At 40.5% G+C, this 121,896-nt stretch overlaps 4 protein-coding genes and 1 long non-coding RNA gene across 20 annotated transcripts; 3 read left to right on the top strand and 2 right to left on the bottom strand.

Moving 5' to 3' along the window:
• Nucleotides 1-15,279: 15,279 nt before the first annotated feature.
• Nucleotides 15,280-17,970, bottom strand: LOC111092831. 2 transcript variants are annotated; one of them, XR_005379824.1, is made up of 3 exons: nt 17,724-17,970; nt 17,378-17,591; nt 15,280-15,842 (listed from the first exon to the last, which is right to left on the bottom strand). It is a non-coding gene; the product is annotated as an uncharacterized LOC111092831 (long non-coding RNA). The 2 variants fall into 2 exon arrangements; XR_005379823.1 differs by having other exon boundaries at nt 17,378-17,970.
• A 1,120-nt stretch (nt 17,971-19,090) lies between these two features.
• On the top strand, nt 19,091-22,552 carry LOC111092757 (translation initiation factor IF-2-like). The gene is made up of 4 exons (XM_038577900.1): nt 19,091-19,102; nt 19,312-19,569; nt 19,859-19,968; nt 22,521-22,552. The coding sequence occupies exons 1-4, from the start codon at nt 19,091-19,093 to the stop codon at nt 22,525-22,527; spliced, it is 387 nt and encodes a 128-aa protein (XP_038433828.1). The 3' UTR covers nt 22,528-22,552.
• Nucleotides 22,521-42,131, top strand: PHC1 (polyhomeotic homolog 1). Of its 7 annotated transcripts, none has more exons than XR_005379822.1 (14): nt 22,521-22,678; nt 24,185-24,295; nt 25,284-25,364; nt 26,143-26,292; nt 26,888-27,043; nt 32,463-32,958; nt 34,993-35,792; nt 36,614-36,761; nt 37,013-37,224; nt 37,805-37,919; nt 38,776-38,902; nt 39,116-39,266; nt 39,489-39,591; nt 39,719-39,858. XR_005379822.1 is itself a non-coding variant. In XM_038576731.1 (14 exons), the coding sequence occupies exons 1-14, from the start codon at nt 22,565-22,567 to the stop codon at nt 41,268-41,270; spliced, it is 3,030 nt and encodes a 1,009-aa protein (XP_038432659.1). In that variant the 5' UTR covers nt 22,521-22,564; the 3' UTR covers nt 41,271-42,131. The 7 variants fall into 7 exon arrangements, 6 of the variants coding, with proteins under 6 accessions (XP_038432659.1, XP_038432660.1, XP_038432662.1 ...); XM_038576731.1 differs by lacking the exon at nt 39,489-39,591 and adding an exon at nt 41,116-42,131 and having other exon boundaries at nt 38,794-38,902; nt 39,719-39,950; XM_038576732.1 differs by lacking the exon at nt 39,489-39,591 and adding an exon at nt 41,116-42,131 and having other exon boundaries at nt 26,912-27,043; nt 39,719-39,950.
• A 48-nt stretch (nt 42,132-42,179) lies between these two features.
• M6PR (mannose-6-phosphate receptor, cation dependent) lies at nt 42,180-51,743 on the bottom strand. 3 transcript variants are annotated; one of them, XM_038576738.1, is made up of 7 exons: nt 51,530-51,743; nt 47,912-48,091; nt 46,683-46,849; nt 45,341-45,450; nt 44,927-45,057; nt 44,270-44,396; nt 42,180-43,791 (listed from the first exon to the last, which is right to left on the bottom strand). In XM_038576738.1, exons 2-7 carry the CDS (start codon nt 48,088-48,090, stop codon nt 43,669-43,671), a joined length of 837 nt encoding a protein of 278 aa, XP_038432666.1. In that variant the 5' UTR covers nt 48,091; nt 51,530-51,743; the 3' UTR covers nt 42,180-43,668. The 3 variants fall into 3 exon arrangements, with proteins under 3 accessions (XP_038432666.1, XP_038432667.1, XP_038432668.1); XM_038576739.1 differs by lacking the exon at nt 51,530-51,743 and adding an exon at nt 51,206-51,372; XM_038576740.1 differs by lacking the exon at nt 51,530-51,743 and adding an exon at nt 50,689-50,746.
• Nucleotides 51,744-58,472: 6,729 nt separating this feature from the next.
• KLRG1 (killer cell lectin like receptor G1) lies at nt 58,473-97,496 on the top strand. Of its 7 annotated transcripts, none has more exons than XR_005379826.1 (9): nt 63,941-65,486; nt 69,423-69,825; nt 72,617-72,665; nt 76,465-76,569; nt 78,986-79,155; nt 79,882-79,927; nt 80,589-80,655; nt 96,356-96,456; nt 96,740-96,775. XR_005379826.1 is itself a non-coding variant. In XM_038576742.1 (7 exons), exons 2-7 carry the CDS (start codon nt 69,733-69,735, stop codon nt 96,849-96,851), a joined length of 630 nt encoding a protein of 209 aa, XP_038432670.1. In that variant the 5' UTR covers nt 58,473-58,531; nt 69,423-69,732; the 3' UTR covers nt 96,852-97,496. The 7 variants fall into 7 exon arrangements, 5 of the variants coding, with proteins under 5 accessions (XP_038432670.1, XP_038432669.1, XP_038432671.1 ...); XR_005379825.1 differs by lacking the exon at nt 80,589-80,655 and adding an exon at nt 81,798-81,874 and having other exon boundaries at nt 63,943-65,486; nt 96,740-96,777; XM_038576742.1 differs by lacking the exons at nt 63,941-65,486; nt 79,882-79,927; nt 80,589-80,655 and adding an exon at nt 58,473-58,531 and having other exon boundaries at nt 96,740-97,496.
• The last annotated feature ends 24,400 nt before the right edge of the window (nt 97,497-121,896 follow it).

Below are 121,896 nucleotides of genomic sequence, written 5' to 3' on the forward strand. Positions count from 1 at the left end.
TTTTACCTTAAAGCCATTTACAAAATATTATTTGGCAGTTAGTAAGTATTCAATAATCATTAGCTATAATTGTGTGGAGAGATCCTGAACCCTTCTTTCCAGGAATTAGGTTCCATGCCCATTTAAATCCTCTGCCACGTAACTGAGTCTGTCCTGTTAATCTAGCACCTTCTTTTACAGCCTCAGGAAAGGGTGGAGGCAGCCTGTATCTAGGCAAGAAAGTGACACCTTCTGGCCGGAGAGGAGAGTACACAATGGTATCTTGCTTTTAAGTGTTCAGATTTTACTTCGTTTTTGTTTTTGTTTTTGTTTTTATCATTTATTTTGGAATAGATAAAACATCCTGATGTAAAATTCAGGGGTACCAAAAAAAACAAAAAAAAACAAAAAAAAAAAAAAAACCCACCTTACCTTCCCCGTCTCTTTCCTCAGTTTGATCCTCAAGAGTACTCCTGTTACTTTTGTCAAATGCTAGCTCCTTGAAAATATTACTCAGGGGCCCCTGAGTGGCTCAGTGGTTGGGCATCTGCCCTCAGCTCAGGGCATAATCCTGGAGTCCCCGAGGATCCAGTACCTGGATCGAGTCCCTTTATCGGGTCTCCAGGACCACTCCTCCGGCTGAAGGCGGCGCCCAAACCGCTGAGCCACCCGGGCTGCCCAGCTAAGCAGTTTCAAATGGTTTTCCTGGATGTTCCTGAATTGAACACTACAACTATTTGTAACTTTTATTTTCTGGGCAAGAATTTCCTGGGATACTAAATTCCTGTTGATAAAGACGGTGAAGGGATCCCTGGGTGGCGCAGCGGCTTGGCGCCTGCCTTTGGCCCGCGGCTGATCCTGGAGACCCGGGATCGAATCCCACATCGGGCTCCCGGTGCATGGAGCCTGCTTCTCCCTCTGCCTGTGTCTCTGCCTTTCTCTCTCTCTCTCTGTGACTATCATGAATAAATAAATAAAATCTTTAAAAAAAAAGATAAAGACGGTGGAATAGTAAAGTCAAATTCATGTAAACAGTACACTGTGTGGGTGTAGATCGTTCTCAGTTTCTTGTGTATGTTTTCAGAAATATTCTGTGCATGTTCAATACACATGTATGCATTTAAGAAATGTCATTTTAAAAAATACTTATTTATTTATTGATGAGAAACAGAGAGAGAGGCAGAGAGACATAGATAGGCAGAGGGAGAAGCAGGCTCCCTGCAGGGATCCCGATGGAGACTCAATCCCGGATCCCAGTATCAAGCCCTGAGCCTAAAGCAAAGATGCTCAACTGCTGAGCCACCCAGGTGTCCCAAGAAATGTCATTTTAAAAAAAAGTTAACGGCAGCCCGGGTGGCTCAGCGATTTAGCGCCGCCTTCAGCCCAGGGCCTGCCTGATCCTGGAGACTCGGGATAGAGTCCCCTGCAGGGAGCCTGCTTCTCCCTCTGCCCCTGTCTCTGCCTCTCTTTCTCTCTGTGTCTCTCATGAATAAATAAATAAAATCTTAAAAAAAAAAAAAAAAAAGCATCTGCCTTCTGCTCAGGTCCTGATCCCAGGAGCCTGGGATGGAGCCCTGCATCTGGCTCTCTGCTCAGCAGGGAGCCCGCTTCTCCCTCTCTGCCATTCCTCCTTGCTTATGCTCTCTTTTTCTCTCTGTCAAATAAATAAAATCTGTAAAAAAAAGAAAGAAGAAAGAAAGAAGAAAGAAAGAAAGAAAGAAAGAAAGAAAGAAAGAAAGAAAGAAAGGAAAGAAAGAAAGAAATTGGGTATAAGATATTCCTTAGGGAACCCTGGGTGGCGCAGCGGTTTAGCACCTGCCTTTGGCCCAGGGCGCGATCTGGAAAACCCGGAATCGAATCCCATGTCGGGCTCCCAGTGCATGGAGCCTGCTTCTCCCTCTGCCTGTGTCTCTGCCTCTCTCTCTCTCTGTGTGTGACTATCATAAATAAATAAAAACAAAAAACAAAACAAAACAAAAAGATATTCCTTAAATAATAGCTATCCAATAGCATTTGCTCTGTAGTGATACATGATGTACTTTTTTCAGAATATGCATGTTTTTATCTCTTTATGTTGAGTGGAATTACTGTTGGAAGAATTCTACTAGCATTTTTCCCCTTCAACAATTTGTCTAACAGATGATGGTTTTGGCAAAACCAGAGGGACACATTTTCTTTTATTCCTGTTTTTTTGTTTTCCATCTTAAAGTGCAGTTATAAGACTATACGACAGTGGAAGCAAGAATTATTCCACAGCACTGAAATATGAAGGCAACTGGAGAGGGCTTTATTTTTATTTTTTTTAAATTCTTTTTAAAAATTTTTATTTATTTATGGTAGTCACACACACACACAAACACACAGAGAGAGAGGCAGACTCCATGCACTGGGAGCCCGACGTGGGATTCGATCTTGGGTCTCCAGGATCACGCCCTGGGCTAAAGGCAGGCGCCAAACCGCTGCGCCACCCAGGGTTCCCCGAGAGGGCTTTATTAAATACATGTTCATTGGGTATCTACTCAGTTCCAGGTGCTGTGCTGGCACAGGATGAATATGATAACTACACTCTCTGCCCTTATAGGGTGTACTTACGGCTTAACGAGGAAGATAAACCCTGAACAAAAATTATGAGTTGAATGAATATAACAAAGAGCAGGAGGTATGGGAACCTAATCTAATCTTAGGACAAAGTAAGGCTTCCCAGCTGATGCTGGTGCTGCGTGCAGAGGGATAAGCAAGAATAATATAGGTATAGGGATCCCTGGGTGGCGCAGCGGTTTGGCGCCTGCCTTTGGCCCAGGGCGCGATCCTGGAGACCCGGGATCGAATCCCACGTCGGGCTCCCGGTGCATGGAGCCTGCTTCTCTCTGCCTCTCTCTCTCTGTGACTATCACAAATAAATAAAAATTAAAAAAAAAAAGAATAATATAGGTATAGAGGTGAGGTGTGGGGAAAGTTCCATACAGAGGAAATAGCTTATGCCTTCTCTGAAAACTGAGGCTATTTTTTTTCAATTTCCCTGTTTTCCTTGTCTAGCCATTTGTTCTACCATCTTGTGATCCCCTTTCCAAATAATTTGAATAGCTGTGAGTATGTAGATTTTCTCAGTTAAAAATCATCATCCTGGAGGTGCCTGGCTGGCTCAGTCAGAAGAGCGCATGACTCTTGATTTTAGGGCCTTGAGTTTGACCCCCACATTGAGTGTAAAGATTACTTAAATGACACTTAAAAAGAAAGTCATCATTTTGAACACATAAGAATCTATTCTGTGACTAACATCCCTCATCAGTGCAAGCCTCCCATGTTAGTGATCCTAGGGAAAGACAACACTGTACTACTTTTTAGTTTTTAGATGCAATGAAAAGCGTTTTCTAAATCCTGCATAAAGTTCAAGAATTGACCACCACTAGCAGAAGAGAGAATTATTATAATTTTTTTTAGTACGAAAAGGGTCTCTAGAAATCACCTAAAATGATCTCTTTATTTTTTTATTTTTTATTTTTTAAGATTTTATTTATTTATTCATTCATGAGAGAGAGAGAGAGAGGCAGAGAACAGGCAGAGGAATAAGCAGGCTCCATGCAGGGAGCCCAATATGGGACTAAATCCCGGGACTCCAGGATCACGCTCTGGACCGAAAGCAGGCGCTAACCCACTGAGCCACCCAGGCTGCCCTAAAATGATCTCTTTAAATGAAAAATGATGAAACTGAGACCCAAAGTACAGAATTCTTTATGACATTCAAGACAAGCAGTACAGGAGACACGAGGGCTACAGAAATTGAACAGGTTATATAATCTCACAGTAAATCTAATGTGCTGATATGTTTCCCCAACAATTAGTCTTCCGTGATGTGTGGAAGGTGGAGATGATTTAAAATAAAAGATAAGGAATCCTGGGCTTCTTTTTAAAATATTTTAAATTAAATATTAATAATTAAATATTGATAATATTATTTTAATAATTAAATATTAAGGATTTTATTTATTTGAGAAAGTGAGAGCAGAGTGAGAATAGAGAGAGAGAGAGAGAGAGCATGAGCAGGGGTGAAGGGGAGAGGGAGAGGGATAAGCAGACTCCCTGCTGAGTGAGGAGCCTTATGCCGAGCCAATCCCAGGACCCCAAAATCATGACCAGAGCTGAAGACAGATACTTAACCAATTGAGCCACCCAACTGCTCCTTCCTTTTTTTTAAACTAGAAAATTGTTGCTCTGGAGAAATTCTAGACAAATGTTCAGAGGGTATCTTACCAAGGGGATGAGGAATTTTCTTAATTAGGCTTCAATTTTGTTTTCCAGGTAGGACTCACCAGTGTATGTTCTCTGCGGTTATGGCTCCACCTTTGGGAGATCTCTTTGCCATTATTGTCCTTGGCCACTTCTGAAGAAGACATTAGATCCCTGAGGAGGGTTTACAGCTTGCTCATTGCCTACAAAAGATTAAGCATCTAGGAGTCTTTTTTTTTATTATTTTTTTTTATTTTTATTTTTATCTAGGAGTCATTTTAAATTTCCCATAGTTACAGTTTTCCTAATTCAGGTTCATGGTTTCAAAGTTAGTCAGCTTGTTATCTCTTTTATTCTTGTCAGCTCTGTGTGTCATTAGCCACATCAGTAATTCTTTCAAGACTTATATCTTTCTTAATCTGTGGCTACTGTAGCTTTGGTTGGGAGAGCTATACTCTAATCCATTTTTTCTAGCTGAAAGAATTTACTGGGCAATACATTAATCCTTTCTGGTTTTACTAACTAAGGGGGTTATCATACTTTGATTTGATCTTTGCCACAAAACTAAGGTCTGATTGGCCTCTATTATTCAAAAGCTTTTTTTTTTTTTAGACTTTATTTATTCACAGGAGACAGAGAGAGAGAGACAGAGAGAGAGAGAGAGAGGCAGAGACACAGGCAGAGGGAGAAGCAGGCTCCGTGCAGGGAGCCCGATGTGGGACTCCATCCCAGGACTGGATCCCAGGACTCCAGGATCACGCCCTGGGCTGAAGGCAGGTGCTAAACCGTTGAGCCACCCAGGTATACCCCTATTATTCAAAAGTTTTATCACAAAGTTGCCTCTTCCAATCCCATTATATGCCCAGAGTTTTGGATTCTCTTTTCCCTTATACTCCAGATTGAAGACTGGCCAGTTCTTTGCCATGGTCATCTCTTGTAGTACCTTTTCAATTTCAGTTGAATGCAGTATCCAAACCATGCTACTACCAATATTCTATTTTCCAACTTCTTCAAGAGCTATAATATGGTCAAACACATTTTTGACTTTCAAGTTATTATAGACAGAATAACAATATATTGTTCCAGACTCTCGGTTCTCCAGTTGGTTTCTTCATCATCTGCTGACTAGTTCTTAAGTTAAAGTTACATATTTTAGGAATTTAATGAGAACAGCACCACATTTCCAGTTCCAATGAGTCAGGATTTGTTATAAGTTGCCAAAGCAAACAAACTTAAAACTTAGTGCTTAAAGACATTTATTTCTCATTTTTCATGTCTATGGAGGGTTGGATCTGTGCTCCATGTTATCTTTATTCCAGGGCCCAAAGTGACTAAACAGCTGCCATATTGAGTATTGCTATATTTTGTGGCAGAGGAAAAGGGAACAAGGTTAATTGGGTGCACCAGTCCTTGAGGCTTCTGCTCAGAAGTTATACATATCACATCCACTCACATTTCACTGGCCAGAGCAGTTCACATAGCCATACCTAACTTCTAGTGGGCAGGGAAGTACAGTCCTACCATATGCCCAGAAAGAGAAAGATCTGGAACATTTGTGACACTAGTGATACTAGTGACATTGTGATACTAGTTTTCTTCTTTTCTTCTATCCACTGTCCAGAGATAATGTATCATATGGTTTTTATTATAAAAAAAATTTTTTTTAAGGTTAAAAAAATTTATTTGAGAGAGAGAAAAAACACAAGCAGGGGGAAAGAGAGAAGCAAACTCCCCGCAGAGCAGGGAGCCCAACCATGTGGGGCTCGATCCCAGGACCCTGAGATCATCACCTGAGCTGAAGGCAGACACTTAACTATCTGAGCCACACAGGCACCACTATCATATGGTTTTGGTATTTTCAGTAAAGAAGAATTTGTACATGTTGGTTGTCTGCTGCAATTTACATTAAAAATTTTCTTCTATCCTACCATATTACAAACTTTTTAAGAACAGGCATGTTTTATAGTTCTTCTGTATCCCTTACATTGCAGAGCGGTGTTGAAAACATAATACAAGCTAAAATGTATACATATTATTTTCTCTTATAAAGTGTCTTATTTCGGGACACCCGGGTGGCTCAGCGGTTTGGCGCCACCTTCGGCCCAGGGCCTGATCTTGGAGACCCGGGATCCAGTCCCACATCAGGCTCCCTGCGTGGAGCCTGCTTCTCCCTCTGCCTGTGTCTCTGCCTCTCTCTCTCTAGCTGTGTCTCTATGAATAAATAATAAATAAAATCTTTAAAAAAAAAATAAAGTGTCTTATTTCTATGGGACTGAGTTAACTCTCAAATGAAGCTTTCGACAAATTTCAATTTTCTTTCCTAGAACTTGTAACTTTTGTCTTACAGCCTTTTCTAATTGATTATTTTATTTTATACTTAACAAATATTATGATGACTCAAAGGAGATGTTACACTCATTTATAATTAAGTAGTAGAAATCAGGGATATTCATTATTTCACTCCACAGCTCACCTTTTGGCACAACAGCCTTAGTGGCTTTACAACCCAAGAAACCATTGACATAATTTGGACTGTATTTGCCAAGGGAAAGCAGGGCCAGTAGATTGGGAACAGGCTACTTATTTGCAGTCGTTTCTGTCTAGATCTGGCTGCTCTCTAAAGCCTTCCAGGAAACCAGATTAAAGACAGAGTTTGAGGGCAGCCCGGGTGGCTCAGTGGTTTGGCGCTGCCTTCAGCCCAGGGCCTGATCCTGAAGACCAGGGATTGAGTCCTTCATCAGGCTTCCTGCAGGGAGCCTGCTTCTCCCTCTGTCTGTGTCTTGCCTCTCTCTGTCTCTATGTCTCTCATGAATAAATAAATAAGATCTTAAAAAAAAAAAATTGTCTTTTGGTCAGTTTGATCCAGAAAGGATTCTTTAAGAGTTTCCCTCTGACCAAATTCCATATGGAGTTTCCTCCGTATTCTGACCAAACCCTACTACAGATATTATTTGTTACTTTATCGTAGGAAGAGCAACTCTTTTGGAGACCAGATTAGGGGGACATTAATATCTTGAGTCTGTAAAATCTTAGAGAGTCCTTATCACAACCTGCTTTACACTCTGGTTGTTAATAATAACCACAATTCCAATATTTTTTTTCAATGCTTACCAAGGATAATCAACGGGCTATCTGAATTGTACTCATTATTCACTTAATTTTCACAACAACCTTGAAAGTAGGTAGAGGCTTCATTTTACAGATAAGGAAAATGAGATTTACACAGGTTATGTTACATGCATAGGACCAAGTAAGTGGCAGAGCTAGCAAGTAGCAGAACCAGAATCTGAACCTAGATTTCAAAGTTCATGCCTTTTAATTTTTCTTATTAAAGTCTTTTATTTAAAAAAAAAAAAATAAATAAAATAAAGTGTTTTATTTGATTCTTTTTTCATACTTAAATTTTGTTAGTTAACATATAGGGCAATATTGGTTTCTGGAGTAAAATTCAGTGATTTATCACTTCCATACAACACCCAGTGCTCATCACAAGTGCCCTCTTTTAATACCCATCCCTCATCTAGCCTATCACCCACCCTCCTTCCTCTATCAGCCCTCAGTTCATCAAGGGTCCCTTATGGTTTATTTCCCTCTCTCCTTTTTTTCTGTTCCCCTTTCCCATATGTTCACCTGTTTTCTTTCTTAAGTTCCAAATATGAGTGAGATCATATAGTCTTTGTCTTTCTCTGACTGACTTATTCCACTTACCATAATACCCTCGAGCTCCATCCATGCGTTTGCAAATGACAAGGTTTCATTCTTTTGATGGCTAATATTCCATTATATATATGTAATATTCCATTATATTCAATTATATTCCATATACTTTATATATATTATATATATAATATTCCATTTATATATATATCCATTTTTAAATCTTTTTTATCTATTCATCAGTCAGTGGACATTTGTGCTCTCTCCATAGTTTGCTATTGTTGATAATACTGTTATAAACATCAGGATGTATGTATCCCTTCGAATCTGTGTTTTTGTATCCTTAAAGTTTATGCTCTTAACTGCAATAACAGACTTAAATAATGTATATTCCTGACTTTGTTACCCAGTTATATTAATTCCTTGAAAGGAATGAATATTTTTGTTCATCTCAGTGCATCCATAATGTTTATAGCACAGTATGTTGAACAAAGTAAATAATTAAATAATGGGAAATATCTATTAATTTTCTGCAGGTCGTTATGTTTGTGCAAAGAATTACAGGGTTTTTTTTTTTTTAAAAAAAGAATTACAGGTTTAGGTATATGAACCCAGGTTTTATGAATGATGCATCTGAAGTGAATTAGAATATATCTATACCACTCCAAAATATGCCACTTTGGCATAAGAATTATTTTGAGCTAAAGGCAATTTAGAAAGAGCAGATGCAAGAAAAACTTTCTACCCTTCCCCTCTCCCTGTCTAAAATCAGGGCATAAATTTCCCTTTGTGAAGGTGTCTTCCTCCCCTCTCCCACACCAAGAAAAGGAGAACAGATGTTTAACCACCAGACACAATAAGAGAGATGCAGCACTGAGATACGTTTGCACAAACAAGCCTCGCTAAGGTCACCTTTATTTTCCATTAGTTCCCTCATATATTTATCTTCTCACAGTTTACCAGTCCTAGAAATCTTAACCCTTTTTTTCTTTGTCTTATCACTTCTCCACAAATTTTTTGCCCTTTGTTAAAATGGTAGACAGAGTCACATTTCTAACTGCTTTTTGGATTTTCAATTCTTTCCTATGATGCCCATTCCTTCTGTATGAAAAAAAATTTTTTTTTCTTCTGTTAATCTGTCTTTTGTCAATCTATCCACAGGCCCCAACTACAGAACTTAATAGAGTAGAAGAAAGTTTTTTTCCTCCCCTACACATTTAAAAGTTAAAAAATCAGACTACCTTTGTGATAGTAAAATAGCCCCATTTAACAAGACTTAACAAGTTGTTAGGCTACAGAAGCCACATCTCACATAGGATCGACAATGTTGCTTTCTCTACTTGAATTACTTTAAATTGTTCTCAATACAAAATGAAGGACACAATGACTAATCAAATGATATCATAGTTTATGGCTTCAAAAATCTAAACTTAAAAAAAATTCTAAACTTCTCTTTACTTATATGTCCAGTTTAAACTTTTGGGGAAAATGGTTGAATCTATCAATAAAGTGTAGAATTATTAAAGCTGAACACACCTAGATACATCCTGGAGGCAATACTTTCAAATTTCCAATTAATATTCTTGATGCTAGAATCCATTCAGGCTTGCTTTTTCATTCAATAATTTCACAATGGGGTGCCTGGCTGGCTCAGTCAGAAAAGCATGTGACTCTTGATCTTAGGGTTGTTTGAGCCCCATGTGGGATGTACAGATTACTCAAATAAATAAAAACTGAAATTTTTGGTTTATGTGCAGAAAATTCATTTATGTTCAAATAATATACTTCTAACCCTAGCCATCATCTTATAAATATATGATATTGACATAAGTTCAGCATAAATTTATTGCTACAAACAAAAAACATCAAAACTGTGTATTGTATTGATAATAGGTCATCTTTCTATGGGAACTACAGCTTATCTTTAGTTAACAAGAGTCCATAGGAGACATGTTCTGTGTTGTGTGTGTGTGTGTGTGTGTGTGTGTGTGTGTGTCTGATAGGTGAGTGGATAGGTGCATGTGTGTATGGAGGATTGGAAAGGCAGAAAGAAAAAATTTAAAGGATAGAAAAAGACAACTATAAAATCACAAGGCAGGCCTCGATAAGAAGTCATCTAAGTAGAAGTTTTTAACCATTTTACTGCAACAGCATGAATGACATTTTCACATGCCATCCCTACCCTGACTCTTCTCTATAAAAGGGGTCCAGGATTATGTCTAATTCTGGCTACCAGCATTAGTTCACCCACTTAAGAACATACTGGGATGCCTGGCTGGCTCAGTTAGTAGAGTGTGTAACCCTTGATCTCAGGATTATGAGTTCAAGTCCCCCCTTAGGTATAAGGATTACTTAAAAAAATAAAATCTTTAAAAAAGGAAAGAAAATACAGACATAACTGTTATGGATTATAGTCTTACAATAGTCATTGAAATATAAAACATACACATATTTTGACTGAATAGCAACACATTAAGGAACTTATTTTATAGTTATGCTTGCATCTATATGTACTATACATGTTTTTTTTTTTAAGATTATTTATTTATTTATTCATGGTAGACATAGAGAGAGAGAGAGGCAGAGACACAGGCAGAGGGAGAAGCAGGCCCTATGCTGGGAGCCCGATGCAGGACTCGATCCCGGGACCCCAGGATTGCACCCTGGGCCAAAGGCAGGTGCTGAACCGCTGAGCCACCCAGGGATCCCCTGTACTATACATGTTTAAGGCTATTGTGATTATAAAATATTACAAATAACTAAAATGTTCATCAATATATCTATATTGTATAATAACAAAAATGTCCATTCAATATATATATACAAGGGAATACTATGCAGTTCTACATATTTTCTTTAGGATAATCACTAGGGTCTATCTTTACACAAAAAAGCTTGGAGGTGGACATGGATGACTCAGTTGGTTGAAAGAGGGACTCTTAATTTTGGCTTAGGTCATGATCTCCAGGCTCTGCACCAGCACGGTGGCTGCTTATCTCTCTTAGGGTCTCTGGCTGGGTCTAAAAGCCAAAATGACAAAGACAGAATAACAGAAGAAAGGCAGATAAATTTATTTAATTTCATTTTGATGTGACAAAGGAGCCTTCGTAAGGAAATGAAGACCCAAAGAAATGGTTAAGCTTGAGTATTTTTATGCCAGGTGTGATGACGAGCAGATAGTTGAGGAGAAATATGGTATGATCAAGAGTATGAAGTAATTGGGGGAAACTCAGCATGTGCTGTTCAGATTCTTTGTGCCATTCTTTTATCTTTGGAGCTAAGGATGTTCCTTGCCTCCACGTATAGGGAAGGCACCTTTCACATTAGGCTTTTATGACTTATTTCAGGGAAGAAGGTTTAGGAGAGGGTCAGATGACATTTCTATTTCTGCTGTTCCCTCTAACTCCTTCAGCTGAAAATAATCAGTATGCCAAGGTGCTACATTTTGGGGTTCAGGACACACATTTTCAGTGTGTCCTGAACTCCATCGTTCCTCTAATGCACTGGCATATGATCCCTCTGCCTAGAGGAAATAGAAACAGGACTGCCTCTCACTCCCTTCAGATCTTAACTACTATCTTGTCTGTGAGGTCTTCCCTGACAATGCTACTTAAATTCTAAGCTACATCCCCCCAATTCTCCCAACTGCTTGCTATTTAATATTTTTCTCCTTTGTACTTGTCATCGTAACATTCTACAGATTATGGATTTTACTTATGTTTATTATTCCCTTTGCGCCCACCCCCCACCCCCCGCACTAGAGTGCAAGTTCCATGAGGGTAAGAATTTTTGTCTGTTTTGTCTACTAATGGATGTTCATGGCGGAAAGAAATGGCTGTCTCATTGTAGGCCCTCAAACTATTTTTGGTGAATACTGAATACACAGATGAATTAGATATAGGGTATGAACTAAAGAGAACAGTCACGGATGATTCTAAAGTTTTTTGCCTAGATAACTGGGATTGCCATTATCTTAGCTGGGCAAGTCTGAGGAGCAGATTTCCTGTGATTATTGGTGGTCTCTCATACATATCTCTAGAATGCAATCAGGAAGGAAACCCAGGCAGAGTGTTTGTTTTTTTTTAATAAAGATTTTATTTATTTATTTGAGAGAGAGCATGAGTAGGAGGTGGGGTGGTGGGGAGGAGAAGCACAGGGAGAGGTAGAAGGACAAGCAGACTCCCCACTCAGTGCAGAGCCTGATGTGGGACTTGATCTCAGGACCCTGAGAACATGATAAGAGTGCTTAACTGACTGAGCCACCCAGGTGCCCCAGGCAGAATGCTTTGACAGGGAGATCCATTCTCCCTGATTCTGACAACTCTAACAATTTCTTACTCAGATTTATAGATGTCAAAAAGATTACCCAAAAGTTAGAAATGAAGGAAGAAGTTACTATGTGTCCTTTCAGCTTAGGACTGGGTTTGTGTCTCTGGTTTCCTATTGACTGGGTTACTTTACAACTGTAAAGAGGCAGAGATTAACTCATAGATGCAAATACTTCCGATCTAGTGAAGGAAAAAATAATCCTTAAGGTTATGATTCATGGTTCAATAGGAACCATTAACCAGTTTTGTATCCAACCCAGCAATCTTCTCTAACATTCCTTTATTAAATTGACTGTAAACACCCAGCTTCTCAAGTGAACTTTGAGCTGATTTTAATGTCTCATTGGTTCTTTCATTACTTAACAAGTTATACAAAACCTTTGACACATGTTCACTTTACATTTGTAGGAGACTTATGATTCTACCTTTTTGAAAATTATACTTTAATATCATTTTCACAGAATTGAAAAGCTGCCACTCAAAATGATTCCTGGGCACTTATTCATTGATTAGTCCAAGCATGTGATAAAATACATTCTCCTGTTGTTAGCATACAAAGGAGTATTGAAGTTGGCAATTGGCTGGACTTCAGGCAGCAGAAAAGGCCTAAAATTAGCTCCTGCGTTTTGAAATATTGGTTACCTTATGTGTTAGTTTTCTATTGCTGCTGTAACAACTCAGTTGTTTAAGGCAGGCTCTAAACCACTGAGTCACCTGGGGATCCTGGTCATTTTTTTTAAAGCAATCTCTACACCCAACCTAGAGCTTTAACTCACAACCCCGAGATCAAGAGGTGCATGTTCTTCTGACAGAGCCAGGTAGCCCTCCAAGGAGGTAAATCTTGTACACAGGGAAGGGAATATACTCTTTTCTTATGATAGTAATAAAGGGGAATATGCCACGCCAAAATATACACATTGGCATAAAGATTATTTTGAGCTGAAGGTGAGTGAGAATTAACAGATGCCAGACAAGTTCTTCCCCTAATAAATTTCCCTTTGAGGAAGATCCCACCTGCACAGTTTGGTTTTGGGCACAGGAGACAAGTGAGCAATCCCTGCAATTTAGCATCCCTGAAAGCCCAAATCCTTTTTCATTTATTAAGAAGGGCGTATAAGCTTCTGAGTTGAAGTGGTTTTTTGACTTATACTTCTTTTCTGTGAACTCGCATACAAATAAATATTAATAAAATTGTGTGCCTTTTCTCCTGTTAATCTACCTTTTGTTAGTTTAATTCATGGGCCCCATTAAGAGACTAAACATTTTTCCTCCTTAACAGTAAGTTCAGGGATCCCTGGGTGGCGCAGCGGTTTGGTGCCTGCCTTTGGCCCAGGGCGCGATCCTGGAGACCCGGGATCGAATCCCACGTCGGGCTTCCGATGCATGGAGCCTGCTTCTCTCTCTGCCTGTGTCTCTGCCCCTCTCTCTCTCTCTCTGTGACTATCATGAATAAATAAATAAAATCTTTAAAAAAACAAACAAACAAAAAAAACCAGTAAGTTCATTAACTGAACTCATTAGTGTATGAACTCATTAACTCAATTAGTTAATAAATCTGTGATGTATGTTGAATAAAATATAGTGACTTAGGGGGCACCTGAGTGGCTCAGTAGTTAAGCATCTGCATTCTGCTCAGATCATGATCCCGGGGTCCTGGGATCCAAGCCTCAAGCCTCGAGCTTGGAGCTTTCGTGCAGGGTTCCCAGTCCAGCGGGGAGTTTGCTTCTCCCTCTCCCTCTGTCCCTCCCTCTCGCTTCAATTTACTGCTCTTGCTGGCTCTCTCCAATGAACATATTTAAAAAATCTTTAGGGCAGCCCGGGTAGCTCAGCGGTTTAGTGCCTGCCTTTGGCCCATGGTGTGCTCCTGGAGTCCCGAGATCGAGTCCCACATCGGGCTCCCTGCATGGAGCCTGCTTCTCCCTCTGCCTGTGTCTCTGCCTCTTTCTCTCTCTCTATGTCTATCATGAATAAATAAATCTTAAAAAAAATAAAAAATCTTTAAAAAATAGTGATTTAGATACATCTGATTATGACGAAAATATATTGAGTTACTAAAGGAAACATAATAATAGATGTGTCTGACATCGTATAAAATAATTTATAAATGTTACACTTATCTCCCATTTTACGAAATGCTATTCCCATTTCACAAAAAGAAAGTCAAGGCTGAGAGAAGGTATATTATCTGCCCTTAATTGCATGCTAACAGTCTAAACTGGTGAATCCTATGTTATTGTCAACTTTGTTACTTGAGGATATGGGGGTGTATTCGTTTCTTTTGATGGAAATGCTGGATGCAATACTGAGCAGAACCAATGAATACGGTGATTTTAAACTTCTACTCTAAAGGAAGTATGGCCAGTTGATTAAGTTTTGGAATATAGGTGAGGTCTGGAGCCGATGACCAAAAGAGAATTCTTGAGACGTCTTTGGTGCAAAATGGTGGTTTTATTAAAGCACAGGGGACAGGACCCATGGGCAGGAAGGGCTGCTGCCCCGGGCCTGTGAGGAGTGGCTGATTATATACCTGGGAGTTGGGAGGGGTTTGAGGATAGCATACTCTCTAGGGAATTTTGGAAGCCGGGTTTGCAGGACCTTGAGGGTGCTAGCTATTGATGGGAAAAGGTCACTTATTACCATCTAATAAAACCTGAGTCATGAAACCCTTCAGATGTGTCAGTGGGCCATGTGCTTGGGTGATGACTGCCAGCACGTATATTGCTGGGGGGGGGGGGGGTGGCAGAGGGTTATAGATAAGGAAATTTCTAAAGGAATTTTTATACATTAGACTTACAGGATCCTGGGGGTCTAAGATTGCCTTTTGCCCTTAGCAAAGTATTAATATCGAGGCAGTTAGGTCCACAGAGAATGTTACTCTGCCTGTTTCAAGGACTTGTCAATATGGTGCCTGGGGTTGTGCTTTGTCCTCATCTAGTCCTCTGTTCTCTCATCAAGTGTAGTAGAGGAAAAAGTTTTCCTTGACCCTCTTAGGGTCCTTGGCTGAGCCTGAGAATTAAGTTGACAAAGACAAATTATCAGGAGAAAAGCATACGAAATGTTTCAAAATGGTTAAAGAAGACAATTTAGGTGACATAAACAAATTTTATTTAACACCTTAAGTAGTGGACAGTTTTCATTCAGAGAACTGCAAACTGGAGCAGAAGGCAGGAAGCGTTTATAGGATAAACAATAAAGAACAAGGAAATATGTAAAGAGCTCAGGTTTGGCTTGGTGTTTGGGGATTGGCTGATTGGATATATTGAGTTTGTGGCCTGGTGAAGCATTTGCAGGGACATGAAATTTATCTAAATTTCAATTTACTGGCCCAGCTTCCTGGGCAGAAGAGACTCCATCTTGGACCTACGAATTTATTTCATCAAAATTTATTTAATATAAATTTGATGTAACTTGGGAGCCTTCATAAGAAAATGAAGACTCAAAGAAATAGACCAGTGTGCTGTTGTGCTAGGTTTGATAAAGGGTGAACAGTTGTAGAGGAACATCCTAAGTTAAGGAGTATGAGGTAATTGTTCTAAATTGGGAGAAATTTAGCAAGGCCTGTTAGGATTCTTCTTGGTTGCCCTTTGTAAACTTCACAGATAAGGATGCTCTTTTCCACCCAGGGCACTTCTCACAGGAGGGTTTTATGACCTGTTTTAGAGAAGAAGGAAGAGAAAAAGAATAGTTTAGAATGACTTTCCTGCTTCTGCCATTTTCTCAAACTCCTTCAGCTTAAAATAGTCACTATTTTAGGTGCTATATTTTGGGGTAGTGTGCCCTGAGAATTCCATCCTAGGTATTTGTGGTGAGGAATAAGAGGTATTTTTTAATCTTTTAATCCCATTTTTCTTTCTTTCTTTTTTTTTTTCAGTTGAGAGAAGGGCAACCATCTAGGAAATTAATTCAGTTAATCTTTATTGGACATGTCCTATTTGGTAGAGATTATGAAATTTCCCTTTTTTACATTCATCTTTTAGCCTACAATTTTCTCCAATTAAAATTGAGGGGCTTAGATAATTTTAAAATTCTTTTTTGCTTTAAAAACTTAAAAGAGTCTATAAATCCTTTTAATCTCCATCTCATTTTTCTCCCAACTAGATCTTAAAATGGCATACAGAATGGTAGGATGGGGGTGTGACGTGTATGGTGGTTCACATTTGCAACTGGTGGTGGTTAGAGTAAAGGTTATGATTTTCTATTTTCCCTACTTCATCCAGTCCACATTTGCATAGAATGATTAAAGAAGACGATTTAGACGTGGTGATCATATTTGTTTACCTACTTTGTTACCTGTAAACAGACACATTCCAATGATACCAACACCTCTAGGGTTAAGGGCAATCTCTTCCTCTACAATTCATTGTGGAATTCTGGGCTTGGAAGGTTTGAAGAAAGCGTATTCAGTGTCGGTTGATATGCAAAATTGTATTGGCCAGCCTACTATCCTATTTACTTTAGTTGCGGCCAGTTGAGTTCCTTTCAAATCCTGATCTTTCCGTATTTAGGTATGTTTGCAGGAGGAGGGCTTCTACTTCTCAACAGCTAGAATGCATTTCCTTTTCACCTGTTTAGGCTAATGACTTTCAGTGTTATGCAGAGTAAAGAAATTATTTAGCTTCCATTCAGGAGAACTATTTCGTTTGAAAAAGAAAAGACTAATTCCAGCAGAATCATTAAATGAAAATGAGAAAGTTTAGCAAAATTCTAAAAAAAAAAAAGTCAGTTAAGGATTTCCTATGGATTACAAATTGTTTTGCTGTTTAGATCTAGCGAGACAAATTCTTCAGTACCTCTTTCTTTCCAAGCTGATTTAGTCCTCAAGAATGATTTTTCTATGGATGGAGTTTTCCCAAACACTTCACTTTATTATTGCTCCATTTCCTTTTTATCCTGAAAATTTCTTTGGAAAATTGCTTAGACCCAGGTCTGTCTTAGAGGGAAATGAAGCTGAAAAGAATTACTGTGAAATACAGGGTACAAGCCTTTAGGTCAGAAAATTAAACTGCTGGTTCGTATCAATAAGACCTGGCCTGTGACTAGATTTATATCATTCAACAAAATTACACATCACCATTCTCTTCTTCCCTAAGATCATCTAAACGTGTAACTTTTAGTAGATGTAGGGGCCGGTGACCAGACAATACAAAGTCTTTAGAGGCGGGATGCATCTATATGTACATAGATACCGTAGCTGTGATTGGGCTTCACTTTTGACGGGGCTGGAATGGCCATGTTCAAGCAGGTATGCAGCTTCCACAGGCTTTTGAAAAGTTCTCTCTGGCACCTGGATTCCTACCCAGGAATATATTCCTGCGATGTATTACAGGCCTTCTCCAGGCACTTCAGAGCAACAATTCTCCCGTGGAACCGCAGGCGTAGCAATGTGAACGTTGTTATCATCTGAAAATTATGGACACCAGTTTTTCATTGGCCCTAGGAGATTGAGCTTAGGCTGTGAGCCTCCGCAAGAAAGCTTTAAACTTCTTTGACATGCCGAAAACCCAAGTTTGAATTAAATGACTAATGCTTTACCTAGTTTTTACCACCAGCTCTCTGCCAGGATCTTTTCAATTCATCCTCTGCCAAAGCCTGTCAACCATCCTGGCAACGTAGCCTTTCACCTCCCCACACCTCCTGCCTCTCTCTGCTTTTGCAGTCCTTTGGCTGCCCTCCGGGTTCCTTCCCCCACAGACCCGTCTGGCTGGTTCCTAGAAGCCTGGCAGGGATTGCTCTCGGACATACATCTGGCTATACCACCAACTAAGGGCCGGGAGTCCGAACACACCTCTCTCTCCGTGCAAATCGAAACGGATCTCATTTACGAACAAAGAGGACACTCGGAGGTTTTTCCTCTGAAAACAAATCACGCGTTGGCTTTTAAAGGAGAGCATCGTGGGGGGGGGGGGGAGTGGACAGAGAAAAATAACGGACGAGAACAGTGCTGACGGGGAAAAAAAGGAGGTAAAAAAAAAAAAAAAGTGGCCGAGGAGGACGGCGGGGAAAGCAGCAGCGTCGGTAAGGGGCTCACGGGGAGTCCCAGCCGCGCGCGGGGCAACGGGGGCGGTCAGCTCTGTGTGCGCCCCGCAGCGCTGCTCCGACACAGGGGGGCGGCACCCACGGGTGCTCGGCGGGTTCCCGCACCAGGACTCCACGCTGGCAAGCCGCTACCGGGACTAAACCGGGCAAGGCCACCGCCGCCGCATCCCGGGCAGCATCCCCAGATACGGCCCCATTGTTCTACGGCCTCGTCGTCCTCCTTCGCACGCCCGGGGGCGCACACGCACACGCGACCCGCGGAGGGCACACGAGCGTGCAACCCGCGGCACGTCTAAGCGGGCTGCAGCTCGGAGGCGCGCGTCGGCGCCCTGCGGGGCAGCCCCGGACAGCCCCGGCGCAGCCTGCTTTCCCGCCTTCTCCGAGGCCAGGCGAGGCGAGGCGAGGCGAGGCGAGGCGAGGTCGGGACAATCGGCCTCCCCCTCCCGCTCCTCGGCCTTCCCTGCCCGCGCTCTCCCGGCCTCGGCCGTGGCCGCTTCCCCAGCCTGTCGTCCCTCTGGGGTCGCGGCTTCGCCTTCTCCCTCTTGGCGCGACCGTCCCTTTGATCCTTTCTTTCTCTACCTTATTCCCAGAAGCTCCTGAAAAATACCTCCTTTTTCTCTCCCCCTTTTCACGTCACTTCCCTCCCTTCGCCTCGACGAGCGCGCCTTCCCCGCTAGAGGCCAGCACTTTCTCAGTTTCGTCCCTCCAACCGGCGAGCAGAACTCGGAGAGAAAGAAGGAGGGAAAAAAAAAAAAAAAAAAAGAGGAGAAAGAGCGAGCGAGCGAGCGAGGAGGGGGGAGCCAAACAAAAAGCCCCACCAACCCCGAGGCCCGAGAGCGCGGAGGCCCGGGAGCGGCGTCGTCATGGCAACGGGCGCCGGCAGGAAGCGAGGGACGCGCGGGAGGGGGCGGGGGAGGCCGCCGAGGGGAGGGGACGGGAGGGGAGGGGAGGGGAGGGGAGGGGCGCGGAGGGCGGGGAGGGGTCCGGCTGCCCCGGAAGCACCTCCCCGCAGCCCCCTCCTCCAGCCCGGCCCGCAGCCCCCGGCCTGCAGCCCCCACCCTCTCGGCCCGGCAGGAAGTGACAGGCCCCGAGCGAGCCCCGGAGGCCTGGCGGAGCCGCGGCCGGGCCCGCACCCGGAGCGGCGGGAGGGGCGGGGAGCGGCGGCCGCGCCGGGCCCCTCCCACCCCGCCCTCGGCGCCCCCGCCCCTCCAGGAAGGGGAGGAGGCGAGGGGAGCCCGCCGCGGAGGCCGAGCGAGCCCCCCGCCCAGCCCGGCGACTGGGGACCCCGGCACCTGAGGTGGACGCCCCCCGGGAGCCCTCGGGTGCGGAGCCGGGCGCGAAGGTAACCGTGCGGCCGCGGGCCGGGGAGGGGCAGGACCTCTGGGGGCTCGGCTGCGCGGGGATGTGCCTGCAGCCGCCGGCGTCCGTGCAACGCCCCAGGTACCTCCCCCAGCGCCTTCCCTGCCTCCCGCGGGCGCTCGGCTCTGCGGTCCTCGGCTCCGTCCGTCCGCCCCAGCCTCCGGCTGCTCATTTCGCCGCGCTGAATGCCGTCCGTCCGTCAGCCCAGTTGCTTCTGACTGCTCGTGTGCTCATTCATTTTTCCTTCTCCGGCTTTGGTCCTGCCACCCAAGCATGCTGTCTGCTTGGTGACCCCCCTGCCTTTTTTCTGGTCCGCTTGGTGCCTCAGTCTCCAATTCCGTGACTCCCGTCTGTGTGTCTCCTGCTTGTCTCCCTGCCCTCGGTAAGCACATTTCCCGGCGCGCCTGGGTCGCTTCGCCCCTGGCACCGCTCTGTGTGCCCCTTCCCTTCCCCCGGTGCCTTTGATTCCTCTTTGGAGCCCCATTCTCCTCAGGGCTGCGTGGACAGCGAGAGCCTTGCTGGCGCTTGCTGTCCCCATTCCCCGCCCGGAGCACCTCCATTCCTCGCGCACGGTCTTCCCCCGACTCCCTTCTATGTCCCACACTGTTTAGGGAGATTTGTTCCCTCCAACTCTTGGCTGTGTGGACCGAGTGCCAGGTGCACTTCACGGTCGTGTCTAGGAGCTCCCTTCCGCAGATCTGTGCTGCTCACCCGGGCCGGCCCAACCCGTGCACACTCCCCTGCTACCTTTGAAGATGACTGTACTTTAGCTATTGTGGGGACCTCCGCGGATCGGCGTCTTGCACTTTCTCTTGTGGCGTAATGTTGAAAATGGAAACGCACTGTGCCTCCCAAACTTTTTATTGTTTTCATTTTCTGTATTTAATTTTGCCGTCCCAACACTGAATGCGAGTGAATAGATTATGTGCCTGGGAACCAGGAATTCTGGCTTTGAGGTCACTTTCTCCTGATTTTATTCCGTAAGCCAGCCCCCTTTACATCTCTATCTTCATCTCACGGTCTGGAAAAAAAAAAAAAAAAAAAAAAAAGTTACTAAGATTTCCATTTTAGGGGACCTGAGGGGTCATATGGTTAATTAGCATTTTCACCTATGAAGGTAGGAATTAATGTCTCCTCTAGCTAGTAAAGGGGCCTCGTGTCTCTTGAGTCCAGTGAACTAAGTCCATTGATCTATACAACTATGCCATGCTGCCTCTAATCCTTACCCGCTTTTTTTCTTCACATGCTGATAATGAGGATTCATGGGTCTGTATCTGTTTAGTGCTTTCATATTGTGGCAAAAGATGTGGGAGAAGATAATAACTAGAGTTGAAGCTGATGTGATTTCTCCTGTGTACTTCTTGGGTTATATCCATGTCTGCACTGACATTTGCTATACCTGAATAAAACTGAAGAGATGGGTTGAGTTGAGTACTTGGGGGGTAACGATGCAGTCAGGTAATACCAGGAAGGGAATAGTAAGAAATCTCCCCAGCTCTGTTTCCAATGCCAAGTGGTTTGATTTTACTTACTTTGTCTTGGATGTAATCATGATAAATCCATTTTAAAAAAACTGTTGACAAGCCTTAGCAGAAATTCTGGTTTGATGTTTACATTCCTAAACCAACTATTGCTTTGCTGACCCAATATTTCTAGTGGCCCCATGCCTCCAAACTAGAGAATATAGTGTCTAGGCCTAACAAAAGAGAGGGGAAAAAAAAATGAACAAAAAGATTTTATTGTCATTTAGTGGTTTTTGGAGCATATTTCTTCTCCCTCATCTCCTCTCTCTGCTTAGTTCTTAGCAACGTCTTCATGACTTTTTGCAGATTTTAGTGTAGACCCCAGAGGGTAAATTCTGACTGCTAAAATGAACTAAAAAGTTGAGTTTTACTTTCTTGAAGATTTTCATTGCTGTGTATTTAATACGTTTAATACCTGGCAGTCATACATTACCTTCAGTTGTGAAGGCTTTTCTGCAAATGGGGAAATGAGGTGCCAGCAGGGAAAGTGACATGCCCAGGGTGTTTTTATTAGTAGCCTGAGCTGGAACCAGGCACCTATTTGGACTGTAGACTGTTTTACCTCCTAGTTTTTGTTTTGTTTTAAAATTTTATGTATTTAAGTAATCTCTACACGCAATGTGGTGCTCGAACTCACGACCTGAAGATCAAGAGTCCAACGCTTTTTCACTGAGCCAACCAGGCGGCCCTCTATCTCTAGTTTTATGACTTTCTATGATGCGTTTAACATATCTGCATCATAAACCGCTCCTCCATAAAATGAGGACGGTGATACTCAAACCAAATGATACCGCCTTTATCATAGATTTTTATTTATTTATTTTTTGGTTTGAGGAAGTAGCCTGTGTTAATATATAAAGACTCGATACTAGGATAACTTCTTTACCCTCAGAAAACCTCATTTCTACAATTATAAGATGGGGATAATTGTATTTACCTTAAAGCACTGTAGGGTAATGGAGATGAAGAGCCTAGTCCAGTAAGAGGAGGCACCTGGTGGCTTCTCGGTAAATGGTGACCACTGTTAAAGTGATGCTGGTAATGAGGTCACAGGTGCAGATGAAACTGAGAAAATAGCAACTTTTAAGTGGGAATATTTTAAACTGTTAAAAAATGCTATGGGGATGTAAGGTAGCCTTAGTATTATGAATCTGAAATTCTGGCCATTTGATATTTAATAGATAGTCATGAGGAAATATGTAAAGGTTTCTTTTGAGACATTGCATAGCTTCAGAAGATGGGATGGGAAACATATGGTTGTAAGTGTGTATTGCAGATTTGATAGTTGAAGAAGCCCAAGGAATCATGGCTGATGGAACGAAGAGGAAGAGTTTTAGATAACTTGAATAATAACGTGAAATAATAGCTTGAGATCAGGTGTGAATTTTAATCCTTTGCTACTTCCATCTAGGTCTTGAGTCAGAGCACCAGCTTTGGGGACCCTGGACCACCATCATGGAGACTGAGAGTGAGCAGAACTCCAACTCCACCAATGGGAGCTCCAGCTCTGGGGGCAGCTCTCGGCCCCAGATAGCTCAGATGTCACTGTATGAACGGCAAGCGGTGCAGGTGAGCCTCAGTCCTGAGGGGCTGTGCTCTGTGGGTATTGACTTTGGGTGGGCATGGGTGTTGGAAGATAATGCCTCTTAGTTCCTTTCCAGCAAACTGGGGGATTTGGATTAGGTGACAACTAATGTTCCTTCCAGCTCTGAGAATCTTAGGAGTTTACAACAGTTTGAGCAAGCAAACAGAGAATGAGAGTCAGTCTTTAAATCAGGGTTTCAGTTCATGTAGCTAGATTCTTTTTTTTTTTCCCAAAGATTTTATTTATTCCTGAGAGACACACACAGAGAGAGGCAGAGACACAGGCAGAGGGAGAAGCAGGCTCCATTCCATGCAGGGAGCCTGATGTGGGACTCCATCCCGGGTCTCCAGGGTCACACCCCAGGCTGAAGGCGGCGCTAGACCTCTGAGCCACCGGGGCTGCCCAATGTAGCTAGAGTCTAACTAAGCATTTCTCTTCATGGATTGTCAGGTTTTTAATCTTTGGCTTTTCTTGTAAATCACCCTGAGTAATGGAAGTCTAAAACTCATTGGAGTTTTATTTTTAGAAAATAGTAATTCCACGCTTTAAAAAATGTTGGGAATGGGGCATTTTACTCAAAATTTCTTGGTTGCTAAAATCATTCTGCACATCGGAAGGATAGTTCTAATTATTAAAGAAGAAGAATACAGTAATATCCCAGAGGTAACCCTAAAACTGCATTACCAGTATCATCTTTATAAATACCTACTGTAAATATTTGAAAATGCCAGTTAATTTGGAAATTTACCTGATGATAGGATCCTTCACAAGCCACTGTTTACTCTTTTTCATCATTTTCAACCATTTGGGGCTCTGTCACCTTAACTGTGTCCCTAGAATATGGTCTCTTGTCTTCTCTTCCATTCATTCATTTTTAAGTAGGCTCTGTGCTCAGCTTATAGCCCAACATGGAGCCCAGTGTGGGCCTTGAACTCAAACCCTGAGATCAAAGACCTGAGCTGAGATCAAGAGTTTGATGCTTAACTGACTGAGCCACTTAGACACCCTATTTTAATTTTTTTTAAAGTAAAGCTCTATGCCCAGTCTTGGGCTTGTACTCACAAGCCCAGACCAAGAGTCGCATGTTCTACTGACTGAGCCAGCATGGTGCCCCTTTTTCTCTTTATATTAATCGACATCTAATTTATTTTCAAGTTGTTTAGTCTTAGTTTCTTTCCTTGCTATATCATGTGTTTCCACATTCCATTTTGGGAATTAAGAGTTCATGTGAGTTAGATTGCTTTACTTTTCTTTATATACAAGAATAGAGCATAACAGAATTAATTGTTTCTCCACTTTTTGAAGACTATGTGAACTTACAAGTTCTAATATAAAAATGGACAAATCACATGTTGTTGATTTAGCCACACTCCCCATCTTCGTTTTTCTCCTTTCCAGTTGTCCCTTTCACCAGATCATAGTCATTTGCATAGAATAGGAATTAGGAGTGATTCATTCTAAGTGGGTTGATCCTCTCTTTTTCCTCTTAGGCTCTACAGGCACTGCAGCGTCAGCCCAATGCAGCTCAGTATTTCCACCAGTTCATGCTCCAGCAGCAGCTCAGCAATGCCCAACTGCATAGCCTGGCTGCGGTCCAGCAGGTGAGAGGTCAGCAGCCAGCTGGCCCAAGAGGGAAGGGGATAGGCACTACAGGTGGGTCAGGGGGTACTGCCTCCTCCACTAAGTCATAGGCTAGAAATGGTCTTCTGCCTCCTGTCCTCCCGTAGGAGGAAGAAGGGATCTTAGTTTTGAGAGTTGCAGTAGGAACTGGAAGGTAGAATGGCTATGTTCTAGAACTGCATTGTCCAATGTGGTGGTCACTAGCCACTATGTATCTACTGAGCACTTAAAACGTGGCCAGTCCAAATGGATATGTACAATCAAATTTTGGATTTCAGAGACTTAGTATAAAGAAATGTAAAATATCTCAGTAGTTTGTTGTTATTGGTTACATGTTAGACTTATTAGCTTAAGTAAAATAAAGTTTATATCTCCAGTTTCTTTTCACTTTTTTATTTTTTATTTTTATTTTTTAAGATTTTATTTATTTATTCATGAGAGACACAGAGAGAGAGAGAAGCAGAGACGCAGGTAGAGGGAGAAGCAGGCTCCATGCAGGGAGCCCGATGTGGGACTCCATCCGGGGTCTCCAGGATCATGCCCTGCGCTGAAGGCGGTGCTAAACCGCTGGAGCCACCCGGGCTACCCTCTTTTCACTTTTTTAAAAAATGTGCATACTAGAAGGTTATTTGTGTGGCTCACGTTGTATTTGTTCTGGACAGCCCTAGGTTAGACTTAGGAGTGACTCATGATAAACCCGATCAAAGGTTCTTCTACCTAAAAGAAAGTGGGAGGAGGAGGAGGAGGACAGGTTACCCAATTGCCCCAGGAGGGTCGTGTGGGAGTTATTAGGTTGGTATATGTGGTAATATAAGGGTTTCTGGGGATAGTGATTATACTTTTCCTTGCTCCAGTGTAGAGTCTCTGGGTTCTTATCTGAAATCTCTATTGCATTTTGTGCTTGTGATAAGATTGAGTCTTTTCCTTCGTTGTCTTTGCTCTGCTCCTGTTTCCTTGCCCCTTTTATAGGCCACGATTGCTGCCAGTCGCCAGGCCAGCTCTCCAAACACCAGCACTGCACAGCAGCAGACTACCACCAGCCAGGCCTCGGTGAGGACTGACTGCATCTTCCCACTGAGAGGCTTCCCTCCCTGGGTCTCTGTCTCAGGGTGGAAACAGCTTTGTGTATTGAGTCATCAATGGCAATTATTGCTCTTATGTTAGAGAGTGTTAGTAGAAGGGAAACAACTGACCTGAATCTATATAGGAGTCTTAGTGAGGAGGTTTAAGAAAGTAGGAAGGAAATCCTGGGGAAGAAGAGGAAGTAACAAAGGAAAGGGACTGGTCTCTGGACCCTTTATTTTTTTTAAATATATATATATATTTTTTTTTATTTATTTATGATAGTCACAGAGAGAGAGAGAGAGAGAGAGGCAGAGACATAGGCAGAGGGAGAAGCAGGCTCCATGCACCGGGAGCCCGACGTGGGATTCGATCCCGGGTCTCCAGGATCGCGCCCTGGGCCAAAGGCAGGCGCCAAACCGCTGCGCCACCCAGGGATCCCCTCTGGACCCTTTAAAGAGGAGTGAAGTCTGTTCTGTTTTGTTCCTTTTCCCTCTCAGCTGTTAATGCTAGTGGTTAGGGACTAGTTTCTTTACTTTGGTATGACCCTGCAGTATCCAGGATGACAGTTATGGACAGGAAAAGTATTATTCGTTTCCCTCTGACTCTGAAAATGAGATACTCTTCTAAAAAAAAAAAAAAAAAAAGAAAGAAAGAAAATGAGATATTCTGTTCTTGACTGTGTCCCCTCTGAATTTGTCAGTGATGTGCATTTATTTTTACCTCTCCTAAATCCTTAGTTCTGGTTGCTTTCTGTACCACACAGATCAATCTGGCCACCACGTCGGCCGCCCAGCTCATCAGCCGATCCCAGAGTGTGAGCTCTCCCAGTGCTACCACTTTGACCCAATCTGTGCTACTGGGAAACACCACCTCCCCACCTCTCAACCAGTCCCAGGCCCAGATGTATCTACGGGTAAGCCACAAACACAACCACCATCGTTCCAGGGGCATAATTGTTATGCCCCTGGTTGCGTGAAAGCTGTTTGGTTTAACCATGGTTGCCCAGATTACGTTAAGATATGCTGATCTACTTCCTAGGCCTTACTTACCTCTAGAAGTGATGCTTAGTATTCACAGGTAGCCTGCAGATTACATTGAGATCTTAAGAGAGAAGATGTTCGCCTGAACATTTGACTGAAGTAGTGTCACATATAGTCTAATCTTTAAATCTGTGGCTCGAGTACACAAATTCTGAGTGTTATCTCTTAGCCTATCTACTTACTGTACATGAGTACTTGTTCTAAAATCCTCATTGTCTCAACTTCTTTGATGTTTGACTCTTTGGTGTCAATCTGTAGTTTTATATACATTTTAGGTTTCCTTCTGGATGATTCATCGCATATGGAGAATAAGGGTCTCCTGGGTTGGTGTGGAAAGGGGTAGGGCTTAGCAGTTTCGTATCTTCTGTTTATTTTGTCTTGTGGTCCTTCCCTTCCATTTCTCCTGTCTTTCTTCTTCTCCTCTTGTTCTCTTTCCTTTGTTCTTCCTCTTCCTCCTCTCCTTGCCAGCCACAGCTGGGAAACCTATTGCAGGTAAACCGGACCCTGGGCCGGAATGTGCCTCTAGCCTCCCAACTCATCCTGATGCCTAACGGGGCAGTGGCTGCAGTCCAGCAGGAGGTGCCATCTGCTCAGTCTCCGGGAGTTCATACAGATGCAGACCAGGTCAGTGGCAACCACTTGACCTGTGGATGGGCACTGGGGAGGATGAAGGGAACCACCACAGACCAGGGCCCACCCTGTTACTCCGTGACTACTTCTCAGGATTCTTATTTTTTTCTCCCCTTTTCTTAATTTCTGCAGAACTTGAATCCCTTGTAACTGTTGAGTTATTTGAGTTAGGAACAGAAGTGGTTGTGACTGAGAACAGCCCTGCAGGTCTGGGAAGCTGTATTCTCCATGCAGGGCAGATTTCCTTACATTCTTTTAGCCCTCCACGGCTCAGCTTTATTCAGGAGGTCTTATTCTCTTTCTTGGCGATGCACTCCAAAAAATAAGGGACGATCGAGGGACTTCTGTAGTTAGGTAAATGTGAAGCCAACCTGGCTGACTTGCTGAAAGAATATTTGATTCTCTCTCTTTATGAGTTACTGTGGCTATAGACTTTCAGCAGTCTGTTTCTACTCCCGGGGTGCCCAGGAAAGTCTTCCTCACCATTGCTTTTCATGCCTCATCCCCCAAATATGTTTGTTTCAAGACTGAAGTTTTCGCTTCTTATGAATGGAATACAAATTGAGGTTTCATAGTAACTTTTTCCACTCTCTTAGTTTAGCAGTTGGCAAGTAAATATTGAGGTTGAGCTTTTTCTCCTGATGTGCTCAGGTTATCCTAGAAAATTTGGAAGATTGAAAAGGAAGACAAGTCAAATCTTCAAATATCTTAGAGCACAAAGAAGTACAAAGGAAATGGTACTAAGTTGGGGTGACACTTGAGTTTAGAGAAGAGTTGGCTGCATTCCTGCTCAGTGACTTTTGGGATATTTGAGCAGATTCTTGAAGGATTGGTTGGATTCGATTTGCAGTAGGAAGAAAACTGGAGAGAGAACAGTATGTGTAAAGGCATGACTCGTATGTGACTGAGTTAGGGATGAGTGGATAAAGTGGAGACAGCACGCTTGATGGTAGAAAAGGTCATTGTCAGGGAGAAGTCTGAAAGCCAAGCAAAGGTAGCAGGGGTCATGGCTGACTATTGAATAGCACATTAATAGGATAAGGAAAACACTTTGGAAAGAATCACCTAGGAACATATGCCTGGAGAGGAAAGAGAAGTTAAAGAACCTAATAAGAGACTCTTGGGGGTCATTTAGTTACTAGGATAAGACCTTTGTTTTAGACTACGGTAACAGCAGTGGGAAGAGAGGATGAGGTTGAGACTGGTTTCGTATTCAGTTCTTTCATTTATCTGTCTCTTTATTCATCAAATACCTCAGTGCCAATATGTGGAGGGGCCAAGGTAGCGGTTGAAAATATGGATCTTTTTAGATTTTATTTATTTATTCAGACACAGAGAAGGCAGAGACACAGGCAAGGGAAGAAGCAGGCTCCTCACAGAGAGCCTGATGTGGGACTCGATCCCGGGACTCCAGGATTATGCCCTGAGCCAAAGGCAGATGCTCAACCGCTGAGCCACTCAGGCATCCCGAAAATATGGATCTTTTATTAGGGTCAGATTCCAAGTCCATGATTTACTCTGTGACGGAGGCAGATGGCCTAACATCTTTTTTGCCAGTATCTTCGTATATAAAATAGCTATTGTTAAATACCTACCTTGAGGTGTGTTGAGGATTAAATGAATTATAGGTGTAAGTGTGCGAACACTGGACTGGTAGACATTACAAACCATTGAAACACCAGACATTAAGGAAAGAATCACCTGGATGGTTTAATATTTGCTTCATTAGAAAGTACAGAGTGCCTTGAAAACACAGAAGGAGACCTAATTCAGCCTTGGGACTCCGGGAAAGTCAAGGCTGCCCAGAGGAGGTGACATTTATCATTTTTTTAAAAAGATTTTATTTATTCATTCATGAGAAACAGAAAGAGTGCGAGAGAGAGGCAGAGAGAGAGAGAGAGAAGCAGGCTCCATGCAGGGAGCCCAATGTGGGACTCAATCCCGGGTCTCCAGGATCAAGCCCTGGGCCCGAAGGCTGAGCCACCCAGGCTGTCCGGAGGTGACATTTAAATTGAGTATCCCAGGAAGATGTGGATGGGGAGTGGTGAAAGCAGGGAAAATCTAGATTTGAGAAAAACTTAGAAGATCTTTGAAAAAGGAAAACTGATTTTGAGGGAGGTGCCGGATACAACAGTGAGGTGGCTGCTTAGTGCTACTTTTGAGATGAATGTTGGAGAAGCGGATTTAGGGTGAAGTTTAGTTTTGGATATACACCAGGTCATGTGGTCAGCAGTTTTATATATCTGGTACTTGAGCTTAGAGGGAAGGTCTGCGTGGGGGATAACATTAAGAGTAGTGGACACAGAGATGATAATTGATATCAAGAGAACATTTGGCATTGCTGAGGGAAAGGTATGGATTGACAAGAGAAAAGCCTTTAAGATGGAGCCCTGAGGGTTAGATCTGTTCCTTAGAAAATGGAATAGTTCAAGGTCGAATAGAGGCTGATGGACTGGCAGAGGGGAGTATGAAAGAGTGACAGGGACACAGGACAATCTGGATTGTGTGGTGTCATAAAGAGAAAGGAGCAAAATGTTGGAAGAGGCAGGGAGTCTTTTGTCTAATACAGTAGGGATGACAAGAAAGGTAGAGTTTACTCTGTTACGGATGGAGAACCGTATCAGTGGAGTTCAGGGTTGTTGAAACCAAAGTAGTATGACTTGAGGAATGGCTGGATGGTGAGACTAGATGCAGTGAATCTAAATAATCACTACCAGTTTATTGATAGCAGGAAAGGAGGATGAAGCTGGGGTTGGGTATGTGGGGTTCAGGTGTGATGGGAGGGCACCATTAGCAAAGAGGTTGAAGAGACAGGAAGGAAGTGAGAAGGAAGCTCCTTGAGAAGGAAGAGGAGTGGGGCCTTGAGTGGGGAAGGATTTGATCAGGAGGGAGGAAAGAAGGGAGAGCAGGGAAAAGGAAGTGGTGGGTGTTTATGAGGGGAATGTGTAGATTTAGTGATGGAACTGCTGAAATGTGCTCATGTAGTGGTTTATTGTCTCTACAGCGGTGATGGGGAAGAGCAAGTGGTATATCCTGAGGTATATCGGGAGACGAGGAAAGTTTTATTTTATTTTATTTTATTTTTTTTTAAGATTTTATTTATTTACTCATGAGAGACACAGAGAGGCAGAGACACAGGCAGAAGGAGAAACAGGCTCCACACAGGAAGCCTGACATGGGACTTGATCCCGGGTCTCCAGGATCGCGCCTTGGGCTGAAGGCGGCGCTAAACCACTGAGCCACCTGGGCTGCCCCATGAGGAAAGTTTTAAATCGCTATTATGGAAAGCTGATTAGAAAAACCCTATTATGTAATTGCCGGATCACATTAAGTGCCCCGGCACCCAATCCTGATAATTCTTGTAAATCTCTCTCAAAAGCTGTCACCTCTTTACTGCTTGTCTGAACTCAGGTTCTTTTTATTTTTTACCTGAATTACTGTACTGGTTTTCTAAATGGTGTCTTTGACTTCCTCCTTGTCTACCTCTAAACATCTTCCATATTACTATCAAAATAAGTTTTTTAAAAGAAAATGTATGTTGTTACTAACATTTTAAATGGTACTATTGGTATGCCGAATTTGATAAATCATAATCCTTGGTTCATGACATCCTCTCCACAGTGGTCCATTTATGGGCCACTTTTATTTACTTACTATATTTTAATGATGTAATAAGCAAACCTCAGTTCTTTCTACCCATTGCCTGCCGCTACCCACGGTAATAACCATTCTGATTCCTAGGTTCTTCCTTTCCTGTGTTCCTTTTTCTACAGTTTTATTGTGTTTACATATATTTTTAAACAGTATTTTATATTATGGAAAATTTCAAACTTAATGCAAAAATAGAAAAAAATATGACTCCCTTTGTACCTACCAACCAGCTGCAACATTTATCAACACATGGCCATTTTAACCAGGCCACTTTCCTCCACCTGTGGACTATTTAGAAGTAAATTCCAGATACCATATTTTATACACACACACACATATATATACACACATATATGTATACACATACATACACACATATGTATATATACACACATGTATATATATGTATATGTATGTATTTGTATTTGTATTTAAATTTATAAGGTTTTTGTGCTGTATATAATTTGGGGAGAATCCTTTCTTAATAGCTTATTGTCAAAATCCATCCATATTGTTGCATGTTACTGTATTTTATTAATTTTGATTTCTGTGTAGTATTCAACTGTGTGAATATACTGTAGTTCCTTCCTCTCTTCTGACAATGGCCATTTAGGTTGCTTCCAGACTTTTGTTAACTATGAATAGAGCTGCTGTGGCATTCTTACACATGCCTCCTGTTGTATATAGCAAGAGTTTCTCTTGTAGGATTCCTGGATTTGAGAGTGTGTGAATGTTCAACTTTAGGACGGGATGCCAAACTATTTTCCAAAGTGGTTGTGCCTCCATCAGCAATGTTTACAAGAATGGTTTCAGCTGTAGAGTTGATTATGTTTATTCTGATTAATATTCTTCAGTGGCTTCCTGTCATCAGTTAAGTGCTCATCAGTCCTCTCTTCATATTTTGGAGTACTTACTATGTCAGGCACTGTGCTAGGTGCTGGAAATATTAACAACGGGGGAGATAGATAAACTTCTGTTTCCGAACTGAAGTTCAGACTCTCCTCATTTTAATACACCAAGCCCTTCCTGGTCTGGTACCTTTCTACACCCCCAGCTTCAATCTGTCTTCCTAGCTTCATTTCTTTCCATTCCCTCTAACTCACCTCAAACATAATGAAATATTTATCATTTCCAGAAATGCTATGTTCTTTCTTGGCTCAATGGTCTTTCAGATATTGTTACTTTTTCTTCACACTTCCACCTTTGCTCTCACTCATGGAGTCACAGATCAAACAAAAGACTGTTTTGGGAAGTCTTCCCTAATCTCCCTGGTCTGAGTCCATCTTCCTTCTCTGTGCTACAATAGCATATGTCTCTGCATAGTAGAATACGGTTATTAGTGATTTTCTCGTCTGTCTTTTCTGGTAGAAAGTACCCATTAAGAGCAGAGACCGTGACTTTCGTTCCTGCATTTCCAGTATCCAGTGTAGTGCCTGAAGCATAGTAGGTATTTGGCCGATGTTGAAGGAACGGAGGAAGAAGGAAAATCTGAGCCATCTCGAAGGAATAAATGAGCAAACTTGCAGATAGATTTGATAGTGAATAAAGGAGACTGAAAATCAAATAGGATTCAAGAGTCTCTCCCTGGGTGACTGGAAGGACTTTAATGTATATGATTGTAAAGGTTGGGGGGGATACCCTGTGCAGAGGCTGGGGAATATCTGTAACTGTCTTCACTGCTTCTGAACTAGTCACAGAAAGCTCTGACCTCAGTGCCTCCTGTTCCCCTTTTCTCAATGTATCTTTTTCTTTTATCTTGCAGGTGCAGAATTTGGCAGTGAGGAACCAACAGGCCTCGGCCCAAGGACCCCAAATGCAAGGCTCTGCTCCGAAGGCCATTCCTCCTGGAGCCTCCCCTGTCTCCAGCCTCTCCCAGGCCTCCAGCCAGGCCCTTGCTGTAGCTCAGGCGTCCTCTGGGGCCTCAGGCCAGTCCCTCAACCTCAGTCAAGCTGGTGGAGGCAGTGGGAGTAGCATCCCAGGGTCCCTTGGTCCCGGTGGAGGTGGCCAGGCCCCTGGCGGCTTGGGCCAGTTGCCTTCCTCAGGAATGGGTGGGGGTGGGAGCTGTCCCAGGAAGGGCACAGGAGTGGTGCAGCCCTTACCTGCAGCCCAAGCAGTGACTGTGAGTCAGGGAAGCCAGACAGAAGCAGAGAGTGCAGCAGCCAAGAAGGCAGAAGCAGATGGGGCTGGTCAGCAGAACGTGGGCATGAACCTGACACGGACAGCTACCCCTGCTCCCAGCCAGACCCTTATTAGCTCAGGTAAGCTGTCACCTCTCAGAGTATCCTTATTCTCTTAGAACTTGTTTGAAATCTTCAGAGTACGTCTCTTTGACATTGTTCTTGCTTTTCTTAGTCCTGGAGTAGTGGAAGGAGGGAAAATGATATCAGCCTTGATCATATTAGTCCAGGGAGAGAGGAGGACCGGTAACAGATACATCTGTATTTCCACCAGGCAGCAGTCCGTTTACAAACTACTTTGTCCCCATCTTCTTAGGCCCTGAGTTTGTCAGTTTTCTCATCCTACCCATTCATTTACCCAGTTCATACTGAATTGCCTACTGTGTTGGAGGAGGTGTTAGGGATGCATCTTTGAAAAAAAAGATTCCTGTCCTCATGGAGCTCATGATTTAGCTTGAGAGGAGATGGCTCTTCCCCTCACTCATCATCTTGATGATGATGGTTTGGATCAGGGTAGAGTGGAGTTGTTATAAGTGCCTTGGAGCACTTAGGACTAGCAAATAGAGCCACGGTTTAATATAGTCAACTTGTGCTCCTCTGTATCAATGATAAGGATAAAAAAAGGGATGCCTGGATGGCTCAGTAGGTGAGCATCTCTTTGGCTTAGGTTGGGATCCCGGGGTCCTGGGACTGAGTCCCATGTCAGGCTCCCCGCAGGGAACCTGATTCTCCCTCTGCCTGTGTCTCTGCCTCTCTCTGTGTGTCTCTCTTGAATAAATAAATAAAATATTTTAAAAAAGTATAAAAAAAGAATAAATAATAATAACCCCAAATGGTTTATAGTTGCTTTTGGACTGTGGTTCCGTATAGTTAGGTGGGTGCACCTTATTTGGTAATGTTTATTTTTGCCTGCCTTGTTTCTAGCACTTTAGTTGTTGCTCTATTTGGATGATTTACTTATAAAAAATTAAGAGTTCGGGTGCCTTGGTGGCTCAGTTGGTAAAGCGTCTGCCTCCGGCTTAGGTCATGATCCCAGGGTTCTGGGATTGAGCCCTGCTTTGGGCTCCCTGCTCGGTGGGGAGCTTGCTTCTGCCTCTCCTGGCTCGTGCTCTCTCACTGTCTCTGGCTCTCTCAAACAAAAAAATAAAAATCTTTAAAAATCTTTAAAAATTAAGAGTTAATTATCAGGCTGTATGACTACTACCTGTTTATATACCATAGCACTTCTGTTTCCAAAGTGCTTTCATCTCACATGTGCTCTCTGGACAATCTGAGGGCATAGGGGGTGGGGGAGATTGTAGGTTCCACCTACAGTGGAGAAAATTGGGTCAAGTCTGAGCCTAAATAGCAGCTAACTCTTAAGACTTCTCATAGGTAGTGACCTAAACTGATGTTTCTAAAAAATCGAGCCTTTCACAGGAAGATGTTGGAATCTTTACCTCTGTGGGCATTTACTCTCTGGGTGACCATTAAGTCTTTTTCTTGTGCTGGGCACTGGGCTGGGTTCTAGGGATGTAAAAATAAATAAAGCAGGGACTGAGCCCTTGAACTTAGTCTAATCATACAGAAGATGGGCCAGCCATTCTCTGCTGGGTCAGACTAACAGGATTTAGTATAACAAAGGAAATAAAAGTTAGATGGCTGCCAGAAATGATTGAGGACTGTGAAATGATTGGGCAAGGGAGTTTCTTCCCTTAAGGTCTTGAACTGTGGAGAGAGAGAGTTGGTAATGTCTGGCTCAGAAGAAAAAGTACAAATGAAGTGATCTCTAGGCCCTTCCAGGCTAGATCTTCATTCACTATATGATACCAAAGCTAAGAACACTTTGAAAAGAGCGGCCTGGGTGGCTCAGTGGTTTAATGCCACCTTCAGCCCAGGGCATGATCTTGGAGACCTGGGTTCGAGTCCCATGTTGGGCTCCCTGCATGGAGCCTACTTCTCCCTCTGCTTTTGTCTCTGCCTCCCTCTCTCTGTGTGTCTCATGAATAAGAAAATAAAATCTTAAAAAAAAAAAAAAAAAGGAACACCTTGGAAAGGTGATTTTAATTTCAATTTTAATTTAAAGGCTGATTATTTTCTGCTCTTGTCTGTTCTGTGCCGGGCTTATTCCTCTAGCCACCTACACGCAGATCCAGCCCCATTCCTTGATTCAGCAACAGCAGCAGATCCACCTCCAGCAGAAGCAGGTGGTAATCCAGCAGCAGATCGCCATCCACCACCAGCAGCAGTTCCAGCACCGGCAGTCCCAGCTCCTCCACACAGCCACACACCTCCAGTTGGCCCAGCAGCAGCAGCAACAGCAGCAGCAGCCAGCACCGCCGCCGCCACCACCACCACCGCCACCACCGGCCACAACCCTCACTGCCCCTCAGCCACCGCAGGTCCCACCTACTCAGCAGGTCCCACCTTCCCAGTCTCAGCAGCAAGCCCAGACCCTGGTTGTGCAACCCATGCTGCAGTCTTCGCCCTTGTCCCTCCCACCTGACCCAACCCCTAAGCCACCCCTCCCCATCCAGTCCAAGCCACCTGTAGCACCTATCAAGCCGCCTCAGTTAGGGGCTGCTAAGATGTCAGCCACCCAGCAGCCACCACCCCATATCCCTGTGCAAGTCGTGGGCACCCGGCAGCCAGGGACAGCCCAGGCACAGGCTTTGGGCTTGGCGCAGCTGGCGGCTGCCGTACCTACGTCCCGGGGGATGCCCAATACGGTACAGCCCGGGCAGGCCCATTTGGCCTCCTCACCGCCTTCGTCCCAGGCTCCTGGTGCGCTGCAGGAGTGCCCCCCAACGCTAGCCTCTGGGATGAGCCTGGCTCCGGTGCAGGGGACCGCACATGTGGTAAAGGGGGCTACAACATCCTCCCCTGTTGTAGCCCAGGTACCTGCTGCCTTCTACATGCAGTCTGTGCACCTGCCGGTGAGTGATGTTAGATGGCTTTGAGGGCACAGTCCCCTTTGAGTGGACCTGGGGCTCAGTGGACATAGAGCTTAACTTAGGGGGCAGTGAAGAGTTGAGAAGGTTGATGTACTGATATTTATCATGTTACCTTAATTACTTTCTTAGAAGCCCCATCTCCAAATACAACCACCCCGGGACTTATGAATCAAGAGGGGAGGGTACCACAAACATTCAGTCTGCAACAGATACAAAGTTACTATGTGTGAGTGCCTGTGTGTGAGAATATGGTATTACATCAGCTGCTCTCTTAATCATTGCATTGCTTCATCCGTGACAACTATTTGTTATAAACTATACAACTTAAAAGATACTGGTATGTACTTCTTTTGTAAGACATTGATGGAAGGTTAAGATACTGGTACTTACTTGTTTCTTTTGTAAGAGAGAGAGAGACATTAATGTATATAATCTGTACTTTATACTCCTAAATTTGCTACTGAAATCATTCTGGGTTTTTGGATCTGTACTGTTAGGTCAAGATGTTCTTAATCATCCAAATCAGTCTTTGGAAAAACAGCAATTCTTGGTTGGGCCATAATGAACCCAGGTCAATGACCTGACAAGGTCTAGGTCAGGACTAAATGTAACATTTTCTTTTGTACTGATGTAGTAGATAATGCTTCTTGGCAACGACTTGGGAATTTTAGTGTGCCCTGGGAAGTAGACAAATTGGAGAATGTGGAACTAAGAAAATTTTCACTGACAGAATGGGAGTAATGGAGGTTCCTTATATCCTTCACTCATAAATCTTGGTTTCTTTTCTATTCTAAACATTATAGAGCAAACCACAGACGTTGGCTGTCAAACGCAAGGCAGAGTCTGAAGAGGAGAGAGACGATGTTTCCACACTGGGTTCAATGCTTCCTGCCAAGGTGTCTCCAGTAGCCGAGAGCCCAAAGGCCATGGAGGAGAAGAACAGTCTTGGAGGTGAGGAACTGACTTCTGCAGTGCTATTGGAGTGCAGAGATTAGAGACCTGTTCTGAGAGAGCTCAAAGCTAAGTCTCATTCTGTAGAATATGGGCCTAAACTTGGTAGATGAATGGGTGGATCCAAAAACCAGGACTCCGGTGTTAATGATCAAAGGTGAACGTGTATTATTGTGGAAGATCAGACTGGCTGGGCTAATAATAAATGAGTCCATTGCATCATCCCCTATCTGTTCCTTAATCTGTTCCAGAGAAAGCTGAACCAGTGACTGGTATGAATGCTAATACTCCAAGCAGTGAACTAGTAGCCTTGGCTCCTGCCCCATCCGCACCGCCTCCTACATTAGCCATGGTGTCCAGACAAATGGGTGACTCAAAACCCCCACAGGCCATCGTGAAGCCTCAGATTCTCACCCACATCATTGAAGGCTTCGTTATCCAGGAAGGAGCAGAGCCTTTCCCGGTGAGGGCAGGGCCATAAGGTGGGACTTTCAAGTGGGGACTTGGTCTGATTATTGTCTTTCCAAGTCCACTAAAATCAAGTCTCAGAACTATTTAATTATTAGAGAAGAGTTCAGTGCTACTGTTTATATGGTTAATTGTAAAGAAGGAAGGGAAGGGGGAAAGGAAAGAATATGTGTAGACCACCAAATGAAAATGTTGAGAAGAGGAGAAGAAGCTGTAATGTTTAGTTACACAAATTAGGCTATATTAGAGTGAAGAAATTTGTGGTAGAGAAACTAAGGGACTTTACTAAAGCCCAGAAGTTGCAGAGCCAGGACTAGAACACAGGTATCTGCAACTTTGGAAGGAAAAAGACAAGATAGGGAGCCAAGGCAGGACGCTGTTTTCCAGTGGCTTATCTGAAAACAGCTAGTGAGGGCCTCTTGATTGCCATGTTGAAAAATGTTTCTTCTCTAAACCAGACTTGGTCATTAACTCAGAGAACCAGGTAAAGGTATGACAGTAGGAATTGCCGGGGAAAGCTATAGAGAAGCAGAAAGGAATTAGGTTAACTTAACTGTAAACTTTTTCTGGCACAGGTGGGTTGTTCTCAGTTACTGAAAGAGTCTGAGAAGCCATTACAGACTGGCCTCCCGACAGGGCTGAATGAGAATCAGTCGGGGGGCCCCTTGGGAGGGAACAGCCCATCTGCTGGTAAGTATTTATTTAGAGACCCATCTGGGGAAGGAGGCTCCGGGAGAGGTGTTTGAGGGCTAAGTGTAAAATAGTAATTATTTAAAGTGGGAGTTATATGGAGGCCATCTACATATAGGAACTCTATTAAATATCAGAATGTGTAGAATCACACAAAAAGAGTTCCCATAGGATTAGGGTAGTTTTATCAAGCTAACCTCTTGAATTATTTACTGTAAGGATATATTTTTCAAAAGATGATCTAAAATAGGATATTTCTTATATTTTCAGTTCTCCTTATTCTAGAATTTATAATCTTTATTAAGAACTTTTTTTTTAAGATTTTATTTATTTATTCATGAGAGACAGAGAGAGAGAGGCAGAGATGTAGGCACATGGAGAAGCAGGCTCCATGCAGGAAGCCCGACGTAGGACTCGATTCCGGGACCCTAGGGATCATAACCTGAGCCAAAGGCAGATGTTCAACCACTTAGCCACCCATATGCCCCTATATTAAGGACTCTTGTTTACATCTCTCCCACTGCTTTTGTAAACTCTTATTGGAAGAGGGATCCTATATCTTCTAATTAGTAATTAGTTTCTCTCTTCTATTTGAAATGCAGTCTTGTCTGCAGTCTGAGAGTATAAATTGGGATAAAGTTAGTCATCGAGAATGGAAACTAGTCTGGCTTAAGTCAGGAAGACCATGATGTTCTTGAGGCACGTGTCTTTGTGTTTTTGGATTTTGAACTTTATGTTTTAGGGATTCTGAATTAGATTGTTTAGGTCTTTGGGGGGCAAACCCTGAGAGTAATTAGAGTCAGCTGTGGGCCTAATGATGGCCTGAGCAGCAGCAGAACCAGTGACAATTCTCCAGGGATGCCTTGTTTTCCAGAGCTCGATAAGAAGGCGAACCTCCTGAAGTGTGAGTACTGCGGAAAGTATGCTCCTGCTGAGCAGTTTCGAGGCTCCAAGAGATTCTGCTCCATGACCTGCGCTAAGAGGTACCATGGGCACCCCTTCCTCACCTTCAGCACCAGTTCCTCCATCTAATAGTGTGCCCCTTCTCTAGGACCACCTCACAGCTGATGTGTAAGGTCTTCTTCTTTGCTTTCATGTTCTCCCCCAAGTCAGTTCCTAGAACACTAGTTCCCATGGAGGGTAGCAAGGTAGTCTTTTAGAGCACCTCTGACATCCCATATATGCCCTACCTCTAGGTATAATGTGAGCTGTAGTCACCAGTTCCGGGTAAAGAGGAAAAAAATAAAAGATTTCCAAGAATCCAACTATGCTCGTGTTCGTCGGCGTGGGCCTCGCCGCAGCTCCTCCGACATCGCCCGTGCCAAGATCCAGGGCAAGCGCCACCGGGTGAGCTTCAGTCGCAGAGCCAGCTACCTTTAAAATGGTCTCCTTTCCTTTTTCTTTCCCTACCGGGCAATTCCTTTGCCCAGGTGAGAGTCTGAGACCAGAACTCGGAGTCGTGTATTGATGGTATCATTCCCCAATTCCAAGAGATCCTGACTCCTTGTCTTCTTTCACCTGATTACTGGCTCATGTATCCATGAATCATTGCATTACATTATATTTCAGAAAATCTAGATTGATTGTTGGAAGAAGGGAAGAATCAGGAAAGTGAGTTTACTTGAAAGTTACTCGAGAAGTGGACTGGTGACTCTGGGCATTTGCAAACAAAGTATAGTTTTTTCACTTGCAATACTAGTTTTTCCTCAGTATTAACCCAAACCCAGTTGGCTCAGAAGGGGCGGGGGAAGCCTCACGACACTTATTCACAACTCACTGCTTTGTAATGTTCTCCATAGGGTCAAGAGGACTCTAGCCGGGGTTCAGATAATTCCAGTTACGATGAAGCACTCTCTCCAACATCTCCTGGGCCTTTATCTGTGAGAACTGGGCATGGAGAACGTGACCTGGGGAACCCCAATACAGCGCCACTGACACCAGAATTACATGGCATCAACCCTGTGTTCCTGTCCAGCAATCCCAGCCGTTGGAGTGTAGAAGAGGTGTATGAGTTTATTGCTTCTCTACAAGGTATTGAGGGCCTATCTGGTAGGACCCAGATCACATAGATGTTTACTTTTCTGCAGGTCATCCCATATGGGCCATGGGCCTTTGTGACAGGGAACAGAACTGACTTTTAAGCAGTAGGCACTTTAAGTATAGTATGATGAAGGCTCTATTCTTGATATTTACTTAAGGTACTTGCCCACAGCCTGGTTTCCTAATTTCTTTCTGGGCTGACTGTCCTCTACTATGTTGGCAATCTTGCAGTGTTTGATTTTTACTATTATATTTCTTACCAATAATTTTTGGATAAAGTATATTTTATTTATATGTGATTGTGATACCTGATAAGACTTTTTCCACGAAAAGGATTAGAAAGTTAGGAGCATTGTTACCCCACATTCTTCCAGGTAGTATTGTTTATAAGCTGTTCTTAACAGAGGATGGTTTTCTCCAGAAAAGAAAATCACCCTACCTTTTATTGCCATTTGTCTGGAGTCTGGGCCCTTTTTTGTTTTTTTAAAAGATTTTATTTATTTATTCATGAGCGACACAGAGGCTGAGGGAGAAGCAGGCTTCCTGCGGGGAGCCCGATGTGGGACTCAATCCCAGGATCCTAGAATTACAACCTGAGCCAAAGGTAGATGCTCAACCACTGAGCCACCCAGGAGCCCCTGAACTCTGGGCCCTTAAAAATGTCATAAGGGCTCTGAACTTTTTTTTTCTAGTGTAACTAAGAAGAGGTACAGATCTTGCTCCTTCCCTTTCCTCCCTCTTCAGGCTTTTTGAATGAAGTTCTTTCTGTGGTCAACTTTTTCTTCCTCTTGGCTTTTATTTTTTCTAAAGATTTATTCATGAGAGACAGAGAGAGAGAGAGGCAGCCTCCCTGTGGGGACCCGGATATGGGACTAGATCCCCAGACCCTGGATCATGCCCTGAGCCGAAGGCAGATGTTCAGCTGCTGAGCCACCCAGGCGTCCCCCTCTCGGCTTTTTTAAATAGCCAGTTTCTCTCTGGTTTCATTTGACTTTCCAAGCTCACCACCTCAGACTTTTATGTTCCTGACTGTAGGATGAGAACCTTGGGAGGAACCACTGCTGGGTCTCCATGTTTTCATCTCGAGTTTCCCCCTCCTATCCTCTGGTGCTGCCATGTAATGTTTCTCATATGTATCCCCACCATTTCCTTATAGGCTGCCAAGAGATTGCAGAGGAGTTTCGTTCCCAGGAGATTGATGGACAGGCCCTTTTATTACTTAAAGAGGAACATCTTATGAGTGCCATGAACATCAAGTTGGGCCCCGCCCTCAAGATCTGCGCCAAGATAAATGTCCTCAAGGAGACCTAAGGTGGCCCTCTTGCACAAACGAGCCTAAGGCAGACACTCTCCACTGTCCAGGTTGTAACCTGGTATCAGCAGACTTTACAGGGAAGAAAGAGCTGTTCCAATTACATAAATCTTCTGTAGAGGGGATTACTGAGACAGGGAAGAAAAGTGCAAGAATTGGTTGCTGGTGCTACATGGCGGCAGCTGTGACATTTTCTCTGGTTCTACCTTATTTTTTAAAATCATTACACTTCTCAGCTACCCTAATCCAATCTTTATAAAAGAGGCAGTCTCGAGAACTAAGACTGCTCAGCCTTATCCTGGAGTGGAGTATCTAGCCAGGGTCTCAGTTTTCCCAGAGGGGTAGACCGTATGGTAAGGTAAGGAAATGGGTGGGACGTAGGTGTGCCTCCACAATGGGAGGTAGGGTTCTTCTAGCTCGTGTGACACAAGGAGTAAAATCTGGTACTCCCCCTCTTCCCTCTGGATCGCCCAACTGTGGCCATGGCCCAGTCTTCTTTGTTGTCACTCTGTTAGTATTGATCGTTCCTCCTGTGTCCATGGCAGGGTCACCAGCCAGTGCAGATTGGGTTGGCATCATTCTGATTCGCTGCAGGGGCTAGAATGTGTGTGGCACATGTGTGGCTGTCATTCTTTCTGCATCCCCCTGCTCCCTTTGGTTTATCTGTTGTGTCTTCTACCCTGCCTTTCTTTTCAGTTCCAACTCTGCTCTGTCCTATAGCTTTATTAAAACGGGAGTGTGTGGGACTGAGGTCAGGAGTATAAGTACCTGCCTTAGGCGCTATTCCTTATACAACAAAAATATTAAATATTTTTTTCCTCCTCAGTAAAAGGATAAAAATTGGTCTCAGTTGTCTCTTACTCCATTTCAGTGTCTCTACTCTTTCATACAAAAGACAAGGGCAACTGTTTTTTTTTTTTTTAATTTTTTAAGTGTTTTTGTACAAAAAAATGTAATTTTTTTCCTTTTTTGTTTCTGCATTTTTAAAACACCAGTGTGGGGAGGGAATGCAAACAAATAACAAAAAGGATGCTTTTATATAACATTATTTTCCCTGTTTAGAAAGAAGAAAAAAAATCATTCCAATAGTATTTAAAAGTCCAAAGATGAAATAATTTCATTTTCTTCCCTAAAGGCTATAAAAAGCCCCTGCCTATTGATTCCACCATCCTCTTGTGTCCAGTGGAGCCATGTTACTCTTCAATGGCCCAGGCTCACTATTACAGAAAGACTGGGCCAGGCTTCTTGGGCACGTGGCCTATCAAAAAAGTGGAAGCATCAGAGGATTCAGAACCTCTCCCCACAGAAATGTTGTGGGCAAGAAGATACTTCCCTGAGCCAGAAGGGACAGGTACAGCAGCATTCCACACCCAGAGCACAGGATGGCAAAGCCCTAGATGTCCCACCTCTGCTTTCATTCCCTTTCCAGAAGATTTGGGGGGGCAAAGGGGAAGTCGACATGCCTGCGAAGAAAGTGCAACATATTTAGAAATACTAGTAGAGGGAAACATCTTGGAAGAAAAGCTTGGGCCAAGTTTTTACTGCAAGTGGGAGAAGAAAGCCATTGAGGAGATCCCACTACAGGTAAAGACTTCCTTTTCTGGAACCCCTGTAGCACAGGAGGTCCAATTCACCTTCCCTTTCTGAAGGACTAGACTTCTGGATAAGGCATTTTGGCCACATAATGGACTAATGACCATGAGCCCCCAATCCAGGGCCCAGTTCCACAATAAGGTCACTCCAAGGCCAACAAATGTGATGGTATTTCATAATCCTCTGAGTGGGAAATTAAATATTTTCCCCATCCTAATCCCAGAGGTGGGAGAAGGAAGTCTGCAACATCTCCAGGCTCTGACCAAATGGCAACACTTGGAATGCAACTAAGTATTACACTGTAGAGTAGTTCAAACAGCAAGAAATTACATCCAGGTTCTCATGGAGACTACTGTAGAGTACAGAGTAACAGCATGAAAGCAATCAAACCTTGTATAAATAATGTTTCTTTGCCTTTTTTTTTTTTTAATTAAAGAAATCCAGTGTCTCAAAAACTTGTGAAAATGTGTTTAAAAAAGTCAGGGAGCCTGCCACACTTTTTTTTTGTTCACTGTAACTATCCTACTTGTACCTTCTGATAGCAAGAGATAGTGTGATGGCCTCTTTTGCACAGGCCCTATTTATCTCTGTCCTACAACTGTACCTCTCTAGAGGAACAATAAAATAGGGAATCAAGGGAAGGCAGTTCTACTAGTAGAAGAGAATGCAAATCAACAGCAAACTGAAAAGCAAGAGCAATGTTAAGGGTGGGATGAGAGACTGGAGTGGAGACTGCTTAAGAAATCTGGCTGAGTATGCTTTGGTTTGGGGGACTGAAGAAGCAGCTGGGCATTTAAAGTGCAATCACATTGGTAATAAATGATCATCCCTTTCTTCTGACTCCTCCCCCAGCTGATCATCCCCCACACCACGATACGCAGCAGGCACATTTCGGGGTTTAGAGCGGCACACAAAGTCACAACCATCCTGTAGAGAGAAGCAAAGGAAGGAAATGATCATTTGGAATAACCTAACCAACTTCTAGGGTGAGGCAAAATGTACCTGTGGCCTAAGAATACAGCAAGAACTAGGTTTCTTCAAAGATAATGGAGAGAAAACCCAGGACCAGCCAAAATAGAATTCAGGGCTAACAGGAGAAAAATTCTCCTTAGGTCTTTCTTTCTCCCCATCAAGGCCCCTTAATAGCTTTATCAGATTCCTCAATTTAAGCAACAGCGTGTCTCTTCCAACAAGTCTTTAGAAAGACCAGACACTAAGATGCTATACTACTTGTTACTTTGTATTAGGACCAATGAATACTTTGTACTTGTTTTGCTGGGATGTCTGTTTTAGCACCCAAAGTCCTATGTCCCCAGAAATCCTCAGTCTGGGTCCAAACCAGGATGGTTGGTCACTCAACCCTTGCCCGCAGGCTCCAGACTCAGCAGGTAGTCCTGTTACTTACTGCTACCAGGTTGCCAAGATCTTGCCAGAAGGCTAAGTGGGGAAACTGCTCCATTCCTTTGGCTCCCACCACCAGTCGCTGGTATAGGAACCCCCCGATGATGTAGACTGCGACCAGTGATGCAAACCTATGGAAGAGAGACCTCTCTACTTAAATAATTGAGGGATGGTAAAACTTCAATAATAAAGATAATCTTTCTATTCATTAGCTGTTTCCTACAGTCCATAAAAACAGAAGAAAAAAAACCCTGGGGAGGGTACCTTCTTAAACCAGTTGGAACACTGTCTAAAAGCAAAAGTTCAGGAAAAAATAAGACCTAGTGTGTGACTCTGACTTCTAGCCAAGGATAGGTCCTGTTAGCTATACAGTTTCATTTCTTTAAAAGTTCTTATAATCTAATAGAATGGTATTAAAAACTGTCCGGTCCTCCAGTAATGAGATATAAAGCACCTCTAAATGCAAATATTTATCAGGGGCGAAACATACCTAATTTTTAAAAACTTGCATAGAGTTTAGAGGATTCTCACACAAAGCTTTGCCCCCTCCAGTTATGGCATAGCACACACAATTTGAGTCTAAACATCACCAAGTAATTGAGTTTAAAGAAAAAAGAAAAAAAAAAGGAAAGTTTGGATTGATAAAGGGAAAAGCACTCACGTGACTAGTAAGATAGAACCCACACTGAGGTGTGAGGTCTCCGGAGAACAGGCCAGGCTGCTATCCATTTCAAAGAGGTAGAAACAATCTTGGACTTTGCCTCGCTCCTCAGACACAGGGTTAAAATTGTCCTGATGATGAAAGGACATAACACTACATTTAGTGTACCATTTCCTTTTGACTCCTATTTAGAAAAAGAGAAAACCCACAAGCTACAAAAACATTTGCTTTCTCCTGGTTCAACAACTTATTTTCCATGTATGATGGCAGATAGGTGGTCTGTGGCAGAGGGAAAAACTGAACTAGTTTTCCCTTATCCATCCCAATGTATCTTGTTCCCTCTGGAAATTCTCTCCCACCTCAGGTCAGTCCTTTCATCTCCTCTCTAGGCTAGTGTGGCCCAGGATGCCTCACCGCTAGGGTGTGTCGATTGCAGGAGATCATCACCACCGCGCGACGCTGCTCCATGCCACAGTGATTGTCATATTCATCACCCCCTTTATAGATCAGCATGATCCAATTACCTGAGGAGGGACAATGAGAATGTTGCTTTGGGGTGGGGGAAAAGCAGAGGCAGGCCTGGGTACTATGGTAGAAAGGAATTGAGGAGTTCAATGAAATTGGCTTTAATTCAAATAACCCTTGTCAGTATGAGCTCTGGAACCAAGAAATACCAAGCTAAAACTTGCTTTTTTTTTTCTAATAGCTTTGAGTTCCCTTAAGATAACTAAAAATCAGATATTCGTGTAATAATCTTAATTTTCCACAATAAAGTTAGGCAACCGATAGTGCAAAAACAATTATGACCCATACTTTGACACTGATTCACATTTTCTGAACACCTGCTAACATCGAAAGAAGAGGTTCCATAAAATTCTTAGATCAGGGATAGCCTAAGATTTAAAATTAGCCACAGATAAATTCAAGGTGGAGGATTTTTAAAATTGGGAGCCATTTCTTCTCTCATATTTATTGCATTCAAGTTTCTTTTGCAAAATATCCTTTGATTCATCAATCACAGGAAGTAAATAAAGATGCTGCTTCTAATCTTGCATATGAAGAAACACAATGACATGGGTGCCGCCATGTTGCTTGTGGTTAAAAGAGTCAGTGGCGGGGGAACCAGGTGGCCCCAGTTATGCGCAGGCATAGCAGGGGCTCAAAGTCACAGGACAACTAAACATGAGCTCGGTCAAAAATCCAGTCTTCCAACCCCTACTCCCAAACTCTTGATGTTATTTTTTATTATATTATTGATATGAGCAAAAATCTGCACTGGAAAATACAGTTATCTGCTTAAGGAATGGAATTAGGCCACAGGTGCTCATAGTCCTTTCCAGCAAAATGATTTTATGGCTTTTGAGAAACATAATAGCACAAGTCAGTAGGACAATTTTTATAGACTGGCTTGCATAAAAGCTTAATCTCTAAAGATGTAACTGGCAAAGTTGGACTAATTCCATGAGAAATGGTCGTGGTTGATATTTTTAAGTCTAGCTTGAAAAACACATTAAGCTACAGAATCCTAGCTAGATTCTTCTTTTTGCATAAGTTTCTCATTAACTTTAAAACAAACATACCAAGGTCTTAAGTCATGGCTCCAGAGGAGCTGTGGAACTATGTATCTTGTGATTTATTGTCTCAGGTGAGCTGAAGCACGTGCACCTTATGATACTCTGAAGAGAATGAGAAAGGCTGACACATACAGGACTGTCAGAGGGATTGACTCGGGGTCAGTTAACAGGGAGAGTCTTACTTCCATTGAAGATGTGAGTCTCGTTGAGTCTCCCTACCACTGTCTCCTTCCCGTTACTTTTGTTGATCTGCACCAGGCCTGCCCCAGAGGTGCGGTTGCCAGCTTCCCGGCACACCCTGAACATGTAGATATATGTGTCTGGGCCCTGGCCCACAGTGCTCTGAAAGCTGTAAGGAGAAGTGAGGAGAAAGAAGGAAGAGAAGAGTTACTGGCTATCAGCCTTAGGAGAAGCAGCCTCTCTTCCTCTACACTCCTTCCCCATTCCCCATCCCAAGAGTGATCAATTTACCTGATGTCACAGCTAAATGTAATAGTGAGTAAATTTGTTGATCATGAGATATCCATCTACTAGTGAATAATTTTTATTTGTTGAATCATGAGACAATCCTAATTGTTGATGATGACAGATTAAAACACAACATCCCAGACAGCTAGATATTCTAGAATACCTGTTCCAGACTGTGCCGGAGTGTCAGCTGCTATTTCCCTGTGAATAAGGATTTACATTCACGGGAAGTATCCCATGGTCCCTTGTTCCTTGAAGATCATCTTCAGATTTATGTACCTGAAGAGTCCTGACATGATGTTTACAGGCCTCAATGTTTATCTGATATTTCTAAATTCCTTTTATATGGAGGTACCAAATAAGGCTTTTAGATTCCTACAAGCTGCTCCTGAATCCAGTCTTGGAAATAGCTATTCTTCTGCATAAGAGAACTCACATTGCTATTAAAAACTGGGCTGAGAATTTGCTCTATAGCATTAAAAAAACAAAAACAAAAACTGTAAGCAGGGATGCCTGGGTGGCTCAGTAAGTTAGGTGTCCGACTCTTGATCTCTAGCTCAGGTCTTGATCTCAGGGTTGTGGATTCAAGCCCTGTGTTGGGTATGCGGCCTACTTAAAAAAAAAGGGGGGGGGGGCAAGATATCATGGACAATGAGATCAGTATTACGAACATTCAGATTACAGCCATCTCCCAGAGGTTATTATACACGTAGTCCCTCCACATAGAGTAGAAATACTAAAATAAATTCAGTAAGTAGAAGAAACTTTTTTTTTTAAGATTTTATTTTTTTAAAGTAATCTCTGTGCCCAGTGTTGGACTCAAACTTATAACCCCAAGATCAAGAGTCAGATGCTCCACCGACTGAGCCAGCCAGGCACCCCAGAGGAAAAGATTCTTTAACAAAGTTATTTTCTGAAGCCCTTCAAAGCTCTTTTCATTTACCTTTTGTTATACAGTGGTTGTAGCCTCTTCAGAAGAGCCAACTCTTTCTCTGACTCTCTACCCTTTTCTCCTACCAGGTCACAGGTTTTTTCTTCTGTCTGCCAGGATTCTCTTACTGCCACAGCTAGGAGCAGTGGCAGGAGCAGTCCAGTCCTCCAGCGGCTGAAGAAGGGGAACATCCTTTTGGGAGAGGGTGTGTGTGTGTTGAGGAAGCAGGGAAAGATCAGGAGAGAAGGGAAAGAGAGAAAGCACATGAATGTGTAAGTTTTACAGTTTTATCTTCCATCCATCACTTATTTTATACCAGTCAGTTTTCCTCATTATCATGTTGGGTTTTATTTTCTTGCGTCTATTTTAGCTTTCATCCATTATTTTTTCCTGTCCTTTAATATTCAGAATAGGATTTTTTTTTCCAGAATAGGATTCTTAATCTCTAGGTTTCTCTTTTTATTTTTAAAGTTTTATTTCTTTTGAGAGAATGTGCATCTTTACTGTTTTGTAGAAAGTTAGACTGTGGTATCTCATATTTAAAATCATTACTAGTACATAAAAGCTGCTCCAACCTGTGGCCCTCCCTAAGATAACACTTAAATTATAGCTTAACACTTGATATTGTCTAGTTGAAAGTTATGGAGAAATATGTAAAATAGGGAAAGGGACTTCAGTACTTTGGGTCCTAACTTCTGTCAACAGTCAGGAGCATCCATCAGTCTTTGTTCACATTTACCATAAGAAAGACGACTAGAGATACACATAGCCACAGCATTACAAACTTGACATTTATCTACTTTAATGGCTCATCTCAAAAAACATTCAATCATTTTAATCATCGGAAGAAGAAAATTCACTAGGTCCAAGTGAGCGGTTTAAAGAAGTCTTCCAAAACCCACCTAGGGCTCTACATGTCACAAATCACAAGAGTTTCTAAATTTCCAGTAAGCAGAACTGTCTTTGTACACTTCTAACTGCTGACAATTCTTGGGAGTCACTAAGTTACTTTCCAATTCATCTGCTCCTTGTATTGCTCTAGGAATGGAAACACATGGTTCCATTTCCCAGGCTCATTTTCTTTTCTCTAATCCATCTTCACACCAAGGATATACCGATTTACCCTTGCAAAAGACTTCACTCTGGTATCCAATAATGGTCCTCCAGTCCATTGCTACTTGTTAATTTCATAACAGTGTTACTGCTGCAATACAGAGATCTAATTCTTCCAAACTTTTCCCACTTATAATAACATGCTTCCATCCTTCAAGCCTGGGCTTTGGTTAATACTCTTTAAAGTCCTCTAATTCTTTTCCAGGCTGGTTTATCACCTCCAGTGCATTTCTAGAATATAAAATTAGGCAGAGTTTAATGGGTACTAGTAAGTTTAAAGATTGGAAAATGGAAGCTCTGAGCCCTGACTGAAATCTCTCCTAACTAAACTTACATTTGACCTTCTGTTTTCCACACTCCACTAGAGCAAAAAATGCTTGGGAAGTTGTCTCCCTGACTTTGTGTATTTCCAAAATCAACTCACTATAGTAGTATTAATAAAATGTTTCCAGAGAATAATCATCGCCAACCATAAAGTGTAAGGCCCCCATAAACACATTTAAAGCAGTAATAGGAAACTTAATAGAATGCTTGCTTTTTACTGTTAAAAGTACTTAACATGCATTAACTAATTAATTCTTACAAAAACTCTATGCAGTAAATACAATCACTGTCCTTAATTTACAGATGAGAAAACTGAGGCACAGCCAGTGGAGTGACCCAGAACGTCTGGTTCCAGAGTTCATGGTCTACACTTAACCACTACATGTATATCCCCTTTCACATTACTTTTTTGGGGATCAGAGTAGGCAGCCACAGCCTTGCTTTCTTTTTGACAAAGCAGGGGGAAGTGACTCCTCACACAGATCACTTAATAGGAGGTGGAATAAAGAACTCAAACCTCAAACTCCTATCTTCCCTAAATTAACTCATTGCTCAACACACTACGTGACCAGCTGCGTTCCTTAAAAAATATTAAGAGATTCCTTTTATTAGATTGATTTTATACATGCCATATTCCTTATATTTTCTCATGATCTAATTTAAAATTCCAACATCCTGGACTTTACTATATGTGCTGCCAAAGTGAGCACTCAACATCCTGGACTTTCAAGCCCCCCCCCCCCCCCCCCCCCCCCCCCCCCCCCCCGCCAGGACCAGTTTTCTGGAGGAATGCTCATACAGAAGACTGTGTTCTTTGGCTTCAAAGTTAGTTTCTTATCTGTTAACAGTTGATGATTTCTTTTCCCAAATTAAAACAAAGAATCTTACAAAATTGGGATAGGATAAAGGGTTAAACACCCTGCAGTCTGCATTAGTTGAGTTTAACGATCTTTCATTTGCTTATTGGTTCAAGTTAGGATGAGAATCAACTTATATTCTTTTCTCTTTTCTTCTTAATGTTTGTCTATATGTTTGACTCAGTGCAAATGCTCTAAGTGCTTCATCTAGATTACATTAATTTTCACAGCCCAGAAAAGTAGGTATCATTTCTCTCATTTTACAGATGAGGAAGCTGATGCTTACAGAGAGTAAATTATTTGCCCTAGGTTATACAAGTATTAAACATGTATGAAGTTGGTGGGACAACTCGGATGATTCATGGCATACAGCTATTTTCTGGAAAATTTGTAATACGAGGGTGCAAACATCTCTTAGGGAGAGTACGAAACCGAAGGGCTGCCGTAGTTCCCTCTTAAGGTGCTATAATTAGGTGCAATAGTTTGTCTACGTACTTTGGAAGTAAAGGGCAGGACTTTAAGATTTTGAAATATCCTCTTCAGTTTTCTCGTTCTGGAACAGAACGATTTTGGTAATGCTAAACATTTCTCTTCAACGGGATGACCAATGACCAAGCCAGGAATCGGGAAGCAGTTCACACTACGGGGCGTCTGCACCACTCTTTCCCACCCCTCAAGACGAGCCATGAACGTTTTCCGCTTCTCAGTGTAATTTCTACTTTCTGCGGTAGCGGCCCTTATCTCCCGTCTCCAGCAGCCTCCACTTTTAGAAGAGCAGCCTCAATTAGCTAGACCGCCCCAATGCTGGAAAGCCTGAGAGAAGTAGCTCTAGGTCGAGGGGCGGAAGCTCCCTACGAAGAGAAAACACTAGAGAAACCCTCTATTAGCTCCTCCATACCATCCACGAATCCCCTCCAAACTTCTTCCAGGATTCTGGAAATTCTCCTTCCGTCCAGTCTCCTGATTTCTCAATCACCTAGGGCCATATCCTCCCCAAATGATGCCACTTTACCTTCCTTCACGATGCAGATCAAGAAGTCCCCCTCCAGGTATCCGCTGAGCCCTCAAACGACTCCATACCCAGGGTCCCGCCTTTCTTTGCTTTCCGAATACACGTCGGTTCCCTCTCCGGGCTGGGGCGGTCCGTCCTCCCTCGCTCCCTTCGGGGCTCTAACTACCCCTCGCGCCCTAGGGCTCCGGAGCTGGATCTCTGGCTGCACTCCTGGCCAAAGGAGCCCGAGCGGCCCCGGCCCCGGCCCCGGCCCCCGCCCCCGCCCCCGGCGCCGAGGTGTGAGCGCTCTCGGCTCCCCTCCTCCTCCACGCCCCTCACACTCACGTGTCACGGGCGAAGGGAGCAGCCAAGGCGCAGGATCCCCGGCTGAACACCCGTCTGGGGCTGGGCGACGGGGCCAGCGAGGGGCCAGCCGCAGACCCCGGACCCGGGACTCGTGTTAAAGGCCAGCGTTCCCCAGGGCGCCTCGCGGTGCTCCACTCGGGGAACCGGAAACAGGAAGCGCCGGGCGTCCTCCGGGCAACTGCTCCTCCCACTAGACCCCGCGGCATGTGACCGCAGAGCCATTTCGCCCCTTTCCCCTTCCCGGTCTCCCGGCCCATCCCAGACGCTGATTGGCCAGGAGCCTGGGCGTTTAGCCCCGCCCCCGTTCCATCAACTCCAATCACTATCGACATTTTCAAGTCGAAGTCCCCCTTTTCGGGGCGCCTTTCTACCAATGGGGTCTCAGAGTCCCGCCTCCGGACGCCTGGCTCTCGGAGTCACGCGCGGTCACGCGCGGGGTCACGCGCCAGGTCGGCGCCCCGGGAGGTCCCCCTGAAGGGGGTACGCGGAGGCGGGCGGCGGAAGCGGAAATCGGGAAAGGGGGCCGTGGGCCGCGCCTCGGTGGGAGCTGTAGTTCTTACCGCAGCGCTCTTCCCCCTCCCGGTACTTCCCCAGGCCGTTGGCCGTTTGCCGTTTGCCGCCTGCGGGAGGCGCTGTTTCGCCGTCTGCGGGCCCCGAGTCGCGTTGTCTCCAGGTTCGGCACGTAGAGGACAGTGGACAGCGACTGGGCCCCGGGCGGGAGTCGTGCCTTTCTGGACGACACGACACCTTTGTTCTTGATTTCCTTTCTACGGTTTGGGACTTGGAGTCCGTCGTTACGGATACCGTTCTCCGAGACCTCGCCATCCCGGTCATTTTGCGTGAAACACGGCAGCCAGGTCTGTTCACCGGAGGCCTCGAGGCGTTTTGCGTGACGAAGGCTCCGTAACCCAATTCCGTTCGCTCCCTCCGGTCGGCGTTTCTGGTGTCCTGGAGGAAAGAGCAATTCCGTTTTAGCCTTTGTGCCTTGGCCAAGCTCCTCTGCTTTTCCAGCTGAGGTCTGGCTCACTCGTCGCTTGTTGGAGTCTGCGCCTTCCTAGAACTCGGTTCAAATGCTTTTGCTCCTGGGAGCTTCTGGATTAACTCTTCGGAATGAAGATCTCTTTCCTCTAAACGCCCGACAGTTGCCTCTACCTGGTTCTAGCCCGATTTTCTAATGCTTTTTACTCATACGTGGCTTTTGCATGTCCCCCCCCCCCCCTTTGCGGGTGGGGACTGGATTTTGATTCATGGTTCTCATCAGAGCTAGTACAATATTTGGAATCCAGTAATAATAGAAGCCAATACGCACGTAGTTCTGTGGTGCCGGCATGCTTTAAGTGCTGTATTTATTTATTTTTAAAGATTTTATTCATGAGAGAGAGGTGGAGACATAGACTGAGAGAAGCAGTCCCCCTGCCGGGGGAGCCCAATGGGGGCTCAATCCCAGGACTGGGAAATCACCACCCGACGTGCTCTAGACTGAGCCCCCCCAGGTGCCCTGTTTTAAGTGCTTTATTTAATTGATTTTTTAAAAAAGATATTTATTTATTCCTGAGAGACACAGAAGGAGAGGCAGAGGGAGAAGCAGGCTCCATGCAGGGAGCCCGACGTGGGACTCGATCCCAGGTCTCCAGGATCATGCCCTCCGAGGGCCGAAGGCGGCGCTAAACCGCTGAGCCAGTGGGGCTGCCCTTCCCACTTGAATTTTAGAGCTCATGGAGGCTAAGTAACTTACTCAGGGTCCCACAGCTATTAAGGTGTCAGTATTCAGGTTTCTTATTTTAGGTGTTATATATGCATATAGTTAGTCTTCAGAGTCCAAGCTCTCAAGCGATACCTATGTTCACTTTAGAGGCTCCTGCATTTGTTTATTAATAGGTACATTGAATGCAGCCAAAGTGGTTATCATGTCTGGGTTGGGTTTGGATGTGTTCTCAAGAAAAATATAAGAAAATTACAAGGTGAGTTTCTTTCTGATAATAAAAGTAATTTGTAATCAGAAAATACAGAGGACAAAACAAAAGTACATAAACCCACCAAGAGGTTGTGTATTTCCCTTTGGAATATGTTACCTGGGGATCCCTGGGTGGCGCAGCAGTTTGGCGCCTGCCTTTGGCCCAGGGCGTGATCCTGGAGACCCGGGATCGAATCCCATGTCGCGCTCCCGGTGCATGGAGCCTGCTTCTCCCTCTGCCTATGTCTCTGCCTCTCTCTCTCTCTGTGACTATAATAAATTAAAAAAAAAAAAAGGAATATGTTACCTGTTTTTTTTTTAAGGTTTATTTATTTATTCATGATAGACACAGAGAGAGAGAGAGAAAGGTAGACACAGGAGGAGGGAGAAGCAGGCTCCATGCCGGGAGCCCGACACAGGACTCGATCCCGAGACTCCAGGATCACGCGTGGGCCAAAGGCAGGCGCTAAACTGCTGAGCCACCCAGGGATCCCTTACTGTTTGTTTTTAAAAAAAACATTTAGTATCAAGTATTTCTCCATGTCACTAACTTTACAAATAAACTTTTTAAAAAAGATTTTATTTATTTATTTATGAGAGGTGGAGACATAGGCAAAAGGAGACACAGGCTTATTTTTGGGAGCCCCGTGCGGGAATTGATCCCAGGACCCCAGGATCAGACCTGAGCCAAAGGCAGCCACCCAAGTGCCCCTAGAGTTAGGTTATTTAAGTTATTTCTACAGAATTGCTTTTATTAATTCATTCAACAAATATTTACTGAGCAATTTACACTCTTACAGATTTTTGGAGATCCATGAGAAAAAAAGACAAAAAAAAAAACCCTTTTACATTGAGCTTTCATTCTACAATTGATACATATTTGTTGGTGAATTCAAATTTTAACTTCAGAAACCTTGCCCCTTGGTCATTGCCTAGAGTAGCATTGGGCTGGAGGGAAGGTGGGTGCATGTTGGAAGTGGTGAAAGGTCCAGCAAAGCAGTTGAGTAGGATGAATAACTTGTCATATAGGAGTGAGAAGGAGGGAGACAGTTCCCTTTCCATCCACTTACAGATAACTTGGGTTACTTACCTGCTTCTCAGACTTCAGTGCCCATTGTGGAAACCTCCTGTGTCAGGGGCAAAAACTGAAATTTAGTGGGTTTTTTGTTTTTACCTTTCTGCTCTCTCTCCAGCCACATCATTAACAGGGACATCATACCCATAACCCACACCACCCCCCTCATATACAAGGTTAAATTGCTCACTTTGTTTAGAAAGCAGTTCTGTGAGTTTTGTCCTAAAATCAAATGCTGAGGATGCCTTTTGTTTAGTATAAGCAGAGGAGAGAAAGAGTCCCTCCCAACCTTGTCCAACAGGGATATATTCCAAGACCCCTAGAAACCACAAACAGTACTGAACCCTAATATATACTATATTTTTTTCTTATACATACATACTTATGATAAAGTTTGTGAGACACAGCAAGAGATTAATAATAATAACTACTAATAAAATAGAATAATTATAACAACATATGAGTGTGGTCTCTGTCAAAATAGCTGACTATACTGTACTCACCCTTCTTGTGATGGTGGGAGATGTTAACATACCCACATGATGAGATGAAGTGAGGTGAATGACATAGGTATTATTTAACATTAGGCTGCTATTGACAGATAAGTCAGAAGGAGGATCATCTGTTTCCAGGATGTGGTTGACCTTGAGTAACTGAAACCATAGAAAGCGAAACTGTGGGTTAGATGAGACTATTGTATCCTGAATTCTTCCTTCAATCCGTTGCTTTGATGACCTGATCTGAGAAGATCTGCTTTTTTGTTAACTTTGAGCTGGGAATTTGGTTGGGAATGGCTTTTTAAACCTCTCAACAGCTTCCTTCTGTATGTGGTACAGGTTTTGCTTTTCACTATCAATCCTCCCTGATCACAATTTGATCTGCTGAGGGATCTTTCAAAATTTGTTTGGTAGTTTCTTTTCTTTTTTTTTTTTTTTAGATTTTATTTATCTATTCATGAGAGACACAGAGAGAGAGAGAGAGAGAGAGAGAGAGACAGGCAGAGGGAGAAGCAGGCTCCATGCAGGGTGCCCGATGTGGACTCGATCCCGGATCTCCAGGATCACGCCCTGGGCTGAAGGCGGTGCTAAACCGCTGAGCCACCCAGGCTGCCCTGTTTGGTAGTTTCTTAATCTTGTTATACATGTGTTTAATTTGCTGTCTTAAACCAGATTTCAGTTTTGAATTTTGATTGATGCTTTCCTTTTTTTTTTTTTTTTTTTTTTTTTTTTTTTTGTTTTTTTTTTGATGCTTTCCTTTTAAAATATTTAACATATTTCAAGGACTAAATAAATAAATATATATATATTTGTTTTTAGTAATTTTCAATTTTAATATGACTTATCATTTCTAGATGCAAGAATAGTATCGTATTCACCTTGTATTCACCTCGATTTGCCAGTTGTTTATAAATTGTCCCATTTGCTTTATTAGTCTCCACCCCCCCCACACACACACACTAGTTTATTTTGAACAATTTGGAAGTTGCCCATCACTGTTAAGTACATTAGTGTGTATTTCCTAAGAACAAAGACATTCTCACCTTATCACAGTGTAATTATCCAAAATTAGAAACTATAACATTGATAGAATATTATTGTCTAATCTATGGTCCATATTCAGATTTCATCAATTACCCCAGTAAATATGCTTTATAATTTTTTTCCCATTCCCCAACCACTGAAGTCAAGCAGGAGTCACACATTGTAGTTAGTTGTCATTTTTCTTCATCTTATCTGTCCTTCAGATTTTGAAAAGTACAGGTCACTTAATTTGTAGAATGTCTCTCATTTTAGGTGTGTATGATACTTCCTCATGATTATATTAGGTATGCATTTTTTGATAACACTAAGAGAGAAGTGGTGTGTTCTTGTATCAGCCAGGACCCAGTTGGAAGAGAGATACTATATCAGTAATTTTTAAGGAAAAATTTAATACAGACTTTTCTTTTTTATTATTATTATTTTTTAAAGATTTTATTTATTTATTCATGAGAGAGAGAGAGTGAGAGAGAGAGGCAGAGACACAGGCAGAGGGAGAAGCAGGCTCCATGTAGGGAGTCCAACATGGGACTTGATCCTGGGTCTTCAGGATCATGCCCTGGGCTGAAGGCAGCGCTAAACCACTGAGCCACCTGGGCTGCTCTACAGACTTATTTTCTAGTAAAAAATAATTAGAGGGGATAAACAAGAACTCTAGGTTATCCAGAAGTTACACAGAAATAACAACTACAAAATGTAGCTACTGCTTCTGGGCTGAAGCAGAGTTAGCTAGGAAGTACCTTAGAAACTTGAAGGAAGAGCTAGCTTCCCCAACCACATGGTAGAGTCAGACCTCAGAAGAGAGGGTATAGTTCCTGCCACAGGAACAAGCCACCTACTGATGAGGTAAAGATAAATCGCTGGAGGGTGTGGGTTGTTGTTAAACTGCCAGTGGGAGCCTTCCTTTGTCATTTTGACACGTTCCCATAATTTTTTGAGCAAATTCTTTACTCTTGGGTACACAGATGTTCCATGTTTATCTTGCATTTTAATTACCCTAGAATCAGTTATTTCTCTGCCTTAGTGGAGAGTAGTGTTGAGAGACCAGGATGTGATTACAAGGTGTGGTTGTTGCTACTTGTGGGTCACTGCTTTAGAGCCCCTCAGCAGGCAGAGTTAGGAAACCTATATATCTTTCTAAGAATGAGAAACCATGCTCTCATTATACTCAACATATTTATGTTTGTTCACACATGAGAAAACACAGGAAGTAGTTTTATAACTGACAAACCATACTATCGTGTAAAGCAAGCCTACTAATTAGAGTTCAGTATTTGCTTAAAGTTTCATTTTATTTTTGTTGGTGAGGTGAAATTTATAAGTAATGAAATACACAACTCTTAAGGATATAATTCAGTGAATCTTAAAAAGTGCATCATAACTGTAACCACCCTGTAATCAAGATTTGGTAGATTTTCATCGCCCAAGAAATTTCCTCATGTCCCTTTGCAGTCCTGTCTAGGATTTTCATTACAGTGTTGGATAGAAGTGGTAAAATTAGACATCATTGGTCTGCTCCTGGGATAAACCACACTTTGGCATGATGAATTGTCTCATATTTTTTCTGAATTTGATTTGCTGATTTTCTTTCAAAGCTCTTGGTGTCTATTTTCATGTGTTGGAGTCTAATATTTTTTCTTGTAATTGTCGCTTTTGATATCAGAGTCATGATGGTTGCCTAAAATAAGTTGAAGAGTATACTTTTATTTTCTATTTACTGAAGGAACTGTGTTGTTTATTCCTTGAAATTTGATAGAATATGCTATTGAAGTCATCTGAACATGAAGCTTACTTAACAAGATTATTAACAAATTCAATTTCTTTTTTTTTTAAGATTTTATTTATTTATTCATGAGAGACACAGAGTGAGGCAGAGACATAGGCAGAGGGAGAAGCGGGCTCCCTGCAGGGACCCTGATGCAGAACTCGATCCCAGAACTTTGGGATCATGCCCTGAGCTGAAGGCCGATGCTCAACCATTGAGCCACTCAGGTGTCCCAACAAATTCAATTTCCTTAGTAGGAAGAGCTATTCAAAAATTTCTGTTTTTTCTCGTGTCAATTGGTAAACTGTGTTTTTCAAGGAATTTTTCCATTTTATGTAAACTGTTAAATTTATTGGCACACAAATATAATATCCCCATATTATCCTTTTAATATCTTTATAGTAATATACTCTCTTCATTCTTAATATTCATAACTTGTCTTCTCTTTTTGTTTCTTGGTAAGTTTTTTTAAAAATGTTTTTTATTTATTTATTCATGAGAGACACAAAGAGAGAGAAAGGCAGAGACACAGGCAGAGGGAGAAGCAGGCTCCATGCAGGGAGCCTGACATGAGACTGGATCTCAGGTCTCCAGGATCAGGCCCTGGGCTGAAGACGGTGCTAAACTGCTGAGCCACCTGGGCTGCCCGGTAAGTTTTGTTAGAAGTTTGTCAGCCAGTAATCTTATCAAATAACCAAATTTTTAGTTTGTTAATTTTTCTGTTGCTTGTGGTTATGTTTTTAAAATTTTACTGTTTAGATTTAAAAATTTCTGACCTTTCTTCTGCTTGCTTTGGTTTTAATTTGCTACTCCTTTTGTATCTTCTTAAATTAGAAACATTATTTTAAATTTTTTTCTTTTGTATTCACTTAAAGCTCTAACCTTCTCTCTAAGCCACTGTTTTAGCTGTGATCTATACCTTTTCATGTTGCATTTTCTTGATTATTTAGTTTTTAAATAATTTCTAATTTTGTTTATTTTTTTTTCTTTGACCCATGGATTATTTAGAGAGAGAGAGAGAGAGAGAGAGAGTGTGTGTGTGTGTGTGTGTGTGTGCGTGTATTTTAGGCATACAAAAAGTCATGTTAATTATTTTAACAGAACTTAATTTTTTCTCCCTCTTTCTAATTATCTTTATTATTACATCAATGAAAAAAAATTTCAAGTTAGTTCCAGTGGGTTTTTAACACCTCTCACCTCTCTAATGCTTTTAAAACTTTTTTTTTTTGCTTTTAAAATTTTTAAGAAATTAATTGATTAATTTATGTTTTTTTGGGGGAAAGATTTCTTTTGGAAAGATTTTTATTTTATTATTTATTTGAGAGAGAGCAGGCACAGAGGGGGTGAGCGGGAGAAGCACACTCCCTGCTGAGCAGAAAGCCCAATGCAGGGCTTGATCCCAGGACCCTGAGATCATGACCTGAGCTGAAGGGACACACACCTAAGTGACTGAGCCACCCTGGTGCCCCTGTAACACTGTTTTTAAATTGAGATATAACTGACATATATGTTTTACTTTTGAGTGTACAGTGTAATGATTTGATATATGTATACATTTCAAAATGATTAGCACAATAAGTTTAGTTAGCAGCCATCACCACAGTTACCAATTTTTTTTCTTGTAGTGAGAGCTTTTAAGATCTACTCTCTCAGCAGCTTTCAAATATGTAATACAGTATTGCTAACTATAGTCACCATTCTGTACATTACACCCCCATGATTTATGCATCTTATAATTGGAAGTTTGTACCTTTTAACTAACTTTACCTATCTCCTCTACTCTTATTCCCTATGTCTGGCAACCACCAATCTTTTCTCTGTATCTATGAGTTCAGGGTTTTATTTTGTTTTGTTTTTGTTTTTTAGATCCCATATATAAATGAGATCATACAGTATTTGTTTTTCTCTGTCTGATTTATTTCACTTAATAGTACCTTCACAGTCCATGTATGTTGTCACAAATGACAGGATTTTCTTCTTTTTTATGACCAAATAATATTCCATTATGTATATATACCACAATTTCTTTATTCAGTCACCTATCAGCAGACAGTTTGTTTCAATGTGTTGGCTATTGTGAATAATGCCGCAGTGAACCTGAAAATGCAGATATATTTTGATATAAAAGATATGATAGTGATTTTGTTTTCTTCAGCTGTATAACCAGAAGTGGAATTATTGGATTATATGGTAATTCTATTTTTTAAGATGCCTTCATACTGTGTTCCATAAGGGCTGCACCAATTTCATTCCCACTAATAGTGTACAGGGTTCCCTTTTCCTCATATCCTCTCCATTACTCTAATAACATTTGGTATTTCTTATTTTTCTTTGGCTATTTTTTTTAAAAAAGATTTTATTTGTATATTTGAGAGAGAAAGAGTGTGAGGGAGTGAGGGGCAAGGGGTGAGGGACAAGCAGATTCCCCACTGAGCAGAAAGTCCAATGTGGGTCTTGATCCCAGGACCCTGAGATCATGAGCTGAGCCAAAGTACCTAGGCTTCTCTGGCTATTTTTAGAAGTACCCATTCTAACAGGTGTAAGGTAATACCTCATTGTGTTTTTATTTGTATTTCTATGATGATTATAAGTGTGTTTTAAAATTTTTAAATAGGGCAGCCTGGGTGGCTCAGTGGCTTAGCGCTGCCTTGAGCCCCAGGTGTGGTCCTGGAGACCCGGGATCTAGCTCCACGTCAAGCTCCCTGCATGGAATGGAGCCTGCTTCTCCCTCTGCCTGTGTCTCTGCCTCTCTCTCTCTGTGTGTCTCTCATGAATAAATAAATAAAATTAAAAAAAATAAAATTTTTAAATATTTAGGAACTTTCTAGGTTTTTGATTCCACTCTACTGGTCAAATCTTCAAGATTGTAACATATTGAAATTTATTAAAGCTTGTATTGTTTTTCAGTATGTAATTTACTTGGTAAGCATTTCATTTACATTTAAAGGCATGTGTATTCTGTAGTTGTTTGGTGTCATTTTGTTGGATAAATTTCAATTCGTTCAAGATGGTTGATAGTATTGTTTAAATCTTACATTCTTACTGATTTTTTTGTCTGATTGTTTTATCAGTTATTGAGAAAGGGGTGTTTAAATTTTCATCTATGATTATGGATTTTTTTTCAATTCAGTGAGATTTTGTTTCATGTATTTTGAAGTTGTATTATTAAGTGCATACTCATTTACAGTTGTTAATATATTTGATGCAGTGATTTATATAACTATGAAATGTACGTCTTGTCAGTTTTGTCATATATTAATTTAACCACTGTGGTAGGCTAAAAAATGTTCCTCACTCCCACCTCCAAAGATGTCTATGTCCTAATCCCTGGAAGCTTTGAATGTATTTCCTTACATGGCAAAAGAAACTGTAGATATGCTTAAATTAAGAACCTTGTAATAGAGATTATGTTGGATTATCCAGGTAGATCCAGTATAATCACACTAAGGTAGTAGAGTAAAAGTTAGAAAAAGGTGATGTAATGATAGAAACAGAGATTGGGGTGATGCACTTTGAAATGGCGGAAGTGGCTTCAAGCCAAGGAATTCAGGCAGCCTATAACAGCAGGAAAATTGGGGTGCCTAGGTGGCTTTGCAGTTAAGCCTCCAACTCTTGGTTTTGGCTCAGGTCATGATTTCAGTTACAAAATCAAGCCCCATGTCGGGCTCTGTGCTCAGTGCAGAGTCTGCTGGAGATTCTCTCCCTCCTTCTCCCTTTGCCCCTCCCCCTGCTCATGCTGTCTCCATCTCCCTCTCCCCCTCTCTAAAACAAACAAACAAACAAACAAACAAACAGACAAACAAATAGAATCATTAAAAAAAAAAGTAGCAGGACAAATCAAGGACATGAATTTTTCCCTGAAGCTTCCAGAAGGAAAGCAGTCTTCTAACATCTTCATTTAAATTTTTTGACACCCAGAACTGTGAAAGGATAAATGTACATTGTTTTAAGTCACTGTTTGTGGTATTTGCTACAGCAACAATAACTAGTATTACCACTTTAGGTTTTTTTGTTTACTGTTTGTATGTATCTTTTTCTGTACTTTCTTTCAACCTCTTTCTTTCAACCTGCAGTGCATGTGTTATAACACAGCATATAGTTCATTTTCCCTTTTTCCCTAGTGTTACAATCTGCCATTTATTTGATGTGTTTAGTCTATTTATGATGAATTCAGTTATTGATATGGTTGGCTCTAGGTCTGTCATTTTGCTATTTGTTTATAGTTGTCTTGTATGTTATATTTTCCTTTGTTTTTTCTTTTAGAGAAATTAAGAAAAACACCATCTTGTATATGTTCCTATGTATTTACTCTTTCTGTTTCTTCTTCAGTCTTGTAGGTCTATGTTTTCATCTTGTGACATTTCTTTTCAGTATGAAGTGCTGCTTTTAGCATTTCTTATCGTGCTGGACTGCTAATGACAATTCTATGTTTTTTTTCTAAATAAAAGTCTTTTTTTCCCTCTTTATTTTTGGTGGGTGTGTTTGCTAGATACAGAATTTTGGATTGGTAGTATCATTTACCCCAAACAGCAGATTTATTGAAATATAATTGACATATAGCATTTTGTAAATTTAAGGTATAGAGTGTGATGATTTGATATATGTGTATTTTGTAAAATGATTACCACATAAGTTTAGTTGCTACATTCAGCACCACATATAATTACCTTTGTGTGTGTGTGTGTGTGTGTGTGTGGTAAGAATGTTTAACATTTATTCTTAGCAAATTTCAGGTATATAATATAGCATTGTTTTTTTTTTTTTTAATATAGCATTGTTAACTGCAATCACCATGTGGTATATTGCATCCCCAGAACTTATTCATCTTTTTTTTTCAATATTTTATTTATTTATTCATGAGAGACACACACGCAGAGAGGCAGAGACATAGGCAGAGAGAGAAGCAGGCTCCATGCAGGGAGCCCGATGTGGGACTCGATCCCGGGACCCCAGGATCATGCCCTGGCCCCAAGGCTCAACCACTGAGCCACCCAGGCGTCCTGAACTTATTCATCTTATAACTGGAAGTTTATACCTTTTGACCAATATCTCCTCATTTGTCCCACCCTTCAGCCCCTGGCAACTACCATTTTTTCTATTAATATGAGTTTTTTTTTTTAAGATTTTACATGTAAATGAGATCATATAGCATTTCATTTTCTCTGACTTATTTCCCTTGGCCTAATGCCCTTGAGTTCCATCCATGGTGTCACAAATGGCAGGATTTCCTTCATCTTTGTGGGTTAATAATATTCCATTATATCTGTATACCACATTTTCTTTATCCATTAATCCACTGATGAGCACACAGGTTATTCCCATGTCTTGACTATTGTGAATAATGCTGTAGTGAACAAGGGGGCGCAGATACCTCTTTGACATTGTGATTTAATTTCCTTTAGCTATAGACCCAGAAGTGGAATTGCTGGATCATATAGTAGTTCTATTTTTAGTTTTTTGAGGAACTTCCATGTTGTTTTCCATAGTGGCTGAACCAATAGTATTATAATTTTGCCTTTTAAAAAAACGGTTTTCAGTTGTCTTTCTTCCTCTTGGTTTCTGATGAGACTTCAGCTATCATTCATGTCATTGTCTCCCTCTGTTAATATGTTGTTTTTCTCTGGCTGCTTGCAATATTTTCTCTTTATCTGGTTTTTAGCAGTTTTGTTATGATGTTTTTAGGTATGATTTTCCTTATATTTATCCTGAATGGGGTTCACTGAATTTCTCATATCTGTACATTTTGCACTAAATTTGGGAAATATTTGATCATTAATTCTTCAAATTCTTTTCTTTCTCCATTATTTTGCTCTTATGTTTCTGGGGCTTCACTTATAAGCACTTGATAATTGTCCTGTAGGACAATTCCTACAGATCACAGAGGCTCTGTTTATTAACTTTTTCTCTTCTTTATATTGGATAATTTCTAGCAATCTATCTTCACATTCCATTGACCTTTTCTTCTATCCTCTCCAGTTTGTTGTTAATCCCATTCAGTTGGGTTTTTATTTTTAAATTTTTAAAAATTTTTATTTTTGGGGTTTTTTAATTTTAGTTTTAAAAATTCTGGATATTCTTTTTTGATTAAAATTTTTACTTGATTTTTTAAAATAATTTCTCTCCTAGGATTCTTCATCTTCTTACTCATTATGACTATATTTTCCTCTTGTATATAAGCACATTTATAGCTGTTAATGTCCTTGTTTGCTGATTCCAACATGTATGTCATCTTAAGTTTCTTTTCTAGTTGCTTACTTACCTCTGGGCTGTGGCCCACATTTTTTTATTTCTATGCATTGTAATTCTTTTTTATTGTAGGCTGGAGATTAAATATATTACATTACAGGGAGTCTGCATTATGTTGTCTTTCTTTAAATAAAGTTTTTATATGAGAATAACATAAGCTTTATAGAAGAGTTTCGAAGGTAGTACATAGAATTTTTTTCATACCCATCGCCTCATTTCTTCTAATTTTTTTTTTTTCTGCTTGCTCTGGCGTTTATTACAGCAAGCAAACCTCACCGCCTCAACCTCACAGCTATAAACTAGGATGTGAACCCCCGAAAGCCTATATAAACAGCTAAAATAATGGTTATCAACCCTGGAGACTGAAGCTCTCCAGCCAGTCTTTTAAATGTTTAGAACAGGGACGCCCGGGTGGCTCAGTGGTCGAGCCTCTGCCTTGGGCCCAGGGCGTGATCCCGGCGTCCTGGGATCGAGCCCTACGTGGGGCTCCCTGCTAGGAGCCTGCTCCTCCCTCTGCCTGTGTCTCTGCCTCTCTCTGTGTCTCTCATGAATAGATACAATCTTTGAAAACTAAAATAAAAAGATGAATGTTTAGAACACTTCTGAGAAGCCCTGTTCGCTGGTGGCCCAGCCTATTCACAGGCAACCACTGGGAAACACCGAGAAGGTCTCTCAGAAGGCGGCTTAAGCGTGTTACAAGCAGCGTGCAGTGGGGAGGCAGCAAGTTGCAAACGCTCGAAAGCCCCTGAGGCACACGGTGGAAAGCCCGAGGCTCGTCGTCGTGCGAACCACGAACCACAGAGCGTGACTGCGTGACCGCGGGTGGGCATCCTCGCTCCAACGCGCTCGGGCCTGCCTGCCCCCGACGCAGGAGCCTCGGGCCGCGGACCGGGGCCTGCAGACCTCGGCGTCCCGGAAGCCTGGTTTCGTTACCCCTCGGCTACTCAGGTTCCGAGGGCTCTCGCTTAGGAGGAGATGGGAGGTGGACAGAAAACCTCCATACGCCGACAATATGAACGTCCCGGCGCTTCCGTAACTCGGAAGAACCCCGTGTGAGGAGGTCTGGCGAAGGCGGCGCGGAATCCACGGCGCAAACTCTGGAGACGAATTTCCTCAGGCGCCGCGTCTAGGGCGGCGCAGGCCGGAGAGCCCCGGTGCCCCGAGGCGGAGGCCGTTTCTCCGGATGTCGGCGTCTTAGGTAACGCCCGCACCGGCATCAGAAGGAAGAATCAATGACTGCTCCGCCATGACTAGTGAGCTGCAGGGTTTCTTTGAATTTCACCGGTTTTTCACTCATGTTCTTTTTCTGTTCCGGGACCTTGGACACCATCTTGCTCATGTTTTCTTGATCCTCTCTGGTCTGTGGTAGTTCCTCAGCATGTTCTTATTGTTCATGACCTTGACATGGTTAGAGAGTACTAGTCAGATATTTAGTAGAATACTTTTCAATTTACAGTTTCCTGATTTTTTTTTTTTTTTCATTCTTAGACTGAGATTATGGGTTTTGGTAAAATACCCCACAGTAATTAGTTATCTTTCTTACTGCACCGCATTGAGGGTACGTGATATCAATAAGACTTACTACTGGTGGTTTACATGATCAACTGCTTATACGTAAAAGGTTGTGCTTGATATATATACATATAGGATATACATATAGGTGCGTGTATGTATACATATGTATGTTGTGCCCAAGATTGCGAATCCGAGAAACCACCAAGGAGCCGACAGCGATGCAAGCGCCCGAGGGTTTATTTGCAAGCCCGAGCTCCGGCCCGGGTACACCCGACACAGCGGAGCAGGGACTTGGACCCCGAAGTGGGTTACAGCTGGGTTTCTTATGGGCTGGTCTAGGGGACCTCCAGAAGGGGTGGAGGAATTTCTCAAGTCTGTGTACATTCTGATATGGGGCTTAAGGGCATTGAGCTCTGTTCTCATTCTAATATGGGATTTTCTGCCCCGCGCGGGCTAGGCTCTGTTGTCTTTCGGATGTGGGATTCCCTGGCAAGGACATTCTGCAGTTTTTCCTGTAAAGTTCAGCTCTTATTCCTCCTATTCACAGGGGCCTAAGATGGCTGTACTTGTGCTAATGCTAAACTTGAGGTGGAATGGCCTTGATTTTTCTCGGCCTCCACAATATATAACGGGAAATTATTCAGCCTTAAAAAAAGAAAGAAATCCTTCTATTTGCAACAACATAGATGAAACAAGAGGACATTGTCTATGTGAAATAAGCCAGACCAGAAAGACAAATTTTGCGTGATCTCACTATGGAGTCTAAGAAAAGAGAAAAGTGTTGAGTTCACAGAAACAGAGTAGAGAGGTCATTGTCAGAGGCTAGTGGTGGGGGGGAAAAGGGGAGATACTGATCAAAGGATATAAACTTTCAGTGAAAAGCTGAATAAGCTCCGGAATCCTAATAGACATACAGCACAGTGACTATAGTTAATAATATGTTAACAGGAGAATGGATAAACAAACCAGTCTCTCCATAGAGTGGAATATATTCAGCAATAGAAAGGAATGAATTATTGATATACACTACACTACAACATGCATGAGGCTCCTTTTATGACAAACTTGGGAAAGATACAAACTAATCTACAGTGATAAAAGGCAAATCAGTGGATGCCGAGAGAAAGGTGAATGGTAGGCCCAGAAAGGCAGTAGTACAGAGTATAAAGTAACATTTGTTGGTGACAGATACATTTATTTTCTTGATTGTGGTGATGGCTTCACTGGTACATGCATATATGCTAATTATATCTCAATAAAGCTATTAGAAAATGATATATACTTGAGGGGCACCTGGCTGGCTCAGTCTGTAGAGCATGTGACTCTTGATCTTGGGGTTGTGAGTTCAAGCCCACTGTTGGGTGTAGGAGCCTACTTAAAAGAAAAAATAAATGTATATTTAAAATTTGCTGAGAGTAGATTTCAAGTATTTTCACCCCCCCAACACAAATGGTAACTGTTGGAAGTGTTGAATATATTAATTACTTTGTGGTAATCATTTCACCATGTGTACTTATATCAAAAATTCCACATTATATACCTTAAATATATACAATTTTTTTTCAATTTAATTAACATGTAGTGTATTATTAGAATCAGAGGTAGAATTTAGTGATTCCTCAGATGCATATAACACTCAGTGCTCATCACATCACGTGTCCTCCTCAAGTGCCCATCACTCAGTTACCCCACCCCCACCATTCTCCCCACTGGCAACCCCTCAGCTTGTTCCCTATTGTTAAGAATCTCTAATGGTTTGCGTCCCACTCTGTTTTACTCTTATTTTATTTTTCTTTCCAATGATCATGTGTTTTGTTTCTTAAATTCCACGTATGAGTGAAATCATATGGTATTTGTCTTTGACTGACTTAATTCATCTAGCATAATATCCTCTAGTCCCTCCATGTCTTTGTAAATGGTAATATATCATTCTTTTTGATGGCTGAGTAATAAATATACACAATTTTTTAAAGCTTTTTTTTAAAAAAAGATTTTACTTATTTATTCATGAGAAACACAGAGAGAGAGGCAGAGACACAGGCAGAGGGAGAAGCAGGCTCCATGCAGGGAGCCCGATGTGGGACTCCCGGATCTCCAGGTTCACGCCCTAGGCCAAAGGCAGACGCTCAACTGCTGAGCCACCCAGGCGTCCCAGTATACACAATTTATTTTTATTTTTATTTTTTAAATTTTTTAATTTTTTAATTAATTTATTTATGATAGTCAGAGAGAGAGAGAGGCAGAGACACAGGCAGAGGGAGAAGCAGGCTCCATGCACCGGGAGCCCGATGTGGGATTCGATCCTGGGTCTCCAGGATGGCGCCCTGGGCCAAAGGCAGGCGCTAAACTGCTGTGCCACCCAGGGATCCCAACACAATTTTTTTTTTTTAAACAAACTTTGCTTTTTAAAATTTTATTTTATTTTTATTTATTTTTTATTTTTTAATTAAAAAAATTTTTTTAGTATACACAATTTTAATTAAAAATGCTGCAGATAAAAGTCAGTATGGAATTCATAGCTTTTTAAAAATTCCTGAGTTGTAATCCAATACTATTATTTATTTTGTTGCTCTAATTGTTTCATTTTTAGCCAATGGGAACTTTGTCAAATTGGTTCCTGTGTCCTTCTGACATGTCCTCATCTTTTGTTTTGTTTTAGTTTTTGAGTACTTCCTCATTTTCTAGCAGTACAAGGTGCCCAGGCTCTTCTTGGATTTTCTGTGCCCTGACCCTAGATTTAGTCATTTCCTCAAAGAGTTCTAGTTCTTATGCTGCCACCACTGCCTCCGTCTCGTCCTCTTCCTTCTTCTTCAGGTCATCTTTTTATTTTTTATTTTTTTTTTAAGATTTAATTTATTTATCCATGAGAGACACACAGAGAGAGAGAGAGAGGCAGAGACACAGGCAGTGGGAGAAGCAGGCTCAATGGAGGGAGCCTGACATGGGACTCGACCCCGGGCTCCAGGATCACGCCCTGGGCTGAAGGTGGTGCTAAACCACTGGGCCACTGGGGCTGCCCTTCTTCAGCCCATCTTAACTGTCCCCCACCCCCGCTTAACTGTTTTTAAGTATACTGCTAAGTAGTGTTAAATATTGTTATGGACTTAATATTTGTGTCCCCTTCCCTCCCCAAAGTCATATGTTGAAAGCTTAACTTCCAGTGTGGCTTTATTTATTTTATGATAGGGTATTTATTTATTTATTTATTATTTTTAAAATATTATATTTATTTATTCATGAGAGACACAGAGAGAGAGGCATAGACACAGGCAGAGGGAGAAGAAGGCTGCCTGAGGAGAGCCCAATGTGGGACTCGATCCCAGGATCCCGGGATCAGACCTGAGCCAAAAGCAGACCCTCAACCACTGAGCCATCCAGGTACCCCTGTGATGGGGTCTTAAAGTGGTACAAGAATTTCGTCCCCTGAGTGCCCAGGTTCTTGGTTATGCCGCTTTGAAGAATGAAGAGTGATGGGCAGCAGAATAAAGTTTATAAGCAAGAGTATAAAGCTCCCAGAGAGGGAGGGGGGCCAAGCGGGTTGCCCCCAGAGTTTCTAAGTTTAGGGGTTTTTATGAGCTCTTTTAAGCAAGACTTTCTTAAGCGATCAGGGTGTGCTGAGTCATGCCAGTCAGAGCTTTGGTCAGGTATCTGTCTCCCTGTTAGGTTAGGTTACTGTCTCTGCGCTGATGGTCTTTTTTTTGCGGGTATCTGGGGACTTAGGTCTTAACTGCTTCTTGCCTGTGATACTGACAAATGCTTTTGTGGTTGTCTTATTTTAGGACATTTTGCAGAACTCATTTCTGCAAAGGCTGCAAAGCAGAATGCTAGTGTGTTTCTAAGCTGCAGAACAAGACATCAGTGCTATTTTATTTCAGCTGTCCTGTCCATATTTTCTTATTGGGGACCCTAGCCCTGACTACCTGTCCAACTAACTAACTCCTAACAGAAGAAAGTAACTAAAGTTAATTAGGTCATTATGGTGGGGTCCTGATCTGATAGAATTAGTGCCCTTATAAGAAGAGCCACCAGAGAGTGTGCAGGCTCCCTTTCTTCCTACAAAAGTGCGCTGAGGAAAGGCTACGGAGCACCATGGTGAGAAGGCCACTGCAGCCCAACGGAGGAGTTCTCACCAGATACCAACCCTGCCAGCAGCTTCATCTTGAACTTCCAGTGTCCAGAAATGTGAGCAAATAAATTTCTGTTGTTTAAGCTACTAGTCTAAGGTGTTTTGTTACGGCTGCCTAAGCAGACTGGTACAAGTATATTCACCTTGTTATAAAACATAGCTCCAGGAGTTTCTCATCTTGTAGCACTGAAGCTATAACCATTAAATAATTCCCCATTTCTCCCTCTCCCCAGTTCCAGCAATCACCATTCTATTTTCTGTTTCTATGAATTGACTGCTTTGGATACCTCATATATGCGGAATCACAGAGTATATGTCTTTTTGTGTATGGGTGTGTGTGCCTGCATGTGATGGGCTTATTTCTTTTATCATAATATCTTTTTAAAAAAGGATTATTTATTTGTTTATTTATTTATTCGTGAGAGACATAGAGAGAGAGGCAGAGAAACAGGCAGAGGAAGAAGTAGGCTCCCTGCAGGAAGCCTCATGCAGGACTTGATCCCAGGGCCCCCTGGATCACGACCTGAGCTGAAGGCAGACACTTACCCACTGAGCCACCCAGGTATCCCTCATTTATCATAATATCTTCAAGGTCCCTCCATGTTGTAGAGTGTGACACAATTTTCTTCCTTTTTAAGATTGAATAATATCCCATTTTTTTGTATAGACCACATTTTATGTTGTCTTTTTTTTTTTTAATTTAAAAAGATTCTATTTATTTATTTGATGGAGAGCATGCATAAGCAGGGGGAGCAGGAGAAGGAGGAGCAGGCTCACCACTGAGCAGGGATCCCGATGTGGGGCTCAGATCCCAGGACCCTGGGATCATGACCCCCAGCCAAAGGCAGATGCCCAGCTGACTGAGCTACCCAAGAACCCCTGTTGTCTTCTTTGTAAGGGCATCAAAGTTTGTTCTTAGAGGCAGCTAAGTTATTGGTAGATCTTTTTGGTTCTGTTGGGTTTTACTTATTTTTTTTCCTCTGGGCATACTGGTCAGCATTGTATCACCTCTGGTCTGTATTCAGCTGTCTGCCCTGCAGGGGGCCATCCCAACAGGGGCTTTCAGGGGCCTGTCCTTGGCCTGTGCAGCCTAGCTCTTAGCAAAGGACCACGGCGAATTCCCATCTAGTTTTTGGACACCTCTTGTCAGTTACCCTGCCTCTAAGCTCCAGGCACACAAACAGCTCAAAACTTGCATCTCTGCCTCTTAGTGAGCAGCTTAGTGAAACTTAGTGAGACTGCTGTTCTATTTAGGATTCATTTTCCTACTTTGTGCTGGAGAATGGCCCTAGGTAGAACACCAGGTGACCCTGGTGCTCACCTTTGCATGTTCTGTTTTCTTAGGGATCACAGTGCTGCGTGTATTTCTGTGCCTGAAAACAGTTGCCTCGTGTATTTCATGCATTTTGTCATATATATAGTTTTTTTCTGGCTGAAAGGTTAAGTCCAGTCTTACTCTGTTATGGTGGGAAGCAGAACTGTATTAGGTTTTTTTTTTTTAATATATATTTTAATGATTATCATTATTTTTTAAAGTGATCTCTGTGCCCAACGTGGAGCTCAAGCTCATGACTCTGAGATCAAGAGTCATGTGCCCTACCAACTGAGCTAGCCAGGCCCCCCAGAGCTATACCAGCTTTTATTACTATACTCTCCCCGTTTTTCAGCTCTTTCTTATCTTGAACTTATGGAGAGTTTTAATTTCGTTTCTCTTTTCCTTACTTTAATTTTTTATTAACGGTTCACCTATTTAGAAATACATTATTCACACTTTAGTATGTATTTATTTAATTTGTTTCCCTTATAGGTGTCTTTGCACATAAAAATGAGAGGCCAAGGAGAGAAAATATAGTGGAATGTCTGACACTGTGAAGTGTAAAGATTAGAACACAATTGGGAAGATGTTTGGGGGAACATGGGGGTACAGCATATTCACAAGCCATATATATGAAATAGTTCATTTTCTCCATGTTGCCAGGCACAGGCAGCCAACAGTCCATTTCTTTCTTTCCACAGCAGCCAACAGTCCTTCCTTCCTTTCTTTCTTTCTTTCTTTCTTTCTTTCTTTCTTTCTTTCTTTCTTTCTTTCTTCTTTCTTTCTTCTTTCTTTCTTTCTTTCTTTCTTTCTTTCTTTTTTATTTTATTTATTTATTCATGAGAGACAGAGAGAGAGAGAGAGGCAGAGACACAGGCTCCACTCAGGGTGCCCGACGTGGGACTTGACCCCAGGTGTCCAGGATCAGGCCCTGGGCTGAAAGGTGGCGCTAAACCGCTGAGCCACCCGGGCTGCCCCAACAGTCCATTTCTCTTGTTTTACATATCATCAACTAACAGCTCCAAGAAACAATGAAATTGGTCCCATTGGACGTGCACCTATTTTCTGAAAAGGAAACAAAGCAAATATAAAATCTGAGATAAATTCATAACTAAGAACCTCTGTCATTTTTATTCCAGTTTCCTTAATTGAAATTGCTGGACTTTAGAGCACCTTTTCCTTGCTGAATAGAATTAGGTGAGATTGGAATCAATTTAACATGTATTTAAAGAGTATCTATGAGAGAGTGTAGTGAGGAAAAAAAAATCACATTTTAGAGTATTAATTTCTTAATCAACTCCAGATTTTGAGTCATTTCCTGAAAATTTACTTCTGTTTTTATCATGCTGGACCATTAAAAAAAAAAAAAAAAGAACTTGACAACTTTTAAATTTCCTGCCAGCAGTTTAGACATTGTGTCTGTGTTTCCTCACAGACGTGTCTCTTCATACTTCTGTAATTTTACTCTCTCAGCTGAATGTGAATGACATTAGATAAAGATGATTGACAATGATATTTATTCTGTATGGCAGTGGTCTACTGAACCCCAAGCCCAGAATGACTACAGACCACAGCCAAAAGGTGAGTTAATCAAGTTCATGTGCGAAACTGTGCATAGTGGGGGATGAATGGGAGGTAGAATAAGTTTGGAGTACAGGATGTAGAAAAATTGAGCGTACTTTGTTTTGTTTTTTAAAGATTTATTTATTCATTCATTCAGAGAGAGCGAAGAGAGAGGCAGAGACACAGGCGGAGGGAGAAGCAGGCTCCATGCAGGAAGCCTGATGTGAGACTCGATCCCGGGTCCCCAGGATCACACCCCAGGCTGCAGGCGGCGCTAAACCGCTGCGCCACCAGGGCTGCCCAAATTGAGGGTACTTTGAAGGAATACATTTAGTTTAGTTTGGAGTCCAGATTTGGAATATGAAAATCTGGTATATGGTCAAGGATCTGATCTTAGGTCTCAGGTAAAATCTTTTGTAACCATTCACTTCTATGAAACTCAAGCTAAGGCTGTTTAAATTCTAAGTATCTCTCTTTTTCAGACTATGAAATGGGGAGAAAAGATACCAATAACTTTGCTAATGGATAATAGTAAGAGTTTGTTAGAAAAGAAACAGATTCACATTGTCTAGGTTTCCCTCTCACAGTATTGCACTGGAGTGTTTTAGAAATGGGAAGAAGGTATCAAGAGTACTACAAATAAGTGTTCCTGGTGATTTTTTGGAGATTTGAGGATGAAAAAGACATTTTTATGTGGACTTCTGAGAGAACACTTCCTAAGACAGGCAGATCATAATTTAAGAGCCAAAATTAATATTTAATTTTATATCTTAGGCAATAAACTCCCATAAAGTATATTCTTCTGTGTGGCTTTATCAGCTTTCTCTCTTTTTGCTACATACTCTTATTATTATGATTTTTAGTGTTGTTCTTTGAAAGCATTGCTATAATTTACTATATCATTCCAGTATACTCGGACATTTGGCTTTATTCTTATGACTATAAATTGTATGGCACTGGGTATTTTCATTTATATATAGATTTCTTTCTTTTGGATAATATCTGTACCAATTTCTAAGCAATAGAAATGTTAAGTCAGAGGAATCTACATTCTAAAGTATAAGTGCAAGGTCACACAGCTGGTACTAAGCTGGAACTTGAATATAATTATTTTGATTTCTAGGCAAAAGGCTTTTTGTATTTATATACAGTACACTTTGCACATTCTTGTTTACTGCCAGGATGCTCATTTCCACCCCAGCTTTCCAGGGTGCTCTACTTGGGAATAGGAAAATAGACTAGGAGCTTTAAAATTACATTAAAAATCTCTTCACAAAACTATTACATGTTTATTATAGAGAATAGGTTAACTATGAAAGCTGATATAAGAAAATAAAAATCACTAATAATTTTACAATGTGATGATTATTACTCTTACTATTTTGATCTATTTTTGCCTGTCTATGTCAACTGTACTTTATGTACTCTACTAAGAGGCTTTTAATATGTATATTTCTTTTTTTTAAAACAAGATTTTATTTATTTATTTAAGAGAGAGAGAGCATGAGCCAAGGCAGGGAGAGGCAGGGGGAGAGCGTGGGAGAGAAGCAGACTCCCCTGCTGAGCAGGGAGCCAGATTCAGGACTCAATCGCAGGACCCTGAGATCAGCACATCACTGAGCTACCCAGGTGTCCCTCTTTTTTTTTTAATTTAATTTAATTTATTTATTTTAGAGAGGAAGAAAGAGAACATGAGCTGGGGGAGGAGCAGAGGGAGAAGGACAAGCAGACTCCATATGGAGTGCATAGCCCAACGTGGGGCTTGATCCTGAGGCCCTGAGATCATGAGTCAGAAATCAGGAGTCAGACACTTAACCAACTAAGCCACCCAGGTGCCCCTCACTATGAATTCCTTTTAAGAAGTTCAGAATGCGGCAGCTTGGGTGGCTCAGTGGTTTAGCGCCTGCCTTTAGCCCAGGGTGTGATCCTGGAGACCAGGGATCAAGTCCCACGTTGGGCTCCCTGCATGGAGCCTGCTTCTTCCTCTGCCTATGTCACTGCCTCTGCCTCTCTCTCTGTGTCTCTCATGAATAAATAAATAAAATCCTAAAAAAAAAAAGTTCAGAATGCTAAAATAATTTAAAAATATAAGGAAGTGGCCCTGCATGGTTCAGTTGATTAGGCGTTTGACCCTGATTTGGACTTAGGATCATAGGATTGAAGCCCTTGTCGAGCTCCGTGGTGGGCACGGAGCCAGTTTAAGATTCTATCTCCACCTCTCCCTCACTTGTAGAAGAAGAAGTTTAGAATGCTTCATGGATATACACACATGTCTACAGTATAATTTATCTAAAATTTAAGTAGTCAAGTGAGACTCCAGATAGTCAGAATTTCCAAATTAAAGATTACCAAATAAAGGGGTCAAAACCAGCACTTAAATTATTACTTTATACACTTTTGTTCTTTACACATAACTCCTACATTGTCAGACTGTGAGACCACTGTGATTTTGAAATATAAGTTTGGATTAAGAAAAATTTCCATTTTCCAAATGAAGGAAAATAGTATTCTTATATGTAACATAGTTAATATGAAGTAGTGTTCCATCCTTAAACATATCAACTAAAACTCATTATTCTTTCAGCAATGACAGTTTATAAAGTATTTCTGAGATATAAGTTATTTTATTTTCAATTAAGTTGTAATTATTTAAATTTTGAATAGGTAATACCCCACGTGGTTCAAAATTCAGAAGTGCAAAAGAAAACAAGAATCCCTCCTGTTTTTGTCTTCAGTGACCTATTTCCTCTCTGCAGAGGCAAACAACACTATCAGATTCTTATGTCTACTTTCAGAGATACTAGCGTACATAATTTTGCAGGATGTTTCTTTCCCGGAACTACCTATCGTGAAAATCAATCCGAATCTGTAAAAAAAAAAAAAAAGCATGTCTTTATTCCTTTGTTAGAAGTTACATATTCACTTTATGGCTATATCAAAACGTATTTGACTGGTCTATAACATTTTCTCCTACAAATACTGTTGCCATGAATTGCCTTATAAATATGATATTTTGCATATGGGTATCTGTAGGAAAAAATCCTCAAAGAGAAATTGCGGGATCAAAGGATAAATGCCTTTGCAATTTTTGCAGGCATTGCCAAATTGTCCTTCAAAGAGATTGTACCAATTAATATTTTTACCACTAAAGCATGAAACTGTGTAAGTCAGAACTTCAAAAGAAAAAAAGTATATTTTTAAAAGATTTATTTATTTAATGAGAGAGAGAGTGAGGGAGGGGCAGAGAGAGAGAAAGAATCCTGAGTCAGACTCCCTGCTGAGTGGGGAGCCTGACATGGGGCTTGATCCCAAGATCCTGAGTTCATGACCTGAGCCAAAATCCAGTCGGCTGCTTAACAGACTGAGTCACCCAGGTGCCCCAAGAAAAAGTATTCTTAACTTGATAAACATAGGATGTTCCTTGATAAAGATGTGGGTTGTTATTCTAGACTTGAGAGCAAGTCCCTCATATCCAGCAAAGAAAATTTTAGGGCCTGGGTCTCAGTTCTCATTAGACCAAATTTGTGCAAGGCTCCAGATATCCTTCCTTTGCCTTTTCTTTCCCTTCAACTTTTTTTTTTTTAAGATTTATTTATTTATTCATTCAGAGAGAGCGAGAGAGAGGCAGAGACAAAGGCAGAGAAAGAAGCAGGCCCCATGCAGGAAGCCCGATGTGGGACTCCATCCTGGGTCTCCAGGATCACACCCCAGGCTGCAGGCAGCACTAAACCACTGCGCCACCAGGGCTGCCTTCCTTCAACTTTTATTCTAACTTTTACTGTAACTCAGAATTTTATTTTGGATTCTGTTCTTGCAGTTTCTTCTGGCAGGTCCCCTCTCTCACGCCATGTGGCAATAGCTTTGGGATTTCTGAACACTATTCTTGTGTGTTTCCTGCTTGTTCAGTGGATTCTCTGCCAGGGTAAGTACTAACTTAAATCAAAATCTTTTATTTTGCCTATTTTTTAAAAAAGCTTATTCATTTAAGTAATCTCTACACTCAATGTGGGGCTTGCAGGCTTGCACTCATGACCCTGACATCAAGAGTCACATGCTCTTCTGACTGAACCAACCAAATATCCCTATTTTACTTATATTGTGTTATAAGAGCAATAAAACATAACAGAAAATTTGAAAATTGAAAAATAATGCCAACAGGGACGCCTGGGTGGCTCTGCAGTTGAGCATCTGCCTTTGGCTGGAGTCGTGATCCCGTGGTCTCACGATCGAGCCCCACATCAGACTCCCTGCATGGAGCCTGCTTCTCCCTCTGCCTCTGTCTCTGCCTCTCTCTCTCTGTGTCTCTTATGAATAAGAAAATAAAACCTTTTAAAAAAAGAAAAATAATGCCAACAAAATAACTCACCACTTGTACACATTTCCTGGGTATAGTCTCCTGGGCTTTGACTACATGCATTTGTGTAAGTATTATTTTAACAAAGAATATAAAGTCCTCTAAAATCTTCCCCACTTTTTTTTTAAAGTAAGGCTGGGTATAGTTCTGATCATTATATGCTTATAATTTTGTATATTGCTTTTTAATTATATTATGTCCTAAACACTTTTCTATTTACTATCATATTTATCATGATAATCAAATTATAATTGCATTATTTGTGTATTAATTATGTTTAGCTTTTCATATATAGATATATAAAAATATATTCTGATTTTTTCCAATTAGAGTACTTTCATATTGTCTAAAGTGAAATTTCCTAAAAAAAAAAAAAAAGTGAAATTTTCTAAATTTAATTCTTCTAGGTCATTAAATATGATGATCCAAAAAGCACTCAGTTTATTATTTCACAATCCAGAGTCCTGACTTAAGTTTATGTTATCTGGAAATAATTGTTAGTAACAGATGATTGTTATACAGACTTTATTCATTTGGACTCTAAGAGTTCAGCCCTAGGACCTCTACCTCGACCCAAGTCCTTTGACAAAAGAAACTCCAAGGAAGTTGGGAATTTTTCATTCAGCCTGGGTAATGTCACAGTTGTGTGGAAAAAGCACAAATCTATAAGGTGTCAACTTTGTAACTTGATCTCCAGTACCCTATATTGGTCCCATGCCAAGCCATAGAAAAGTTGTCTAATTTTGACATTTTCAAAAAGGACTGCCTTCACTACCTTTTAACTCCCAAATCTACATTAGGTATATACTCTATTATGCAGTCATTTATCCACACCTATGCTTATTTGATATAATGGCTCATACTTGCCTGTTGTGGAATTGTGCCTATGAGGAGTTTATAAAAATGTATTTCGTGGCTGAGCAGGGAGCCCGAAGAAGCAGGGTTCATCCCAGGACCCTGGGATCATGACCTGAGCCGAAGGCAGACACTTAACAAACTGAACCCCTCAGGTGCCCCCTCCTTTTTAAAAGATACAATCCAGCCATTTTAAAGGAATGAGAATGTTCTGTATTTAAAGGAGCCCCGTGAAGAAATTGCATCACTTTGACTTTAGCATCTAATATCCTTCTCTGTTGGAGAGTTTTTGTTTGATAAATTCTTTCTGCTATAAGTCTTTTATTTAATATCTAGTGATGGCAGATAATCACATTTGTGATAAAAGATAAAACACCTATCTTTCACTCTAGTTAAGTTTGCTTTTTCTAGTTTCTGTCTTTTTCTTTTGCATTATCACAGGGTATCAGGTTGAGGTTGGACATTCTGGAAAATTCTCCCTGATTTCAGTAATGAATCTATGCAGTTATGTAGTATGTGCACTGACCTACATAGACAGTGGGCTGACACATACAATGCAGATGCTTGGTTATCTTATCTGGTAGGTATATAGCATATGTGTGTAAAGACCTAGCACTAGTGATGTGCTCTGTCCATGGTCCTCAGCCTCGTTGTGTCCGTTTCCTTACTGCTTTAGTCATAGTCACATGCTTGTGTAGTGGAATGTACAGTAGTGATAAAGTTGGACATTATGAAGTTTTTATTTTTACTATTTATTTATTTTTAAATATTTTATTTATTTATTCATGAGGGACACACAAAGAGAGGCAGACACACAGGCAGAGGGAGAAAAGCAGGCCCACTGCAGGGAGCCCGACGTGGGACTCGATCCCAGGACTCCAGGATCACACCCTGAGCCAAAGGCAGACGCCCAACTGCTGAGCCACTAGGTGTCCCCATTATGAAGTTTTTTTTTTTCATTATGAAGTTTTTAATTTGAGGCCATGAATTGTTGTGCCTTTCTCTAAACTTTAGTCTGAAAGGTGCTGGGGCAGGGAAGACTATGGGGCTGCCATAAGCTGTTTACCTCCCATTTCATTTCCAAGACTAAGTGGTGCATAAAGATGTGACCAGTCCTCTTCCTTTCTAGGTTCCAAGTGCAACACGTGTACCAGTTGTTATAGTTGCCCTGACCTCTGGATGAGGTATGGTAACCATTGTTATTACTTCTCAGTGGAGAAAAAAGACTGGAATTCTAGTCTGGAATTCTGCTTAGCTGAAGACTCACATCTCCTTATGTTCACAGACAACCAAGAAATGGTAAATGCAAACATTTAGCAAATGTAGGTTATGTTGGTGAATGGTATTCCAAAGTATCGTGTGTTCTCTTTTGAGGAACAAAAGGAACATTCTTCTCTTTCTCTCCCTTTCTCTCTCCTTGTTCTTTCCTTTCTTTCCTCCTCTACCCCTGCTTCCTTCCTTCTTCCTAGTCCTTACCCTTTCTCTGCCTGACCCAGCAATCTTCATGTGTGGAAACCTAGATGTTTGCATACTCTGGAATGTGTGTACATGTGTGTGCTGGAAATGGAAGGGTGGTGAGTATTACACATAGGAATTAGGCCTGAAATACAGGTCTAATTAAAAGAAAGCATTAGATCTAGAAATATTGGAGTCCAACAACAAGGAGACAGCAGATTCTTGCACAACAGCTGGTGGAATTTGGGAAGGAGGGGAAGAGAGATATCTTGGGGACAAAGAGACTGTGGTAAGGGCTTAAATGTCTTTTAATAATTTCCCTCCATTCTTTGGAATCCAGCAAGTTCTAGACTAGGAAGCAATTGAGATGGGGGGTGAGGGAGAGGCATGAGGAGGAAGAAATTCCAGAAAGTTGGGAAAGAAGAAAGGAAAGTGTGCATGATGATCGTCTGTGTGTGTGTGTGTGTGTGTGTGTATGTGTGAGAGAGAGAGAGATCTTAACCCCCTTGCAGGGCTAAGTTGGCGGGCTCCACTTCCTGTAAGCTTCTCAGATCCTTCCTGTCCACCCAGCAGTCTCCTGGAGGAGAGCTCTTTATTAATCCTAGAGCATCTCAAGGTAATATAAGGAATTGACATCCTGAATACAAAAATCAAATTCTAACTTGTCAATGTAAATAACATATACAAAGAAAATAAATTCTAATTAGGTTTTTAGTGCTAATTGCATGCTGATTTTTGTGTGTTGATACTGTTTTATGTACTCTTTTTTGGTAGAATCAAGTCATAGAGAACAGTTTGTTAAGAATTAAACTATTATAACATTGTATAGTGACAAATGCTAATTACTTTTGTAGCACAGCATGCCCAGATTTGTCCAATCACTATGTTGTACATCTGAAGCTAATGTGACATTGTGTGTAAACTGTTCTTCAGTTTTAAAAAAAAGGAATTCAGCTATATTAACATTCTTTGGAGAAATTCAGAGAGATAACTACTCTAAAGCTGTTGAGGAGAAAATAAAGTCCCTAAGTTTTACAACTTCCTATTTTAAGAAAAGATTACAGCATCTAGATTTCTTATTTTCTATCAAATGAGAAATTCCTTTGAAATTCTCCATAGAATCTAATTCCAAATCAGCCTGTCCCTGTGACTTCCTTTTCTTTTATGCCTTCCCCAAACTAGGTGGTAGAATGCATTGGGGTCTATTCATTAGATATATGAAATCATGGTTTCATGGAATCTGATCATAATAGCCTCGCTTTCTGGGTCTTTTGCAGCAACTCCTATTCTCACTCTGCTGCAGTTGCCTCTGAAGACTTGAGCTGACCAAAGTCAATAGCAGAAGTGAGCAAAGAGCTTGAAACATTGCAGGGCAAATACTGATAAACAGAGTTGTGAGTCATAATGTAAGACTGTACCACAGAGGAATGTGGTATAGTGTCTATTATAAATAAGGCCAGGTGATAATGAAAGCTAAGGAGGAAAAGAGCTAACGCACAGAATATCTGGGGCTTGGCGGTATTTCTGTTTCTCTGTGCTCCCCCAAAGGAATGGAGGGGTATTAGAGGAATGTGTTTCTATCTTTCTTTACTTTCCCTGAATCCTGCCTCTGCTGTTGAGTAAGCTGAACAGAGTTAGATTGGCTATATTGCCAAAACCAGTTTATTTTCTCATCACGGGGTCTTATGACCCCTTCTGACATTCCTGTGGAGTCTTTCTGGATTCTCTGGTCTAATTCTTTTTCTTGCCTCCAGCTTTTGTCAGATTCTATTAGAACCAGCTTGACTTATATCTGATCTCCTGAGCCTCTTGTTACTAGCATTGTTATTCTTTGGTTCTCAAGGCAAGATTTACATACTATTTTAAGGTATGCTTGATATTCTTAGTATCATACTTAGGACTAAACAGCTACCAAAAGAGCATATGAGTCTATTAAAATAGAAAGTTTTCTTTTTTTATTTCTTTTTATTGGAGTTCAATTTGCCAACATATAGCATAAAATCCAGTGCTCATCCCATCAAGTGCCCCCCCTCAGTGCCCGTCACCCAGTCACCCCAACCCCCCGCCCACCTCCCTTTCCACCACCCCTTGTTCGTTTCCCAGAGTTAGGAGTCTCTCATGTTCCATCACCCTCTCTGATATTTCCCACTCATTTTCCCTCCTTTCCCCTTTATTCCCTTTCACTATAAAATAGAAAGTTTTCAAATTGGCATTCCACTGGTAGAGAATACTGCTAGAGAATTAGTTTGTTATATGCCAGAGGCTATAAAGGTATGGGAAAGTATCTCTCTCATGCTGTTAAATAGTTATCTGTCAGTAGGATACATAAATGTAGCCCACTTCTTAGTTCAGTTACATCAAAATATAATAATAATAATAATAATAATAATAATAATAAATAATAATAATAAGAATAGGAAACTAATATATATGGAGCACCGACCATGTGCCAGGTATTTTATGTATATTATTCTCAATTTTCACAGCATATCCTATGAAACAGGATTCAACATCTCCATTTACTGATGAATGAGTGGTTAATGAACAAGAGTTAGTGACAAATGTAAGTCTACAAATCTGGCAGAGCTACACTTTTTTTTTTTTAAATTCAGAGCCAGATTTTAAACTATATCAGCCACGTATAGAAATATTGTACTTGTTGGCTTCCTGATACATCTTGTGCATGCTGAAAAACAAGACAACACTTCCTATTAATTGCCTTCTGTGGATTTTCTATTCTTTTTCTTTTGTTTTTGTTTTTGATGCCTTTTCTGTTCATGTTTAAAAAATTATTTGAAGTTGAAATCTGGAATGTACATTATAGGATTCTTGGGATTTAAATATATTTAAAAAGTAGTGAGATGCTCACTTATTATCTCTTTTTTCTTTCCTGGACTTAAATATTTATTTTATTTTTGAGAGAATAATAAGAAAATTGATGGGGTGCCTGGTGGCTCAGTCAGTTAAGTGTCTGCTTTTGGCTTAGTTCATGATCCCACTGTTCTGGGATCCAGCCTTGCTCAGGGGAGTTTGCTTCTTTCTCCCTCTCCTTCCCACCACTTGTGCTCTCTCTCTTACTTTCTCTCAAATAAATAAAATCTTTAAAAATAATTAATAACAAAATTAAAATTGAATCACTCCATTACTTTTTTAGTTTTTTATGACATCTACTCTATTGTTTCTCTTGTCCTTTGAATTTATCTTTAGATCTTTAGATATATTTAACTTCTTGATTTTTGTTGTCAGATTTTTCTATTAGGCTCAGTTCATTTAGGATATTAGCATTTGTTTTTGTTTAGTTTATTTTTTAGGCCCACTCCACTGCCCCAGAAACCAGTGCCCTTCTGCTCCCTCTCTTCTCTTAGCATTTGTTTGTTATAGTTGTTGGTTTGTTATTTTAAAATGTATGTTGACCAGAGAGTTCTCTGGAAAATACTTTGGTTTCTTTAAATCTATCACGATGCTCCTCACCCTGTAACATCTTTCTTCATTATCATGATGTGAGATTATATCATCGGACTCTTGTTTTAACAACCTCTCATTCAGCCTTAACCCATACTTAACTCTCTATCAGAGTTTATGACTTTGGGACTGTCCCAGTCTTCCTCCTGAACTTTTGATATTGGCTTTTCTTGTTTTTAGGATTTATATCTAAATATACTTAGGGCTTCCTTCTTTGGATACTGCAATACAGACATTACAGTAACATGGTTACTTTCCCCCATATTTTAAAGTAACAGAAAGGACTTTTTTTTATTTCTTTCAGATAGTCACGAGTTTGTTTTTACTACCTTGTGCACTAGCTATGTGAACTCGAGAAATTTTCTTAACCTCTTTGACTCTCAAGTTTCTCACGTGTAAAGTAGAGAAAATTCTTTCCAGTGTTCTTATGATATTAAATGAGAAAATCTGTGTGGGAGTTCCTTTAACGTAGTATGAATCACTTAATTTTAGTTTTTCTTCTTTTCCACTTTAATTCTCCTTGTTGCTCAAAATAAAGCCTAGAACCAAAATAACTTGCTTTATTCTTCTGTCTCCCAAGATATGAAATGCATGAAGTATATGTCATAAAATAAGTTATGACTTGTTGAATTGGGTATTTTCCTTATGAGGAAATCTGAAATATGTTAGAAGTTTCAAAGAAATGCCTGGAAACAGAGGGGGATGGTAGCAGAATTGTTTCACTCTGGAGGTACTTATTGTCTGATAATGTCTGTGTTTTTTTGTCACCCTTTCTTCATAAATAGATCAAAGCAGTGTCTGTGACCTTCACACCAAAGTGCAGGTGTGGTAAATAGGTTAAGATATCTCTCACTTTTTTTTTTTTAACATTTTGCAAAATTGTGGTAGAACATATGCATAACAAAATTTACCATTTCAACCATTTTCAAGTGTACAATTAAGTGGTCCCTGCAGGGAGCCCGCTTCTCCCTCTGCCTGTGTCTCTGCCTCTCTCTGTGTCTCTCATGAATAAATAAATAAAATCTTAAAAAAAAAAGACAGTAAGACTGTCCATTGATAGATAAATGAATAAGCAAAATTGGTATATCCACATAATTGAATATTATTTAGCCATAAAAAGGAATGAAATTCTGATACATGCTACAGCATGAATTGACCTTAAAAACATGCTAAGTGAGGGACCCCTGGGTGGCTCATCAGTTGAGCATCTGCCTTTGGTTCAAGACATGATCCCAGAGTCCCAGGATCAAGTCCCACATCAGGCTCCCCTCAAAGAGCCTGCTTCCCCCTCTGCCTATGTAGGGAGCCTGATGTGAGACTCGATCCAGAACTCCAGAATCATGCCCTAAGCCGAAGGCAGACACTCAACTGCTAAGCCACCCAGGCGTCCCTCTCATTGTCTTTTAAAGAGAGTGTTCTGCACTGGGGGTTATTCTGTATGTTAGTAAATTGAACACCAATAAAAAATAAATTAAAAAAAAATAAAAGAGATGATGGTTAAAAAAAAAACAAAAAAAATAGAGTGTTCTGGTTTACACAGTAAGTCTTAATTGACTTTTAGTATTGTGCACATACACAAGATTATAAGGAACATTCATATCAATGTTAAACTCTAGAGATTTGTAGCCTGTCAAATTTTCCTTTGAAATCTCTTAATGTAGCTGCATGTTTTTATATGATAGTAATTACAGTTTGCATGCTATAAAGTATCAAAGTCTGAAAACATAGGATAAACCTATTTTTAAATAGTATGTTTGTTACATTTTCAAGTAATATGCTCAATATGTTTTTATTCAACCTAAAGATATATTTTCAGGCAAAATTCCTCTAAATTTAAAGATCTAGTTGATTTTTATGTTATGGGTGCTCTGTATTATATATATTTTTTCAAGTTAGTAACCACATCCATTGCTTTAAATACTTCACCTGGAAAGGTATCCGGAGATTGAAGAAAAAAATATTGATGATGTTATTAAAAAATATAACAGATACATTTATTTATTTATTATTATTATTTTTAAACATTTTATTTATTCATGAAAGACACAGAGAGAGAGAGAGAGAGACAGAGACATAGGCAGAGAGAGAAGCAGGCTCCATGCAGGGAGCCCGATGTGGGACTCAATCCTGGAATCCAGGATCACGCCCTGGGCTGAAGGCAGATGCTCAACTGCTGAGTCACCCAGATGTCCCCAGATACATTTATTTAAAACAGATATATTTATTAAAAAAATACAAGGGCATCAGGGTGGCTCAATCAGTTACGTGTCTGCCTTCAGCTCAGGTGATGATCACAGGGTCCAGGGATTGAGCCCTACATCCTGCTCCCTGCTGCACAGAGCGTCTGCTTCTTCCTTTCTCTCTCCCTCTGCCTCTCCCCCTGCTTGTGCTCATGGTCTCCTTCTTTCTCTCAAAGAATTAAATACAATCTTTAAAAAAATACATTTATCCTATGTTTCTAGTTTTTTGGACACACTGTGTTTATATATTCTGCTTTTATTACCTAACATCATTTCATTCCTGTTTTTTCCAAACATTAAATTATTTTAGGTATTTATTTTTTAAAGTTCTGTATTATTCTATTATTGCTTATCTATTTTTCATATTTCTTTTTTCTTTTTTTTATTTTTTATTTTATTTTATTTTTCATATTTCAAGATAAAGTTTTACTTATTTCTAATTGCTATGCAGTTATATGCATATTTTTATGACTTATTTTTCTTGAGGTTATTTTTTAGGATATAATTCCTAAGAATAGATGAGCCCAAGTAACTTTGAGATATTATTAATTTATTTCCATAGGAGTTGAAATAACTTAGATATATCCCACAAACCATCTTAGTTTAGAATTTTAAGGAGTATGTTCTATGCCTTAATAATATCTAAATTACAATTTAAAAATATTACTTGTAGAACCATGTCTATGTGTGTATAATGCATAAATATTGACCTAAAGTATGGCACTGAGTCATGCTGTATCTGATTTTATCTAAGTTCTGTCTCCATTTTGACTTTAGGTTTTGCATTTTTTTCTAAAATATGACTGAACATTACAAACTCTAAAGTAAATAATTTCATATATTTTCCTAGGTGGCGGGGTTACAGTAATAATCAAGAATTCTTGCTGTTAGGGTGCTTACATTTTAGTCAGAGGAAAGACAGACATCCACGAAGTAATTAACATGGTGATATATGCTTTGAAGAAAGTGAAACAGTAAATGTAGGTACTACTTTAGATTGGCCAAGGATGTTGGCCATCTAAGGAGGTAACATTGGAGCTGGGACCTAGGCCTGAATGACACCCATAGGAAAATCTAGGGAAAGGGTATTTCAGGCAGAGGGAAAAGCTATGTAAAGATCATAAAGTAAAAATGACCTTGGCATGTTAAAAGAACTGAAAGAAGGGTCATATGACTGGAAGCTAGTAAATGAATAAAATGGTTGGCAAGGTCTAGATCATGGAAAATCTTATAATATACATAGTAGAAACTTTATATTTTGTTCTGTGTGAAAGAGGAAACCATCAGAAAGTATTAATCAGGGGCACAATATGATCTTATTTATCACTAGAAGGGGAGAGCCTTATATATGAAAGCTTAGCACTGGGAGAGAAAATTTAGATGCTTATTCAGTGCGGAGCCTTGGGTAAGCCTTTTGACCAAGGTGAACTTTTTTACTCCTCTGTAAAGAAGAGGATGATAAAACTTGTGCATCTTTCAGGGTTTTTTTTTTTTTAAAGCTTCAAGTTTGTATTTAAATTCTAATTAGTTAACACATATGGTAAAATTGGTTTCAGGTATAGAATTTAGTGATTCATCACTTACACATAACACCCAGTGCTCATCACAAGTGCCCTCCTTAATACCCATCACCTACTAGCCTATTCCTCACTCATCTATCTCCATCAACCTTCTGTTTTCTATTGTTGAGTCTTTTATGCTTTGTTTCTCTCTCTCTCTCTTTGCTTCCCCTATGTCCATCCGTTTTGTTTCTTAAATTCCATATATGAGTGAAATCATATGGTATTTGTCTTTCTCTGACTGACTTATTTTGCTTAGCATAATACCCTCTAGTTCCATCCATGTTATTGCAAATGGCAAGATTTCATTCTTTTTGATGGCTGAGTAATATTCCTATTATATATGTGAATATGTATATTCATATAAACATGAGTATCATTTATATATATATATATAAATATATATATATATAAGCACACACACACCCCACCTCTTCTTTATCCATTCATCAGCTGATGGACATTTGGGTTCTTTCCATAATTTGGCTATTGTTGATAATGCTGGTATAAACATCAGTGTGCATGTGCACACTTTGAATCAGCATTTTTGTAACCTTGGGTAAATACCTGGTAGTGCAATTGCTGGGTCATAGGGTAGTACTATTTTTAACTTTTTGGGGACAATCCATACTGCTTTCAAAGTGGCTACAGTAGTTATTGGTGGGTTTGCATTCCCACCAACAGTCCAAGAGGGTTCCCCGTTTTCCACATTCTCATCATCATTTGTTGTTTACCATGTTGTTAATTTTAGCCATTCTGACTGGTGTGCAGTGGTATCTCATCATGGTTTTGATTTGTATATCCCTGATGATGAGTGATATTGAACATCTGTTCATGTGTCTCTTAGACATCTGGATGTTTTCTTTGGAAAAATGTCTATTCAAGTCTTCTGGCATTTTCTTAACTGGATTATTTGTTTTTTGGGTGTTAAATTTGATAAGTTCTTTATAGATTTTGGATACTAACCCTTTATCAGATATGTCATTTGTGGGGTGCCTGGGTGGCTCAGTCAGTTAGGCAAATGCCTTTAGCTCAGATCATGATCCCAGGTTTCTGGGATGGAGCCCTACATGGGGCCTGCTCAGTGGGGAGCCTGCTTCCTTTCCCTCTCCCACTGCCTGTTGCTCCCCTCTCGTTGTACTTTTTCTCTGTTAAAGAGAAAGAAAGAAAGAAAGAAAGAAAGAAAGAAAGAAAGAAAGAAAGAAAGAAAGAAAGAAAGACTAAAAAAAAAGATACATCATTTTCAAATCTTCTCCCATTGTATAGGTCATCATTCAGTTTTATTGATTGTTTCTTTCACTATGCAGAAGCTTTTTATCCTGATGAAGTCCCAATAGTTCATTTTTGCCTTTGTTTCCCTTGCTTCTGGAGATGTCTCTAGTAAGAAGTTGTGTGGCTGAGATCAAAGAGGTGGCTGCCTGTATTCTTTTCTAGGATTTTGATGGCTTCCTGTCTCACATTTAGGTCTTCCATCCATTTTGAATTTATTTTTGTGTATGAAGTAGGAATGTGGTCCAATTTCATTCTTCTGCATATTGCTGTCCAGTTTTCCCAACACCGTTTGTTGAAGAGACTGTCTTGATTTCTCTTTCTGCTGCTTCATTATTGGTGTATAGAAGTGCAACAGATTTCTACACATTGATTTTATATCTTTGCTGAATTTGTGTATCAATTCTAGTAATTTTTTGGTGGAATCTTTTGGGTTTTCTACAGAGTATCATGTCATCTGTGGGTAGTGAGAGTTTGACTCTTCTTTGCCAATTTGGATGCCTTTTATTTCTTTTTTTGTCTATTTGCTGAGGCTAGGACTTCTAGTACTATGTTAAATAATGATAGTGGGAGTGGACATTCCTGTCTTATTCCTGACTACAGAATAAAAGCTCTCAGTTTTTCCTCATTCAGGATGATATTAGCTGCAGGTCTTTCATATATGGTTTTTATGATATTGAGGTATGTTCCATCTATCCCTACTTTGTTGAGGGTTTTTTTTTTATCAAGAATAAGAATAGATGTTGTATTTTGTCAAATGCTTTTTCTGCATCCACTGAGAGGATCATATGGTTCTTATCCTTTCTTTTATTAATGTGGCATGTCATGTTGATTGATTTGCGAGTATTGAACCACCCCTAAAGCCCAGGAATAAGTCCTACTTGATTGTGGTGAATAATCTTTTAATGTACTATTGGATTCCACTTGGTAGTATCTTGTTGAGAATTTTTGCATCAATATTCATCAGGGATATTGGCCTATAACTCTCCTTTTTAGTTTCAGAATCAAGCTAATGCTGGCCTCATAGAATGAATGTGGAAGTTTTCCTTCCATTTCTATTTTTTGGGGCAGTTTGAGAAGAATAGGTGTTTACTTCTTCTTTAGATGTCTGGTAAAATACCTCTGGGAAGCCACCTGGCCCTGACTTTTGTTTGTCAGGAGATTTTTGATTAATGATTCAATTTCTTTGTTGGTTATGGGTTTACTCAAATTTGCTAGTTCTTCCTGTTTCAGTTTTGGTAGTTTTATGTTTCTAGGAATTTATCCATTTCTTCCAGATTGCTCAGTTTGTTGACATATAATTTTTTTGATATGCTTTTATAATTGTTTGTATTTCTGTGGTGTTGATTGTGATCTCTCCTTTTTGACTTGTGATTTTATTTATTTGGGTTCTTTCTCTCTTCTTTTCGATAAGTCTGAATAGGGGTTTATCAATTTGATTAATTCTTTCAAAGAACCAGCTCTTAGTATTTTTGATCTGTGGTACTGTTTTTGCACCAAAGGCAGGTGCCAAACCATTGAACCATCCAGGCGTCCCTCAATGAGTTTCTTTATGTTTGTTATTAATTGATTTATATATTTGGGTGCTCCCAAGTTGGGGCATAAATATTTACAATTGTTAGATCTTCTTGTTGGATAAACCTCTTACTTATTATATAATGCTCTTTTTTATCTCTTGCTACAGACTTTGGTTTAAAATCTGGTTTGTCTGATATAAATAAGTATGGCTACTTTGGCTTTCTTTTGACATCCATTGGCATGATATATGGTTCTCTATACCCTCACTTTCAATCTGGAGGTGTCATTACACTCGTTTAAAATGAGTCTCTTGTAAGCAATATATAGATAGGTCTTGATTTTTTAATCCATTCTGATACCCTATATCTTTTGATTGGAGCATTTAGTCCACCTCCATTCAGAGTAATTATTGATAGATAAGAATTTAGTGCCATATTATTACCTGTAAAGTTGCTATTTCTGGAGATTTTCTCTGTTCCTGTCTAGTCTTTGTTGCTTTTGGTCTTTCTTTCCCACTTAAAGGGCCCCCTTTAATATTTCTTGCAGGGCTGGTTTAGTAGTCATGAACTCTTTGACTTTTTGTCTGGGAAGATCTTTATCTATTCTTCTAATGATAGCTTCATCAGGTAAAGTATTCTTGGCTGCATATTTTTCCCATTCAGCATGTTGAATACATCATGCCACTCTCTTGTGGCCTGCCAGGTTTTTGTGGAGAGAGCTACTGCTAACCTGATTTATCTTCCCTTATAGGTTAGGGGTTTCTTTACCCTTACTACTTTCAGGATTCTTTCCTTATCTCTATATACTGCAAATTGTACTATGACATATCTTGGTGTTGGTCAGCTTTTGTTGAATTTGGTGAGAGTTTCAGTTTCCTGTGCTTCCTGGACTTGAATGACTGTCTCCTTCCCCAGATTAGGGAAGTTTTCAACTATAATTTGTTTAGATAAACTTTCTGCCCCCCCCTCCCTCTCTTCTTATTCTGGGACTCCTATGATATGAATTTTATTATCCTTTATGGAGTCGCTGAGTTTCGTGAGTCTACATTTGTGATCCAATACTTTTTTCCCCTCTTATTTTCCGCTTCATTATTTTCCATAATTATGTCTCTGTATCACTGATTCATTCCTCTGCTTTGTCCATCCTTGTCATTGCATATAGTCAATTTTGCATCTCAGCTATAGCATTTTTTATTTTGGCCTGACAAGTTTTTAGTTCTTTTATCTCTGCAGAAAGAGATTCTCTGGTGTCGTCTATGCTTTTCTCAAGCCCAGCTAGTATCATCATGATTGTTGTTTTAAATTCTAGTTCAGGCATGTTTGCATTTGTTTTGATTAGTTCCCTGGTTATCACTTCTTGTTCTTTCTTTCTGAGTGAATTCCTCTGTCTTGTCATTTTGTGTAGGTCGCTGTTTTTGTGTATGTTAGGAAAGCCTGTTATGTTTCATGCTCCTGAAAGTAATGGCTATATTAAGAAGAGGTCCTGTACTGTCTAGGGCCTGGTGCTTTTTTTTTTTTTTTAAGATTTATTTATTTATTCATGAGAGACACATAGAGAGAGAGGCAGAGACATAGGCAGAGGGAGAAGCAGGCTCCTCGCAGGGAGCCTGATGTGGGACTTGATCCAGGATCCCGGGATCATGCCCTGAGCCAAAGGCAGATGCTCAACCACTGAGGCATCCCAGGCCTGGTGCTTTGGAAATGTTTCAGCGTGTGCACTGTGCTGTTGTGTTTTGGCTGCTCCTTCCTTCAAGTCAGTCCTCTGCTGAGTTTCTCCTTGCCTGCAGTAGGGAGTGTTTGGACCTTGTCCACAGTGCGGCAAGTTTTAAAGTTTTAACTAGGTGTGTTTTGGTCTGCTTTTATTTTTTTTTATTTTTTTTTTTTTTTAATATATTTTTTAATTATTTATTTATTTATTCATGATAGTCACACACAGAGAGAGAGAGAGAGGCAGAGACACAGGAGGGAGAAGCAGGCTCCATGCAGGGAGCCCGACGTGGGATTCGATCCCGGGTCTCCCGGATCGCGCCCTGGGCCAAAGGCAGGCGCCAAACCTCTGCGCCACCCAGGGATCCCTTTGGTCTGCTTTTAAAGGGGCTAGATCTTATTTCCCCTAGAGCTGAAGCTTTGCAGCACTTCTATGGTCAATAGACTTGGTGTGTGAGGGGTTTGTGCTGGTCTTCTGGGGGAAGAGCCTGCTGTGCTGGTTGTCAGGCTGACTTACCCTAGTAAAGATGCACCTATAGGGTGCAGGGAGGCAGAGCCTGCCACTGTTCAGGAAGCCCTCACAGAGCAAACAGTCTCTCCTCTTGTATTACTGGTTTCCGTCAGATATCTGCCTTCACCCTGTCTGTGGCCAACCCATCTGCCCACCCCATGGCATGATACTTCTGTGTTTTATCCCAGGTTTATGGCTGGGTTTCAAAACTCCAAATTTTAGGAGCCCCAGCAGCACAGATCACATGGTGCTGATCCTCTGGGGGAAGGTCTTGCCACACTGCAGTTGGTGCCCTTTAGTCCCAGAAAAGTAGTCACATGATTGCACAGTGGCTTGGAGTTTATGGTAAAGCTCAGCAAAAGCCAGCATCAAGATTTGCTGCCCTCAGCAGGTGTCTCTGTTCCTGTGCTAATGAACAGAGCAGCACACTGGTGCCCACCAGCTCTTTTGTCCCCTGAGAGGCTGAGCCTCCTTTCCCAAATGCACTCCAAGAAGAGGAACTGTCTCTTCCGATGCAACCAAGGGGATCCTCAAACCATGCTGTCTGGTCCCAGGTCTTTGCTTTCCTTCCCCATAGAAGCACTGTTATGGCCGACAGGCTCCACTGGTGGCTAATGGACTTCTGAAGCTTCAGACTTTGGGCTTCCCTGATTGTAAAAACTTAAGATGGTCAGTGGCTCTAGTTTTCCCAGTCAGTGGTTTAGGGGAAGTGTTTCTCTTGTGCAATTCCCTGTGTACTACTTTCTCTTTCTCACTTTGTCTCTTTCTCTCTCTCCAAGATCAAGGCTCCATCTCCTCTGAAGCACCTGCATTTCTTTTCTCCCCAGAATCATGTCTCTGTGCTTCCTACATCCCCTGGTGTGGTTTCTTTTCTTCCTCTAGTTCTGCAGTTTGTTCTCTTAGCATTCAGATCAATTTCTTGGGTATTTAGAATGATTTGATATTTATCTAGCTGTGTTTGTGGCACGAGGCAAATCTAGGGTCCCCTTCTGCTCCACCATGTTAATTAGGGTTTTATTTTATAACTGGAAAAAAAAGCCTTGAGAATATCTGAACTAAGTCCTCTTAAGAAAATTAAGGCTAAGCCAGATTAAGCAATTTTTTAATCCTCAGATAGTGGTGAAGAGTTAGTGATAGATGGCAGTATATTGTTTTTGTTTTGTTTTCCTAAATGCCATACTTTTCAGATGAAGTTAGGAATGGATACAAAGGTATTTTGAAAACCTTAATGTAAAACAAATATAAGACATAATTGTTTTCAGGATACCCTATCTTGAGAGAACAAAGCTATAACAGGAGATAGATTATTTGGGAAGGAAGTATTGATATGCAAGTTTTACAGATTTTTCAAATGTTTCATTTAGAAGCCACTGCAACCATGTTTCTTCCATGGAAACTAAGATTGAAATTCAATGAAGAGAAAATAGAAGTAATTCTAAAATGGGAAGTAGCATGAAAGACTTGTTCTTTCTGTTATGGACTACATGTTCGTGCTTTCCAAAATTCATATATTGAAATCCTGATCCTCAACGTGGTGGCATATGAAGATGTGGTCCTTGGGAAATTAGATCATGAGGGTGGGTCCCTCATGATGGGATTAATACCCTTATAAGAGGAGACATGAGAGCGCTTGTCTCTCTTCTCTCTGCCATGTGAGGATACAATGAGAAGATGGTCATCTGCAAATCAGGAAGTAAGCTCTCACCAGATACCAGATCTGTCAGAAACTTGATCTTGAATGTCCCAGCCTTCAGAATTCTGGGAATTAAGTGCCCATAGTTTAAGTCACCCAGTCTATGGTAATTTGTTATAGCAGCCAGAACTAAGACATCCTCTTTTAATGTCTTTCCTGGGAATGCAAAGAAGCTTTATGCTTCTCTTTACTTTAGGAGAAATTCTTTATTCATACCAATGATAGTCTCCTTTTCATACCAATGATAGTCTCCAAGTAAGTAAAGGAAACTAGTCCAGACATAGTTAAGAGAAAAGTCCTTGAATTCTTATCCTTTGGTAACCATCTTCCAATAAAAACAATGTAAAAACTAATATCTTAGTGGTTGCTGGATAAAAAAAAGAGTATTTTCTTCAAAAAGTATTCAACTAAAAAAAATAATAATTAGAAAAAAATAAAAGCACAATAGGATGTTATGAACAACAAAAAAAGTATTCAACTAATTAAGCCATTATTAGAAATTATTGATATGTTTAAATGAACAAAAATGTATAATGTTAGAGGAAAATTAGGAAGTTTAAAAACATTTTTTCCTGAAACTTGAAGAAAGCAGTAATTTTCTTTGATTTTTCAAAAACCTCTAGAGGAGGTTTTTCAGATGGCCTGAGGAGTTCCAAGAGTACTCTGCCATGTTGGGTCTTCCTCGCCCAGCCTCGGTTTTAGGATATCTAACTTTGGATATAATGAGAGACAAATGTGATGTTTTAGCTTTAGTAGATATCCTTATTCATATGTCAGCCTGATCTGTGGCAACACTGGGACCCCAAGAAAGTAAATAATATTGGAATCTAATGTTCTAATATAAGTGTAAGCTGTCTTCTTGGTGTGTTTCATCAAAGAGAATGTAGTCTCTTAGCTGAATGTGCATGTTTCTTGACATTTTCTAGGAGTCTCATGATTTTTTCAGAGCTAGAGAAGCACAGTTTATTTTATTTTATTTTAAAAAATTTTTTATTTTTTAAGTAATTTGTACACCCAATGAGGGACTCAAATTTATAATCCTGAGATGAAGAGTTGCATGCTTTACAGACTGAGCCAGCCAGATGCTCTGAGAAAGCATAGTTTAAAGAGAAGTAGGTTGCAGAGAGATGGACTAAGTAGAGACAAGGCCTTGGGTACTAGGGGAAGACGTTGGGTTCTAGTCCAAGTCTTACCACTAAATTACTGTGGATTAACATATATCACTGCTATTTTTTGAGTTTCCATTCCTCCAAACAATAATTTTAGAGAGTGAGAAGAGAGATCAAAACAAGTTCACCGAATTTGAGAATACAATGCTCTCATCATGGCCACTGCCAAATGAAATGCCTGGTTATCTCAAAGCATTAATGTAGGGAGGAGGCTTGAGACAAATGGTCAGGAAGTATATGATCACAGAAACAAATTATGGCCTTTTTCAAATTATGGCCTTGATCTATCATGTCAAACTCTAACTCAGAGAAAACCAAACCAACCAGGCAACCAAACAAAACAATTAACATACAGGATTCCTGGGAACAACATAGGAAGAACGGGGATATAATTTAGATGCTTTCTTATTTTCCTTTTTTCTTTCCATAAGGGATTTACAGTGACATCCAGGGTTAAGAATAAGAAGTATTGAGAAGATGCCAGGCATTAATTATCTCATTAATTATACATACAGTATTTGCTGGACACACAGAGACATCAGTTATTAAATGTTCACAAATGCTACTGTACATGTGCATACTTACCTACCACTTGTAACCCAAGGGTTTTGGTATCTGTTAAGACACATATGGATACCTCTAAACATTCATTTGTACTCTGAAACATATACAAATAGTGAGCTTCTTATTTTATATGTAAGTATTTTCCATCAATATGTTGATCTTCAGACTTACAGTTTTATCCTTCTTACTCATGAACAAACACATTACTTGTTAACATTAACATCACATTGAAAATTCAGCATCACAAGAAAAGTCTCTGCTATGAAAGCAATTTTCAAAGCTGAGGTGATGTTTATTGTAAACACCAAATCCTACCACAGAATTAATCTTCTGGGATTTATCCTTTATTTTATTCCAGTTACTGAGGCAATTGCCTTAGAGTATAAACTCCTTCATTTGAATGTCAGACTCTACAGAGCAAAGAATCTGTTATCTCTCTTCTAGTGGTAGCATAGAACATAGAGGTGCAGACAGCTTAACTTTATTTTATGCTTGCTTCCCTAAGAACTGTTTTTGTTTTTCTTGTCATATTCAAGATTGATGAGAACGTGGAAAATGGGAGTGTAGTACTGGGAAAAAAACAAGAATATTGCTACAGACTTAATAATAACTTATGTATTAAATGATAATGAGAAAGATGACTGCTTCTATAGTGGTATTTAGCTTTTTTTCTGTAAAAGTTATTTGAATATTTACTAAGTACTTCATCTAATCGAGGAACTTACAACGGAAAGCAGAGATGTAATATTTATCTATCTTTCACATTATAAAAATGCAATTATAGATAGAAAGTTCAATTCTAGGAAATGTTCCACTCTGCAATGCATCTCTAGAATTAGAGTTTAAAAGAAAGATTAAGTTATTTGGACTAGGAGGTGATTTTAATCAGCTTAAACTGCTAACCAAAGTATCACTAGGTGGCTTATACCACAGACATTTATGTCTGACAGTTCTGGAAGCTGGGAAGTCCAAGATCAAGGTGTTGACGGGTTCAGTTGCTGGTGAGAACCTTCTTTGTGGCTTGCAGACAGCTACCCTCTGGTTGTATTCCCTCCTGAAGAGGGAGGTTGAACTGGGGTCTCTTCTCACAAGGGCAGTAATCCCATCATTAATGAGGGGTTCATGACCTCATCTAAACCTAGTTACCTTCCAAAGGCCCCACCCCAGTTACCATCATGTTAGAGGTTAGAGCTTCAACATATGAATTGTGGGGAGAAATGAACATTCAGTCCATAATAATGGTAATGAGAGGGAGTGTAAGGAATAATTATTTGATCATGACACTGAATCTCTTCTTTGGTTTTCTACATTCTCTTAACCTTTTTTTTTTATCATCTTCAATCTCTCCATTAGAGCCTGCTTAAAAATTTCCTCAGAAAGGACTACTACTGGATTGGTCTCAGGAACAGTTCTGGTTGGAGGTGGGAAGATGGATCAGCCTTAAACCACTCAAGGTAAGGGGATTCAAAACAAGGGGGGAAGAAAGAGAGAAGGGGAAGAGAAATGATATGACTGGGGAAATAGATCAAGGATAAGAGATGGAGAGGAGAGGAAAAGGTAAGAAAATGAACTAGGGAACATGGGAGGAAATGAATGACGGATGAGAGCCAAAAAAAAAAAAAAAGATGACATTTTAAAGAGAGGCTTATGAACAGGCTCTGTTTTTATGCCTTCATGCCTTGCAGCTCGTTTATTCTTATGTTCCCTTAAGTGATTGACTTTTCTGATTTCTTACAGTATTCTCTCAAACAGCTTGATACAGAAGTGTGGTACCTTCAGCGAAGCTGGTCTCCGAGCCTCTAGCTGTGAAGTTCTTTTGCCGTGGGTCTGCAAGAGGGTCAGACGTTGATGGGTTGGATCTGTCATAAGGCTCCCTAGAAAGAGGGAGCAGGCCTCTGAGTGATGGCAGAGCCATGAGTGTGTATTTTGTGAATGCTGAACCTTCTAGGACATGGCATTTGATGTAAGATTAGCGCAATGTCCCTAGGATTGATGGTGTATTGCTGGACTCCCTTTGAGTGTTTGGATATTATGTTAACAGTTTAAAGATCAGATCTAGGGACATTTGTGAAATAAAACTTTTTTTTTAGTACTTTTCACTCTAGTGACTGATGCTGCCTCCTTCACCCCATTCCCACTATCTCTGTCAAAAATGTACCTTTCCTCTATGTTATGATCTGATCTGATATAATCCATACAGATATATATACTATTGCTAATGTGTTACAGGGCTTTGATGTGTGCTAGTGGGTTCGCATGTTACTTATTCTTGATAATATATTTTTATCCTAATGGCGGCACTTCACAGATAAAGCTGTATCCTGAAGGATAATGCTGATTGTGAGAATATGAATTGTAGAAAGTGGATGAGAACAGGGTGGTGCTTTCTGCTTCTTAACCCTTCACCACCTAAAGACCTGGCCTTGGCTGAATTTAATTTTTCTGGGTGTGCATAGACATGATGGAATAAATTCATATATGACCATATTGTTTCTATGTTGTGAACGTGTGATTTGCTTGTTAATTTCACAATGGTGGTCAATCTGAGGAAAGTTTACTGAAGCCATTTATGTGCTTGATTCTGCAATTATTTTAGGCACAAATGCCTCAAAAATGAGAAGAACTTTATTATTTCTGTTAAGTGGAGTTTGGACATAGATAAGTAGGGAGTACTGTTTAAAAGATACAGGAGGCAGCACTGAGGGGGACCATCATTCTGTTGATGACACTGGATTATAACGTCTCATCTTTTTCTAACAGTTGGTTTTTTTTTTTTAGGAACATGGACTATATCTTATCCACCACTGTATCCCACACACCTAAAGTAGTGCTTGTATTAGTGAAGACTAAATGAATGTATGAATAAAAAATTTAAACCATTCTTATTCTGTTTTTTTTTTCTTTCTGTTAGCCTGTGAGTTAACTAGAGGAATTAAGGGCAAGAAATACAATATTTTCTGATCCTTCCTAACCCCACCCATGTGTGCATTCAATAGCTACCTCTAAAAAGGCAAAGAACCAGTTTCATCTAGATGTGATGTTCTCAGAAGGAAGTGGTGGAAACAAACTCAACAAACTCCAATCTCGTCATGATTTCTTACCTTTGGCTCTGGGACTTCAGGGTGTATCTTGATCATAAATGTGATGGTAGTGATTCCCACATGGTTAAGGATGTAATGATAATGATTCCACTTGGGCCATGGCTTGGCTGCTACAGCATGCACAATCTCATTTACCTATTCAAAGAGAAACAGAGGAGGATGCTACACTCCTGAACTCTCCCCTGAGCAAGTAGCTTGTGGGCAGCTCTTTTCTGTGGCCCAATGCAGGACTCCATCCCCAGACCAGGATCACTTCCTGAGCCAAAGGCAGATGTTCAATCGCTGAGCTACCCAGGCATCCCCAGTTCAGTCTTTTTGCAAGGACTTCTCACCACCTATCATAATTGGGTCTAGTTCTTCACTCTTCTTTCTCCCTTTAGGATGTTACAGTAGAAATAACTTATCTCCTACTTATTTATGTATTCCCTGGACTAACTCATTAGGGGCCAGGATCAGTTATTTATTTATTTATTAAAAAGATTTATTTATTTATTTATGAGAGACACACACACAGAGAGGCAGAGACACAGGCAGAGGGAGAAACAAGCCCCATTCAGGAAGCCCCATGTGGGGCTTGATCCCGGGTCTCCAGGATCACACCCTGGGCCAAAGGTGGCACTAAACCGCTGAGCCACCCGGGCTGCCCCAGGATCAGTTATTAACTCAGCTTTTCTACCTTGCCTAGTGAAATAATGTTTATTTATTTTTGTGTATGGTACAAGAAAGCGGTCCACTTTAATTCTTTTGCATTCAGCTGACCAGTTTTCCTATGCCATTAAAAAACAATTCAGATATTTTATTCAAAGGTTTTCAAAAGAGAGAAAACCGAAAAAACTAACAATCTGATCAAATGTACAACTCATAAATGTCTGTTGGCATTTAGCAACAAGTCTTAGGAAAGAAAACTACAGTTTTCTTTAATCAGGCAAATAAGTTACCACTACCAAGTTTGTGGCACTAGTAAAACAAATAAAAAACGAACTCTCTTGATCATATAGATATCTCTATGAAAATCTTTTTTTTCAGTCTGTAAAAAAGGTCCTTCTTCATGAATGAACTTATAAAATAATTTAATGGCTGTCTACTATGTGATGTATAACTAATTTGTTTTTTAAATGCACAGAGGTTGTGTTTCACAAATCTTACCCAGACAAATATGGCACTTAGTCAGACCTATCTAGCAGCAGGTTGCCCCTCCCCTCTAACTGAGCTACTAGATTTCTATCATAATGCAGAAATCTCAAATAATAAGATACCCAGGTTTATAAATGTACGAGGTACAAGGAGGGTGCTGCGTTCAGTCTGTACTTTCACAAAGCAGTAATATTCCAAGGCGCTTAGAACCAATAATAGCACAACTTTTAAAAAAGGAAACAAAAACAAAACCAAAACACAGTTCTCTTATGACAATGTAATTTTCACTAGACTCAACATTTCTAAGAGCAGCAAGGAATTTTCAAATTATGAAATGTCACTGACATCTATACTCAAATACAATCAGAAAATTTAAGAACCAAGAAGTACTGGAAAGAAGTAACCGCTTAGCCCTAGCTCCTGTGCCATATGTTGAAGGGACTTTTCCCCTGGAAAAGGCATATTCTTGCCTCTCTGTTAAAGATCCACTGACCATATAACTGTGGGTTTATTTCTGGGTTTTCTCTTCCATTTCCATTGATTTATGTGTCTGTTCTGTGCCAGTACTATCTTGTTTGGATTACTACAGCTCTGTAGTGTATCTTGCAGTCTTGAATTGTGATACCTCCGGTTTTGTTTTTCTCTTTCGAGATTGCTTTGGCTATTTGGGGTCTTTTGTGGTTCCATACAAATTTTAGGGTTGTCTGTTCTGGTTCTTTGAATAATTCATTGGTGTTTTGACTGGGATTGCATTAAATTTATATATTGCTTTGGGTCATGTAAACATTTTAACAATATTCTTTTTTTAAAAGATATTTTATTATTTTTAAGTAATCTCTAAACCCAATGTGGGGCTTAAACTTACAACTCCTGAGATCAGGAGTCATATGCTTTACTGACTGAGCCAGCCAGACACCCCTAATATTTATTCTTCTAATCTGTGAGCATGGAATATCTTTCCATTTGTTTGTGTTGCCTTCAATTTCTTTTATATGTGTTTTATGGTTTAGAATACAGTGATTAGAGTTAAACTCCTCAGTTCATGGGTCATCATCTTCATCAGTCATATATGCCTCTCTCACAGTCCATTCACCTTTCCCTTGGCCCTACATCCCCGCTTTCATTTATCTTTTTTCCACAGGAACATACTTTGATGTTTGATATTTTTTTTAAAGATTTTATTTTATTCATGAGAGACACACAGAGAGAGGCAGAGACATAGGCAAAGGGAGAAGCATGCTCCGTGCGGGGAGCCTGATGTGGGACTCGATCTCTGGATCCCAGGATCATGAACCTGAGCCAAAGGCAGACACTCAACACTGAGCCACCCAGGCATCCCTTGTTTGTGTCCTTATAAAATATGTAGTGTTCTTCTTTGTTTCATATTTAATAAAATTTTTCTATATTTTTCATTGTTTTACTTTTTCCATGAACATGTTTTTTGAGTTCTATTCATGTTGTATTATGTACATGTAATTCATCCTTTTAGCTGCTGCATAATCTCCATTTTATGTGTCCATTCTCTTAATGATGAACACCTAGTTTGGCTTTGTTTCCCCACTATCACAAACAGTGAGGGGTTGGATATTCTCTTCTGTATCCCTACTCCAAAGTCTTCCTCATCTTAGGGAATGACTCTATCTCCACTTAGTTGTTCAGATTCCAACCTGAAGCGCTTCTTGATTTATTTTTTTTTTCCACATCAGCAAATTTTATTATTGCCACCAGAAAAGTATATTCTAAATCTCCTCTTCTTCCCATTTCCACTTTTTAAATAAAAAGATTTATTTATTTATTTGAGAGAGAGAGCATGCACACTAGTGTGAGTGGGAGAAGGGGCAGAGGGGGAGAAACTCAAGTAGACTTCCCACTGAGCATGGAGCCCAGATTGGGCTCTACCTCATGACCCACAAGATCATGACCTGAGCCAAAATCATGAGTGGGATGCTTAATAGACAGAGTCACCCAAGTGCCCTCCTTTTCTACTTTTAGTTCCAATCCAAGCCATATACACCCATGAAAATGTCACCATAATCAAGATGGTGAAACAGCAATTATCCTGAAAAGCTTCCTCACGTCTTTTTGTAATTCCTTCTTCTCTCTCCTCCCTGTCACCCAACACTCTCCCATCCTTAGGAAGCCCTGATCTACTTTATGTCCCTGTAGATTAGATTATATCTTCTAGAGTTTTAGAGTACATAGAGTTTTACAGAGTCATTAAGTATGTTCTGTTTTTTGTGTTCTTTCACTCAGAATCATTGTTTTGAGATTCATTCATGGTGTTGTGTTATCAATGGTTTATCCTTTTTTATTGCTAATATTCCAGTATATGAGTGTGTCATGATTTGCTTCTTCATTCACTTGATTGGCATTTTGATTGTTTCAGTTTGGGGCTATTAAAAATAAAGGTGTTATGAACATTTGGGTACAGATCTTAGTATGGATATAGGCTTTCTTTTCTCTTGAGTGAAATACTTAGGAGGTGGAATGTCTGGATCATATATGGTAGGTATATGTTTAACTTTTTAAGAAACTGTCACCCCTTTTTTCCAAACCATTTGTACCATTTTATATTCCAGCTAGTAGTGTATGAGAGTTCTAATTTCCTTCACATCTTCGGTGATATTGGGTATAGTCAGTCTTTTCCTTTTTAGCCATTCTAGGAGGTACTCAGTGGTATCTTGTTGTGGTTTTAACTATCATTTCCTTAAAGATCAGTGGTGATGAACATCTTTTCATGTATCCATATATCTTTCTTTGATGAACTATCTCTTCAGATATTTTGCCTACTTATTCATTTTCTTGTTATTGAGTTTTCAGAATTCTTTATATTCTGGATACAAATTCTTACCAGATATACACTTTGTAAATATTTTCTTCCAATCTGTGGTTTTTCTTTTCATTCTCTTAACAGTGTATCTTAAAGAACATAAGTTCTTTAAAAAAAGAAATCTGTGAAAAACCACAGATTGGTTTTTCTTTTCATTCTCTTAACAGTGTATTTTAAAGAACATAAGTTTTTAGTTTTTCTGAAGTCTATTCTATCAATCTTTGTATTATAGTTTGTGTTATTTGTATGTTCTCTAAGACATCTTGGTTTAGGCCAAGTTCATAAAGATTGCCTTTATGTTTCCTTCCAGAAATTCTATAGTTTTAGCTTTTGCATTTAGGTCTCTGATCTGTTTTGATCCAACTTTTATATATGATGTGAGGTATGGGTTGAAATATCTTTTTTCTCTACTTTCTTTTTAATTAAAAAAATTTAAAAAAATTATTTATTTATTTATTTATTCATGAGAGACACCCAGAGTGAGACAGAGACATAGGCAGAGGAAGAAGCAGGATTCCTGAGGGGAGCCCAATGCAGGGCTCAATTCCAGGACCTGGGCATCATGACTTAAGCAGAAGGCAGATGCTTAACCACTGAGCCACTCAAGTGCTTGCTTTCTTTCTTTCTTTCTTTCTTTCTTTCTTTCTTTCTTTCTTTTCTCTTCTTTTTTCTTTTTCTTTCTTTCTTTCTTTCTTTCTTTCTTTCTTTCTTTCTTTCTTTCTTTCTTTCTTTCTTTCTTTCTTTCTTCTTTCTTTCTTTCGAAGGCTAATTGTTCCTGCACCATTTATTGAAATAACTACCCTTTTGTCATGAAGTTCCTTTGGTACCTTTGTGGAATATCAGTGATCATATTGGCCTATTTCTGTGTTTTGTCTTTTGTGCTATTTATTTATATGTCTATGCTTTCATTTCTATACCACTGTAATTTTATCATAGGTCTTGAAATCAAGTAGTATAATCTTCCAACTTTGTTTTTCTTTTTCAAAATTGTTTTTGTTGTTCTAGGTCCTATAATATTTTACTGTAGATCTTAGATAAATATTCTATTCGTGTTATTTTGCAAATGTATGAATTTATCAGGGTGAATTGCTGGATCAATGGATACTTTGTTCAAATGAGCCTACTAATTTAAACTCTCCAGCAATGTATGAGGTAAAGTGCCTGTGGCTCTGTACCCTCCTCCTTATGATCATGAGTTTTCACTCCTGGTTCTATCCTCCTATGCATTTTTACTTAGAGATCTTTCAGGTTCTTCACATTGGAACCTAGTAATGACAAAGTTAGTAATAACCTTTGCTAGTAATCATCTCTCAAAGCAAAATCTTGATGATAAATAGTCTTTGTTTCCATATTAGTAATGAGGTGGGGAAGGAAATAAAGTGGAGGGGAAAAAACTCTTAGCACACAGGAGAAAGTATGAAAAGAATGTGCTAAAAGCTAAGGAAGGAGTGATTTTGAAGGTGGAGGGAGCATCCATCAATATAAAATGCTAAAGAGACATAAGGTAGCATAATGACAGAAGAGTATTCAATGAAATGGACAATATGGAGTTCATTGTCCATCATTCTTTATTAGTGTGTTAGTGACAGATGTGAAATTTCAGTGACCTGACCGGTAGAGAGTAAGGAAATGGAAACAATGAGTTTAGATATTTCTTTTTAGAAGTTTTGTTACAGCAGGAAGGAAATAGATAATATCTAATAAAGGGTTATATGTTGCACCAATGTATTTTTACATACAGATAAGACAGAGCAGCTAAGTTACACTCTCAACTTTGATGAAAGAGACAGATTAAAAATTCATGCATGGGGGATCCCTGGGTGGCTCAGCGGTTTGGCGCCTGCCTTTGGCCTGGGGCGCGATCCTGGAGTCCTGGGATCGAGTCCCGCGTTGGGCTCCTGGCATGGAGCCTGTTTCTCCCTCTGCCTGTGTCTCTGCCTCTCTCTCTCTCTTTCTATGTCTATCATGAATAAATAAATAAATCTTAAAAAAAATTCATGCATGACCAGAATCCTTGAGGCAGTGGGTGACTATATGACCCATTGCACTGATGGAAGAAATAATTTTGAGTGGAAAGAATGTCCCCTTTTCCATGGAGGAGGGTACGATGGGAAAAGATTCTGATATGTTTGTCTAAGTGATAGCAAAGAAAATGTACACTGCTCTTGCCTGGTAAACTCTATTTTCTCAGTGAAATAAAGGACAAGGTTATACGCTAAGAATGAAGGAGAAAGTAATGTTTGGGATCTATGGAAAACAGCATTTTGGGATTTCTACATGGGGAAAAGAGACATCTGCCTAGAGACACATTGCTGATCAGCAGTGAGAGTCCAGGGGAGGCAGGAGGCCAGATATTTTTAGTGATTTCAGCCTGCACTATTGCCTGATTATTGGCAGCAACCCATGTCAGACTAGTTGTTAAGAACTGACAAGTCAAAAAAAAAAAAAAAAAAAAAAAAAAGAACTGACAAGTCAAAGGATGGGAATGATTAAGGGTGGGTGGTTTACAGCATGGTTTCAGGGGAAGAAAATGGTGTTAGGAAATAGAATTAGCCAGAAGTATGTAAGAAATCCAAAGAGTAGGAGACTCTGGAGGGAGGGACATGCTGAATGGGAAGAGATTTGGGAGTAATAGGGATATAGTGTTCGAATATAGGTGAGGTCCTGAGCCTATAGCCAGGAAAGAATTCTAGAGAGGTTTTTGGTGCAAGAAGGTGATTTTATTAAAGCCCAGGGGACCCATGGGCTGAAAGAGCTGCTGCTGCCCTGGAGAGATGGATGGGTGGTTTGGGAGTTGGGGGACATAAGGTAAAGGGTCGTTTTCAAAAGGACTTTCTTTTTTTTTTTTTTTTTTAAATTATTTATGATAGTCACACAGAGAGAGAGAGAGAGAGGCAGAGACACAGGCAGAGGGAGAAGCAGGCTCCATGCACCGGGAGCCCGAGGTGGGATTCGATCCCGGGTCTCCAGGATCGCGCCCTGGGCCAAAGGCAGGCGCCAAACCGCTGCGCCACCCAGGGATCCCCAAAAGGACTTTCATCTGCAAAAGAGGAGCTACAAGATACTGGAGGCCTTGCCATTGTCAGGGTAAGGTTCTTTCCCTCTAGTAGCATTAACATTAAGACAGATGGGAGTTTCCTTCTGGAAGTTAGATTATTGATAAGAATGTTTTTTATTTTTCTTGTAAATCACTAAAACTTTTGTAAACTAAGGGAGACTCCTGTCTTGCTGGACTGTGATATCTATTAGTTAACCATTTGTTTTCCCTTCCCTTAGTTTTAGGGCAGCCAGGAGTGCCTGAGGAATGTCACACAGATCCCACCTGGGAGTGGGGGTGGGGGGTTTGCCCTCGGCTTCCCTTCTGCTCCCTCATTGATAGCACAGGAGATGAGATAAATACTACTGTGAACATTGTTATGCATATATCCTATTTCTCTATAATAATTTCTTAAAAGTGAGTCATGGGTCAAGATGTACACCAAATTAAAAATTTTAATAGGTACTATCAGACTATAAGACTGAAACAATTTTACTCCCACTAGATGTGAATAAGAATACTGGTCCTTCTCAGGTGTTCTCAAATTTTAACTAATTATCATCATCATTATTATTACTATTCTTATTCTTATAGCGGCAGGGGGGGGGGTGGGGGGGAGGAGGAGGAATGGTATATCTCAGTTCTTTTTTTTTTAATTTATTTTTATTTTTATTTATTTATGATAGTCACAGAGAGAGAGAGAGAGAGAGAGAGAGAGAGGCAGAGACACAGGCAGAGGGAGAAGCAGGCTCCATGCACCGGGAGCCCGACGTGGGATTCAATCCTGGGTCTCCAGGATCGCGCCCTGGGCCAAAGGCAGGCGCTAAACCGCTGCGCCACCCAGGGATCCCTATATCTCAGTTCTAGTTTGTTTTCCTAATTGCTAGTGTCTGAGCATCTTCTCAAATTAATTTGTAATTTGCATTTCCTTTGAATTAACTGTTCATATCCTTTGGCTATTTATTCTCTCATGGTTTTGGGTTTTTGTTTGTTTTCTTTCTTACCAATCTGTAGGCACTGTATATACTTGGAATAACTTTTTGTTAGTTATACATGTTACAAGTGTTTCTATTATTTGCGTGTGTTTTTTTATTTTTTTATTTTTATTTATTTTTTTTAAAGATAGATTTGTTTATTTATTTATTTATTTATTTATTTATTTATTTATTTATTTATTTTAGACATAGAGAGAGAGAGAGAGAGGCAGAGACACAGGCAGAGGGAAAAGCAGGCTCCAAGCCGGGAGCCCGACGTGGGACTCGATCCTGGGACTCCAGGATCGCGCCCTGGGCCAAAGGCAGGCGCCAAACCGCTGCGCCACCCAGGGATTCCCTGTGTGTGTTTTTTAAATGCCACGAGATTTTTTTTCTCTTTTCTTTTTTAAAAAAGAATTTATTTATTTATTCATGAGAGACAAGAGAGAGACAGAGATATAGGCAGAGGGAGAAGCAGGCTTGAGGGCAGATGCTCAACCACTGAGCCACCCAGGTGCCCCAGAGACGTTTTTCTATTCATGCATTTTAAATTTTAGTAAGGTCAAATCTCTCATCTTTTCCCCCCAGTTGCAGATTCTGGTTTTTTACTTTGAAGCCCTTGCCTGGGATTTTGCATACATTTTCCAATTTTTTTTGAATGAATTTATATTATTATTATTTTGTTTTACATCTTATTTTTTAAAGTTTTTATTTAAGTATTGTATTTATTCATTTAAATAAGCTCTATATTCAAGGTGGGGCTCTACCTCACAACCCCGAGATCGAGTTACAGTTCTTCTGACTGAGCCAATCAGGCGCCCCTTGCTTTACATTTTATTTTATTTTATTTTTTTCTTGCTTTACATTTTAATAATTAATTCATTTTTGCTGTTTTGAATATAGACAGGTGTCACAGGTCTGCGCCAAAATCCTGGGTCACTGTGAGGGAGGCAACAGGTCTGGGGATGACAGTGGCAAGAAGGAATAGACTATGGGCGGGGGAGGGGGAGGGGTGTCAGCTGGCATGCATCTCAAAGGGGCCATTGTTTTTTATTGTTGTAGAATATAGATAACATAAAAGTTACCATTTTAGCCATTTTTTAGGCACACAATTCAGTAGCATTAATTACATTCACAGTGTGAATCTATTCAAGGATCCAGTTTTGGGATGTCTTGGTGGCTCAGCGGTTCAGCGTCTGCCTTCAGCTCAGGGTGTGATCCTGGGGTCGTGGGATCGAGTCCCACATCGGGCTCCCTGTGTGGAGCCTGCTTCTCCCTCTGCCTGTGTCTCTCTCTCTCTCTGTGTCTCTCATGAATAAATAAATAAAATCTTTAAAAATAAATAAAATCTTTAAAAAAATATTTGTCTGACTGCACCGAGATGTACAAAGAACTTTCTTACACTTCTACAATGGGAAAAGTGAGAAACGATTCACCTCTCCAGCAGTATTGAAATGATTGAATACATCACCTCACCTTTTGCTTTCCTTCTGTAGAACAGACCTTGGAAAACGAAAATGTTTTCATCTTTTGCCTGCATGACTAGAGAACAACAATAATAGACAAAAAGAAACCAGTCTTTACCCCCCAACAAAAATCATCAAGGGAGAATGTTGGTGAAGAGTTCTCCCAGGTTCCATGATGCTGTTCCCTTGGACTGCGGGCTTCTGCGGAGGGTTGGTTTTGTTTGGCTCCTGTGGGAATGCGAGTGTAGACTGCAGTCCTGTTGTTTCATGGTGCTTTGAGTCTTTAATGTACTGTCTCCTTTTGCTCCCCCCCACCCCCTTTTTAAAAATCTACCCACAAAAGTTGCACTTTCTTCTTTTGCCCCTAAGAACAGGTCCTCCCTGTCTTCAGAAGGCCTATATTTTTTGGCACGTGGCTACAGAGTTAGTGACCTCACTCCAAATTTTGTAAGGGATGCCAGGACTAAGGTGGTGGCCTATCTTGGCCAACAGGGCTGTTGTGGCCTGGGCTGCTCTTATCAATTTGGCCACCAACCAGCTGTTTTATACATGATGTCTCTCCGCAGACTGGCTGGAATGTGCTCTGTAAATCCCTGGTAAGAACTAGAAGGTTTTTTGTTTGTTTTTGTCTTGTTTTTTCCCCCCTTAGTCCTGTTTTTTTTTTTTTTTTTTTTGCTAACATTTTCCTTACTGCAAGAACTTGCATGACTGGTAACGTCTAGTTGCCAATGCTCACTTTCCTGAAACCTATTAGCTACACTGGCTCTTTATATGGCTGTTATATATGTGTGTGTGTGTTTGTATGTATGTTTTATATATGTATATATGTTACACATATATATTTGGACAATACCCTGTCCCTACTTGAGGGTGTGGAAGCATACTAGGAAGACAGGATGCTGAAGTTAATAGGACAAACCTGTATTCAAGTCCTTTTTAAAAATAATTACTGTGTGATTCTAGGCAAAGTGCTTGAGTTCTCTGAGCCTAGGTTTACCCCCCCCTATAAAGACCATTCCATCTAAAATAGCAAACCTCCTTGCTCTCTATTACATCCATTGTTTAGTTCCTTCAGAACTCTTGTCAAATCTGATTCTTTTTATGTGTTACTACTTTGAAATGATTATTTACTTTGTTTTGAAGATGTGCATGTTCACAGTACAAAAATGCAAAAGCCACAAAGGGATGTATCTGTGAAAACGGTCTGTTCCCACCTCTGATTGCTGACTCACTCAGTTTTATTCCATTTCCTGTTTCTTTCCAGATACAATCTTTTTTTTTTTCAGATACAATCTTTTCATACACAGCATTTACTTATATGAGCACGCATGTGTGCACAGACACACAGGCTCCTCAAGTTGTAGCATATATACATGCTGCTCTGAACTTTACTTTCCCCTACCTCCACAAATTAATAATATATCTTGTATCTTTTTATGTTTTTTTTATTTTTTTATTTTTTATTTTTTTATTTATTCATGAGAGACACAGAGCGAGAGAGAGAGAGAGAGGCAGAGACACAGGCAGAGGGAGAAGCAAGCGCCATGCAGGGAGCCTGATGTGGGACTCGATCCAGGGTCTCCGGGATCACACCCCGGGCTGCAGGCCACACTAAACCGCTGCACCACCAGGGCTGCCCTCTTTTTATGTTTATACTCATAAGAACTGTTTCTTTCTTTTTAATGGTTGGATAGAATTCTATTTTATGGATATGACAATTTATGTAGCTACTCTTCTATTAATGGAAGTTTAGATCATTTCCTCTTTTTTGCCTTTGCAAACAATGCTGCAATGACTATATTTCATAGCAGGCATAATTTTGTGTTTTTTGAGTGTTTGTAGACATGTCAAATTGCTCTGTGTAAATGTCCAGATTTATCTTCCCACCAGCGATGTATGATAGTTTCATTTTCTCTACATCTTCGCCAATGCAGTTTTTCATCAGTTTGATCTTTGCTAATTAGAGAGGTAAAAAGAAAAAAAAATTCCCATGGTAGTTTTAATTTGTATTTCTTTCTCCTTTTTTTTAAAAAAAAGATTTTATTTATTTACTCATGAGAGACACAGGCAGAGGGAGAAGCAGGCTCCATGCAGGGAGCCTGCTGTGGGACTCAATGCTGGGTCTCCAAGATCATACCCTGAGCCAAAGGCATCGCTAAACTGCTGGGCCACTGGGGCTGCCCTTGTATTTCTCTTATTAAGAACTACAGAGAGCATCTTTTCATGTGCTTAAGGGCCATTTGTATTTCCTTTTCTGTGAACTTACTGTTTTCATAGCTTTTATCCTCTAAAAAAAATTGGATGAAAGGCACCTGGTTGGCTCAGTTGGTTAGTTGTCTGCCTTAGGCTCAAGTCATGATCCCAGGATCCTGGGATCAAGGCACTTGAAACTCTCTGCTCAGTGGGGAGTCCGCTTCTCCTCCTTCCCTGTCCCCCACTCACATACGCTCTCAAATAAATAAACAAAATCTTTTTTTTTAATAAACAAAATCTTTAAGAAAAATTGAATGAGTGATCTTTTCCTCAATAATTTGTAAGAAAAAAGTTTTGTTTTTTTTTAAAGATTTTATTTATTTATTCATAGAGACACACAGAGAGAGAGAGAGGCAGAGACACAGGCAGAGGGAGAAGCAGGCTCCATGCAGAGAGCCTGACGTGGGACTCGATCCAGGGTCTCCAGGGTCTCCAGGATCACACCCTGGGCTGCAGGCGGCGCTAAGCCACTGAGCCACCAGGGCTGCCCGAAAAAAGTTCTTTATGTACTAAATAAATTAACCTTTTGAGTGTGATAAAAGCTGAAAATATTTTGTCTTAGTTTGTCATTTTTCTCTTGTATATGATGGGATTTTTTTTCCTAGTTAGAAATTTGAGATTTTATATATAAAATTTATCATTTTTAAAATAAGTTCTGGGTTTCGTATCATTTGAAGTTTTTCATTCTCTATTCTAAGATCAAATTAGTTAAGAAAGAGTACAAGACAATTGACTTCTAGTGAAATGCATAATTATGGAAGCATTGGGAACTAACTGGAATCGGCACTGTTGTGGCAAGAGGGTAGAAAACTGGTGTATCTGCCAGTGAAACATTGAAGGGTGCAATGATTGCATTATTGAAGGCTCATCTAGGAGGCTTTAAGAACCAACATAAGGCTGGACAGATACTCACTGACTCATGAACTCATCAAATATCCCTAGACTCAGAAACAGAACTGCAAGTGAAAAACATTGTTCAGACTCTAGAACAGCCCGGGGATGCTCTTTAAAAATCAATGTTCTGGATTGAAGTTTACCTATGAAAAACAGCTTTTCTCAAGAGTGCAAAAGTTTACTCAGTAATGAGAGTAGTAGAATACTAGAGAAAGATTTCATTCTGTGGTTTCGAAATTTTGGCTGAAAGCTAAAGCTGAGAATAGTAGGGTGACAAGAAGTCCTATATTCTAAAGGGAGTCCTTGGACACACCCCATAGGTCTTTGTTAGGGACAATTACCAACAGATCATTACGGGAAATTAAAAACCAACTGCAGACAAGTACTTTGAAGGAATTTGTAGATCAAGAGATTGCTGGGGTATTTTGCCTCCCACCCCCAAGCCAAGTGACAGCAAAAACTAGACAGCACCTGGGACAGACAGAGTGAGTGCTGCTCACTGGAGGCAGGAACAGAATCTAGCTCCCCAGTTCTGTGTTGCTCAGCCATGGAAACTTGTAGACTTCGGGCCGCCTGGAGAACAAAAGAGAACTTGGAAGAATTTGACCCAAGTTCCCTGATATGGAGGAAATAGAAACTTTTATCTGGGGGTGCCTGGGTGGCTTAGTCAATTAGGCATCTGCCTTTGGTTCAGGTCATGATCCTGGGGTCCTGGGATCAAGTCCCACACTGGGCTCCCTGCTCAGCAGGGGGCCTCTTCTCTCTCTCTCTCTCTCTCTCTCTCTGTCTCTGCAGCTCTCCCTGCTGTGCTCTTTCTGTCAAATGGATGAATAAAATCTTAAAACAAACAAACAGACAAACAAACCAATTTTTATCTGAACGTTGCTTAGAGATGCTTAGAGAGGTCTGATGGTTGTAGAAACTTTTGTAGAAATTGCCCCTACAGACGAGGGAAGGAGGAATGGCTGCAGTGGATGGCAGCTGCAATTTTACTATTTGTTGAGGGGGTATATGAGCTCTGCTGAGGCCAGAGGAAGCAGAAGAAGGTAATGCGATTTGAGTACCTACAAAGGGCTTTATCCAAGAGGACTTCCTGCCAGGCAAAGGGATCCTAGAAAGAAGTCTTGTGGAATGTTTCCCCATAAATTGAGAGTTAAGGTAAAGCCATAAGAGGCTTTCTAGAAAGCGTATCTATCTCCTGTACCAGGGAATGATGCAGGGCAGAAATTCCTCAAAGGTGTATCTTGCTGCATGCAGGATCTGCTAAAGCCCACAGAAGTGCCCCATGAAAGAGAACTAGTATCTCAGTATTGCATTTGGGTTCAGCAAGAGAAGCAGAACGAGTAGGATACATTCATTAAGAGATTTATTGCAAGGAATTGGTTTATGCAATCGTGGAACTGACTTGTCAAGTCCAAATCCATTGGGCAGGCTGTCAGGAAGGGCAGGCTAGAACTCCCCAGCGGGGCTGAAGCTCCCGTCCACCGGTGCAATTTCTTCATCAGGGAAGCTTCAACTCTGTTCTTAAGGCCTTTCAACTGACTGAATCAAGCCCACCAAGATTATCTAAGATAATCTCTCTTACTTAAAGTCAGTTGGTTATTGACTTTAATTACCTCTCTAAAATACCTTCATAGCAACATCTAGATCAGTGTTTTGACAGATAGCTGGGAACTGTTGCCTAGCCAGGCTGACACATCAAACAACCATCAAAGGTATCTTCTACACAGACCGATGGCCCAATAACATCAGTACCAATGAGAAGGATTTTGCCTTTGGAAGAAAGGCTGGAGGGCTGCCTCACTTCCCTACTGCTGGTCTGTGGAAACAAGGATTAGAACTGAGAGACATGCAGGTGAAATTTTTGAATTGGTTATAAGATTGACATTTTGATTTAGATCGGATTAAACTTTTCAGGTATCAGTTTGTATACACAGAAACAGGATTGACAAAGTGGTCTTATTTGATCTCTGCAAGTGTATAATATTATGTTTTTGTTTTTAAACATGAAAACGGGATGCCTGGGTGGCTCAGCAGTTGGGCTTCTGCCTTCTGCTCAGGGCATGATCCTGGAGTTCCTGGATCCAGTCCGCCTGGGGCTTCCCACGGGGAGCCTGCTTCTCCCTCCGCCTTTGTCTCTGCCTCGCTCTGTATCTCTCATGACTAAATAAATAAAATCTTTTTAAAAAGCTGAAACAACTTTTTTTCCTATCCCACTGCTTTTTCTTCTGTTTCTTCACTTTATTTTATTTATTTATTTATTTATTTATTTATTTATTTATTTATTTATTTTTGTTTCTTCACTTTAAAAACCAATGTGTAACCCTCTCATTGTGCAATGGACAATTAAACCCTCTTGTGGTCAAAGCCAATAATGGTTGTGATAATACACTGCTAAAGCACTTAGCCTGAGGTCATGTTAGAGGATACTGAAATAAAGAGACCCCTTTAGGATTTGTTTGTTTTTAGTGGCCAATCAAGGGCAGAATATTTTCAATCACTAGTGGAAAGAATATTTTCTTGTTACCTTGATTCTAGAAATATTCGTGCAATATTCTTACCTTACTCAGATACGAATAGTTTATTTGTGGCCAGTCATTCCCTTTGACACTGTACCTTTTCAAGAGAGATCTAAGATCATTTGATTAGTGAGGCTGCCTCTACACTGTATTCAGGTTACAGCCAGTTCTGAACACTAGTCCTAAAATAATGAGTGAATAAGAAAGAAAAGAATGGTAACATTCAGAAGCAAAGAAACTGGAAATTTCAGGGGTAGGAGGTTCCATAATGAAGAAAGAACAGAAGAGGATAAAACAGGGACACATCATATTCTTAATAAAAGCTGATGTTGGATTATAGGAAATTAAACTTTCAGTAAAGCAGGAGAAAATGGAGAAGTGTAGTAGAATAAAGTGCTAAATCTTATTATCTTTTAGTATGGTTCATAATCCCACATACATAATTTCAGTATATGGCACAAAATCCTCACAGAGTCACAGTCACAGTATTAACTCCCCAGGCCTGTTCTGTCCTTGAAGTGCTTAGAGGGAATTTTATGCATTGAAGGCATGTGTTAGAAAAAAAAACACAAAAAACATCTAAAATCAATAATGTACACTTCTACCTTAGGAAACTTGAAAAAGAAAACCAAAATAAATCCTAAGTAAATGGAAGAAAAGAAATAATAAAAATTAGAGCAGAAATAAATGAAATTAAAACAAGAAATCAATAGAAAAAATCAAAAGATCAATAAAATTGATAACTTCTAACCAAGTTAATCAAGGAAAAAAAGTAGACACAAATTACTAATAACAGAAATGAAATAGGCAACTTTACAACTGATTCTATGGGAATTGGCAGGCTAATAAAGGAATATTATGAATAACTTCCTGCCCACACATTTGGTAAGTTACATGAAATGGACCAATTCTTTGAAAGATACAATCTGTCAAAACTCTCATATGAAGAAATTGATAATCTGAGTAGGTCTATATCTATTAAATAATTTTTAAAAAATTTTTATTTACTTATGATAGTCACAGAGAGAGAGAGAGAGAGAGAGAGAGAGAGAGAGGCAGAGACACAGGCAGAGGGAGAAGCAGGCTCCATGCACTGGGAGCCCTGATGTGGGATTCGATCCCGGGTCTCCAGGATCGCGCCCTGGGCTAAAGACAGGCGCTAAACCGCTGCGCCACCCAGGGATCCCTAAATAATTTGTTTTTTAAAAATATTTTATTTATTTATTCTAGAGAGACACAGAGAGAGGCAGAAACACAGGCAGAGGGAGAAAGAGGCTCCCTGCAGGGAATCCAATTCAGAACTTGATCCCAGGACCCTGGGATCAAGACCTGAACAGAAGGCAGATGCTCAACCACTGAGCCACCCAGCTGCCCCTCTGTTAAAGAATTTGAACCAGAAATTAATAACCTTTGAAAACAGAAAGCATGAGGACCAAATGGTTTCATTGGTGAATCCTACCAAACATTTAAAGAAGAAATCATACAAATTCTCTACATTCTCTACGGGAAATAGAAACAGAAGGAACATATCCTAACCCATCCTATGAGGCGAGTATTACCCTAATACCCAAACCAGAGAAAGACTTACAAATCTTTGTCAGAATTCTATCCCTACAAATGATAGGGAGGCCCCAGAGTAGTAGACCTAAAACAGTCATGTAGACTGTAGACAGATGATGGCAGTGCAGATGATGGATGTGACACCTTCATCCTACATTAGTTCCCCAGGATATCTGAGATAAACTTCTTGTAGTCCAATGGGGATAAGGCTGAAAGTCACATTTTGTTCATGGAAAACAAAGAAATGCAATATTCCTTGTAGAATATACTGATCCTAAGAACCATGCCCTTCCCCATCAGCCAACTATTTCCAGCATTGTGAGTGTAATTCTGCTCACAGATAAGGACCATTTGTTCTAGGTACCTGACCTGATTTTGGTATCTTCTTATCTCAAGTTTCCATAATTACGTATTCCTTTTTTTTCTTTTCCTTTTGCCTAACTTGTTTATTTTTTATGTTTTTTTATTTTTAAAAGATTTTATTTATTTATTCACAAGAGACACACAGAGAGGGGCAGAGACACAGGCAGAGGGAGAAGTACGCTCCATGCAGGGAGCCCAATGCGGGACTCAATCCCGGGACTCCAGGATCACACCCTGAGTCAAAGGCAGAGAGGCTCAACTGCTGAGCCACCCAGGTGTACCCTTATTAAAAAAAAAAAAAAAAAGAAAGAAAAAATTAATAAAGCAGCAGTACTCACTTTTTAAACTTTGCTGCCACCCTGTGGCTCATTTTCATTACTGTACATGAAAAGAGGGCCTCACACCGCTTCTGGTAAGCCACCAGAAGAGGGACAAGCATTCAAGAAAGCACATTCAAGAAAAAAAAAAATTGCAGAACATCCAAGATGGTTTTTCACCAGAATGCCCAGGATCTGAGGCATGAATCTCATATATGCTGGGTCTCTTAAAGCATTTGTCCTTTAACATCTTGTTAGTCTGAGTCTAACCGTGCTTTAGTAGTCCCCCATTCCTCATCCAATAACCAAGATGCATAATTACTCTGGGAACACATTAATTATTGATCTTGATTGGTCACTTAGTGTCAGTTATGGCTTTTAATGAGTCCAGAAAGCAAATTTCATAGAAAGCTGAACAGTAGGCCTGTATATTATTATTATTATTATTATTACTATATTATTTCGGTAGGTTTTCATTTTGGTGTAGAACTTGTATTGGTGCACAGCATTCTGGCTTTCTCTAAATTGTAAAAATTAAAGAATACAGTTTTATGAAGTAGAATATACTTACAGCCTATTTTCCAGGCACATTTTTCCAACCACAATTAAGTGGTTAAGAAATAAGTACTATTGTAATAATCAACTTGCCACTTAGCCTCTTTCTGTCACTTGTTGCCATTCTAAACCAAATCTGATCATGTTACCCACCTGTTTTTAAAAGATTCCATTGTCTCCCTATTGTGGGATCAAATACAGACTTCTTTGAAGATGGTTGATAAATCAGCCCCACTTGATCTCTGTAGCTTCAGTTTTTTATGTTTATTTTTATTTATTTTTAAAAGATTTTATTTATTCATGAGAGACACAGAGAGAGAGGCAGAGACACAGGCAGAGGGAGAAGCAGGCTTCCTGTGGGGAGCCCAACGTGGGACTTGATACCTGGACCTGGGATCACGCCCTGAGCCAAAGGCAGATGCTCCACCATAGAGCTGCCCAGGTGCCCCTTTTTTGTTTTTAAAACGGTTGTATTTATTTGAGAGAGAGAACAAGAGCACAAATGGGGGTGTGGGAAGGGCAGAGGGAGAGGAAGAAGCAGACTCCCCACTGAGCACCTTTTCAACATCCAACCTGGTCTGACTCTCTCAGCACAGACTAAAATTGAAAGCTGCTTCCACTTTCTGCCCTAGGTCTTACTATATTTCTTTCACTGCAATTAGACAAAAATATCAGTGCATCAAGGGTCGGAGGCTAGTCAGCAGGATTTTTCTGTTTCTTCCTCACCAAGTACAATGCTAGTAGTATTTGGTCATTTACTGGCAATGCTTCTAACTCATTGTGTGAAGCTGGGATTCTCCATCGTGACCATTTCTGGGAGGATCTCCACAAACCTGGGCTCTCAGCTCTGGTAGCTCTTTTGAGATTGGGGCCTATAGCAGAGTCACAGCATATGCCTTGGATAAGAGTGCCTGTGGGCATGGCCAGATCCAGTCTGAGAGTAGAGGTTCCCTGACCCTTCCGTTGTGATCAGCTAGGGAAGGAACCTTGGATCCCACGATATTATCCCATCATAAGTCTGTTAGCTCTTTTGGAATATTGAAGGGCTCTTTTCCTTCTGTCCTCTAGAAAGAAAATGAGCGAACACAATGTCCAAATAAGGAGGCTTTAAGCAAGAGATTTTGTGGGTGTTACCTTGTCTCCTTCCCCAGTGAAGTTTGACATTGGGAAAAGGCCTGTTGCAGCGTCAGCAGCATTGGTCAGTCTGTCAATCCCACATGCTTCTTGCAGGAAAGGGACGATTGCTCCCTGGTGATGCCCACACGCCTCAGAGGTGAGCTTGCCTGAGGGTCTCCCCGGAAACTGTAACTTCTGCTTTCTCTGCCACATTTTTCTCACCTGTTCTCTGCTGCATATACATTTTTCTTCCTTTAAACACATCTCTTTTTCTGCATCCAGCCTCTCACCGTCCTTTGAAATCTCAAAAGGAGAAAGGACCTTTCTTTCCCACTGCTAAGTAATGGAGGGAAGTGGTTACGGTATAGACTCTGATGCTGGACTGCCCGGGTGCAAATTTTGCCTCCCTCAAAATACTTTGGACTTTGGGAAGCTTCCTAGCTTCTTACCTCTGTCTCCTCATTTAAAAAATGGTATTAATCATACTATGTACATCATAGAGTGATTGTGAGTATGGAATTATATAACAAACAAAATGCTGAGAACAATGCCTAGCAGATAGACACTCAGCACTGGGCTTGTTAAAAAATTAAGGTAACCCTTTATCTATTTTTTTGCTTCTACACTTTCTTATCTTCTCAGAACATTGCTACCATACTTACTTATTACTTCTTAAATAACATCAGATTCTCTCTTATGTGTGAAATTGATATCTAGACATTAATTTATCCAAAGTCAATGCAGATGATTATTGGCAGATTTCATTTATTATTTAATATTTTAAAACAATTTTATTTTTTTGAGAGGGACAGACTGAGTGAGAACACAAGCTGGGTGGTGGTTGGAGGGACAGCAGAGGGAGAGGGAGAAGCAGACTTCCCGCTGAGCTGAGCCAGCTGGTGTGGGGCTGGATCCCTGACCTGAGCCGAAGGCAGATGCTTAACTGACTGAGCTGCCCAGGCATGCCTATTCATAACGGTTCTTTTTTTTTTTTTTAAGATTTTAAAAAATTTATTCATGTGAGACATACAGAGAGAGGCAGAGACATAGGTAGAGGGAGAAGTAGGCTCCCTGTGGGGAGCCCGATGTGGGATTCCATCCCAGGACTCTGGGATCAAGCCCTGAGCTGAAGGCAGATGCTCAACCACTGAGCCACCAAGGTGCCCGAAAAAAGTTCTTTATATACTAAATAAATTAACCTTTTGAGTGTGATAAAAGCTGAAAATATTTTGTCTTAGTTTGTCATTTTTCTCTTGTATATGATGGGATTTTTTTTTCCTAGTTAGAAATTTGAGATTTTATATATAAAATTTATCATTTTTAAAATAAGTTCTGGGTTTCGTATCATTTGAAATTTTTTAAACTATAAGTCAAGTCAACCAATTTCTAATTCAGTGAAATTGCCATAATACTTTTCTGCCTTCTACCTTTAACGTAATGTATTAATTAATTAACATTTAGCTTCTGCAATATGAAACTCCCATCTGGTCAGGTCAGTCATACTACCTGGCATAAAGTATACTCTATGCCTTTTGAAAAGTGCTTCCACCCATCTATACTTTATACTCTTCTTGTCACTAATCTACCCATCAAAAAAATTTGGCAGGGGTGTGTGTGTGTGTGTGTGTTAAATTTTCTCAAATTGTCAGTAGATTACTTTGAATATTCTGAGGTTCTGCAGTAGTAAGGCTGATTTGAATTGTTCCCAGTTTTATAATTCACCTTCTCACTTCTACTAGAATGTCATTCTTTGTTCATTGCAAATGCAGGATACAATGCAAGGCACTAAGTGATCTTGGAGTAGATTTGCATTGAATGAAGAAGGAATCAATGATAGATACTCTCAGAAATATATATTTATTAACCAAGCTTGTTCAGCCATATATTTTAGAGACAAAACAGTTCTCTTAGAGTCTGGTTCTGGGGACTTCAGCAAAGCCCTGTTTAAGGATACGGGCCGCAAGCATTTCCTCGCTCTGTGTCTTTGGAGAGAAGAGGAAAGAAAATACGATGATTTAGTACTTGCCAAAGAGTGAATATAATTCTTTCTTTCTTTTTTTTTTTTTTGAAAAATTAAAGTGCAATTGACACACAATATCCCATTAGTTTGAGGTGTACATAATAGGGACTTGATATTTTTATATATTATGGAATTATCTCCACAATAAGTCTAGCTATGATCTGTCACCACACAAAGTTGTTATAATATTATTGACTATATTCCCTATGCTGCACATTATATTCTCATGACTTATTTATTTTGTAACTGCAAGTTTATACCTCTTAATCCCCTTCATCTATTTCACCTGACCCATCACCTCTTAATGATATGGGAGAGCTTGGTTCTTGTTTCACGGAGTTGAAGAATGAATCTCGCAGATACAGGAGAGTGAGGAAAGGGATAGAAGTTTATTAAGTAAAGATACAGAGAAAGTTCTCAGGAGTGAGAGGGGTCCCGACAGGTTTGCCACTGAGAGCCTGTAGTGTCAGTCTTTTATTGAGAACTGACTGGGAAGCTTGTGGCCCTGAGATTCTTGTGCTGTCTTGGTTTGAGTTAGGACTGGTAATAACATCCTTAATGGTTTACTTCTTCTTTGGGGTCTGGTTATTCTTGGTTGGTCATGGATGACTGTCAGAAAAAGATACCCTCCCTATCCACACCTAGGGCAGGGTGGTCTGGCTTGCTCCCTTATCACTGGTTTCCTTCCACCTCAGCATTTATGGGATTTCTGTGAGTCTGATTTTGTGGCCCCCTACCTAGCCCTGCCTAGTCCTGTTTGTCCTAACTCACTAACACCTTCTCACTCTGATAACCAGCAGCTGGTTTCCTGTATGTATCTATGAGTCTGTTTTTGGTTTGTTTTGATTATTCACTTATTTTCTTTCTTAAGATTCCACATGTAAATGAAATCAGACAGTATTTGTCTTTCTCTGGCTGACTTATTTTACTTAACACAATACCCTCTAGGTCCATCCATGTTGTCACGGTAAGTATATAGTTCTCCACATCCTCACCAACACTTGCTATTTTGTTTTATTTTTTGTTACTGGCCAATCTGACATGTGTGAGGTGATATCTCATGGTGGTTTTCCTTTGTATTTCCCTGATGATTAGTGATGTGTAGCATCTTTACATGTGTCCATGTATCTTTTGGCCATCTGTCAGTCTTCCTTGGAGAACTATCTGTTCAAATTCTCTGACCATTTTTAAAATTGGGTTGTTTTGTTTTGTTTTTGGTATTAAATTGTGTAAGTTTTTTTTTAAGATTTTGTTTATATATTCATGCGAGACACACAGAGAGAGGCAGAGACATAGGCAGAGGGAGAAGCAGGCTTCTGTGGGGAGCCTGATGCAGGACTCGATCCCAGGACCATAGGATCATGACCTGAGCCAAAAGCAGACACTCAACCACCGAGCCACCCAGGCATCCCAAATTGTGTAAGTTTTTAAAAGGTATTTTGGATATTAACCTGTTATCAGATGGATGATTTGCAAATATCACAATAGAGGAAATATCAGTAAGTCCTATTCAGGTGGTTGCCTTCTCATCTTGTTCATGGTTTCCTTTGCTGTGCCAAAGCTTTTTAGTTTGATATAATCCTATTAATTTATTTTAGCTTTTGTTGCCTCTACCTGAGGAGATTTGTTCAAAAAATATTAGTAAGACTGATGTCAAAGAGCATACTGCCTATGTTTTCTTCTAGCATTTTCATGATTTCATGGATTACATTCAAGTCTTAATCCATTTCAGTTTATTCTTGTGTATGGTGTCAGACAGTAATCCTGTTTCCTTCTTTGCATGCAGCCTTCATTAGGTAGGGGTATGTTCTGTCTATACTTGGCTTTGTTGAGAGTTTTTATCATAAATGGATGCTCAATTTTGTCAAATGCTTTTTCTACATCTACTGAGATGATCACATGATTTTATTCTTTATTAATGTTGTATATCACATTAATTGATCTGTGCATATTGAACTGTCCTTGTATCCCTGAAGTAAATCCCACTTGATCATGGTGTGTGATCCTTTTAACGTATTATTAAACCTGGTCTGCTAATATTTTGTTGAAGAGTTTTGCATTTAATTTTCTCTTTTTTGTGGTGTTTTTGTCTGGTTTTGATATAAGGGTATACCTTGAGACAAATTAAAATGGAAACACGACTTTCCAAAATCAATGTGACACAGCAAAAAGAGTTCTAAGAGGGAAGTTCATAGCTATACAGGCTAGCTCAAGAAATAAGAAAAATTCCAAATCAATAATCTACCTGAAGGAATTAGGAAGAGAAGAAAACAAAGTCCAAAGTTAGTAGAAGGAAGGAAATAATAAAGATCAGACAGAAGTAAATTAAATAGAGATTAAAAAAAGATCAATGATACTAAAAGCTTGTTCTTTGAAAAGATAAAATTGATAAACCACTAGCCAGACTCACCAAGAAAAAAAAAAGAGAGCCCAAATAAATGAAATCAGAAATTAAAGAGAAGTTACAGTCGACACCACAGAAATACAAAAGATCATAGGAACTATTGCAAACAATTATATGACAATAAATTGGAAAGCCTAGAATATATGGATAAATTCCTAGAAATATACAACCTTCTAAGACTGAATCATGAAGAAAAAGAAAATCTGAAGAGAACAATTATAGGTAATGATATTGAATCAGTAACTTAAAAAGTCTCCCCCAAAAAATCCAGGACCAGATGGCTTCATAGGTGAATTCTACCAAATATTTTTTTAAAGATTTTACTTTTTTATTTATTCATGAGAGACACAG

Source organism: Canis lupus, chromosome 27 (assembly GCF_011100685.1).
Source record: "Canis lupus familiaris isolate Mischka breed German Shepherd chromosome 27, alternate assembly UU_Cfam_GSD_1.0, whole genome shotgun sequence".
In the NCBI taxonomy this organism is placed as follows: Eukaryota; Metazoa; Chordata; class Mammalia; order Carnivora; family Canidae; genus Canis; species Canis lupus.

What these genes read in the sequence shown, in the direction of transcription:
- LOC111092757 (XM_038577900.1), top strand. An exon ending in GTGCGGAGCCGGGCGCGAAG is followed by an intron (nt 19,570 to 19,858) that starts GTAACCGTGCGG and finishes CTGCCACCCAAG; the next exon opens with CATGCTGTCTGCTTGGTGAC.
- PHC1 (XM_038576731.1), top strand. Translation starts at nt 22,565, where the DNA reads ATGGAGACTGAGAGTGAGCAGAACTCCAACTCCACCAATGGGAGCTCC. An exon ending in CTACCACCAGCCAGGCCTCG is followed by an intron (nt 25,365 to 26,142) that starts GTGAGGACTGAC and finishes TGTACCACACAG; the next exon opens with ATCAATCTGGCCACCACGTC. An exon ending in TCCATGACCTGCGCTAAGAG is followed by an intron (nt 38,903 to 39,115) that starts GTACCATGGGCA and finishes CCCTACCTCTAG; the next exon opens with GTATAATGTGAGCTGTAGTC.
- M6PR (XM_038576738.1), bottom strand. Translation starts at nt 48,090, where the DNA reads ATGTTCCCCTTCTTCAGCCGCTGGAGGACTGGACTGCTCCTGCCACTG. An exon ending in GACTCACATCTTCAATGGAA is followed by an intron (nt 45,451 to 46,682) that starts GTAAGACTCTCC and finishes GTCCCTCCTCAG; the next exon opens with GTAATTGGATCATGCTGATC. An exon ending in GCAATCGACACACCCTAGCG is followed by an intron (nt 45,058 to 45,340) that starts GTGAGGCATCCT and finishes TTTCATCATCAG; the next exon opens with GACAATTTTAACCCTGTGTC.
- KLRG1 (XM_038576742.1), top strand. Translation starts at nt 69,733, where the DNA reads ATGGTGAGAAGGCCACTGCAGCCCAACGGAGGAGTTCTCACCAGATAC. An exon ending in AACTTCCAGTGTCCAGAAAT is followed by an intron (nt 69,826 to 72,616) that starts GTGAGCAAATAA and finishes TCTGTATGGCAG; the next exon opens with TGGTCTACTGAACCCCAAGC. An exon ending in TCACAGACAACCAAGAAATG is followed by an intron (nt 79,156 to 96,355) that starts GTAAATGCAAAC and finishes TCTCTCCATTAG; the next exon opens with AGCCTGCTTAAAAATTTCCT.